Source organism: Pelodiscus sinensis, chromosome 1 (assembly GCF_052426305.1).
Source record: "Pelodiscus sinensis isolate ZL-2025 chromosome 1, ASM5242630v1, whole genome shotgun sequence".
NCBI classification, from domain to species: domain Eukaryota; kingdom Metazoa; phylum Chordata; order Testudines; family Trionychidae; genus Pelodiscus; species Pelodiscus sinensis.
The window spans coordinates 209,994,461-210,116,356 of record NC_143052.1 but is presented as its reverse complement, the minus strand read 5'-3'; the positions used below and the strand labels follow the sequence as shown (position 1 = coordinate 210,116,356).

The 121,896-nt window shown below is 42.9% G+C and overlaps 2 protein-coding genes across 5 annotated transcripts in view; one reads left to right on the top strand and one right to left on the bottom strand.

The window, feature by feature from the left end:
• Positions 1–7,205: 7,205 nt before the first annotated feature.
• PCYT1B (phosphate cytidylyltransferase 1B, choline) lies at positions 7,206–59,612 on the bottom strand. 2 transcript variants are annotated; one of them, XM_006112515.5, is made up of 8 exons: positions 59,315–59,612; positions 45,335–45,434; positions 43,543–43,659; positions 42,306–42,457; positions 38,679–38,757; positions 26,373–26,515; positions 19,207–19,395; positions 7,206–11,252 (listed from the first exon to the last, which is right to left on the bottom strand). In XM_006112515.5, exons 1-8 carry the CDS (start codon positions 59,504–59,506, stop codon positions 11,040–11,042), a joined length of 1,185 nt encoding a protein of 394 aa, XP_006112577.1. In that variant the 5' UTR covers positions 59,507–59,612; the 3' UTR covers positions 7,206–11,039. The 2 variants fall into 2 exon arrangements, with proteins under 2 accessions (XP_006112577.1, XP_006112578.1); XM_006112516.5 differs by having other exon boundaries at positions 59,395–59,606.
• A 26,996-nt stretch (positions 59,613–86,608) lies between these two features.
• Positions 86,609–121,896, top strand: part of POLA1 (DNA polymerase alpha 1, catalytic subunit) — a 315,435-nt gene continuing 280,147 nt past the window's right edge. For all 3 annotated transcript variants that reach the window (XM_075913285.2, XM_075913286.2, XM_075913287.2), the window contains exons 1-14: positions 86,609–86,768; positions 95,172–95,296; positions 100,834–100,930; positions 101,971–102,051; positions 104,468–104,583; positions 104,882–104,944; positions 106,126–106,224; positions 111,913–112,111; positions 112,316–112,460; positions 113,960–114,138; positions 117,110–117,222; positions 117,648–117,764; positions 118,557–118,631; positions 120,682–120,820. In XM_075913285.2, the coding sequence (XP_075769400.2) occupies positions 86,741–86,768; positions 95,172–95,296; positions 100,834–100,930; positions 101,971–102,051; positions 104,468–104,583; positions 104,882–104,944; positions 106,126–106,224; positions 111,913–112,111; positions 112,316–112,460; positions 113,960–114,138; positions 117,110–117,222; positions 117,648–117,764; positions 118,557–118,631; positions 120,682–120,820 (1,576 nt within the window). In that variant the 5' untranslated portion in view covers positions 86,609–86,740. The remainder of the gene's footprint in view (positions 86,769–95,171; positions 95,297–100,833; positions 100,931–101,970; positions 102,052–104,467; positions 104,584–104,881; positions 104,945–106,125; positions 106,225–111,912; positions 112,112–112,315; positions 112,461–113,959; positions 114,139–117,109; positions 117,223–117,647; positions 117,765–118,556; positions 118,632–120,681; positions 120,821–121,896) is intronic.

The window sequence follows — 121,896 nt, the reverse complement described above, 5'->3', positions numbered from 1 at the left end:
CTGATGGATGCTTGACCCTGATTCTGTCACAGACCCCTAACTACACCACTCCTTATCCCAAAGCCCCACCCCTGCCCTGCTTCTTCCTGCTTCTGCTCTAACCCTGACCCTTCCTTTTCTTGCCCTATTCCACCCCTCAGAGACTCATGCACAATGAAACAGCTGAGCACAGTGTGAGAGAGGTATGAGGAGGGGGAGAGAAGGTGCTGATTGGCTGGGCCTGCCAGCAGGTGGGAAGCATTGGCTGGTGGGAAAATTGATAAGGGAGTTGGTCCCCATGGGCCCTTTTGGACGTGTCTGTGGTTGTGCAGTAAAGCACCTCACTTAAAATCATTTAAATTGGATGCTTTTGTAGTTTAAATGCTTGTTAATTTGCAAGCTGGTATTTGTCTGATTTCGATAGCAGGGATTATTAGTTACATTAATAAAAATATACTTTGGTTTGGAAAGAATACTGTCTGCGTCTATCACTATCAGAGAGTTGTATCTGTGACCTTCAAGTAAATCCTTAGCTATCCTGGAGACCATACCCCAATAAGAAAAGATTAATGGGGCGATAGGCACCCCAACCCTACATTTCAGGGTAATACAACTATGTTCTCATGTTGGACAAAACTGCTACAGTTCACTACATAAACCAGCAAAGGGGCACTGTGCCAGGAGTGCTTTGTGCAAAAGTGATTCGCACATGGTATCCTGATGTCAACAGCTCATCTCCTGGGGACTCAGAAACTGATTGCAGATGCTCTCAGCAGGAATTTTGTTGCTGACACAGATGGGAACTCTGTGACTCTGTGGTCACAGACATTTTCCACCTTTGAGGGACTCCAGTCAAGGATCTCTTTGCTTCTCACACCAACACCAAATGCATCCAGGCTAGGCCTGGAGCCTGCTCCCTGGGCAACGCCCTAATCAGCTAGTCAGCCCACATCAGTTATGCCTTCCTTCCCTCCCACACCTTGCCTGTGTTCTTCACAATGTTTGGTGTCAGAAGGTCACTCTGATCACCCCTATTCTAGCCTCATCAGTTCATGTTTCTTCCTCTTCAGATGTTAAAGCATCCTCTCTTCCCACTACTGACATTCCCAGAACTGCTTACACAGCACAATGGTAGGATCAGACATCCCGATCCACTAACACTTCATCTGAGTACTCAAATGCAAAGTACTCCACTTAGGCAGGAACAATCAGTTTCACGCATGCAGAATGGGAAGCAACTGTCTAGGAAGGAGAACTGCAGAAAGGGATCTAGGGGTCATAGTAGACCACAAGCTAAATATGTCAACAAACATGATTCTGGGATGCATTAACAGGAGTGTTGAGCAAGATATGAGAAGTCATTCTTCTGCTCTACTCTACTGATTCGGCCTCAGTTGGAGTATTGTGTCCAGTTCTGGGCACCACATTCCAAGAAAGATGTGGAGAAATTGGAGAAGGTCCAGAGAAAAGCAAGAAAAACGATTAAAGGTCTAGAAAACGGGACCTATGAGGGAAGACAGAAAGAATTGGGCTTGTTTAGTTTATAAAAGAGAAGACTGAGTGGGGAGGATTAGGTTGGACATTAAGAAAAACTTCCTAACTGTCAGGGTGGTTAAACACTGGAATAAGTTGCCTAGAGAGGCTGTGGAATCTCTATCACTGGAGATATTTAAGAGCAGGCTGGATAGACATCTATCAGGGATGATCTAGATGGTGCTTGGTCCTGGCGTGTGGGCAGAGGACTGGACTTGATGATCTCTCAAGGTCCCTTCCAGTTCTAGTGTTCTATGAGAGACTCGTGTTTGGATGGACATCTTTGCTAGCTGGGAATGCTGGTCAGTGACATGAGATGTCCTCTCGAATAGCAAGAAGGAGTCCATGCGGTAAGCCTACAAAGCCAAATGAAAACACTTCACCTTCTGGGTCCCACAGAAAGGCCTTGCACCAGAAGCTATAGGATTCCTCTCTTCTTGGACTATCTTCTATCCCTAAAGGCATCAGGGATCACCCTCATCTCCACTGAGTTGCATGTAGCAGTTACCAGTGCTTTCTACTTGTTGGCTGTTCTAGTCTGAAAGGACCTCATAAAGACACATTCACCTGTTCAACTGATGACCACAATGGGACCTCAAACTTATCCTCCCAGCACTGATGAAATTGCCCTTAAAACCTCTGGTCTGATGCTCCCTTTCTCTTATTTCCATGGAGGTCACTTTCCAGGCACTTGCTACCCCTGTGGGAAGGGTGGGCAAATTGGAGACCAGGATGGCAATTCCTTCACCCCCTTTTCACATTACATAGGTACATTTCCCTGAATTTGCACTCCAAGCTTCTGCCAAAAGTGATTTCTTGCTTTCACCTCAAGTAACCTAGACGCTTGCCTGCCTTCTTCCTGAAGCTGCACACCTCAGCAGAAGAAGGGCACCTTCGTTACCTCAGTGTCTGTAGAGCCCTGAGCTTTTACCTGCTGAGGATGAAGCTGTTGAGGAAGTTCCCTAGGTTATTTGTCACTGTTGCAGAAAGTATTAACAGGCAGGACCTCCCCATTCCGAATTTCAAGGTGATTGTGGGGGTACATTGAGCTCTGTTACCAATTATAGGGATGGTTTCCACCCGCTGGGGTTATGAGTTGAGTCCGTGAGAGCCCACGTATTAGCTCCAGCCACACTTCACAATGTGATGCACACGGACACATATAGGGCAGCCAGGTGGAGTTCAGTACGCACCTTTCTGTTATGCCCTGCACAACATCTGCAACAGAATGTCTCATTCAGCACGCTTGTCCTCTGCCATGGCTCCATCATCTTCCTTGCATCCTCCTTCTAGCTAAATACTGCTTGCCACTCACACACAGTTGAATACAATAGGGACCATCACTTGAAGGAGGAGACGGTTACTTATCTGTAACTGGAGGTTCTTCGAGATTTGTGGTCCCCCTATATTCCCTCCCCTCTGCTGTGGATCTGGTGGTTTGCACTGGAGAAGGAACTGAACGCACAGTTGGTCCACCTGCCCTTTATGGCCTCGGCAAAACCATGAAGCAGTACAAATGCACATGCATGGACCAGCAGACACCACTACTTTTAAAAGCTCTAGGTGATGCACATAATACTCAGTGGAATACAGCTAGGGGCCATGCTTCTGGAAGGACCTCTAGTCACAGCTAAGTAACTTCCTCCTCCTGCCCTAGGGGAGCTGTATGGGTGGAAGTCCGTTTATAATGCATTTTAAAGTCAGAATTTCCTGTAACTTAGGTCTGTGCTGAATTAAGTGAGAGCTGCTTTTCAACTTGTCTCTACCTGGTGGTGTCTTCCACTTGACTGCATTTGAAAGCCAGCAGCATTGAAGCCCCTTCCTGTATCAATGCAAATGCTCAGCTGCCCTGCTAACAAGAGTGAAAAGTTTGCCTGGAAAACATTACCAACCCGCTCCACATTCACATGAAAGCTGCATCATGTATCAAAAATCAGCTCTCAGGTAGTTTGTTCATGAAGCAATGGAACTTGAAGCTGTTTAAATCTGCTCTGTTCTACAGGTGTCACTCCACTGAAGTGGATAAGTGTATCAAGATGTACGACTGAAAGAAAGTAAAGCCCAGGACTACATTGTAACAAGGGAGTTTAAATCTTGACCACATCATCTCTGGAAGGAGAGTTGGGAGGCTGTTGCTGATATTTTTGTGGTCTACCCAGAAGAATGATTCTGTTCTAGAAATTGCCTCTTAGGGATATTGGTTTAATATCCTCTTGCTGGAGTTGCTCTTGCAGTGACTCATATGGCTGGCTGCCCTGTTGCTTCTAGTTCAGCACAGCCAGCAGCAGTATCTCCCCCACGTGAATGACTGGGCTTCATGAGAGAGAGGACAGAACTTTGCAGTGGCAAAACCATGAGGATGAATTCTTAAACCAATTTAGAGCATTTCAGTGTAAAAAGGGGAGTACAGAAAAGGGGGATAACTGGCGGAAACACAGCTAAAGAGACACCTAGAGCAGGAAAAAGAAAGGGAAATGGGGGTGTAGAGAAGAGAACTGTATTAGACCTAATCCTGCATCTCTATGTAGGCAAAATTGCGATTTATCTTAAGGAAATCTTGAAGGAAGCAGGATTGGGCCCACATTAACATGAAAACGTGTGGGAAGAGAATATAACAAGACTAAAAGGAAAGAGCAGATGGAGCAACAAGGGGAGATCAGTCTGGCTGTATGCCTAGAATTCATTTAAAATAACAATATGCTTTGGAGATGGCAGAAAGCTCTGGGAGATCATTGAGTCTGTCTGTTCCTCTGCCAATTCAGGATTACTCCCTGCAGTATTCAGGCTTATGTTTGGCTACTTTAGTTTTAAATGTTTATCTCCTGGAATTCCTTGTATGACCTTCTTCCTATCCGTACCGCCTTTGCTCTACTCTAAATATGTTCTTCCTTTCATTGGTACTCAGCCCCTAGAATATTTGTAAATAGCTATTATTGTCTCCACACAGTTGCACCTACTCATGTTGTATGTTTAGCTCATCTATAAAATGTTTCATGGTAAGTTCAACCAACCATCCTTCTAATGCAGGGGTGGGCAAAAGGGCCTTTGCAGGTTAGATTGGGCCCACCAAGAAAGATGATCTGGCCCATGGAGGCCTTGCTGCTTTCCCCCACCCCCAAGCCAATCAAGACCTGGAGGCAGGGGGAGGGGAAGTGTGTGAAATCTCCTGCCTTGCCCCCGCCCTGCAAGGAGAACATGGTGCTTAGATGCACCGCATGCTCCTTGCAGGGAATGATGGCAAGAGACTCCACGTGCTCTCCCTGCCCCCAGGCCAATCAGGGCTTGGGGGCAGGGGGAGCGCACGAAGTCTTCCCCTGCCCTGCACGGGGCTCAGCCCTTAGTCAACCACTAGCTGCTGCTCAGCTGGGGGTTAAGGCTAAGCGTGGTGCTCCCTTGCAACACGGTGCTAGGGAGTGAGAGACTTCACATGCTCCCCAGGTCCTGATTGACCTGGGGGCAGGACATGAAATGTCCTCCCACCACCAGGGGCATGGGTACCTAGAAGGAACTGCCCGCTGTTCAGAACAGCTGATGGTTCTTTCTGGGGGGGGGGGCAATCAGGGTCTGTGGGTGAGGAAGCATGGAAGTGTCCTGTCCCCGCCCCTTCTGCCTGAGATCCCGCCCTTTCTGGGACTTCAAAAATATCTGTAGTGGCCCCTGGTTAAAAATTATTGCCCATCCCTGTTCTAATGGGTGTCTGTTTATATTAGATATTGTATGTATTTAAATGTCTGTTATACAAATATATGCAGAACTGAACACTGTATTTTAGATGTCACACCAGAACTGTGTAGAAAAGAACTCTCTTCTCAGTGCTGTGATATATGATCTCTCCTTATTCAGACAAATTACCATTATCTTTACACAATATCTGTAAATCTGCTCACCCCTTCAATCCGTGCTTTTCCCTAGAACTGCTTTCCAGGTTTCTGCTTCTTGTGAGAGCATGTTTCATTTTATCCATCCCGCTCTCCATTATTAACCTCTAAGGTGCACCAATTTAAATAAAATCCATTGTAAATAGATTTACATAAGCAAGCTCACTCCTGTGTAGAATAGTGTTAGAAATGTAGCCGTGTTAGTCTGGTGTAGCTGAAACAAAATACAGGACTATGTAGCACTTTAAAGACTAACAAGATGGTTTATTAGGTGATGAGCTTTCGTGGGCCAGACCCACTTCCTCAGATCAAATAGTGGAAGAAAATTGGCATGACCATATATACCAAAGAATACAATAAAAAAAATGAATACATATGAAAAGGACAAATCAAATTTCAGAACAGAAGGGGAATGAGGGGGGAGAGGTAAATGTGAGCTAATGATATTAGAGGTGTTCATTGGGGAGGCTATCTTTGTAATGGGTAAGATAATTAATGTCTTTGTTTAGACTGAGGCGTAAAGGGTAAACTCCTGTGTAAACACTCTTTAAAAAGCTTACAACTGGTTTGTATTTCATTAACTTATTTTGGTACCTAGCTGACACTGGAGGAGCTAATCCATATATGTTGGGGCAAAGGATAGCCTTCGGTGCCTGTTCAGTTACAGGGCTGGGGTTTGTAAAACTTCCCAGTTCATACTGGTATAATTGAAAGAATGAAGCCTGTTGTCTTCAAAACCTTGGTGTCTTAAAAGCAATGGGGTCAGAAGTTTGTAAATGACATTTGTGTAACACATGTATTGAAGAATTAAGAATGCAGCTCCCTCTCCCAGAGCTGAGGCTCTACAGGGCTCCGTGAATAAAAGTAATAAGGTTTATTTTGGTCACTACTGTTAGCAGACCTGAGTTAACACTACAGGTAGCAGATCTGCTGAGTGAAAATCATTATGGATTTTTTTTTTAAAAATTGTTTAATCAAGGCTGATTCTGGGTAGGGACTTCTGCCTTTAAATCATTTGTTTCTTGGTAATTTTCAATTATTTTTTTTAAATCTTTATTTTTGTTAGAGCATACAATTTATCTATAAATACCCAGACATTTTAGAGTTGCCTTCTTTTAAATTCATTGCACCTGTAGCCTATCAACTCTTAAGTAAGTAGACATTTATTGTGAGACCCAAGCATAGAGGAATGTGGGGAAATGAAGTTACTAGTGTGAGAAGTTAACAAGTTGGAGACAGTGAATTAAGGGAATGTAAGAATTAGCCAAGACATGACCATTATGTTTTAACTAGTGGTTATAACTAGTTTACACAAGTTTTTAATGAGTATTTCTTAAGAATTGTAGATGTTTTATTAAAATGCTACCTATACTGATACTGTGGGAAGGACGTTGATGAATATGTTAATATCAATAATGTGTAATGTAAAGAGCCAATAAGAAGGTGGTGGAAATATAATAGGAGAGAGTTTAATGTTAATTAGTAATATAATGCAGTGTGAAAAGTAGTTCTGCCAGTTGCACGGGAATGCCATCCTAAGTGGAGTGTTTCAGGGTTACAAGCTTGTACTTCACTTTTGTCACTGCATAGATCACCCATTGATACACCATTTCATCTGTGAGTGTGGATATTTGTACGTGGTAATTGCATGCCTCTCTAGCTAACTAACCACATTTCTTTTGAATAAAGTTCAGTTCTATCACTAACGTGTTTCCTAGTGGTCCTCTCCTAAATACCTTTTCTGTAACTGACTTAGAAGCTTGAACCTGAAAACAAAATTAGGTTTTATTGTGCCCTTATCTTTAACAAGGTGATAGTATTTGGGAATTAATTAAAAGGTTACACACTTCCTAATTATAGGTGCCTTCTAACTAATATAATTAGTTACGTGTTACTAAAAAGCCACAAGTGAATCCAGTGATTTACAAAGAGCAGAGCAGAGATGGCTGTTCTTTGCCCTGAAAAGTTTACAGCCCAGCTGGACAAGACAAAAAGATGGACAGCAATGCAGATGAGGGAGGGAGGGATAGTGAAGACAGCCACACAGGACAGTGAAGACAGCCACACAGGACAAACTCCTGGAAGAAATGGGTCTGAAGGTGGTGAAAGCTGCTGCTTGGCATACAGGAAACACAAGGCACAAACTGCAAAGCCGAGGTTGGGAGGAGAGTTGGAGAGTAGGTGCTAGGAGATGATTGGGAAGTCGATGAGTTTAATAGAAGAGGTTTGGATAGGATGGAATGGCTGCCTGTGCTGCTTATTGTGGTCTGTAGAGAAAGAGGAGCCAATGAGACTAGAACAATGAGACTTGCTGTTATTCAAGAACATTATTGTAATGATTGGCAAAGCCATAGTAAAATAAAGAGAGCAAGCTGCACTATCTGTTGAATTTCATTTATTTCCCCCCATGGAGCTTGGGCTTATAAATAAGAACACAATAAAGCAACAGTTGTTAAAAATAAAAAATGAAACCCACCTATGACCAAAAAGTGCAAATAATCATCTGTATGCCCAAAGGTGGTGAGGAGGTTGGCTGTCTTCTCTGTGCATGGTAGAGACTGTGCACAGAAGGTAGTTAGGATCCATACCAGGAGAACAGGCGCTCATGTTTAGTCTTATCCTAAACGGAGACAAGATGTCTGGTACAGGTATATGGCTTTGTTGCTCAGTAAACCACATGTCACTTTGGGAGGGATAGCGATGGTGAAAATGAAGTCATTCTGGTGTCTCTCCCGTTTGCCATTCTGAGCCAAGCATGTTCATTTTCCTTCAAAACTTTGCTGACGAGAGGGCATTGTTTTCAAAACAACCCCCACCCCCATCCCAGCCCTCACCTTCTCCCTCTCATTTGCACGGGGGTTGTTGGAATAAACAGCACCATAGAGAGCAGACTTCTCACTGTGGAGGAGCAGTTTGTGATGGAGACACTGAGATGTGGAGCAATCAGAAGAACAAGCAAGCACACCCTAGGGATGAAATTATAATAGCTGGCTTCCTCGGGGGGACAGGAAGTTTTTAATCACACTATCCTCTCTCACGTAGCAGGCGGCAGCCAACAGCTAGTCATCCCTCTTGTCACTTTTACTAGTGAAAGAAGCAGTGAGTGCCCCTGGTACCAAGATAGCAGCCTGTTGCAAATTTTTAAAGGGACTGGTTGTGTCTCCAGAAAACCATTTATGTAGCAAGAACATGTCTCCTGGAGAGCGAGTCAGATAAGGGCCTGGCTGAGGTGGCATGTTAGACGTCAGCTAGGCCTTGCTGGGTGGATAAAGTGTTTTTTCGTAGGGAAAAAAACACATTGTTGGGTTGGGGGCTTGGTGCTAGGGTCCTTCAATTGTCCACATAGGCACTGCTGGGGGTGGGGTTCACTACTAATAATACCTAACGCTGCACGGCAAGGGATTGTAGCTGCTCCCAATTCCTTGCTACACACAGACACGCACTGTACGTTTACATACTAACACCTTCCCTTCCCCCCCAACTGTTATTCTTGGGGTGTCTCTGAAATGTGACCAAGTTCTTCATGTGCTGGGGCAGGGTCCTCTTCTTTTGCTGGGTGCTGTCTCATCCTTTTTAGTCCCCCTGCTTCTCTCTCCTCCCAACTGGAGCTGTGTTCTCTCTGTACAGGAAACCAACATCATGAAGAATGCTAAACTCTGCAGTCACTTACACGCTGTGCTGCACTCATACCAATAAGGAAACAAGTGGAACCCGCAGATCTTTCCTACTGTTGCCCCTTGTTCTAGCTGCCGTGCAGGCTGTAATGTGGAATTGATTGCAGCTTAGTATGCCTGGCTGATTGGTGCCCAAATGCTCAGTGGACTGGATGGAGAAACACGTGACACGCCAGCAGGGCAAGTAAGAATACAAGGCCAGTGCAGCAGCCTCTATAGCAATGGTTCCCACACTTTTTACCTCATGCCCCTCAATCTCTGTCCGTACCCCTTTGGCTCTGGGAGTGGGGGATGTGGTCGGGGTAGGACGGAGACTGGGCCATAGCTTGGAGTGGGAGCAGAACTGAGTGGGAGCACTCCCTGTTCTTGTGGATGTTGGCCCAGGTATAAGCTCCAGACACCCTAAATGTTGCCATGCTAGGAGTGTGCCCCACACTTTGGGGACTGCTGCTCCAGAAGAAGGTGCAGAGGCTCATTTCTCTGTAGCACTGTCTGGTGTTCGGTGTCTAAGCTCATTTTCCAGGATGGGAGGAACGCAGGAGTCTTATGGGAGGTAGTTCAGCCAGCCACAGTGCCACATGTCTCACGATCCAGCAGCTGCCCCTACCTCCCCCTCGTGGCTGCTGCTCTGGCATAGGTGGAGTATGAGGGAAATATCATCTCAGGCTTAGTTGAAAGGATGTGATTTCAACATGAGTGTAAAAAGGAAGAGAAAAGTTGAAGTTTTGTGGCTCCATTAGGGATATGAGGATGCTCTGAGGGAATGAGGGGAAACCTCAGCATTCAAGTCTAGGTATAAAGTATAAAGTTTCCATTATTTTCCAGTTGGGCTCCCCATATTTGGCTGTATTAAGGGCAGTTGCCAGCAGGCAGCTTTCTAGATTCCAGACTGGAAATGCATATCCATGGAAGTGCACATGCATGTATCGGAAAAGAACGTACAATGTGTACATGCTTTCATCTTGGTTAGAAGTGCGCCAAAAGCTTTAAGACTGATACTTGGGATGGGGAGAAACGCTGTTGCATAGACAGTTGACAAATGATATTTCCAAAGGTATGGTAAATGCCAGGAGATATCTTGCTTAGGGGCTTTGGTGCTTTTGTGTTCTTAAGGTGTTCACTAAAATAGCCCAAATCATTAAAATATTTTTCCCCCGACAAGAAATCCCAGCCGGGCCATTCGCTGTTCTATGCCAGAACCTTCAAAGCCACCTGGCAAAGAAAACCAGAACATAACAGGTGGCTTCTGAGGCACTAGGAACAAGGAGTGAAATTGGCTAAAGCAAAGGGGATTCACACTATATTAACATTTGAACATCCCCGACAAAGGCCTGGCCAGCCAACAGTCATTACGCCTAATCTCTTCAAGGTCTCTCCAGTGCCAACTAGCCAGATCCCCATTCCACTGGCATGATTAAGCTTTATTTATTTATTTTTTTTTAATTTTGAAAGACACCACACATTTCCTGGCCTGAAGAAATGTTTTGACGCTGTGGCAAGGTACCTCGTTGTTCTGGCATGGCTCAGGGCTAGCTGAGAGCAAGTAGCAAGTGTGAAAATCAGGACACTTTCTTTGGAAGGGTGGGCAGGGAGTGGATGACTGTATGAGACCAAGCCCCTAATATCACCAGGTCATGCTAGGTGCATGCTGCGCACCTGCTCATTCAGTCTGGCTCAGAGGCTGACTATTCCTCTATCAGTGCAAATGCCCCCAAGTCTCTTGCCTGGTGCCAGCGAGTAGTGACCAGTATTTGCTCCAAGGTTTCATGTGTCAGTTAGTTGTCCGGGTGTGTGTGAGCCCCAAGAGGACATGAGGCCAGAGTGAGCTGTTGCTGAGATCTCATCCCTTGCAATGCCTTTTCCTAGAGTGCACTTGCTTCTGTCAGAAACAGCTGGATGTGGTCCCTCCCCACCCAGCCACTGGTAGGTTATATGAGCGTTGGTGTCTTTTTAAAAAAATTTAAATAGTTTTCCTTTACTTCTCATCTTCATCGCCTTCGCTCATGCTGCTGACGGAGGCCGAGGCTGCTTTCGGAGAGGTAGGGGGTGAGGCTTTATTGAACAACCAGGGCGATGGTGGCGAAGGAGAGCGGGATGGAGAGCGGCCGCGCGTTGGGCTGCTGGTGGGGCTCTGCCTCGGTGACAAGGCCTGGAGCATACGCCCACTTCGCTCCTGAAACATCTGTTTCTGAAAAGGAGTTTGAAAAAGAGGTTTTATGAGTCGGGTGCAAGAACGGGAGTGGAGAGGGAGGGGTAGGACCTGTGAGGTCAAATGTGAACAGTTATCTGCATAAGGGAGAGGCTTAACATGCATTTCTGCTTTGAAATATGGCCTGTGAATATGGCACCCAGGAGCCCTCTGTGTCTTGTGCCCACCCATTGCAGAGCAAATGCTCACACTTCACCAGGCAAATGGGTCTGGTACCCAACAAACTAGTGTGGATGCAAAAGTGCTGCTGGGAGCTTTCTAGCTACATTGCCCATTCTGCAGGTCTTCCAGGAGGTGATGACGGCAGAATGTAATTAGTTGTGCTGTTCCTGGATGAGCCGGAACAGACTCCACTTCACTCTCACATAGCTGGGCTGGCTCTATCATACCCACAGGTGTCAAAAGTCATCGCAACATTAAGGCCAGATTGGGCAGCCCGGGTGGTTATTCACATCTGAAGTCAGCGGGACTGCTCTGATGTGATGTATGCACAAACCTTTGTTTTGCTGTGGTAGCCAGCAGTGATGACTGAATGCTTGTTGCTGTCTGGGCTACTCCTTATGGAGCTCCCATTGCTGGCTGAGTCACTGAATTGTACTGATAATTCCTTCAATGACATGTAGCTGGGTTGTGCTCTAGTACAGAGCAAAATGTAGGTCCCATGTAAATGTGTGTGAGCTATCACATTGTAACTCTCATGGGGCAGAGATGATACTTTTGGCAAGAATGTTCTTGACCAACCCTGGGCTTCTTTTTTTAGGACTGGACAAGAACAGGGTTTGAAAGGTGTTAACCCCTGTTTACATTACTGTTTAAAAACGTGGTTAGTTAAAATGTTAGCTAGCACATGATTACCCATGACCCATAGGCCTCGTCTGCACAGAGACAGAGCAAGTAGCTTCTTGCAGCCAGAATTGTGATCAAAAGACTATGGCCTGTCTACAAGCAAAAGTTGCAATGCAAACCTGCCAAACTGGCACAAACTCTTATTTGGGGTTAAAGAATCTAAATAAAACTAGTTTAAACCAAAAGAAGTGTGTCCATACAGCCTTTTGCGTGAGTTTGACAAAGATTTAAAAGCACACTTTAGGTTTAAAAAGTACAATTTCCTTGTGTAGACATGTCCCAAGACTTCCTTACTGTGAGGCTATGCATGGCACTAAAAACATATGATATGCCCCATTAGAGGAGGCCATTCATTCAGCTAACCTTTATCCTGCCCCCAGCACTGGCAAGTGCCACATATTTCAAAGGAAAATTAAAATAAAAAACGAATTGTAATGTACCTTGCCCACTATTCCTCTTCAGAGCCATGGAAAATTAAATCCAATCCAAGGCTTTTGCTTAGGGGTTTCTGGTCTGTATATGCATGACTTGCCTTCAGCCACTTAGGTGCAACTTCAGCTGGACATGTTAGGCTTCTGAGTCACTTTTTGTCTCAGCAAGCTGGTTTTCTTTGTCCAAACTCTGTCTGTCTACACTGTGGAGGTGTTCTGGGATACCGAAGGTATCCCGGAAAACCTATGCCATGTCCAAGGAACATGTCCACTTCTTCGGAACAGTTTCCAAAAAAAGGATGTGTTCTTTCAGCATCCTCATTGTATAAGGAAGAAGGGATGTCCTGAAAGAGGAGGTTTTTCTGAAATTTGGCCCCATGTAGATGGGCCAAATTTTGGAAAAGCCTTTTCCAAAGAAAAAGCAGAAAAATATATATGCGGGCTCACATATAAAAAGTAGCATGATTAAAAAACATAAATAGCTACTGTGCCGTGTCACATTTTGAATATACACAATGCTGATTATTTTCTGTTTGCAATTTGCATATCTTTTCCCAATTTTTCTTCACAGTCTAGACATAGCCGCTGTGTGCTTTTTTCCCTCCTAGAACCTCTCCCTGTCTCCAGTGGAATCCACCTGAACTTCTCATGGCTGGTTTTCACTGATGCACAAGATAGAGATGTGTGTTCTCTGCCTGCTCAGTGCTAGAGTACTAATTCTGTCCCTCTTGAATACTGGGTGGGGGTCTACACACCTAACCACAACACACACACCTCATAAATACAGGTTAGAAACCCTTAACGGAAAACCTGAAGTTGGATTTCATTTTCCATGGCTCCAAAGAGGAATAATTGGCAAGATATACCATGGTTCAGTTTTTAACTTTCCTTTAAATATGTGGTATGTGCTAGTGCTGAAGGCTGGACAAGGGTTAGATGAAATGAACGACTGGCTCTAAAATGGCACATTGTATGTTTCTAATGCTATAAGTAGCCTCCTGTACTGGAATACAGCGGATCTATTTCAGCTCTGTCAGGCTATGTCTATGCTCATGGCTTCTTGCGTGAGAAATATGAAAATGAGGCTAAGCATGGAATATCGCCAAGCCTCATTTGCATACCTAATGAGCTGCCATTTTTGCAGAAAAGGCTCTTGCGCCAGAAGGAGCTGTCTACACTGCCCCTTCTTGTGGAAGAAAAAACCTCTTGCGCAATGCTGTTATGCCAATTATTTTCAGGAATACTGGCATTGCGCAAGAAGGGTTTTCTTGCGCAAGAAGGGGTGTAGACATAGCCTCAGAGTCTTCTTACATGAAACAAAAAGTAGTCCTGTGGCACCTTAGAGACTAACACACACACACACACACACACACACACACACACACACACACACACACACACACATATTATCATGAGCTTTTGTGGGCAGAACCCACTTCCTCCAGTGAGCAGAGTCTGTTTTGCCCATGAAAGCTCATGATACTACATATATGTAGTATCATGAGCTTTCATGGGCAAAACAGACTCTGCTCATATGAGGAAGTGGGTTCTGCCCACAAAAGCTCATGATAATATGTGTGTGTGTGTGTGTGTGTGTGTGTGTGTGTGTGTGTGTGTGTGTGTGTGTGTTAGTCTCTAAGGTGCCACAGGACTACTTGTTGTTTCTTTAAAGTTACAGACTAACATGGCTACCCCTCTGAGACTTTTATACTTCTTGAATGGTTATGTGATTGCTCAGCCACTCTTCTATTCTATTTTCTAGCAGAGATAGCAATGCTTCTCTCTTGAATCAGTCATAGGGCTGCAAGAAGGATAAATTTATGAACGTGTATAAGGGGCTCCCATATAAAATGTAGCATGATTAAAAAACATAAATAGCAACTGTGCCATGTCACATTTTGAATATGCACAATGCTGATTATTTTCTGTTTTGCTTTTCCCCTTGGAAGACACAAGAATTCCATAATTGTTCTCAGTTTAATTTTTTTCCATAAGTCTGATATATTGTGCTGTGGCAATGTTCCCTCTGGAAGGTTGGATGGCTGCCTTTGGAGCTCTTCGGATCATTCTAACAGCAGCTAGAGGTATTGCTAAAGTGAATGGAAGGCCCTTTTTACCTCTAGGGAATAAGTTAGTTTCTCCCACTACTCTCCTGATTTCTGCTGGCCCATGGAGTAAAGTATTAAACTAGAATAACAAATCTGAATTAACGGCAGAGACTTAACCACAATTTTACATGCTAGCTTATAGCTGGATAGAATTCCGGCTATGTCTGTACTATGGGTCTTTATTGGAAAAAGGTATGCAAATTGTGCTTAGCAATTTGCATACCTTTTTCCGATAGCTTTTTCAGAAGAGGCTTTTCCAAAATTTGGCTCGTCTACACTGGGACAAATTTTGGAAAAACCCTCTTTCGGAAGAACCTTTCTTCCTTGTGGGAGGAAGAAGACAGAGCTTCCAAGAGAGTGTGTCTGCTCTTCCACAAAAAAAAAAAAAAAAAGCAGAAGAGCAGATGCATTCCCTGGATCTGGCTGAGTTTTTCTAGACATAGCCTCTAACAATTAATTAGTTACTATCCATTTAATGTCACGTTCTGCTTTTGGCAGCAAAACTAAATGGTGGAAGAGGATATGGTATCAATAAGTTCAACTTAAGCAGAATATTCAGGTTTGTATCCCCCAGTGGCCGAGTGTCCATACTCCTGTCCTACTTACTAGGGCTGAACTTTTCAGCGCCTTGTAAATCTCCTGGGCTAGCAGGCAGGGTTACCAGGTGGCTTAAAAAAAATACCGGACACACTTGATCTCAAATGGGGAGAGAGGTGTGTGGAGGAGAGCAGGGCTGGCCGGGAGAGGTGGTGGTGGTGGTGGGGGGGAGGGGTGGAACTGATCTGCGGGAAGCAGGGCTGGCGGGGCAAAGGGGGGGCAGGGGCAGCGGGGATGGCTGGGGAGCGCGGGGGAGATCGGGAGGACGAGCTGGGGGAGAACCAGCTGATGGGAAACGGGGCTGGTTGGGGGCATCAGGGCTGGCTGGGAGAGATCGGGAGGGGGGAGGAAGAACTGGCTGGTGGGGAGCGGGGCTGGCTGGGGAGGTGGGGTGAAGCGTGGGGAGAGAATTGGCCAGTGGGGAGCGGGAATGACCAAGGTGCAGGCAGATCCCTGGGGTACTGCCCATCCCACGCATGGTCCCAGCGAAGCACGAGCAAGTCCGGCCCCGGGGATTCCCTCCCGTCCCCATCCCTGGGCCTGCCCCTGCCTCGCGTAGTTGCGTATTTTATATGTCCGGTATTTTCTCAATTTGTTTCCCAGACAGAACCCTCAAATACTGGACTGTCCGGGTCAAAACTGGACACCTGGCAACCCTACTAGCAGGATGTTTTTACTCTTTATAAAAGCTTCCAGCCTACTAAGCAGAGGACCAGTTTAGGCAGGAAAAGGTTAACAGTGCTAACTAGTGTGGAGAACGGTTACACTGTATTCCATACTGGCAAAGACCCCCAAACTTTTAGCCGCATCTCTATCAGTGGCAGTAATAGTCCCAATGAAAGGTTTTAGTCCATATGGTTTGGAGAGGAAATCATACGGTCTGCTAAAGCCAGTCACTATCATCACAATCAGTGCCAGAATCTTTGCTGGCTTTAGCAAGCTATCTGGGACTGTGGAAAAGCTGCATTACTGCGTAGGGAAGTCTCATGTTCTTTACAAAATAAAAGTGAACTGGAAAGAGCCTGAACATTGAAAAACTCTCTCTGAAGGTCTGCAACTGCTTCTGATTCTACAGGACAGTGTGGACATTTCAATGGGATTGTAGGTGGACTTCAAGGTCTTGACTGAAAGTATATTGCGCATTAAATGTAGGATCCTGGATTTTTGATTAGACTGACCATAAGCTATAGCAGTATGTCTCACTTTGGGTTCTGGCCAGTCAAACATAGTCCCTACAATGATCAGAACTGCTCTCCAGAATCTGAGACCTCCTCTTTAGAGAACTGAGTGGACTGCTTTTTACACCAGTTTCCAATAGTGTTGTTTTTTTGCTGAGGATATTTGTAGACATTTTTATTGTAAAACACATGTACCTTTCTGAGCATCTTTCTTCAACTAGTATACTCCAACCCAGAGCACCTGCGGGGGTTATACTCTTGTCTGCCAGCAGAACTTTTTCATTCTCACCACAACTGAACTCAGAGGGTCTGCTTAACGTTGAACTGCACTATGCAAGTATGAGATTGCAAGGCAGCTTTTGGTTGGGCTTTCTTCCTAGTGTTTTATACCACATTCACCATTATTGTGTCAGAGCATCTCTGGGACTCACAGGAGAAATAAATTGTGTATAAAGCTCTTTTAGTGAACAAAATCTAAAATGAATTCTATTTATCCCTTGCAATTTTAAAAACCAACATTTTGACCAGTGGTGGGCACCCTCTGGCCCATTGAGGTTCTATGTGTGGCCTACCAGACATTTAGTTTACCATTGCCAGATTCCATTGGTTCCTGTCTGCATGGTTATTTTCATACTGGCATTACTAAAGCGACACATGTAAAGCAAGGGCATGTGAAGTGAGGTGCATGCTGATTGCACACAGCATTGACTGTGAGAGCCATGTGCTCCCTCTGCATCCAGTCAAAGCGCTGCTATGGTTCAGTTGGCACACCCTGTAAACTGTAGGTACACAAGTGCAGTTAGCAAAATATCCTATCACAGAAGACCAGCTTGGCTATGACAATCTTGCAGCCCACTCAAATGAAGGAGGGATACTCGTGCAGCCCACTCACTAGTTAAGGTTGCCCACTGCTGATTTTGACCTTTTCCAGAAATAGTTTATGGTTTTAAGTGGTTTGCCCAGCCCTTGGTTTACCTTTTACAAAAGTGATGCCAGCACAAAGTGTTTTATTTCATAAATAGCAATTATAATAATAGCATATTAATGGAATGCAAATTTCTGATCTAGGAATCTAACATGCCTATAACGGTTCCTGGACCTATAATGTCAACATTCAAAGCAACATCTAACTAACACTGATGTGGCAAATTAATGTTAATAACAGTTTTGACACTAATAGCAAGTGATTATTATTTAAAAAATAAAAATGCTTCCAAAGCCTGACGATGGTTTTTGAAAATACCTCAGTTCACTGTAACATGAAAGCTTTTCTGAGAATAGTGCCAGCTCTGATTTCATTCTCCATGGACACTTTTGTGGGAATTTCCTCTGCAAATATCTCTGCATGAAATTGAATCCAGTTTCCTGCTCTACATCTGCCATCCTAAATCAGAGGGCAAATGAATGTTCTTTAGCAGTAGTTCTAGCCAAGTGCTTTTCACTGTGGACTTTGGGGGTGGGCGTGTAGGGCTGAACCCCCACTGCAGGCTCCCTGATGCTGGGGGGAAGGGAGCCCTGTGCCTCAGGTACTTGATCTAGGCAAACTGGGGGCAGGGTCTGGCTTCCGGTCCATGGGTTCCCCCCCTGCCATAAATGAATAAAGCCTTGCATAAATTGTCAGCTACTTGACCCACTTTGAATTGAATGGAGGCTGCATAACTAAATCTTTATGTATCTTTGAATCAGCTCACGTTCTCTTGGGGGCATTTTAGTGGGCTGCTTGCTGATTATGTATACTGCTGCCCTCGGTTCCTTTGCAGTTGGTTCAGGCCCACCGATGGGGTGGGGGATGGGAAGGGAAGGCAAAGAGGCCGCTCTCTTGTGGTCTGGTGATTCAGAAGGGCCTGGAGTTCCCATTTGCTGCTGCTACCACCGATGTAGCAGTGGCAGCTGGAGCACCAAGTCCTTTAAATTGCCACACAGAATGTTCCAGGTAGCTCTGAGGGTTGCCTGAGGGGGAAGCAATGTGCACTCAGGCCTGTGCTGAGGGCTTGGCTGCCTCAGCCCCACCCCTTCTGCCCAAGACTCCGCCCCTTCTGGGAGCATGGAGCTGGGCCCCCTACCTTGCTCAGGGGCCCAGAGCGTCTGTCAGTCACCCTGAGTTGGTCAGTGGAAAGCCTGTATTGGATGGGGCTTACAAAACATCTACACACCTGCATAATTTGAAGCATGTGGTTACACTCATGCTAAAAATTATGTGTAAGTGCTTTGCTGGATCACGGTCTACATGACCCAGAGTATGGAACACTTGGACCAAAATATAACGTCAGATTTGATTAGAAATTATTTAACAGTATCTTAGTAATGCTTGTGTAGCTACTGATTGCCTTTACATTACTACTGGGTTTTGCAACTAATTGCAATGTAACAGAAGACTTGGGACATATGATCTCTAGATGTGGCATGAGATGCAGACTCTCTAGTGATCAGCTCATGGGGCATAGCTGTCAGAATTCCAGCTGAGTTCTACTGCTGACTGTGTCACTAAGTCACTGGGCGATTTTGTGTGTGTGACTTACTCAACCTGTCTGTGTGTCAGTCTCTTCAACTGCAAAATGTAGAACAGTAAATAATACTATAATCACCTTTGGGAACCGCCATGAGCTCCCTGGATGAAAGTGGCTGGGGCAATTGTTCACAAAAAGAAGTGACTCACAAAAGTGCACCATAGAGCCTTGCATAAAGCATGTATATCTCTACAGATATCCCAATGAGTTGTGTTAAGAGAAGAATGAATCAAATGCAGGCAGAATTCCTGGACTGAAGTACCTACCCAAGCTCCGTCGGGTCCAAACAGCTCTAAGAAGTTGCCAATGAACTCTCGGGACTTCTCTTCCCATTTCTGAATGAGATCATGGCTCTTCTCTTCTACCTTATTAACAAATTCTTTTGATTTTTCCTCAACATTTTTCACTTTTTCTTTCATCTTGTCTACCTGGTTCTGAAAGCGGTACTTCTTCTCCTATTGGAAAAGTATGTGTGGACAGACAAACATAAATTATCAAGTGGGTTTGGGGAAAGAAGAAAGTTTGTCATTACTGCTTAAATACACAGAGCTTTTTCTGACTACTAACATGTATAATATTTTCATATGCCAATGTATGGATGGTCTGAAAGCATTTATCATCTAGTACCTGTCATGTACTATGTTCCCCAGCAGAAAAACAGAGCTCTAGATAGATTAAAATAGGATATTCTTGAAAAATAAGTGAATTTAATATTTGTGCAAGTGAAGAACTAATACCTCAGGCATGTAGCAGGAAACATGCAAACTTCCTCACAGTCTCTTACCAATGCATCCCAATATTGGCCTGCAGCCCTGATGCTATTACTGTCTAAGGTATGTCCTATGAAGAGATCTCTTCAAAACAGAAGAGAATCTTCATGGTTGGGGTTTTGGATTAGCAGCAGTCTCCTGGTTGTATCGAAGAGGTGTGTCTAGTCTCAACGGCCAGCTGCCCAAACAGCGGAGGAGTGGAGGGAAAGAAAGGAAATGCCCATGGATGAGGGCGGCTCAGCAGAAGAGCAAAAGGGTGGGTTCTCAGAGCTGCCACGCTTCTCAGAGTCAAAGCTTTTAAACGCCTCAGAAGCACAGCTGGGTGTACAATGCATAAAGGCTCTGCAGGACTGAAGCTCTGTTTCTGATGATTGGACGAGCTCTGTCAGAGCAGCACTTCAGTCAGTTCACAGCCAGTGGGACATGTGGCTGAGGTATGGCCTGGTATGCCGCACTGGCCAATTATTTTTAGCTGGTAGGACATTCCGGAAAGACTCCCTGTTGGCCATCCCCAGATCCTCCCCATTGGCTCTATGTACAGGGCCAGTGTTCTGCTCCTCTCCTTGATGCCACCAACCAGCGAGGCACTGCCAGCCCTGCCCCCCAGCCCTATACACAGACTCATCAGTTCTGCTCCTTTCCCCACTGGCAGGGGCAGAGCAAGGAAAATAGCAGAACTGCCGGCAGCTCTTCTTGCTGCCATACTTCCCCCAGCCCCTCTCTCCACAGGTCATGTGGGATGTGGGAAAGGAAGGGAGGAGGAGAGCAGGGGGTCCCCCCTTCCCCACCATAAGAACTTTTGTTTGTTTGCACCACTCTTCATAAACTACTTTGGTGGTCTGGGAACTTCAATTTACTGGAATTTGAGTAAATCTGGATTACACGGTAATTAACTAATTCATTTTCTTCTAACACAAATGTTCTTTGGCTCCATTATGGTAGTTTAACCTATAAAAGCTTGTCTTTTGTCAGAGAAGTGGGAGTATAAATTTGGCCTTTTGTGACCTGAGAATCTATTGCCTCTGTATATCCAGAGTCGTATTTTTCTTGGTGGTCTTGTTAGCATTGTAGTTAGGTGCATGTGACTGAATCTATTTTAGCTCATGTGTTATCAGTAGAATTGTTAAAATGTAGTTGTAGAATCTTAACTACTAGTAAGGAAGAACATGTCAGAAAATATTCAGGTTGGCTTCCAGTTCAAATTTTCAGGGTTGGCATTCAGAAAATCATATTAAACTTGATTAACTGATCAGATATAATATGGAGTCAGCGGGGCTTTGATTTTTCAAATGTGGCCATGCAAATACATATTCCAAAATATATGAGCATTCATGCCCCTGATTTACATACACAATTCCCACATTGCAGATGCAAATTACACACACATGCGCACACACTCTTGTGTAACCGAACTTTTAAAAATTAGCACCCTGGAATAATGCTAAAGGAGATCTACAGTTCCACTTTAGAATTACTTCCAGAGTTTGCCCATACTTTTACTAGGTCATTTTTATGCTAAATATTTAATGGAATTAGCAATTGCATCTTATCTTACATGTAGAGCGATAGTACCTCAAAAGCATAACCAACAAAGGAACAGTTGCTTTGTAGCTTAGTAGGACTAGCCAAAGCGGCTAAGTCAGGATAACCCCTACAGTATCATAGGCAACCAAGCCTTAATTTAGAAATGCCCCCATTTTAATTTTCTTCTGATGCCCATTTATTTATTTTGAAACACAAGAAGCCTTTGAAGAAGAGTAGAGCTTCTCCCTTTAAACTACTGTAACCCTATGTCAGCAGGGACTTCAGAATGCTGCATCTACACTACAGACCTGGCAGTACCCCTGTGGTACCACTGCAGTTGTTCTTCTGAAAGGTCTCCTGTGTAGCTGCTCTTGCTGGCAGGAGTGAGCTCTTCCTCAGGCATAATTAAATCACTCACAAATGAGTAGCACTAGCTATGTTCGCAGGAGAGCCATTTAGTCTCTACAAGGCAAGTGGAGAAATGCTGCGTGTGCTATGCAACTGTAATACCCTTTGACCAATTAAGGAATGGATTTGATGAATTCCAAAGCAAATTCACACTCAGCATTCCTATGTCTAAACAATAGCTGCAGTATTGATCCTCTTGGGTGCACAGTTACAGCAGGAAATATGAGGAAGCCCTAGGTCTTCAACAAGGATGCACAAGATGCCCCCACTTCCACCTCAAATGTGAACTGAGAAACTAGTAATATAGTAGATCTGGGATGCAATGAAGGTTTGTAAGGAAAACCTAAGGATCCCAAGGATTCTCCTAAATTGGAATGACCTCTAAATCCTGAGTCACTGCCTGAATTAAATTAGCGAGCCCCTTCATTTTGTGCCTTATACAGATCAATCAGGTGGGAAACATAAGAGCCAGTACTCCAAAATGAAATATGAAACAAAGACAAGAAAAATGCTTACATCTGTGTTTCCAGCTCTGCATATTACAAAAAATAATCTATATACTGTCTCTGTGATTTATTCTCTCTCAAGTATGGCAGAACTGTATCACTCAGCCTGTCATTATTTGGCTTGAGAAAGAGGCAGATTTATAATCGGTACTTAAGCGTCTAAAGAGACAGACAGGCATCTAATGGGACATTTAGGGTATGTCTACACAGCAAAGTTATTTCAGGATACCAGAGCTATCCTGAAATAGCTACCCTGCGTCTTTTGAATGCACCCGCTGTTTCAAAATACAGCAGATGTGCATTTCACCATCCCTGTAAACCTCATTGTATGAGGCGTAAGGGATGGCTTGAAATAATGCTGTATTTCAAAATTTGGCGCTGCATAGTGCAAATTGCGTATCTTATTTCAAGTTTTGAGTGCTGTGTAGATGCACCTCTAGTGAAAGAGGTGCCGGGTCTCAAGGCATTTTTTAAGTTTTATAATTGACACAGCAAGCCCAGAGGTAGGGCTATGAACTGCGAAGTCTAGAAATATCAGGGCTCTGCCCTGGCACAAGCTTACCACTAAGGCTATGTCTATACTACCAAGTTATTTCAGAATAAGTTATTTCAAAATAATAACTCCTGAAATAACTATTTCAAAATAAGCTTATTCCTCTTCACAAGCAGGAGTTGTTATTTCGAAATAATAGGCTGGGTAGTGTGGACGCTTGCCTTGTTATTTCAAAATAAAGAGAGTTATTTTCAAATAACTCCCCAGTGTAGACATGCTCCTTTGTCCATGGCCTTGACAAAGTTCTTCATCAGACCCAGCTTGATGTGTAAGGAAACAAAATCTTCCTTGATTCAACAAGTGGTGGACGCTGAACACTTTTCCTCCCAGGCTCCAATGACTGTCGGAGTGGTCAATCTATCTTGATGTAGTGGGAATCTCTTGCACGACTATCCCATTAGCAGAGAAAACAGCAGTACTTTGTGTATCCAGTCTGCAGACCAAGCAAGAGAGCAACAACCTTCAAATCGCCACAAAGCTGCCACTGATGTTGGTCATAGTTTATGCACCTCAAAAGTTGTTTCATGTTGTCATAGATTTCCTTCATATGGACTGCATGACCAACTGGAATTGATGGCAAAACATTGCCATTATGCAGCAAAACAGCTTTAAGACTCGTCTTCAATGAATCAATGAACAGTCTCCACTCATCTGGATCGTGAACGATGTTGAGGGCTGCCATCACACCATTGATGTTGTTGCAGGCTACAAGATCATCTTCCATGAAGAAGAATAGGACAAGATCTTTTTGACGGTCATGGAACTTGGAAACCCTAACATCACCTGCCGGGAGATTCCACTGCTGTAGTCTGGAGCCCAACAGCTCTGCCTTACTCTTGGGTAGTTCCAAATCCCTGACAAGGTCATTCAGTTCTCCTTGTGTTATGAGGTGTGGTTCAGAGGAGGAGGATGGGAGAAAATATGGGTCCTGTGACATTGATGGTTCAGGACCAGAAGTTTGATCCTTTTCCTCTTCCTCGTCTGACTCAAGTGAGAGTGATTCTGGTGCATCAAGAACCAGCAGTCCTTCTCCGTGGGGTACTGGGCGTATAGCTGATGGAATGTTTGGATAATGCACAGTCCACTTTTTCTTCTTTGACACACCTTTCCCAACTGGAGGCACCATGCAGAAATAACAATTGCTGGTATGATCTGTTGGCTCTCTCCAAATCATTGGCACTGCAAAAGGCATAGATTTCCTTTTCCTGTTCAATCACTGGCGAAGATTTGTTGCACAAGTGTTGCAGCATATGTGTGGGGCCCACTTCTTGTCCTGATCTCCAATTTTGCAGCCAAAATAATGGTGATAGGCTTTCTTAACCATAGTGGTTATACTGCGCTTTTGTGATGCAAAAGTCACTTCACCACAAACATAGCAGAAGTTATCTGCACTGTTCACACAAGTACGAGGCATCTCTGCTCACTTTGGCTAAACAGAAATGTGTCCCTTTGCAAAATCAAACACTGACAAATAAGAGAGCACGACAGTGTATGATTTCTAGAGCTGATATAGGGCAATTTGTTCAGCAGAGTGATGTAAGCTTCGTTATGATTGCATCATCCATGACTTCTAGGAATAACATGATTCAATTCATATAATGTATGACGCAATACCAGCTTCAGATTGCATCATTCATTGTTTTGCCTAAAAAGCAAGTACTGTCCAAACCCAGTCATAGATTTATTAATAGATCCAGTCAAAGATGTATTTTAGTCATTTCTGGTTTAAATTGAGATCCCTTCCCTTTATAACTCACTTATCCTCCTCCATTCGCAAGTCAAGGGTCATATATACTGACCCAATAGCATATCTTGAAAACTAGAGCCAATCAACAATTTTAAGCATCATTTTCGTTCTCAGTGACCCAGAATTAGTAAAGTTTGACTACATTTATTTCAGAAGCATTTTGGCTGTAGAGCAGTGAAGAAAAAGCAGGAAATATCATTACAATCCCACAAAAATTGTCAGGGGGACTCAGAGATGGGTGTAAGACCCTTAGGGTATGTCTAAACCTCATTGTAGGAGGAATAACAGGTAGTTTGAAATAGGGCTTTATTTCAAACGCCCGTTTCCCTGCCACGTGTAGACACGGGCAGTTAGTCCGGGCTTGTAAATTTAAAAAATGGCGCCCGGCCGGAAACATGCAAATCAAGCATGGGATATTTAAATCCCAGGCTTGATTTGCAATTCCGAATGCCTACATTTGCATCCCTAGTTCGAATTAGGCTGCAAGTGTAGATATACCCTGAAAGTACTTTTGACACTTTTTTTTTCATAATTAGCTAAATATCTGCTTGAGTTTCTCTCTTTACAGCAAATTGTGAAATGGAGAGCTAATAATAAATACAGCTTTCCTGTATATAGCGTATAACTGGGAAAAATATGTTTTGGGATTCATTGTTCTTTTGTTCCTCATTGCTAGCCATAATCATTCACAATGGCTTTCACAATTGCTTTCCCAGTCATTAGTGTGAATGAGTGAAGCCCTGAAATTTGGCACAGTGCAGAGGAGCATTCCAATAATGTCAGATTCACTGGGCTATGCTGCTAAGACTTGAAAGAGAAAAGGAAGGAAAGTAAATTTAGATTTCCTTCACATCTTTACCCTTTTCATGGACAGCACAGAGTGCTGTTGTTAGAAGCTGCTTAATTTGAAATATTGGCGGCCCCCGACTTGCAACGCGATCGGTTCCTGGGGAAGTGTTGCAAGTCGGGGGCATCATAACTTGAACCCGCATTTATGATAGGCGCTGTGCACCATCATAAATACGGGCCAAGGACATAAGTTAGGGGTTTTTGGCCCCTTCCGCACTTACAAAAATGGTCGCAAGTGTGGAAGGTTGCAACTGGGGCCATTGTAACGCGGGGGTTCCCTGTACTGCATCCCCCAGACCATTCCTCAGCAATTACTAAGCTTTTTTACTGGCTCCTTAACTCACTCCATTCTCTTTAGGTTTTGTGTCACACGTTATCTGATTTGACACATTGCTCTCTGACCTCTGCAATACCTGTCAAAACAGTGGCTCACCATAAACATCCTTTTTGCCCCTGAGCTTACATTGGACCCTTTAAGCTCACTTGAATGTCACACACTTTATATATATATATATGTGTATGTATATGTATATGTGTGTGTGTGTGTGTGTTTATAGTAATTGCTCTGTAGAGGAAGAAAATAGATAATCACTTTTGTGCTTTCTATGCCTTTTCCTTCTTATCTCTGGCATCTGGCTACATCACAACAACAATAAGGAAACAATGTCAAATTCCAGGCAGTCTTTTGCAGAGACAGTGACTGTCTTCCTTTCATGGCTGGAAGCTTTTTTTAGCAGCAGTGTTACTAAGTCAGCAGTAACTCCATGAGAAGTATGCACTAATTCAGAAGCACAATGGGAATCGGGAGTATTGGCTTTACTCAAAAAGCTACAGTTTCCAAGAACAATGCCAAATGGTATGACGTGTGAAGTTGATACTTGCCAAGATTTCCTAAAAATAAATCCCAAACCAAACAATGTGCATTATTCCCAGTTAGTTTGAACCAGCTCCTGCTCTCTTCCATCATCCTTTTCAAAGTAGGAGAGGTTAATTAGCATCTCTTAATACCTACTCCAAGGTTGGGCTTCTAATGGAAACTATCAGAAGAGAGAGAAGAGAAGATGTGCTTACTTACATTTATAAAACTAACATTCAGCTCTTTGGCGGTATATCCTCTTTGGAGGTTGCGTCGGGCATAGACATCATAGTCTCGTACAATTCTAGTAATAATATCTGATGTTGAGATACCTTCGGTTCTCTGTGTTGGTACAAACATTCCTGGTGAAAGTGGAAAACAGAGACAACAAAGATGAATGACATGACTAGGCATCACAGCAGTTAGATGGGAATGAATGTTATGGCAGGAATAGTTCTGTAGTTAAAAGGTGCCTAACTGAGCTGTGAGTGAAATTCTGAAGCTAATGGGGATTTTGCCAATGACTTCAATAGGGCCAGGATTTAATCCCGTTGTTCTGATCCTGGGTCTGCCACTGATTTCCTGTATGATTTTGGAGAAGTTATTTAATTGCCTTGTGCTTCATTTTTCCTGCATGTGGAACTTCTATAATATTTTCTACAAACAGTATTATTGTGTTATTTAAATGGCTGTCTGTAGCATTTTAAGATCTTTAGATAGTAGTAGATGCTAAGGATGAGCAAATCGTTATTCTATACAGCTGTTCTCATTCCCTTGGGCTCTTTGACTTTCTTGTGCAGCAGATTCTTCATCATACCAAATGGGGAGTAGAAAGGAAATGTAGATTGCTTGTACTCTTTAACAGGAAAAGGAAGTACAACTGGGATGCTAGAACTACTTCTTGCTATCACCAGCTTATTTCCTCAAAATATTTGACTATTTTTTAACTGTTTTGCTATTAAGACCAGCCCCATGTGTATTGTTCAATAAAGCCGGAGGCAGAAGTAATAATAGTTGTAAGTGTGATTACATACATCTTGGCTGTGTCTACACTGGCATGAATTTCCGGAAATGCTTAAAACGGAATACTATTCCGTTTTCAGTTTTTCCGGAAAAGGAGCGTCTACATTGGCAGGCTGCTTTTCCGGAAAAGCCCTTTTTCCGGAAAAGTGTCTGTGGCCAATGTAGACGCGCTTTTCCGGAAAAGAGCAGCGATCGTCATTTTCGCGATCGGGGCTTTTTTCTGGAAAAGACTACTGGGCTGTCTACACTGGCCCTTTTCCGGAACAGTGTTCCGGAATAAGGACTTATGCCCGAGCGGGACCAGAATAGTTTTTCCGGAATAGCGGCTGATTTTGTACAGTAGAGCATCGTTGCTTTTCCGGAAATTCAAGGGCCAGTGTAGACAGCTCGCAGCTTATTCCGGAAAATCAGCGGCTGATTTTCCGGAATAAGTGGCCCAGTGTAGACACCGCCCTTCTGTACACATACCATGCAAAGATGAAACACAACTCCCAGAGCCAGTGTCTGGCTAGAAATGATTGTGTTTTTGTGTTAAGCATTCTGAGTCATCTACTTACTCTATAGACATTACCTTAGTCCATCCCATGCTTTTCAACACATTGGGCTTACCACATTCTCCATGCTTGCTTATCAGCTGCCATCTGACCTAAATCCTCCCATTTCAAATTATTTGTTTCTATGTCGTTGATACTTATATGCTTCCCATTCAACTTAGGACTATTCCTCTTTCTGGCTGGATTTCCTGGCTTCCAACTGGGCACCATAATCAGTAGTTGGCTATGATTATCATTAATAACCATACTCAGAGAGTAGTTATTAATGGTTCACAATCCTGCTGGAAAGGTATAACTAGTAGGGTTCTGCAGGGGTCTATTTTGGGACTGGCTCTGCTCAATATCTTCATCAACGATTTAGATATTGGTATAGAAAGTACGCTTATTAAGTTTGCAGATGATACCAAGGTGGGAGGGATTGTGACTGCTCTGGGTCATAATTCAAAATGATCTGGACTAATTGGAGAAATTGTCTGAGGTAAACAGGATGAAGTTTAATAAAGACAAATGTAAAGTGCTACACTTAGAAAGGAACAATCAGTTTCACATATACAGAATGGGAAGAGACTGTCTAGGAAGGAGTACGGCAGAAAGGGATCTAGGGGTTATAGTGGACCATACTATTCAGCACAAGCTGAATATGAGTCAGCAGTGTGATGCTGTTACAAAAAAAGCAAACATGATTCTGGGATGCATTAACAGGTGTGTTGTGAGCAAGACACGAGAAGTCATTCTTCCGCTCTACTCTGCGTTGGTTAGGCCTCAGATGGAGTATTGTGTCCAGTTCTGGGCACCGCATTTCAAGAAAGATGTGGAAAAATTGGAAAGGGTCCAGAGAAGAGCAACAAGAATGATTAAAGGTCTAGAGAACATGATCTATGAAGGAAGGTGAAAGAATTGGGTTTGTTTAGTTTAGAAAAGAGAAGACTGAGGGGGGACATGATAGCCGTTTTCAGGTATCTAAAAGGGTGTCATAAGGAAGAGGGAGAAAACTTGTTCATCTTGGCCTCTGAGGATAGAACAAGAAGCAATGGGCTTAAACTGCAGCAAGGGAGGTTTAGGTTGGACATTAGGAAAAAGTTCCTAACTGTCAGGATAGTCAAACGCTGGAGTAAATTGCCCAGGGTGGTTGTGGTATCTCCATCTCTGGAGATATTTAAGAGTAGGTTAGATAAATATCTATCAGGGATGGTCTAGACAGTATTTGGTCCTGCCATGAGGGCAGGAGATTGGACTCGATGACCTCTTGAGGGTCCCTTCCAGTCCTAGTATTCTATGATTCTATGATCCATTTGTAACACTGCCCTAGCCACTGATGCCTTCTCTTACAAATTATTTGTGATAAAGACCTCGCTTTAGCCATTTTCCTGACCTCCAGCCTTTGTTTTTCTTTGATCATGGTTTATTCCTAATATTCTCCGCAAGCACTTACAATTAAACACATCTATCTTCAAAGCATCTGTTTTCTTAAACTGCCAGGTTTTACTGCTGTAGGTTGGTATAGCTGCAATGATGGCTGAGTAGATGCTTAGTTGGGTTAAAATAATGTTACTTGTCAACCTAGAATATGGGTGGTGGCTTAGATAGTTCAGTGTTGACACAACTACACAGGAAACTAGAGACTCAGTTCCTAATCACACTTTTATCTATAATATATCCATTGTGTTCTGGTTCTGTGATATTTGTACTTGGCAGGCATTCTGGTATCCTAGATTTGCCTTTTAATGACATAACCATGCAATTTTGTTCATGATGAGCATGGGCAAATTTCCTGCTGCATCACCATTTTTAGCAGGGTAGTGATCTTTTGGGTGCAGGAAATGTATATTTTTTCCAGGTATTGGTTTGTTTATGTAGTATTAATTACTTAGAGATAATTATCTGCTGGAGTCATTGTTTCTGTGATATTGACTCTGGCTTTAAAAAAGGTCAGGGCAGTGACAATCTAGGATAAATGCTTTCTGTGTATGGGCAAATATAAGTAATTTAACTGAGTGATTGAGGATACTGAATACAGCAGGCAGCATGCAGATACCTGCCATTGTTCATCTCTACCCACATCAGCTGCCATTGTCACAAATTACTGTCATTGATCCCAGGAAAGGATTGGATCCCAGGAGACAGACAAACAAAGCATAAGCAACAAGAATAAACAAGCTTTTTTGTTAGCCAGCTACTAGGTGGAAGAATGGTCATGACCTAAGTTGGCAATGAAGACTCAGGTTAGGGCAGCCACTGCATGAGTCACTGCATGAATCAGGGGAGCTCAGGTTCCACACTTTGACTTTGAAGGGGGTGCCGTCTGAATGCACTGTTGGTGCATGATTCACAGCCCAGAGTGGCATTATGCCAAGAAAACACTGTTCTCCCACCTTCAGCTATAAGAACAGTGCCAAAGACCTGACAGAATATACAAATATTTACAAAATAAATGGGGGAGAACCTTAGGGCCTTGTCTGGCCCAGACTTAAGGATGGAAATGGAAAAGGCACCCACTTTAAGGGCCAATAGAGCATCCATGTGCAAACAAGCCAAAAAAGACTCCAGATGCAACTAGTTATTTTAATAGTTTATATAGGGCTGCAAGAAATTGCCATTCTCATTTATAAGTGAGGCACCAGCTACAGGATGACACATGCAATTGCAACATGAAACTGCAGGTGAGGATGGATGGGAAATAGTCTTGTGAAATATAGAGCTTACTACTTAATTTCTTATTGGGTTGTACGAATATTAACTAATTAATCCTCACAATGCCCTTAGAAGGCAAGTAAGCACTGTTAGCCCAGTTTCACAGGTTCGGGGGGGGGGGGTGGTGGGGGGGGGGAATCAAGAGACAACAGCCTCTCGTGATTTAAGAATAAACACATTTTTCCTTCTCTAAATTTTAATTAACATTCTGTTAAAAATAAGACCGTTTTAATCATGACCACAGTACTTTCCCTAGCATGCTTTTTCAGAATTGCAGCAGTTGCTAAGGAAGCTATTTTAGGAAGCAGTAAAACACATCTTAGTGAAACAAGCTTTAAGCATAGGTTAGAGCTAAGAGAATACCAGCACAAAACACAGGCTTACAATTGATTTAACTTAAAATGCATTTTTAGCCAGTTTCACAAACAGACCCAGCCTGCATTATTGGTAGCAGAGCAATGCTTATGTTGCTAAAATGAAAGTGGCTCTTGAGCTATTTGCAGGCATGCTGATCTGCAGCCAGTATTCTAGCTATGTGCACACAGACTAAATTTTTGGAACTTCTCCAAACCCTCCCTCCAGTAATCTGTATTTCTACTTTCAAGTTCCTTGTAGGTTGCTACAGAGTAGAAATTATTGTATAGTCTTAAACAAAGCTTGTGTGAACCTTCTATTGCTGTCCAACGTTTTGGTGTGAGACCAAGTGCAGAACATCCAACAGAGATCCACAGTGAAGATAAAAGTGGATATGAGAGGCAAAATCAACCCTTACTTTTCTTAAAATGGGAACTCTATGCAGGCTAGTAATTTACTGAATGGTCTTATTTGTCAAACATAAACAAGTCAAAAAATTAAGGATGGTTTGATACTATTTTCTCATCTATTGCATTTCTACAAATCATCAATTAAGGATTTTTCTGAGCCCCCTGTGTAATTGCTTTAAAACTATATAGTCCATTTCTGCTAAGGTTCTTCTCATCTATTAAATCTGGCTGTCTCCTTTTCTTCCATCCCCCTCACCTGTTTAATGCTATTCTTCTTCAGCACCAAACTTAGCCCCCTTCCTAAGGTGTTGAAGACCCAACATGCTGCAGAAAATCGGCAGGGAAGGGAGGTTAGCAGACCATTCAGAATCTGTGTAAGGAGCTGTATAATTCTGGTACACAACACTGCTCCCCAACACTTCTCTACATAGCTCTCAGATGGTGATCAGGCATCACATAAGGAGAGTTCAAAGCACTTTACAAACAAGGTTGGTATCATGTGGGGGAAACACTGGAAATCATTAAGAAAGGGATACCTAGGACAGAAAATATCATACTGTCGCTATATAAATCCATGATATGCCCATATCTTGAATACTGCATGAGATATGGTCACCTCATCTCAAAAAAGATATGCTGGAATTAGAAAAGGTTTAGAAAAGGACAACAAAAAATGATTAGGGCTATGGAGCATCTGCCATATGAGGAGAGGTAAATCGACTGGGACTTTCCATCTTAGAAGAGAGATGACTAAGGGGAAATATGACAGAGCGTTGTAAAATCATGGCTGATGTGGAGAAAGTAAATAAGGAAGTATTATTTACTCCTCATAAAACAGGAACTATGTATTCCTGAATGAAATTAATAATCAGCAAGTTTTTAAAAAAGGAGGGATTTTATTCACATAACACACAGTCGACCTGTGGAACTCCTTATCAAAGGCTGTTGTGAAGGCTAAGACCATAACAGGGTTCAAAAAAGAACCAGATACATTCCTGGAGGATAGGTCCATGATGGGCAGAGATGGTGTGCCTAGCTTTTGTTCGTCAGAATCTGGGAATGCAATTGTACCACTAACCTTTTGTGATGGGGACTGACTTTTTAAACTGGACCTAGGCCATGTGACAAAATGAAGTTTCATTTTCTTGTCAGAATATCTGTGTGTGTCAGGCCTTTGTTTTACAGAAATGAACAAGTAAATGTTGGCTCCATGCAACAATCCCAGGCTTGCTAGATTAGCCCTCACTGTCAGCACTTGCCAAATGCTGATTAATAAATGATACTTTAATGTTTGACTAATATGCTCTTAGCCAGTTCATTTTTGGCAATCCTCAAGGAATCAACACTTAATTAACCCACTGGTCACTGTATATTGGGCATTCTCCTCTGTTCCCAATTGTCAGAGGTTTGTGAGTCTATTAAAGTGCCCACATTTTAACAGCCTGGCACATTAGCTCAAGCTGTATCAGCTCGTGCTTTTAGCTCACTTCAAGGTAATAAGTTATCAAACACAGTGAGCGTTTTACTTAACACTTACAAATTACCAGATACTGGATGTTGAGGCCCTAGGAAATTCTAGAGAGACATGCACGTATTAATATAGGCTGGGAAAAGGGGAAAAAACTCAAGTGCCTGAAACAGTCTGCTTCAGAGCACTCTGAGAAGATGGTTTAATTGCTTCCCTCTTCTGCATTGTTCATTGTGTTATGATAGCTGCTCATGATAAAGAAGCTTTTAACATCACAATGGTTTAATTTTTTTTCACAGGGCCCATCCCAACTCCCATCAAAGACAAACACAAAGACTTCCATTCACTTCAGAGTTGCACTGGATCTACTGCCTCTGAATCCACAGATCACACAGCGTATCTTTTGTCTGGCAAGGAGGAGAGAGAGGTGTGAGAGAGTAAACTCAGTAGATACAGTGAGTCAGTGAGTGACACAATATTAATAGAAGCCAGCCAGGCATTTAAAGGATTGATTTTTTTAAATTATGTGTATGATGTAGAAAAAGAGCAACACCCTATCATGATAACATTCATTTAGAGTAAAAGGTTATCTGATTTCCACAGAAGGTGGAATATTCTGCCAATTATATGACTTCAAAGTGGTGTGTGGAGAGGGGAAAATTGGTTGGTGTCCTTTATTTTTGTTCCTTTATGATGTATAAAGAAGATTTGAAAAGCGTGTTTTCCCCCTTACAAAAAATAGTAATAGAAATTGATGCCTTTTCTGTCTGTTTCATAGCAACATCTAATGGATGAACCTTCCTAGGGAAAAGATAGTCCAGTATGGATCTCCCCATACAGATGTAGTTCACCAAGGTGCAGATGAGAGGCGATGATGCTGAGTACTATAAAAATCAACAATTTTTGAAATACAATTAATGCATTTTTTGCTAAAGTAAAGGTGAGGGGAAAACAGCTGCCAGATAAAATAAACCCAGGGCTTGTATAAAACTTTATATTCCTATGCCAATGGGAACTTTGTAGATGATGCGCAGTGGCCAGATTTTCAAACATGCTCAGTTTGCTCTCAGTAGAAGCCCCGCGGTGTTCAACACTTTTGAAAATCCAGCTACATATTTAGGTGCCTGAATGGTGTTAGAGAAAAGAAACTGCCCCCCCAGTAAAAAAGTTTGGCCAGGCCGCTCTTGCTATAGTGGGCTGCAGTACTCCTTGGGAGAAACTGGCCGCACCCTTCCTGCATACCATTGCCTTTAGAAAAAGGGAAGGTGTGAAAAGGGGAAAATAGCCTCAGATTCTCCCACCTTGGCATGAGAGCTGTGGGGCTTACCTGGTCGAATTAAACCTGCACAGTTTCGGCCCAACCCCTGGGACACAGACCCCCCCACTTTGTTGACCATTGGGCCATATATGGTAATATGCAAGCGCGGGAAAGCGATGTGCAGATTTGGGGATAAATATCCATCGCACAGTTCGCTCTAGGAGGTCTTCACAACACGCATACCACCGTGCGTGTGCCTTCTCGTATACTTCAAAGCGCTGCCGGCCTGATCAACCAACCAACCACCTTCCCCGACTCTCAGGCGTAACCAAGGCCTTCACAACTGAACCGAAGTGAAATGTTCCGTGTGCTGTGTAAGTTGGTATGTATGATTTGATTTTTTCTTGTTGTATAAGCTTAGTGTTGTAGTTGTTTTGGGTAGTACATAGAGTTTGTAGTTGTCACTGTTATTTAATTAATGTAGCTGGATATTTTAAGATTAGAGACTATTCCCCTTGCCGTTCCCATCCTTATATATTTGACACGTTTAACTAGAAATCATAGAATAAATATAATAAATACTGTAAATTCATTATTAACACGGTCTATTAAAAATCTTAGAATAAATACTATAAATTCACCACTGTCATAAATAAATAATTTTTATTTGATAAAACTGTCCACCTGGTTCTTTCCTTCCCCCCTTGAGTATGCATCATCGGACCTGTGATTCTTGCGACAAATGGGATCTGAGCTCTTCTGAAAACCTATCCCATTGTGTTTATGTATACCAAAAATCACACAAAGAACATAATTGAGGTTACCAAGTCAAGCACTCAAAAGTTAGGAAATGCCAGAATTAAGGTCGCCTGTTCAATGTTAATTAAGCTTGCTTTTGTGAAGACAGTTCAATTCCTATGAAATTCTGCCAGAAACCAGGCACATTTCCAACAGAACCCTTCCTGCCATGTAGATTTTGGAACCATTCTAGTTTCTTCCCACCTCACTCTCTGGCTCCTCAGCAGGAGCAGCTCGAGGAGAGCTGCCGGCAACTGGCGCCTTAGGCGGAATGCCCGATTGGCACCCCCGCCTCCATATTCCTCAATGGCATGACATTAAACGCGGTGCCCTAGGCAACTGCCGAGGTTGCCTACATCCACGGACCGCCCCTGCTCCTCAGTAGCCCATGCAGCAGGCTGTAAGAGAGACAAAAGCCTCGGAGCTCCGGGTCTCAGTTCCTCAGCAGGTCAGCCTCCCAGGCTTGTCAGATTTCAAGTCCCTGCTCCACAGTATAAGGACATAATAGCTTCTCATAGAAAAGGTCACCGCATTGTATTCATATAAGCAGAACCATGTGTTTTCCCCTAGCCTTGTTCTTGGAAATGGCCAAACCATTTTGGCTGACACGTTTCAAAAAATTCAACCTGAGGGGGATACCTAGCATGGGAATCATTTCAGCCTAAATGAATTCAGATTGACAGTTATAAAGCAACCAAAACCATGATCTTATAAAGGGAAGTGTCAGGCAACCTTCATATTAGAGGATGCTACCAGTTCTGCCTATAATATTATTGTGACATGTACCGTATATCTTTACCAGCATACGCATACAAATCCATACTCCGTCATTATCTATCTGTCATAAACTAAACAGTTAACAAGAAAAACAAGACTAGAAAATACTATATTTTGCAGTGGCATTGATTAAGTATTGGATACAGGGCCCTGGTGGTGAAAAGCAGCCTCTGAAGGATGTGGGGTAGAGACTGCAATGGTATAATCACTACTGGCCCTGAAGAGGGCAAGTACAGCCCCAAGGAGAACAAAAAATAGGACTATGTAGCACTTTAAAGACTAACAAGATGGTTTATTAGGTGATGAGCTTTCAGTGTCACTCAAGGACCAGATATGGCCAGGGTGGCTGGTGGGTGCACTGATTCAGTGTATGCCAAAGAAACCTCTGCTGGCAAGACTCCTACTGCTGACAGAATCTAAGGCCACCAAAGTGAGTCCCCGATGAACTGAGTAAGAGAGCAATTCCACAGCCTGGGACTCTGCACTGAAAACACCTAGGCACCAATCATCGCACCCCAGGAATGAAAGCTATGTTCAGCCGGTCTCAATTGCTCCCATGGACATCTACGAAGAAGAAGGTTTGATTCTCACTGCCTTACTCCTGTGCAAAGTGGCTGAAAAGTGTTATCAGAACCAATGAATCCTCTCACTTACACATGTAAAAGCTGTGAGGCAGTGGAGAATCAAGCCTGCCCTCCAGGGCAAGATCGGTTACTATTTGCTCCATTTACAAGTCAGATTCTTCTCTGCTTTATATTTTAGAGATGCACTCTGGTTGGAGAAGGAACATAAAAAGGGCCTCTTAAAGTAAGACATGAATGAGTGGCTCATTATGAGCCTCTTCCTCATGTATCTCAAGTCCCCTGTACACTTTTTTTAAAGCCCCGTTGCAGTGCCAGTTAGGTAAAGGGGCCTTGGTGTAAAGGAGGATGGTTTAATTGCTAACTGAGTATGCTTCCCCATAATAGGAGTCACACCTGTAGATCACAATAGAGCTGTACCTTAGCCCAGGGAAAACAGGGGACTGAATGTTGGACATGGTACCATGCGTACATTGGACATAAATTCCTAGTCAAAACAATAATCCTGGCAGGAATGTTTCTTGACAAATTCAGGCCTGGACACAGGAATTTCCGGGGGTTGGGGCGTGCTTTTTTTGTAAATGTGGACTGCAACTTTTTTAAATATAAAGGAGTTCAAAAATAGTCATGCAATAAGTGTGCATCAGAGAGGTTGATAAAACAATTGAGTGGAAACAGTGATTGGTAAATGATTTTGTTATACACTCTGGCTACGTCTACATTGGCAAGATTTTGCGCAAATACTCTTTAACGCAAGAGTTTTTGCGTTAGAGTATTTGCTCAAGAGAGCATCTACACTGGCATGTGCTTTTGCGCAAAAGCATCCGTGCCAGTGTAGATGCTCTCTTGCGCAAGAAAGCTCTGATGGCCATTTTAGCCATAGGGCTTTCTTGTGCAAGAAATTCATGTTGCCTGTCTACACTGGCCTCTTACGCAAGAACACTTGCCCAAGAGGGCTTATTCCTGAGGGGGGGCCTCATAGTTCTTGCGCAAGAAGCCCTGATTTCATACATTAGAACGTCAGTGTTCTTGCGCAAGAACTCCCCGCCAGTGTAGACAGGCAGCAAGTTTTTGCACAAAAGCAGCTTCTTTTGTGCAAAATCTTGCCAATGTAGACACAGCCCCCCTCTCTCTTTCTCTCTTTCTGTAGGCCACCATGATTGCACATACACCCACACGCTGCAGGCCACTGTGATCACATGTGCAAGCACACAGACACAGGCATTCTGCAGGCCATGGTGATCTCTCTCTCTCTGTCACACACACACACACACACACAGGCTGTAGGTCACTGAGGGACATGTGTATGAGGTTTAAGGTGACACGCAAAGCCAAGCGAAGGCCCAGCAGCCTTGCGGGTTGTTGCCTCCCAGTGACCCCAGGGAGCTAATTAGCAACCTGCCCCAGAGAAGCAGCCACAACCCAGCTCCTGCCCTAGGAAAACCCGTGTTCCCCCGCCAGGTGCCCATCATTGCTGGGACACTTTGTACCCAAACTTTTGTGCTCCAGCACCGCTCGCTTTGCAGCACTGCACCCAGGGCACCTCCAACCCCACAGAGTGCCTTTACTAGCACGGTGGTGCAAAGGGAAATTGTCCCTTGCTCTAATCCTAGCCCGAGGGGATCACTGGGGGCTCCAAGGGAGTGAGTGCTCAGGGACAGGCAGGGGGTAACGTGCTTCTCCCTAGACAATGGCTGTGGGAACACAGGGCCTGCTTCCTGGTGAGCCTGCAAGTAGCCACCCACCGGTGAGCTCAGAACTGGGCTGTGCCTTCCTGGAGGAACCGAGCTGCAGTGCCTGGCCACATGCATTCCAAGGGGCAGCCAGAGCCTGGGACCTGCAGTGCTCGCTGGCTCCCTCTCCCACTGCGTGGCAGGTAGGGCCCGGGGGGGAGGGGCGGGGGGGGATGTGATGTTCCAGAGACTGGCTGGTGGGTGCTTTGCTCTTCCTTGGGCTGCTCTGAGGCCACTTTGGTGGCTCAGGACTTGTCCCCACCTGGAGAGGGAATAGTCTGCTCGCCTCAGAGCGCAGCACAAACACCCGCCACCTGAATCTCCTTTCCCCTGGAGCTGTGCTTCGCATGCTTGGCCACTGCTTCCTGGCCCCACATGGGGCAACTCCAAGCTTGTTAGTTAACTGGTGAACCCAGCATCTGGGAGACGCTGGTGGGCTTGGGGGTCCCAGTGTGGCGGGTGTCTCTGTGTATGGTGGGCGCCTTCCCTCCCCCCACTTAAAACACTCATTTCTTTCCCCTGCCTTGGACAGTCCCGAAACCCCCTTAGCCATTAAAGAGTCCCTGGATCATTATGTGGGGTGCATTTGCACCCTTCGCACCCCCCCCCCCCGCGTACAGGCCTGTACTGAATGGTTTCCTGAAGGTGACAGGTGTAACCTATTTTTGTTTATCCAGCCAAGGGCATCACTGGTGGTTTCAGAATATGGACCTTTCTGCTGAAGTCAGCAGCACTTTTTTATTGACAGGCCAGAAGGGAACATGCGCTTATCTCCGTTTTTCCTCTCCCAACAGGTGAGATTACAAGATGAGCTTTAAATAGATGGGCTTCAAATAAAGACTGTAATGGATACAATTAAAATGGAAAATTGCCCTCACCTGCCTCCTTTATGTGCTTGTACACATCATCAGAGCCAGCAGAGGAGTATGGGATGTCATCGTGGGCTACAAAATCAATCTGCAAAAGATACAAGAAAAGAAGTAATCAGATGCAAGCATCAAGGAATTTGTACTGGTTTTGGAAGGGCAAATTCTTTTCTGAACTGCATATGCCTGCCTGAGAGAGTCTCATCTGAAAGGTACTATTTAAAACATTGCCCGGTGCTGCAACAGAGGACACAATATGGAAGGGTAATGGAATTCAGGACTTTTGGCTCCAAGGGCATGTCTACACTGGGGACTTGTTTTGAAATAACTTCCCTTATTTTGAAATAACAAGGTGAGCATCCACACTACCAAGCCCGTTATTTCAAAATAATGAGCTTGTTTTTTCAAAATAATAACTCCTGCTTGTGAAGAGGAATAGGCTTACTTTGAAATAGTTATTTGGGGAGTTATTATTTGGAAATGACTTATTTCAAAATAACCTGGTAGTGTACACATAGCCCAAAAGCACAGGTGTCACATACCCTGGCTTTGTGTGTGATGGCATCCTCTGCTCACAAAGGATAAGGGACCTACTGCTGCTGCTGTCACCTACAGGAGCCCTCTTTTAACTTAAGTGGCAGACTTAAGTCAACTTTTAAAACTGAAGAAGCAGGGTTTCTGTTCAGAGCATCCCATATTTGTGTGAATGTGTTTTGTTGATCTAAAAACTATCAAACTGTAGATTTGTTAAAAAAGGATTATTTTACTAGAGCCAAGTAAACTACAGCCAGTGACTTGTAGTTGCATTTGGGTTTATATACACTGCCTGACAGTCACTAATACGTATAATACCTCACATGCACTTGAACAGATCTGAAGTTCATCCATTGGAGGACAGTGACACATGTGCATACTTTTGGCTGACGAATGCACTCAAGGAAATCATTGGGAGATTTGCATTTGCTTCAGTGGGAGCAGCAGAATAGGACTTTATCAGAATGCATGGACCAGGTTTTTAAAGTCCATTTCCCCTTCCTGCATCTGCACTTTGTGGGTGCATTTTAGGGGCATCATTTCAGAAAAATGGGGCCAAGTTTTGTCAGTGTATAGAAGATTATATGGGACTGCATTATATTCTGCAAAATCTGGGGGGCAGGGAAACCAACATCAGAGCACAGAGAACTATGAAAAGTTTGAGGAGGGCAAAGACCATACCCGGGAAGAACAGCTGACTCCTTGAACTATAGGAAATGATAGCCCTGGTACAATTAATTCTTTAGCAGCTGTATGCCACCTGAGGATCCGCCTATGCTAATTAGCTCAAACACACCAAACAATTAAGCCTCGGGTCTCCATCCTCTATGTAGAGACTGATGAGCCCTGGTCTGTGCTACAGAGTTAGGTCAATGCATGGCAACTTATATCAACCCACCTTTATAAGAGCATGTCTACACAGCAGGGCTAAAGCCGAAATAAGCGACTCAACTTGAGCTATGTCAATTGCCCACCTGAAGTTGAAACAGCTTAAATCAGCTTTTGGCGTTTTCTACTCAGCAGGAAGTTGAAGGAAGAACACTTTTCCTTTGACTTCCCTTACTCCTTGTGAAATGATGAGGGTTACAGGAGTTGGAGTAAGAAGTCCTCCAGCTCAACATTATTTTGAAATAATGGCTTGCAGCATAGACTTGCTTTTTATTATTTTGGAATAACGTAAGTTGTTCCAAAATAACGCTGCTGTGTAGACACACCCTGAGTGTCTATGCTAAAATGTTGCTCCTTCCAATATAACTAGCCCACTGCACTGACTTAATAACTCCATCTCTGCAAGGGGCACAGAGATAGTGTTGATATAGTTAGGTTGATGCTGCATCAGTGTAAACACTACATCAACCATTGCTAGTTTTCAAAAGCTGTCCCCCAAAACCCCACAATGTCAATTCAATTGGTGCATGCGCTCCAGGTGAGGATATGTACTGCTGGCACAAGAAGCCAAGAGCAGACACACATAAATAATGTAATTACTGTGGCATCTGTATTAGATTGACTTAACTTTGTAGTGTAGACATGGCCATAAATAATTTATCGTTAGAGTAGTCTCTTATATCTGCTCCTGAACATTAACAAATAAAGAGTATTCTTATTTCTTATAGTGATGCTAACAATAAGCATCTAATCATTACAACCAATTAATTCAGATGAGGGATACCACCATGATCTCTTATCATACCTTTAATCATAATCCTAAGAAATACTTCTCCGTGCTAATTTAGTAGATTTCACTTGCCATGACATCAAGAAGATAATGTACACTTTACTTGTAATATTATAGCCTTGGGCTAAGTTCTCTCTCCGCTGCGCAGCTGCCTAACAAACCCTGTGCAGGAGTGCAGGGTGGCAGCCCAGAGCACCACCTCTCCCCCTGGCTATGGCAGCTCTGTGTTGGGGCGTGGAAAGGGGTACCATGTTGGGCTGGTTGCATCATGCTGGGGCTGAAAAGCTTGCCTCTCCCTTGACCACATGCCCAACCCAGAGCTGCCACTGTCACGGGACAAGTGCCCCTTCCCTGGCTCCCACCCAGCCTAGCCTGGACCTGCCCCAGTTAGGGGCCAGACACTTCTCCCCTGGCTGTGCCCACTAAAGCTGCAGTGACTGTAGAGAGGTTCCTTTCACCTGACCCCAAGTTGCTGCAGTGAGAGAAGACTGGGGGGTGGTCTTCTCTTCCTGGGGCAACCTTCTTACTAAACCCCTCATCCTTAGCCCCACCCCAGAGCCAACATCCTCAACTAAAGCACTCCCTCGGCTCTTCGACACTTTGTTCCTCCCCTCAGCTTCACCCTGCACTCCAAACCCCTCATCCCCAGCTCCACCCTAAAGCCTGCACACTGAGTCAGAGCCCTCACCCTGGACCCGAACTCTCTGCCCCAGCCCTGAGCTCCCTCCTACATCCCACCCTTGGCACCACCCCTGCCATCTTGTCCATATGTGGAATCACCTCCATAGTTGTGCACATAGCAAAAGTTATTCTGCACATAGACATAAAACACGGGCCTTGGGAGTTATACTTTGACAGTATGAACTAACAAACATAGGAGTACCTGGCAAGTTGTGAGTATTTTTAATCCTGTTCCTTTCAAACCCCTGGAAAGTCTCATGCTATAAATCCCTGATGTGCGCTTAGCTCCAAAAGGCTGGGATCTGAGAAGAGTGTTCTATGTTGTTACAGATCAGTGTGTTATTGACCTGCTAGTACTTTGAGTCAGTCTCCAAAAAACAGAATACCTGCCCACTTCTACTTAAATCAAAGAGTCAGAAAACAAAGGGTTTTTTTAAAATTTAAAACTAGCAGGTGCTTTGTAACAATTGGCTGTTGGGAGTTGAATTACTTAATGTATTCCAGCTACCAGTATCTTGTACCCTTGTTATGTGTACATAGGGTTGACAGGTGTCCGTTTTTTGCCCGGACAGTCCGGTAATTGCATCTTCTGTCCGGTTAAAAAAAACAGAAAATTTTCTGTTTTTCTTGGATGGAAGGCAGGCAGGGACATTTAAAGGCTCAGTGGCTTTTTTCTGGTGGCAATCCTTTGTGTACACAGCAGTTACTATACAGAGGGAAGGGAAGAAGTCTGGGAAAAATGGTACCTTATGTTTTTCTAGGAACTCTGGTGTGAGTGTCCATGGAGCATCTCTGATGACTTCATCTACGTAGCGGCAGTGTCTGAGTGCCTCATACCGCTCGGTTTCATTCATTACAGTGAAGCCTTTGAACTTGTGGGTTAGATCATCACTGCAAACTGACACACAAACAATTAACACCACATTTCCATATTAACTGTGCACTATACGTGCTTCTGGCTAGTAAGCACTTTCTGGTCAATATCATTATTTTAAAGTTGTTTGAGATACATTCTGTTTTCAAACAAAATAAAGATGTGCCTCTTTCTGTCTTTAGGAGAGAAACAAGAATTGCATACTAAATGGGAGGAATGCACCACAAGATGCACTCAATGAGGTGTGTGACATCAGATTCTGATCTGGTAGCACTTTCTAGACTAACAAAACATGTAGATGGTATCGTGAGCTTTCGTGGATTCTGGTTCAGTGCAAATTTTATGTGAGGATTCATGGTTGACAATTTTCCACACCCACCAAGAGACAACACAAGGAGAAGCTGATGAATATGGCTGAAAGCTTGCTGCCCCCACAACAGAACAGTGAGTGAAATTCTGGCCTCATTGAACTCAGTGGGAATTTTGCCATTAACTTTTAAAGAGAAGCCAGGGTTTCACTTAATAGCTCCCTCCCCAGTTTGAGACAATAGTCTCTAAAAAAAAGCAGTGCTTTCCCTCTACTCTCTCTGGTTGAACTGGAAGAACATCAGAAATTCTCTCAAGCTTTTCCTCCATTATTGAATAAATCTTCCCCTTACCTCCATATGAATTAAAATAATTTAAGTGTAAAACCAAAATGTAAATAAGAATGAGATACTGCTTTTCCACTTTTTGGAGGGCTGAGGCAATAATACAAAATAATGTCTCATACTATTCATTTGAATGTTTTAATGAACTCTCTTGAGTCATACTTTGTTAATGTTTGAGCAGTAGAATTTTACCTTTTTTTTATAATCCTGAGCTTGTAAATAAAAAGATGAAAACTCATATGGAGACATTCTGCCCTCAGAAACATGCAGACATCTCCATTTTGGGAACTGTGCATATGGAGCTGAAAACAGAGTTTGACTTCATTCTTACCTTGTTTGACATAAAAAATACTCCATCTTAAAGTTAAGGCATAAAACACTACTGAGACAGGAAAATATGCTCAAACAGAGGATATAAGCAACTGAGAACATGGCAACAATGCAATCTTAGAATCTTACCTCCTACTAATAAGTAGCTATTCGGGAATAAAGTTTTGGCTTGCATAAGAGCTCTAGCATGGCCGGAGTGGAAGAGATCAAATATTCCATCTGCATACACTCTAACTGGTCTGTCAACTGCGGGGAAAGAAACACAACAACAATTTCCAGCTTTAAACAGGAGTAAATCTAGCTGTCACATTTAGTCTTTTGTAGGAATGTTATGGGTTTTTCCCCTCAGATATGCAAAATCACAGTGAGTAAATTTAAAATGTTTTATTCTTCTTACTCTTCTGCATCTTCTTTATTGTGTTCTCAAGTTGGCCTCTTTATTAACCTCCGTTTTTCCCTGAATTCTCTCTTGGAAAAAAATATCTTCTTCCTGTCTCCCTCCATTTGTGTCAACTCACTTTTTTCCCCTGATCCCTCCTTTTTTCTCTTCCACAGCGTAGTGCTGTACATACATGTTCATTTCCTCTTGTATATACATCTTTCCTCTTCCCCAAGACTCTTCTCCACTCTAATTAACCTTCTTATCTTCCCCATTCTTATTACCTCCTCCTATTTTGTCCCTACTATCCATCTCTTCCCGCACCCCACTCATCCTGTCTGGGCTTGGAGCTGCGGGTCTAAACAAGAACTGCTTCACTAAGTGGCATGCCAGCCCACTTTGTTGACCTAGGCAGTCCCTGTACAACTAAAAGACAAACAAATGGGACCCTGACCCCCAGAGCTGCTGCTGCAATGCAGAAGAAAGAAATGCCAGGGTGCTCAGGATGACCATATCTCCCAAGACTCAGGTAAAAAATGTGGAGAAAACCATATTTCTTGGAAAACTTACTGGGAAAATGGAGATAGTTCATCAATGTGAGATAACAGGCAGCTTTTTGGGGGCCTGTAAAACCATCAGTTGATATCCTCCTCATCCTCTGAATGATACATGCTCCAAAACATGACCTACCCTAAACTCTTCTACCATAAAAAGAGATTACAGGAGTAAGTCAGTTCTGCAGAAAAGGGGAACAGGTGAAGTGTTTAACACGTGTGTGTGTGTGTTATGTAGTGGGAGTTAAGAAAATATTAGATCAAAATTTCCATTTAGACAGGTAGAGGGAGGGACTTGTAATGTGGCCAACCAGGGTCTCAATAAATGGCTCCCTGGTTCCGGAGAGCTTTAATTATTATCCATCAGCATACATCAGTTCACGCCCCACATCAGTTGGAATGGGAGAATGGGCGCCAAACATTACACTCCCTTTGTGGGGGCCCTGATACTATAGTAGAGCCAGCACTACAGGCCTTGACTGCTGTAACTGTAACATCAGAAAGGCAGAAGTCATTTCCCACCACACCACACAGGTATTCAGGAAGAGTACATTCGTACACTCATAAGCTAAGATGCTGTCAGAGGATATATATCATCCCTGTGATTCAAAGACCATGAAGTGTGTTTCAAAATGAGGGAAACACTGACTTTAGCCAGGAAACCATATGATTTCAATATGCAAATAACCTCTGTGTGATGATCTGCTGAGTTACCTCTTATATCCAAACTAACTGCCCACCATGTTCATAACTGTTTAAAAATTAATCCATCTCTTTTAACAATTATATTAAAATGTCTGATCTATCTTTCTAAAAAAAAATCCTTTTGTTACACCTTCTTAATCCCCAGCCAGGTAGCCCAAATGCACCTCCTTCTCCCAAATGAAGAGTGCTATTGTAATAGTGAAATACTGTCTGTGAGAGCTGCTTTTAGTCCTTTTCATGCTGCTATCATTGATGCAAAGAAGTCTAATTAATCCAGACTCACCTGGTGTTCCCAGGTGGGCCTGAGAGATGGTTAGTTTCTCGTGTGGGGCTTGGCACTGACAGCTTATTTCATCTGCAAATGGAGCAGGTGCAGCCAGAGTCTGGAAGGCAATGGAGGGACAGAGAAAGGGGGAAAAAAAGCAAAAATTACATGAGCAAATATCCAGTTCATTCTTTAACCAGGAAGTCAAACCTGAATCACTTCATTGAATGTCAGTGAGTCCTATGGCATAATGTGGCATAATGATGATTTGTTTCCTTTCTTCCGTTACTCGTGAGCACACACAAATGGTACAAAAAGCATCCATTGGGCACTGAAGAGAGTATGGGGTTTTAAAAACATCACACAAACTAAACTTTGCTCTTAGTCAAGAAGCTCCAATGTTCTGAAAATGGTTCAGGAAGGAAAATAAATAATCTATCCACACATTGCATTCAGGTCTTTCTGGCCACAGGGTCAAAGTATCAGAAGTTTAGTTCTTGGACTGTGAGTTGTTTAAGCGTTTTTTTTCTCTGTCCTAAGTCTTGCGTACTGAGGCAATCTCAAACAATCAGATAGGATGGTAGCTTGTCTGCTAGAGGATACAGTCAGGGTGGAGTAGGTGTCCATTTTCCTTAGCATCTTTACTGCAGTTTTCAGACAAAACATCTAGTTTTTGCTATTTATCACTTGTGAATGTGGGACAGTTGCAGTTAGATCAATTTCCAAATGCCCCAGAGGTAAAATGTTCACATATATATTAAAATTAACTTAAAAGCTCATTAGGCACTAGGATTTTGGAAAATACTAAGGCTACGTCTACACTGGCCCCTTTTCCGGAAGGGGCATGTTAATTTCAACTATCGTAGTAGGGAAATCCGCGGGGGATTTAAATATCCCCCGCGGCATTTAAATAAAAATGTCCGCCGCTTTTTTCCGGCTTTTAGAAAAGCCGGAAAAGAGCGTCTACACTGGCCCCAATCCTCCGGAAAAAGCGCCCTTTTCCGGAGGCTCTTATTCCTACTTCAAAGGGGTTTTAAAAGTAGGAATAAGAGCCTCCGGAAAAGGGCGCTTTTTCCGGAGGATCAGGGCCAGTGTAGACGCTCTTTTCCGGCTTTTCTAAAAGCCGGAAAAAAGCGGCGGACATTTTTATTTAAATGCTGCGGGGGATATTTAAATCCCCCGCGGATTTCCCTACTACGATAGTTGAAATTAACATGCCCCTTCTGGAAAAGGGGCCAGTGTAGACGAGCCCTAAGGGTATGTCTACAGTACAGGACAAAGTCGAATTAAGATACACAACTTCTGCTTCATTAATTGCATAGCTAAAGTCAAAGTAGCTTAACTTGGCTTTTGGCACTGTATATACTGCAGGAAGTTGGAGGGAGAACACTCTTCTTCCAACTTCCCTTACTCCTCATGAAAGCAGGGTTACCAGCATCGACCGGAGCACACCTCTCACTTCGAATTAGCTATCTTAACTGGACCACTAATTCAAATCCTGGAAGATCAATAGCGGCAGCTTCAATCTTCCTGTGTAGTGTAGACGTATTCTAACTGACCACCTCTTCACTAGCTTTTCAATGGTTTGGGCACAAACTCCATCCAGTAACAAAAATTAGATATAAACTACTTGTGCTGAATTAGTCCTTGATACTTTGTTTAATTTATTTATAAAGGACATACAAAGTCAGGTCTGGACTAAAGTAAGAAATTCCAGTGAAATTTATTTTTCATTATTATTAATGTTTTAATAATAATGCGGAAATGCTTGGACACTGTGCGGTCAGGCTCCATTTTGTTAGATGATCTACATACTTGTAATAAGAAACAGTGCCTGAAGAGTTTGTTTAAAGACACAGGAAAGACAAAGGATGGCAGAAATGAGGTGGTACTACCCCTAATTTACAGATAGCAATCTCCTGATGCAATGGGAGATTAAATATTGTCTCAAAGATCACACAGGAAATTATAATCACTGCTATTATATGCTTGGCCCCTTGTGATTTGATATAGGGGGAAATAACATTTACTTTTTAGTTTTGAAATCTTCATTAGTTAAAAGTAGTAATAAAACAAAAATAAAAAGGTTTCCTTTTTTTTGTCAAAAGCAAATACATCCTCATTAGTCTTTGCCATGGTGTATTTGGGATTTCATGGCCTTGCATCATCTGTTTTGTTCTGTTCTTCAGAAGAGACCAAATGAAGCACATTATGTTGTCATATCTGTTATCTCAGCACTCATTATGGCCATAATAAAATATTTCTTGCCCTTTATTTACAGTTTTCAATACTTCTCAGACACCTATGTCATTTAGTGGGTACTTCTCAGCAATACCATATTACATACTATCTCCTTTTAACAAAAATTGCCCTCTTCTCTCTTTTTTTCTTGGAATGGTTATGATGTTTTCTTATGATGATAAATCTCCATACTTAACAGACACTGGCTTTAACTTGCAATGGAACTTTTGTTTCTTGACTTTAAAGAGTGGGTTCCATTGTCCCATTGATGGCATCAAGGTAAATTCTAGCATTCATTGGTAGCCTATCTTGGTCTTGTGTGTGATTTACCATCAATATTGATTTTATAAAACTTTCACCATTCCTACAGATTTAAAAATCTACTATATGGCAGGGAAGCATCCTTACTTTCACTGATGCCTCCATAATTTTAAATGTAACTGTTGTATACTGACATGATTAAAAACAAAATATGGGAAAACCAAACTTGCTGTTTGGGTTCTGTGGAAGGGTATCCTGATCAACTAGCTGCCCACGTAGCACAGTGTACACTCATTTTCTTTATTTTCTAATGACTGTCTTTTTGCTTCTGTCTTTGTGATTGTGGAGTGCTGAACGGCCTTTTTAGCTCCAAGCAATGTCAAGTTATACAACATCCGACATAGGCTGCTTCACGCTGTGATAAAGAGGAGGGCAGGAATGTTAAAACAATAATGGCTATGGTCTGAGGCCTGCAACTGGTAATCACACCCTAGCTAGGTACAGACTGTTTCCTGGGAGACTATTTGAAGAAAATAGGTCTGTTTTGCAGCAAGAGATTTTTTTTTTCTTTTCTAGTCAAACAGATAAAACCTTTTACCCATATACATTTCTTTTCAAGACTGAGCAGCTTTTTCTCTCAGCCCCTATTAAAGCCAAAGACATCCTGTTTTGGCTTCCCATTAGCCTAGGTCTTGTTATAAAAGGTCTTGCCAATTCTTTTCTTACCATGTGACCGCTCGACTTTCAGACATTAAAATGAACAGTAATTAGGGACAAGAGACTAAAATCAGGGATATGTCAAGGAGGAGCATATGTAACCTACACACCTTCTGGATGTGGTGTATTGTCCCATCTAGTGACACAGAGACCACTCACAGAGTGACAATAACGAGTCTGATCTATAACCTTCACTAATAACCAGCTGCCTTTTAGTTTGTGTGGTAGATCAGGATGGGCAATAAGACAGAGGTGGTTTGCCAGAGTCAGCCCTTATAAGGGTCTCTGCCATTGTAATTACTTGCGCCTCCACAGGTATGAGTCCTTGCAGCTCCTGTTGGCCGCAGATTGCCATTCCCGGCCAATGGAAACTGCGGGAAGTGGTGCGGGCTGAGCTACCATTTCTTGCAGCTCCCATTGGCTGGGAATGGCGATCCATGGCCAACGGGAGCAGCAAGTGCCCATACCTGTGGAGACGAAGGAAAATACAGCAAACCCAATCAGGCCTGTGAGTTGATTATTGACCACCACTGCAGTAGATGCTCTTGCACTAAGCACCGAAGGTCCCAGGTTCAATTCTAAAGGCCCCAGATTCAGTTCTTAATCTATAGCAGACGACTGAGATCTATAGGCATTACATACGTATTCAGAAATGCATACAAATGATGTGCTTATAGGCCAAAGAGAAAATAAAGAAGCCTATCAATTGGTACCTGGGGCTGTGACAGGCTTGTCTCCACTACAAAGTGGATCAATATTCTGGTGATCGATTCTCCAACAGTCTATTTAGCAAGTCTAGTAAAGACCCATTAAATTGACTGCTAATCATTCTCCTGTTGACTCTAGCAGTCCAGCAGAATGAGATGAGTAAGTAGAGTCAACAGGAGAGTTAATTCTCTCGATCCTCCCCTACCCCACCCCCGTAGTAAGTAGACCTCGTAGTAAGTAGATCTAAGCAACATCAGTTTGAGTTAGGCTACTAATGTAACTCAAATTGCATAGCTTAGATCGACCTGTCCTTGCAGTATACATCTGCCCTGAATCTAGACTAGATTTGTAGCTGAATCCAGTCATTTTTGGAAATGGAACTTAGCTTTCCAACTTACTTAGCCCTTGCACACTGAAAGGAGTAAATTGCAATGCCCAAAATACCATTACAGATCTGGGCATAAGGACCAAATTTAGCCCTTGGCTATAATAATTGTAAAGACAATGTGAAATCATCCTAACAAAACAGGAAATTTTCCTCCCAAATTCTAACCAGCTTGAAAACTGTTTCAACTAAACAGGAGCTATAGTGGAGACCAGGTTTGGGTAGCCTGGACTGTTTTTGCTGAATTGGTTTCAAAAGTCATTTAAAACCAATTCAGCAAAATCAATGGTTGTGAAATCCGGTGAGTGTAAATGGCTCAGGCCAACCCTTTGGCTCCAAGTAGTTTTAAAAATGGTTAGAATTTGTGGGAAAATCTCTCTGGTGTAGACAAGTTGTCTCTCTTTAGCCAGGATCCCTGTGCATCAGCTGGGCAGTGATTCTAATTTTGCTTGCTGTCTCCCTGCCAGTCAAATTTGGATGTAGAGGACCTGGCAGTAAGAGTAGTTTGAGATCCACATTACCTCTGCACCTGCTTTCTGTCCATTCAAATAAGTAATTTTTAAGCTGTGGCTGACAAACACAGATGAGATTATTTAGATTCTTTTCACGTGAGTACAGAATGAAGTTTTCAGTATCAGGGCTGGCTTGCTTGCTATGTGCCCAACAAGGAAATCTCTCTGACCATCCATTTGCCAGCACACTATAGCTCAAACAGATTACCAACCAGGACACTGAAGGAAACTATTTTCTCCCCATTTATCCCGTAAGTACTAATCAACAGTGTGGTTAACTATGCCATGGTGGCATCTACCTGGATGTAGTTATCCAAGTGCTGACTTCAGTTTCTGGTGCAGTTTCAGTGCCTGAAACTTGCAATAGGAATGTTGCAGAATATAGCCTAGCTCCCTGTTCCTCTCTTTCATCTGCTTCTTCATGTTTTATGTCTTGATTGTTGAACACTAACTCATTTACTGTAGAAAAGGAGAGAAGTGAAAGGAGGCAATTTGGAGGCAATAATTAATAGAACAGATTTTATAAAGGGTTTGCGTTCCCTTCCTTTGAATCTGTGTGCTAGCAAGGAATTCAAACTTCTCCAAAGGGGAGGAAAAAAAACTCTCAACTCTTGCCAGGAGACACCCAGTCCAGATCTCTTCCTTAAGCTGGTATGAGTGGAGCTATAGTCCCAGCTTTCACTTTCTTGCCAGGCAAACTTTCCAGGAGAGTTTCTCTCAGAATATAATAAGCTTTCTGAGATTCTCCCAATTACTCTGAATAAACTTATTCAACACAGTGAACTCGGCACAATGATGCAAGGAGGAGTTTGGAACATGGATTCTAAACCAGAAGGTTATACAACAATTATGAAAGGCACACTATCAATGCTAAAACAATCACACTTCAGTCTAAATATCTTTTACAAGATGCTGTTATGTGTAATCCCTACAATTTCCATAACGTTCTGAGACTGGAGTGGATAACTGATGAAAGGAGCTCTCTCCTCTTCCATCAACTGAAGAACTGAGACAAAAGATCTCTGGAGCTGACTATGTTTGCACAGACATGCCTATTATAGGTGGGTGATCGGCAGTGATCAATCAATTTTGGCTGTTCTGGGTTAAAATTTACTTTGATCTTGTATAATTAAAGGGCAATAGAACTGTACTTGGCCAGTACTAACTGGAGTGTGGGGTTACCTAATTTTACCTCATTCACTAAGCAGGAGGTAGAAATGCCAAATGCAAGTGAAAGTCAGAGGTGGGAGACAGGGGTTTCTATCTAGTCGTGTGGCCTCTGTTTAACGAGTCCCAGATAAATTTCACCCTCCCTCTCTAGTGTTTAAAAAATAGACTCAACTGAGAGTCTGTGTTTCAGCTCAGTAATCACTAGAGCTGAAATCACTGATGAGCAGGTCTAGGGACCTGAACATTAGACTTTGTTTGTGGACAGTGTCATGATGAAAGGCAACAGACCACAGATGCAGCATCAGTGAGGTTCCCCTCTCCCTAGGGAAATAACAAAGATGTGGGCTAACTGGTGGATTGCATTCTAGCATTGCAGCTAGAAGCAAGGAGCAATGTGAGTGGCAAGCAAAAGCAACAATCAGGACTAGCAGGTGTGATAGTGACATCAGTCTTCCACGGCACATTGCTTGGCCACTGCTGCTTTTAGTGGTGGGAGGTGAAGCCATTGCAATGCACTTCTGGATTCTGGGACTTCGCAGACCTCACACAACAAATCATGACTGGGTGCACTGGCGGGAAAGGGGAATGGCATATTAATAGCCATTTGTCCATTGGACTTTAACACTGCAAGGTGGGAAACTGAGGCAGGTGTTTACTTGTAGTTTGAACATGTTGGAAGCATTGTGGTGTTTTCCCAAAGCAATGCTGTGTTCCCTCTATCTCTCTTTTGTTACACACACACTCAGTGCTGTGAGTGGGGATGTTTTGCCTTTTAGTGTACATCTAGTGTGTCTCTCAGACTCTAGATCTATAATTTTGGGTTTGTGCTACAGCACTAATAAAAGCTATCTAGACATTCAGGCTTAGGCTGTGAGGGGGATAGATTCCAGAGCTCCAGCCCAAGCTGCCATGTCTACAGTGCTGTTTTCAGTATCATAGTGTGAGCCCTGCACATATGAGTCAGTAGATCTGGGCTCTGAGATTCATTCCTGAGGATTTTAAAATGCAGTGTAGGGATTCCCTTAGAGGCATCCAGGATAGTTTAGTTTCTTCACATTTCTGGGTGGGGATTCAAGCTGGTTCTGTTTTATAAAGTTAAAGCTATATTACCAATAACCATGACCCACCTCAAGTGTATTAAGGATCAGTTAAATTGTAGCTGCAGTGTATTTCTGGATACCTCCAGGTAAATATTCTGCAAGTAAAATTTAGTTAAAAGTTGTGTTAACGATGTATGAACCAAAAGAGAATCTAGCTGAGTCTCACAGATTTCTATTGGTTCTGAGCTAATATGAATAAAGACTAATTCAGAAGAATCTGTTTATATTTTTAATTAATACTATTTTAAAAATTTAATCCAATTTGCAACAACTCAGACAGCCTTTTCCTCCACAATACTATCTGGGTTCTATCCTCCATAAAGTCATGTTCTGCATTAATAATCATTATTAGTCAGTCAATAATTATTATACAATCACAAGGTGCAAGTGTAAGTTTCAGAAAAAAGAAAAATGCCTAAATTCTTCCCATCTTTTTACAAAAGTGCATGGTGACATGTATAGATGCATAGCTTTTAAGGCCAAAAAGAGACCATTATGAGTTTAACCAGCATTTCATGAAGTGGTTTCTGCATCAAGCCCATCATTTCTGGTTGAGCTACAGCCTATCTTTTGGAGAGTATGACATATTTTAGACGCATGTTGGCCCCAAACTCAAACAAAGAACAAATGAAAGAACCAAATATGTATCAAACATCATTTACACAAGATATAAAGACACACTTCTCCAACAACACATACAGTGCTGCCTCGATACAGACAATCATTTCATAGGAATTAGCCACAAACACAGACCTACGCAACAATAACATGAGGGCAAACCATTTTTTAATTTTTTTTTCAGCCTTGCTGCATCTTCCTTGGGTGGGCTTAATTACATCACACAATTTTTTCATGACCTTGATCAATGCAGTTAAGTTGACTTAACTTTGTAGAATAGACCAATCCTTAGTTTAGGCACATCTTTTATGCAGGACTGGCTGTGTTACTGGTTTCTATATATGTATTTCTGCCAAATGTAAATACTTCTTAGCTACTTCCCATGGATTTTTCCTGCATTAGAATTTTTTATGTAGTAAAATCCCTGCTTTTGCTGTCTAGTTACACCATCCTTTCTAGCTCATTTTCATTTAGGCTGTGAAACAGACATTCATAGTACCTGAAAAAAAGCATTGTTTAAGGAAAAGATGAAACAGAATCTTCCATTAATATATATTATTCACACCAATTATCATATTTCAGTAGTTCTCTATATATAGGACCAATAAATATTGCAATATCTTATTGCGAAGGGTACAGCATATTCAGATATGTAGCAATAGTGTGACTCTCATGCCATGTCTTCGCTATGGGGAAGATCGCTGCTGCTACGATTGATCTTCTGGAGTTCAAATTAGTGGGTCTAGTAAAGACCCGCTAAACTGAACTCAATGAGTGCCCCTCTCTGTGCTGGTACTCCTGCTCCCATGAGGAGTAAGGGAAGGTAACAGGAGTGTTTGCTTCTGTTTGTCACCTGATCTGGAGATTGTGTGGAAACTCAAATTAAGGTACGTCAACTCCTGCTACATAATTAACATAGCTGGAGTTGTGTCTCTTAATTTAACCTTCCCCTTAGTGTAGAACTGGTCTTAGTGAAATAAAAGACAAATTACAATCTAGATTTTTGTGGTGAGGGGCTGCAGACAAAAAAAACGTGTTTTTAAAGTGTGTCAAATGCAGGCCAGAGTTGACATGTTTTTTAAACTTTTGGTCCAAAAGAGATAGAATTCATGAATACTACTTCTGGGTCCAAATACAGTACACAACTTGTGTAGGCTAAGATCATCTACATTTAGTCAAACTGTGGCTTCTTTAAGCTCCTAGAACACAGTCTTATTACATAGTCATCTGCCCTAATGCTCCTTTTCCATGACATTTATATCCCAGCATAGATCCAAAATGAAGAAGCGCTGATGGATGGTCTCTAAATCATACCACATTGTGGAAGAAAAAAAGCATGGCTAGTTTTGTATCTACAATAAAATCCTTTATATTCATAATGTTACTAACTATAACAGTTAAAATAATATGTATTTGTTGAGGAATTTTACCCAGTCATACAAGTAGAATATCTGAAATATGCAGTTCTGTAAAAATCATCCTAAATCATTGTTTAAATAAAAAGGAAAAACATCAGAGATCAAAATACTGAAAGTCGAGGCCAATTTTTAGAAATAGCTCCTTCAAATTTTATACTTAATCACAATAGGGAATATTTCTATGGATATTATACCTCCAGTTTAAACCATTATTAAATCTCCTCCAAGAAAGAGTAATAATATATTGTAATCTTTCTTATCTACTCTGAAATGAATATTAAGTGTTTTTCAAAGTTTCTGAATGATTTCACCAACATAACTGGTGATTAAATTTTTTTTGTAAAAACGATTAAAGACCTTAAATTAAAATTGTCAGAAGTCCCTGTGACTTGGGCATCTATATCCTCTTTTCTAAAGTACCTGAAGCATTAGGCATCTAAGTCTCATTGAAAGTTTATGAGAATTAGGCACCCAAGTCATGTAGGCGCTTTTGAATATTTTATTCCTAGAGACTTATTTTAGAAGAAAGATGTATACAGTCTGAGTAAAAAAACAAAACAAAACAAAAACCAAAATTCTCCCACTCCACTTCAGTGAAAGTCAAACCAAGTGGTAGTTAAATTTGTTTTCAGGTAAGTTTCTATGTGTATTAATTGTTTTTAATTGCAGCACTGTTCTTACACATTGCCATTGCTTCTTTCTGATGTAGACACTGTCTGGGATTGTCTGCCACCCCACCTGTGAGCAAAGCTATTGTTATTATTGATTTAATATTTAGGTTGTGGTAATTCTCACAGTATGCTAAATTCTTTCCAAATCCAGATGAAGACCAAAGGCGCTGATCCTGTAAGGAGCCATGAGTTGCCCACAGGGAATTAATTGCAGAATCAAGCCCAAAGACTTAATCCTCATAAACTAACTAAAAAAGTAGCTTCAAACTGCTGTAACGTCCAAATTAAGTCCCTCCCCCAACCTTCTATAGTCCATGTGCCTCTGCTTCTCAGGGAAACAATGGACTTGACTATGCTGTGTATTTTTAGCCACATTTATTGCAAGGTAAACGTGGTCCACTAGTTTAAAATTACAATTTGCACAGGTGCGTTTATCCCATTTTCAAACAGTTGGCACTTCCATTGACAGACCATATCTACAAGACTGGTGTACACTGGAATAGCAACACTTGTATAGATGCACCAGTGGCTGAAACCCACAGTGTAGATGAGACTATAATGTAATGGAATGTTTCATTGTTGTTGTCTGAGGGTAAGGTCCACTGATGGTGTATGATGAATGATGGTATTAATTGTCAGGCAGATGCATGAAAATAGGGAACAAAGAGAAGGCAAAGTTAGAGGGAAGGAGGGAGCAGGGAGTATTTACTTCAGTGATAGGCAGCCTAGGCTAGTGAGTGGGCCACAGGAGTGGCCTGCCTTCATGCCCACAGGATTGTCCTAACCAAGATGGTATCCCAGTATAGGGCAGTTTTGCTAACTGTGCTTGTTTACCTAGAATATGTGGGGTGTGCTGGTTGCACTCTAGCAGCACTTTGACTGGATGCAGAGGGAGCACTCAGCACACATTGACTGTGAGAACCATCAGCATGCACCTTGCTTTACATGTGCCCTTGCTTTACGTGCATGTCACTTTAGTAACACCAGTAGGAACAAAAAGCTACATGGGTGGAAACCAGCAAAACTGGCATCCCTGCATGTGGGCAACTGTAAATAAAATGGCTGGCTGGTTTGTAGCCCATGGGCTGCAGGTTGCCTACCACTGCTCTACTGCAATATGAATTCTTAGTGGAGTCCCTCACTGACTTTTTTAGTTCAAAAATCCCAGACAGCGTCTGCAAAAAAAGAAAAAAAGAAAAAAAAAGAGGAAGTTATGGCAATTTATATAAAATCAGTGCTACACCGAGGAAAAACTCATATTTCAATACACATTGAAACTTACCTGAAAACTGACTTCAATGTCTCTTGCTTTCCTGGCTCATGGAAGGACACAGAAGTTTCCTTTAGTCCTACAGTGACACTTCCTGCCAACATGGCAGCCTCCATGACATAAAGTCAGAGGGACTGACTGACTGAAAAAGAAATAGTTACATTGTGACAGATATTAATTAAAATATTTGCTGTTTCTGGGATTCAGTTATGTAATTCTGTTTTAATTAAAAAGCAAACAACAGTAAATACTATAAAAATATCAATTTAGGAAGTCCTACTAACTCCAGTTCCATCTGTGAAAATATTTATTGACTTTTGCAAAGTTTCATTATAAAGTAATGAATACTTTCTTCAAGTATTTCATGTTATTTGTTCTAATTTTGAATTATATATAGATATAAATAGATTAAAGCAATAGGGTTTTTTTAAACCCCTACCTATACAAAGAGCTCTGGCTGTTAATTACTTTCTCACCATCATCATAATAGCCACCTACCTGCATGAAAAAAAATCACAAATAATACAAACTCAGCTCATCAGTATTACATAATTGCCTGGTAACAAATTCAAATACAGCATAATAGGCCCATAGTAAAGTTATTTTAGTTAGGACTCTCCAGTAGAGAGTTTAGTGTCCTGGTTAAGTGGCTTTCCCAGTTAATGGTCCAACCCAACTCCCATTGACTTCATAGAAGTTGGTCCCACAACTAAGAGAAGAGGCTATTTTAAACATCTGAAAAGACTTACAATGAAATAAAGTTCTGTACTGAATAAGAATAATGGACTAGATCCTCAGCTGATGCTGTGGTAGAGTTCCATAGTTTTCAATGGAGCTATGCTGACTGGCAACAGATAAGGATCTGGTCATATATCTGGTCCATCTTTATTTGTTCTTATTTATTATTAGTCATTAAATTCTTAAATATTCTGAGTTCTCCTCTACTTCAACATTGGCACATTTCTTTCAGCAAGTATAGAGGTAAGACAGTCCCACAGAATCTCATCTTGGACATATGAGTTTTCAATAAATTTTTATTCCAAGTATCTCTGTTGTCATTACTGATGTATTAATATTCATGGAGCTGTAAAACAGATCATTGTGAGTTCCTGTTTTATTCATGTATTCCGGTTGCCACTTTCATTTCCATAGGATTTCAACTAGAATGACTGATACTGTAAATACCTGCTTCACATTGACATTTCTTCCTTTAAATGCTTTTTTATGTGGCAGGATAGGAGGGATATAATATATTCAAAAGGGTTGTATTATGTGTAAGAAAAACTTTAACAAACAGCATTTTTAAACACATTACAGTACTTAGCTCCCTTATTTAAAAACAGCCAAACAGCCAAAGCCTATCCATTTATAAATTAACAGCTTTAAAAAAAGTTGTTAGCTAATTATAAAAAAAATGAGGGGAAAATGTTAATTTATGTGACTCTAGCAACTATTCCTATTTGTCAGAGCACTTCAGTGTTTGAAAGAAAGTGTTACATGCAATTATAGAGGTTGGATTTTAAAAAAAAAGTTTTAATTAAGGTTGTGTTTAATTCTGGAAGTAAATGATCTCATTTCCAGTGCTAAACTACTGCACAAGTCACAGAGTGTAACACCTTATTAATATCCATTTCTTGGGCTTCTGTCATATGTATCATTATTATCAGTGCCTTGTGGTAACACATACAGGGATAGGGACAAGTTAACAATTACTCTTGTCGAGAATAATAAATTGGACAGTCTTAAATAAAGAACAACAATAAAAACATTCAGAATAGAAGAAAGACTAACACATGAAAATATACAGCTCTAAAGTGCTTGCTCTGAGGGTACAGCACCCAGCTGGAGCCTGTGCTAGTTTTGACTGTGAAGTAGTCTGAGCTGCCTGGATGCGATTTTTGTCACCTTCATTCAAAGACTAACAACTTTTTTTATGATCAAACACTTCCTCTCCCCAAAAAAAGTCCCATTTCTTCATGCTGCCCTTTCAAACCACACACTTTTAATCAATCGGCAAGCTCCCCTCTCAGATATAAAGGATAGACAGCATAAATCATTTGCCATAATTTAAAGCCCCATATCTCATTGGAACTTGCCCTTCATAGTTCTTTATGACTTTAGAGAAGCAGCAAGCAACACCTCATTGTTTTGTCTTATTTGTTAGAGTGGACTCCTATCTGATGCAGAATGAATCTGCAGAACCCTGGGAGTGAAACTGAACAGTGATGGTGTAAGAGGGCTTAATTCAATATATCACACATAATATACAGAGATAAAGGAATGCTCTACCATATGGGCAGCCGGCTTCTCTGAATGCACTCTTGCTAGACATTAATTATTGAAGACATGCAGCTCTTCTTTTAATGCAGCTATCCACATGCGAGTCACATGCTTTCCATTACCTGAGTAAAATCATGGAAGTGTACACACCCAATCTTACTAAAAGCTTTTAGAAATTTGGGTGATCATACTACATCATATTAACTCACTGTCTTTTGTTTAGGGACATGACACTTCTGCTTAATCTGTCATTTATTTCTCAAAGTCAGCACAAAAACAAAGAACAGGCGAGGATGAAATGAGCAGCCTTGCTGTAAATCCGAATCTTAAAAAGACTAAAGAAAAATGCCCCTTTCATATTCCTGACAGGTTTTGTTTATAGAAAGAGAGCTGCCAAAACAGAACCTCTTCCTCACACACAATAACAAAGAAATCCTAAATAATCTGCATTTTTCATAGCAGGTACAATAGTTCTTTGTAACACACGTTCTTCCAGTGCAGACTATAAGCACAATCAACCGAGATGAATTAGGCTGCAGTTGAATTCATATTTACATATTATATAATTGAACAATCTATTCCTTTACATTCTAATAAAGCAATGAGCTTTTGGGTGACAAATACATGCATCCTTTGTCTGTACTTACCAACCGAGGCTGAGGGCATGTGTGTTCTATCTCCTCCATGGTTTCTGAAAGAAGCTCATTAGAAAAGGATTTTGGGATACCTGTTTCTGACTCAGCATCCGTGGTGAGCACGGGCATGGCCAGTGAATATTTTTCTCCGTGATGCCCTCTCTGCTGTTCTCTTTGCAGCCAGATAATGTTTTCCTTTGTCATATAATTCACTTCCCCACCCCCACCTCTTTCACCTTTCTTCTCTTTCCCTTCCCTTGAGGAATTAAAGGGTTTTCTTTCAAGGAGAAGCAAAGAGGCAAGGCCTCAGTTTATCACTATAACAACCAGCCAGCAACAGAGCAGCTGGTGTGGGATACAGTATTCTCATTTGCATGATGTCTTCTCATTGGTTACTGTCACCATAGTACCACTGCATCTGAGTTATGTGCTCTGTTGACATTAGATGATGCACAGAGCACCAGAACTTATGGGAGGAGAGGTTATTGAGCACTATAGGACTTTGTGAATGTGAATAAACACTGCTGTGCTCTACATATCAGACAATCCCTCTTCCCAAGATATATATTAAAATTCTTCCAATTATAACTCCGTCTGAAATGTACTCTTTTTTTTACATGCAACCAAGCTTTAATTAGTATTGCACTCTGTTGGATGGGTACAAACACTGAGGACCACATTTTTATGTATGGGGGAGTAAAATGTATGTGTGAAAAAGTGTGTGCATTGATTCCATATACAGAACCCATACTTCCAGGCACTGTTATAAATAGTTGCATACAGAACCCAGATATGCATGTAGACCCTCACTCTAGAGCAGGGGTCAGCAACCTGTCAAAGGTGGTATGCTGAGATTTGACTTATTCACCTCTCTGTATGGGTCTGCATGCTAGTGATACTTTTTAAAGTCAATGATCGTCCTACTTACAGCAGCTTCATTAGTAAAGAAAGATGCAGATCTTATCTTTTAGTGCAGTGGTCGGCAACCTCTCAGAAGCGGCATATCAAGATTTAACTTATTCACGGATGTGTGTGCCAGGGAGGAGGTGAGGGAGGAGTGAGGTAGCAACGGCAGGCTGGGTATGGTGACCATATTTTCTGAACCAGTTGCAGCTGGAGAGACGGTTTAATTTAAATTGTGAAACAAATGTTAGTTTATCAAACTTCATTTTACATAAGGTAAAATATTATGTCCAACACAAAAGGTTTCCATAGTTTCTTTATTTATGGCAGGGGCGGGAAACTTTTTTGGGGTTGGGGTTGACTCACAGAAAAATCAGTTGGGGACCACACCAGTGAGAAGCAAAAAAATTCCTCCAAAACCCCCAACCCTCACTGATGTGGCCCCCAATTGAGACACCTCACTCCTCTGGTGCCCCAGCCCCATGGTGAGGGGAAGGGAAGTGGGGGACTGAGGTACAGAGCTTCCCATCAGAGGTGTAGTGAGTGGGGATGGAGGGATAGTTGTCCCCAGGCACCATGCTAGGGGCGCCAATTTAGCTGACTGTGAATAGCCTCTGCAGCACAGCCTGGTTGAGCCAATGAGACCTGGCTTCTTTTTACGCCGACAGCCTCTGTGCGAGATTGGAGCAACCCCATCACGGTGACCCTGAATTCGAGGGATGGAGGGGTGGCAGCTGGAGTTCAGGGCTGACTCCAACTTCTGCCCTCTCCTGGTCTGGCTGGAGGCTGGGCAGACCCCGGAGCTACGAAACCCCCAAGAGTTGCAGAGGTAGTTGCAGGCGAGGGCCGACCCCTAGAGCTAAACCTCTCCACTCGCTGGATGGGAGTAGATGAAAATCAGGGCCAGCTCCTGGAGTCCCTTGCTCCCATGAGGACCCCATCGCAAGAGCTGCATCACGCTCACCACTGGCCAGCCCCGGTAAGCTACTCCTGCCTTCCAGTGCTCTGCCATGAGCCCTTCATCTCCCACCACTGTCCCTGACTTCTGCACTCTGACCCCCCTCCCTGAGCCCGCCCCCGAACCCAACCCCCTGCATGACTCCTTAACTCCACCCTCACCCCTCCAAACACCAACCTCCTGTTCCAAACCCACCTCCTGACACCAGAACCCCCTGCCCTGAGCCCCCCTACATGTCCCATCCCTCTACTTAAGAACACAAGCAAAGCCGGGGACATTGCTTGGCACTTTACAGAGACTGGCTCCCACTCGAGCTACACTGCAGCAGCTGTTTGCAATGCAATGCCACCCAGGACCCACACAGCAGTTTTAACCTTGGCCTCATCAGCCTCCTTCAGAAGCCCCGGGTCCTGAACTTCCCACGAGTCACCATAGTGCTGCCAGGCTTGGCACAGACACACCGGATGCACACAGCGCACTGCCCCCTCATGGAACTCAAATAATTCTCCAGCCTTGGCTGCCCACATGGGTGCGATTCATAGTCACCTCAAACTGCTGGGCCCCGCTCGCCTTGCGGGCTGCGAGCTCCCACTTCCCACGCAGCACATTCTGCACTTTGGCCGGACGGGGGCAGCATGGAGGATCCAAGCCAAACCCTGTTTGCATGTTCCCCTTCCAGCACAGAAAATATGTAAAGTCTCACAGGTAGTAACAAATGATTGGGGGACGGGGGAAGGTACAAATTTTGCCTTTGCCCCTGGGCACATAACACCCTCGCTACACCTCTGCTTACCATAGACCAGATTTAAACTTTTCTGAGGTTCTGGAGTTAGTGGATTTTATGGACCCCCCTTAGAGTCTGGGGTAGGGACAAAAATGAGGGGTTCAGTGTATGAGACGGGGCTGCAAGCAAGTAGGATAGGGATGGGCTGCAGGATCTGGGAGGGCGCAAAACAGGGAGAGGGTGTGAGGTCTGGGCGGGAGGTAGGGTCCAGAAGCAGGCTGAGCGTAGGATGTCCGGTCAGGTGGAGGGAGCAGGAGCAAGGGAGGGTGCAGTGTGTGGCCAAGAAAGAGGGAGCAGAAGCAATGGTGGATACAGGAGCAGGGTGGGGGTGTCTGGCCAGACTGGGGGAAGGTGCAGGAGCAGGCTGGGATGTCTGACCAGGAGGGAAGGTGCAGGAACAAGGGAGGGTGTCAGAACAAGCTGGGGATGCAGGGTCTTGGTGGGGGGAGGGGAGTAAGGGGATTTGGTTGTGGGGGAGCGGGTCTGGGCATGAGGCGGGACCTTACCTGGCTTTTTGCCCCCTTGCAGCAATGGCTGCACCCATGCTGTCCCAGCCCGCCCTGAAGGGAGGCCCTGCTGCCATTGTCAGGGCCCACATGGTCCAGGGCCAGCCCAGGAGGCACCACTGCCACAGCCACATGGTCAGAGGCCGGCACCGAACTGCATAGCCACGGCAGAAGCACCTCCGGTCCTGGCCAAGGTGCTGCTGAGGAGCTTCAGCCCCAGTGCTGCCTCCTCCTACCACAGCCTAACCTGCTGCAGGGAGGAAGGAGCACTTTTCAGCGGCTGCACAGGGGAAGAAGGGCGGGGCTAAGCTCCCTCCTGTGTGCTGTTGAAACTTGGCTCATGTGCCATAAGTAGCACATGTGCCGTAGGTTGCCGACCCCTGCTCTAGAGAGAGTGATCCCTTGCAGTCCTGGCTGAGGCTTTGTCTACACTAGCAATTGAGGGACAAAGCTTCTGTCATTCACAAGTGCATAAACACCTTCCCCTCATGACAAAAACTTTGCTACAACAAGTGCTAATACAAATACGCTTTGTCAATAGGAGTGTTCTCTTGAGGACAAAGCTAACTTTCACTCATAGGGAATGGAAGATTTTGGTTGACAAAAGTGCTAACAAACATTGTTTACACTGCCTGACTTTCAGCCACATGGCTGTGTCAACACAGCCATGTCACTAAAAGCTGTGGAGTGTAGATAAACCCTGAGACACAATGGTAAGTTGATGTGGCAAAGCTTGTACTGCTACTGTCCATGAAGGCAGTGTAACAACTGTCCTCTGCCATTAGCTTCCTGGAGCAAGTCACCTAACCTATATCTGCTTCAATATTCACTGTAAATTGGGATAATAATATTTAGCCTCTTAAAATACTTTGAGATCATTTACTTTATTGCACTATAATAGTGCAGAGTACTATGTTTCTAAACTGAAATCAGAAAGCAAGTAACATCTTGATATGTCTAATTTGTTAATTAAAGATCATTGATCTATATAGCATTCTGTGTTGCAGAGGATGTGTACTACTGACATGGTGAAGCTCTTCATATGTAGATAGTCTGAATTCACTCAGTCTTATATGGCTTTGTTCTGTCTTGACTTGTGTCTTTGTGGTTCTTTGGTGCTGAAAGGACAGCTCCGCCAAGTGGAAACTACTTGCAGAACACTTAGGCTGCGTCTAGACTGGCATGATTTTGCACAAAGACTTTTAACAGAAAAGTTTTTCCATTAACAGTATTTGCACAAGAGAGCATCTATACTGGCATGTGCCTTTGCACAAAAGATTTGCTTTTGCACAAAAGCATCCGTGCCAGTGTAGGCGCTCTCTTGCGCAAGAAAGCTCCGATGGCCATTTTAGCTATCGGGCTTTCTTGCACAAGAAATTAACTTGGCTGTCTACACTGGCCCTTTTGTGCAAGAATACTTGTGCAAGAGGGCTTATCCCTGAGCAGGAGCATCAGAGTATTTGCGCAAGAACCACTGATTTTGTACATTACAAAGTCAGTGTTCTTGCGCAAATACTCGCCGCCAGTGTAGACAGGCAGCAAGATTTTGCACAAAATCATGCCAGTCTAGACACAGCCTTAGGGTATGTCTAGACTACATGCCTCTGCCGACAAAGGCATGTAAAATAGGCTACCCGACACAGTCAATGAAGCAGGGATTTAAATATCCCTAGCTTCATTAAAATAAAAATGGTCACTGTGCTATGCCAGCTCAGCTGATTGTTGGCATAGAGCGGCAGTCAAGATGTGGCTCAGTCAACAGGGAACACCTTTGTCAACTGCTCCTGTAAATCTCGTTTTACGAGGCATATGGGAGCGGTCGACAAAGGCTTCCCCTGTCGACTGATCCACATCTTGACTGTCGTACTGTGCCGATGATCAGCTGAGCCGGCACAGCACAGCGGCCATTTTTATTTTAATGAAGTGGGGGATATTTAAATCCCCGCTTCACTGACTGTGTCAGGTAGCCTATTTTACATACTTCTGTCAGCAGAGGCATGTAGTCTAGACATACCCTTAGAGTGTATCTAGACTACAGGGATTTTTCAAAAAAATCTTTACCTGTGTCTAGACTGCAGCCGCATTCTTTCGAAAGTAAATGGAAAGTTTTTTCAACCGCGGAAAACCTCATTTTATGAGGAATAATGCCTTTTTTCAAAAGAGCTCTTTCGAAAAAAGGTGCTACGTAATGCTTTTTCGAAAGAGAGCATCCAGACTGCCTGGATGTTCTCTTTTTAAAAAGTGGCTTGCTTTTTCGAAAGTACTGGCTGTAGTGTAGACACTCTTTCCAAAGAGGCTTGCAGTCTAGACATAGCCTTGGTGAAAAATAGATACATATAGGGACCGGTTATCTGGTCCTGTTCATGCTAACACCATATTGCACAGTTCTTAGTACTGTCTTTCCAATGTCTCCAATATGTCCACTGGTGATGAATTACTAAGGGTATGTCTACACTACCACTCTAGTTCGAACTAGGGTGGTTAATGTAGGCAACTGGAGTTGCAAATGAAGCCATGGATTTGAATTTCCCGGGCTTCATTTGCATATTGCCGGGCGCCGCCATTTTTAAATGTCCACTAGTTCGGACTCCGTGCCCGCGGCTACACGCGGCTCGAACTAGGTAGTTCAGATTAGGCTTCCTATTCCGAACTACCGGTACACCTCGTTCCACGAGGAGTAATGGTAGTTCGGAATAGGAAGCCTAATCCGAACTACCTAGTTCGAGCCGCGTGTAGCCGCGGGCACGGAGTCCAAACTAGCGGACATTTAAAAATGGCGGCGCCCGGCAATATGCAAATGAAGCCCGGGAAATTCAAATCCCGGGCTTCATTTGCAACTCCGGTTGCCTACATTAACCACCCTAGTTCGAACTAGGGTGGTCGTGTAGACATATCCTTACAGAGCTTCATTTTCTTAATCTATGCAGAAGCACAATCCTAGACTGACTGCTAATATTTTTATCACCATGCCATCTAGACCTGATCATCTATCCACAGCAACTCATGGGAGCAAGCACTGCACACAGTGGTAGGGCTCTAGCATACCACTAACATCTGCAATGCTATTTTTTACTAAAGGCACTTGTGAGTTGGACTTTGAAGGTCCAGAAATCTATTCTCTCTTCTCTTTTTGATGTTTTGGAAGAAAAACAGTCAATTTATGTCACTTGCATTATTTCAGATTGTGTACCTCTCCAGTGTTACAATCCAGACTACCAGATGGATTTAGTACAGAGGGAAAATGAGAAATCTGATAAACTGTGGATGACTTGTCCTTCCCTGAGCTAGTAATGGAGCCTGTAATAAAATCTTTGATTAACATGTTTGTTTACTTCTCCCGTGGACTGGATGTATTTTCTTGGAGTTCCTGCTGCTTGAACTTAGGCCACTTACAAGGATGTATTGAATATGGTATTATTGGTATGCATTGTTCATTGTAGCAAGGCAGATTGGTCTCCTTCTCATATAGACAGGAAGGAATCTCTCCCCGCCCCATAATGGGTGGAGCCAGGCTGGGCCTGCCACTTGTGGAGGGGTGGAATAGGAAGTGTAAGAGGCCAGGCCTCCCACATAATTGAGAAATAGCCAATGAAGGAGTCAGACATTGCTTCTTTGCTACTGGCCTCTGAACCAGGGACTGAATTGTAACAACCCCACATGTGGTAGAACAACAGGAGGAGCTGCCATCTGGCAAATACCCTGAGGAGCTGTTAGAATTGCCAGTTGCCATGGAGTCCAAGTGCCCATGGGGAATGAACTCTAGGACCAAGTAGGGGTAGGAAGTAGCCCAGGGAAACCGGACAGTCAGATTGTGTGTGCTGAAGTTATGGTCAGCATGTTTTGACAGGATCTCCACCGACTACGTGGTGAATTTCCCTGCTACTGTTAGAGCCCTGGGCTAGGACTCAGAGGAACAGGGTGGGCTTAGGTCTCCTTACCCACTGTTGCCAGCCCCACCCCTCACATAGCGGTTTACCCACCTTAGCCTACATAGCCTTCATTTGTTTGCTGTCTGCCCCAGCTAGGAAGCTCAACCATAGACTGCTTCTGCTCTCTGCCCTACCCAGGGAGCTTGAGTCTAGCTGTTTACTGTCTGCCACAGATGACTTTTGTTCTGGTCCAACCAAAGGGCTTGAGCCTGACTACTTAGCATTGCTCAACCCCACTCAGGGTCTACACTGCAGGGCTTAACTCAAAAAAAGCTACGCAAATTGAGCTACGTCAATTGCATAGCTTATTTTGATATAAATAGGGAGCATCTACACAGCACTTATTTTGAAATAGAGCCCTCTTCCTCTGACTTCCCTTATTCCTCCTACAGTGAGGGTTACAGGAGTCAGACCAGCTTGACAGTATTTTGACACTATTTTGAAATAACTGCCTGCTGTGTAGACATGGACTAAGTTATTTTGGAATAGTGCTAGTTATTTTGAAATAGTTTTGCAGTGTAGAGGGCTAAGCCTGGCTGTGTTTTCTGCTTGGCACAACCAGAGGGCTGGCTATAGACTCCTCACTGATTTTCTAGTCCTAATCCACTGTTGATCAGGCCTTAGCCATTAAGTGATGTAGTGAGGCATAGTGGCCTCCCTCTTACACAGATGGGGAGGACCACTCCAAACCACTAATCCACATTTATAGATTTCTTTTCTGCTTTGGTGTGTCAAAGTCAGACAGGACTCACAGATTTGTCAGACCACTCTGTTTAGTAGCAAAGCCGCTCTGCTAAATGCACCCAGAAAATGTGAGTGCCATACAAAGTTCAAACCCCTTGATTTACACAGTCAAAAGAAAGCCAAAATTAACAGGATTAAAAGAGGGGCAAAACTTCACATGATTAGTGTGAGGCTAGTCAAGTATCTTCATTTCCACATTAAGCACACAGCAATCTCCTGTCCATATCTCCTTGGTTATCTCAATTGCTTTATCCCTAACACCTAATGTTCCTTTTCCTATTAACTCAGGCCCACTTGGCTAGCACTCTGATCTGCATACCTACAAACAACATTAACATACTTTTCTTCTTCCTGTTCAGAGACAAACAGTATTCCTTCAACTTATTCAATTATTACAGCATAATTCATCTTTCCCTTACAGTATAATTCTTTCTACTTTCACAGGTGTATGTATGTACTTTTCAATAAATGACAGCAGTAGGACACAGACATTAAGAATGTATTATTTTCATTAAAATGTCTTCCTTTAATGTGGAAACGCCTAATTACTATATATGAGCTTATAGTTTTTGGTAATAAAACTAAAATTGCTATTTTGATGTAAAGGACACTTATATAGTATTGCACAATGGCTATGCCCAGATTACATCCCTTTTTCATAAAAGGGATGTAAATTAGACGAATCGTAATTGCTAATGAAGCGGGGATTTCAGTCTCCCACGCTTCATTAGCATAAAAATGGCTGCCGCTTTTTTCGGCACGGAGCTTTGCTGGAGAAAAGCGCCAGTCTAGCCGCTGATCTTGTGGAAAATAAAGCCTTTTCCGAAAGATCTCTTATCCCTTATTTCATAGAGGGATAAGGGATCTTTCGGAAAAGGCTTTATTTCATAGAGGGATAAGGAATCTTTCAGAAAAGGCTTTATTTTCCGCAAGATCAGTGTCTAGACTGGCGCTTTTCTCCGGCAAAGCTCTGTGCCGAAAAAAAGTGGCAGCCATTTTTATGCTAATGAAGCGCGGGAGATTTAAATCCCCACTTCATTAGCAATTGCGATACGTCTAATTTACATCCCTTTTACGAAAAAGGGATGTAGTCTAGACATAGCCTAAAAGTCTTTGTGTTCTACATATATAACAAGTGGCATAGTTTTAGGGATTAAACGTTTAATCCAAGGGCATTTTGAAATAATGAGGCGAGGATCTACACTACCAAGCCTGTTATTTCAAAATCTTCTGCTTGTGAAGAGGAATAAGCTTATTTTGAAATGGTTATTTCAGGAGTTATTATTTAACTTATTTTGAAATAACCTGGTTGTGTAGACATAGCCCAAAATGTGCCCTCAGTCCAAAACGTAATACAAATTAAATCCCTAACAGAGGCAGGTGTACCAGTGAATAAGATAAGAATGAACAATTTCTTCTTAGGAATTAACTTATTCTTCAGTCAGCCTGTATTTACAGCAATTTCACAACACATTATTATGAGTTTTCATTATTGATACTCCAGAATTTCTCAGACTTCTTGTACACAGTAGTAATGTCAGGATAACCTTGAGTTTATGCTTTTGTAATGGAGTGAATACATTCATTGGCTTGAAATGTAATAGGCTGAAAGATGTAGATTTCAGTAGTACTTAGTCATGGTGGCTACTTTTAACTTTTATTTAAATCATAATTTGAAAATGTGGTTGCTCCAATTCAAGCTTAATAAATGGAAAACAGAAATTAAACTTAACCGATGCCATGGTGAACTATAGGAGAACCATGACTCACAAGTGTTCATCACAAATAGGCAGCTTTGTTTAAAATGTCATAATCAGACATGGCACAGGCACTAGAGAAAATGAAAAGAAAAGAGGAACAGTGTAAAAGACAAAAAGAGGGTGGGTTGGATGAAGAAGAATTGATGAGAAAAACAATGTAAAAGGTAGAAGATATAAAGAGTGTCAGGAACAGTGGGGAATGAAAGGGGGAAAAATTAAAACAAAAACAAACTGTAAACAAGGCAAAACATGTTTTGTTTTGAGGGGTTTTTTTTATGTCACTAAACTGCTTTGATGACTCTTTTCTCTTGTCATCAAGTTGCCTATTATTTATTTTCCCTATATTGAGGACTCACATTATTAAAATCCTTATCAGAGGAAATAATTGAAAATACGATTACTAAAGCACCAGGACCTTGATTTATTACTTATTTCCATAAGAAACAAATGCAGTGCTTTTAGGGCAATATTCACCCAGAAAATGGAACAGAAATGCAGGGCCTCTGTATCACACAGTGGGGCCTTTATTAAAGTGCAAATTTATTAAGGTGTAGACTTGGGCAGAGTGGCCACATAGAGTGGTCCTCTACAAACTTTTCCAGGCATGCCAGCTCTTAAGAGACAGGGAGTGCCTGTCAGAGGCAGGTGTACCAACTGAGGCATACTCAACTGGACCCGGTGGTCCAAACCCCGACCCATCAGGGAGTGCAGAGGGAATGTAGCTATTCTTCCAACTCATTGGTTGGATGTGTGAGTTGGCAATGTAAATTTATTCCTCTCCTTTTCACACTCCTCCTTAGTTAATTGTGCAATGTCTATTACTTTAGTATTGTGCAGGGAAGGATAAATTACACACTTATTTGATTTTTAAGGTCTGCATATTAAATCTTGCCTACATTCTGATTTACTATGTTTACATTATTTTTCCATCCTATATTATACCATTAAAGAATGATGGTTCCCCTTTGCAGTAATACTACAACCTATCTAAACTATATCAATGCTGCTGCTTATTGTATATCCCAGTTTGGAAAAAAAGTCTTGGTAAAATCTTTTGCCATTTGCCTGAACTGAAAAAAATAATTAACATATTTTGCCCTTTAATAAAGGCTTTTCTGATAAAAAAAAAAAAGTCTTGTAGAATTTAATAGGATTAAATAGGCTTCTGTAGAAATATGATAGGGTTCTTTAGAAAGTATTCTAAAATATATAGAATTGTATATAGCATGACATCCTTTCTAAAGGCTTTGAGTCACTCTGTATAAGGGATACAATTTTCTATAAATTCTCCAGATTTAAAAACTTTATAAAAAGGTTACCATATTAAATTAATGGGTAGCAAGTTTAAAACTAATAAGTGAAAGTTCTTCTTCACACAGCACATAGTCAACCTGTGGAACTCTTTGCCAGAGGAGGCTGTGAAGGCTAGAACTATAACAGAGTTTAAAGAGAAGCTAGATAAATTCATGGATGTTAGGTCCATAAAAGGCTATTAGCCAGGGGGTAGGAATGGTGTCCCTGGCCTCTGTTTGTCAGAGGCTGGAGATGGATGGTACGAGACAAATTGCTTGATCATTTTCTTCGGTCCACCCCCTCTGGGGCACTTGGTCCTGGCCACTGTTGGCAGACAGGCTACTGGGCTAGATGGACCTTTGGTCTGACCCAGTACGGCCATTCTTAAGTTCTTATGTTAAATTCTGTAATACTTTTTCATAAGCATTTCATCCAAAGATTTCCACGTAGTTTGCAAGCATTGTTTAAGCCTCATAAAACCTTTTTCAGGTAGCTAATGTTATGCCCATTTTATATATTGATAATGATCCTGATCCCCAAAAGCATTTAATCAAGATCATAAATTTGCTCATGTGAGTAGTCCCATTGACTATATAGGGGGTAGTCTTAGGGTATGTCTACACTGCAACGTTATTTCAGGATACCAGAGTAGGTATCCTGTGTCTTTACAGCAAGCCCGCTATTACAGGCTCACCCTTCCAATGTCCCTGTAAGTCTCATTCTATGAGGAGTAAGGGATATTTTGGAATAGCGCTTTATTTCAAAATTTGGCATTGTTTAAACAGCGCCAAATGACAAAATAAGCTATTTTGAAATAGCATCGAAATAAGAAATGCAATTTGCATAGCTCAAATTATGTATCTTATTTTGAGTTAGGGTGCAGTGTAGACACACCTGAGAGTTGTCATTACCCCAATCCAGGACAGAACTTATGCACATGCCTAATTTTAATTGTTTGTTTTAATGCTATTCTCAACATGGTGCTTTAATGAACTGGGTCCTGATTGACTTGCTTGAAGTCACAAAACAAAGTGATTGTCTCAGAGTCCTTAGTTCTACCCTCTTGGACAATAAAGGTGGCATTTTCATTATTTTAAAATAATATTCTGACATACATTGAGATAAATCAGGAAATTACAAGTTAAGAGTTCACACACATCCATGGGGGGAAAAAATGTGGAATAGCAATCGTTGTTTGTTACAACCTGGATATTATTTCTAATGGAGATTTTGAAGTACATATTCTTGGGTTCTTGTTTTATACCTTCATGTGTATAGCTTTTGAGAAATATTACATATTTTAAAATGTGAGTCTACTCTGGAAAATGACTAATGTGACAGCACCTGCCTACTCAACAGATTTGCTTCTGAGTCATATCTGCTGACTTCAGTGGCAAAATAAGATTTTTATGGCTTTTTAACTGCTGTTAGTCCTGTTCAGCCACCACATCCAGGAGAATGAGTTGGATTCTATTCCTTCTTTTGCATCAACAGAGCCATTGATTAATTTCCAGTAATTTGCACCAGCACAATACCACTGGACTCCGTGCACATGACAAAACATGTAGTATAGGTTGATCCTCTCTAGTCTAGCACTCTCTGGTCTAGCAACATCTGTTCCAACACGATTTTAGTTATCTTGTTGTCTGCTTAGCATGGGTGGGGCCAAATTTCCTACATCTCCCTCACACCCCTGTCCATGCCCCTTTTTGTCTTAGCCTGTTACCACAGCTGCAGGAGGCTTCAGGAGGCCCTGCACTGGGGCCAAAAGCAGATCCCCAGAGCTGGCAATCAGGACCTCAGGGCCAGCATCAGAGCCCCTGGGCCATGGCTGACCTCCTGGCAAATTCTCTAGTTTGGCACTGGTCAGGTCCCAAGGGTGGAGAGGTTCTACATGATTATATAACTAAAGTTTTTGCTTTTTCTCCAGTGATCCTGTCAAGACTTTTTCCCCACTCTGGCACAATGAATGAAGAAGTGGGGGCCTGCAAAAGTACCCCAAAACCTTATCTTTCCAGGCTTTGGTATAAAGCTTCCCCCCCAAATCTTAACACCCTACATTTTGGGGATAAAAATCTGCTGCCACCACCCAAATAATAATAAGAAAACCAGAGAGAGACCATTTGGGAAATCTCAGCCCTAAAGTAAAAACCAGTACACACAAAAATTAACCAATACCAGATTAATAAAAAGAAAAGAGAAATAACTTTTATTATCATCATCACAATATTCCTGTTGCAAGCATAGTGACTAGATGGAAAAGTCACAAATTAATATACTCATGGGGGAAACCCCACCCTGGGCCAAAACTTAATTACAAAGGAGAGCAAAAAACCATTTTTAAATGCACAGAGATCAGATCCCATATCCCAAACCATAAACCAATAAAATCTAATGTATTTATCTAAACTTTACCCTACTTACAGATAGTGAAGAGTCTATTCTTGGAGAGAGACATTCTGGCTGTTCCCCTCACTAGCTGGAGAGAAAACTGCCCAAGGACAAAGGAAGGAAAAACCAAAAATTCCTTTGTCCCTGTTTGAAATTCCTACCTACATTCCTATTGTCCGACTCTACCTAGCTTAGGTAGAGTCCCTTAGTCCCCAGGCTGCTGGCTAACCCTCATGATCATGACAGATCCCATTTATCAGAAAACATATTTTAAAAGCAGAGTTGAGTTACGTATGAACAGAAGGTGCAAAAGCCTGTAAGATTAAATTTACTTCTAATTGCACAGTTTAAATTTACAGGCATGTACACCTTGAACAAATAATTTTATCTCAAAATGAATTATCACAAAATCAAACTCCTGAACATGGGGGTTTTTAATAGTGGCCCTGGCACACATTTTACAGAAGGTATATGAAGAACTCTGCTATGGTAGGGGATCATGCGTTCTATGGTTTCTGTAGGCCAAATTCACAGCACACACTTGGGGCTCTTCACTTCCTCTCCACTTCCATCCACCCAATACACATACAAGCTTGCATGACAAGGGTTTTGTATGTCCCCTTTTCACCCCATACAGAGGATATATGTTCCCGCATTCTTCAACTCATATTCCACTTTCTCCAATGTGCCAAGTCCTTCAGTCTTCCCCCGCTAAGGATTCTATATGTGACACCATGTCCCACTTTCCTCCATATCTCCCATTATTCTTTCCCCCACACGACTCTGCCCCCACCAGTAATTGTGTATGCCACCCATTACTCCTTGTCCCATATGGGGGTTCCTCATTCTTCCATCCTCAACAGTTCTCTGTGCACATACTTTCATTCAGATCAAGATCCCCCCTATCTTTCCCTCACCCTGCCAGAAGCTCCGTGTGCCCCCATTTTCCCTATTGCAGAGTCTTCCACTCTACCCTTGCCAAAGGCTCTGCCTACATCCCCCATTTCCTTTTCCTCCATACTCCACCAGCCAGGGATTGTGTGTGTGTCCTACTTCCCTCTCCCCCATATCAGGCCCCAAGGCCAGATTGACTCTTCTGGGATGCTGGGGCTACTAGATTCTGTTCGGCTCCCTGGGCTATGGGTTGGGGCCAAAAATTAGGGGATCAGTGTGTGTGAGGGGGCTGAGGGTTGCGGCAGGAGAATGGATGCACTGCAGTAGGGGGTGAGGGTTCTGACTGTGGGTGCAGGCTCTGGGGTTGGGCTGGGGATGAGCCATTTGTGGTACAGGAGCCTCCAGGCTGCAGTCAAGGGATTTGGAGTGTGGGGGCTCAGGGCGGGAAGTTAAGTAGGGGTACCGGGTTTGGGTAAGATTTTTGGTGCAAGAGGGGGGTTAGGATGTGAGATCCGGGATCTGGGAGGGAGTTAGGGACTTAGGGTGCAGGAGAGGGCTAGAGTAGGTGGTTGGGGTGTGGGTGCTTATCTGGGGGCAGCTCCTGCTTGGTAAGGGGGGGAAACAGGTGGCTCTGTGCGGCCTTTGCTCACTTTCTGGATCATCCCTGAGCTCTCATTGACTAAGAATTGCCGTCAGTCAGAGCTGCAGGAGGTGGAATCTGCAGGTGAGCATCAGCACCGAGATAGAGCTTCCTAGTGTAGTGCTTGTCATGGCGACGCAGCTCCAGGGAGACGGGGAGGGAGGAATGGCAGCTCATGGAGCCATCTCTCCCCCCACCAGACAAAGCCAGCCTGGAACACAGCACACAGAGGCTTCAGTGGCTGTAGTCCCAGGGCCCTAGGCTAAGGGGACCGTGGCTGCAGCTCCTTTCTTAATCCAGCCCTGCCAGGGTCCCATATTCACCTGCCCCATGCTTAGGATTCCCTAATTATTCCTGAAGCTTCAGGGGGTAGCCGAGTTAGTCTGAACAGAAAAAACAACAAATGGTCTGGTAGCGCTGTATAGACTAACAAAACATGTAGATAGTATCATGAGCTTGAAGTGCGCTATGCGTTAAGGGTTGTTTTTACTAATTATTCCTGTTTCCCACCTTCCCACTTCCCCTGAGGGGGACTGGGGTTTATATGCACTGCTTTTGTAAACTAATTTGGAACAAAATTTCAGTTGATGAGCAATGATTGTGGATTTCCTCCCAAGATGATAGTTGTTTGTATCTTGCACCTGAATTTCTGTCAAATACATACATAGCTGACCAATTAGTGTTAAGACCAAATAAGACCTACCATTTCTATCATTGGCTGAGTGGCTGGTTTCATTCTCTGCTCATTTTAACAAGTAGGTTTTCAATTATCTGGTTGTCAAGGAAGGACAGAATGCTAACCAAACATTTCTGCACTTAGACTCATCTGTTGAATGCACAGGGAAGAGACTTTGAAGCTTTTAGAGGACTCTCGCTAGTTGTTAATAGGCTATTTTCTCCCTAAAACCAAAGACATGGGTACAAATGATACACACATATATGACTGCTCCTATAGCTTCCTAGTTGTAAATGAGATCAGAATTTGGCTCTAAGTTAATACCAGATCTGCAACTCAGAAATTTACAACACAGCATTTCCAAAACTGGAGCCCTTATGAAGATTTAAATTAGAGACTTTACCTCCCTATCTGGTTTGAAGAAGAACAATTTCTTATTCATGTCTAAATTCTATTGCTTGTTCCTCCTCAAAATTGCTAAGATCCATTATTTTCTCTGTATCCTTTCAATGAAAGCTCATATCCAGGCCCTCATTATGTCTTCTCTTTTTTACTATGAACTCCTCCTCTCTGACTTCCCTCACATGCACATCAGTGTCCTCAACTCTATACAAAATGCTTTTGCTAAGATTGGCTTCCTTCTCCATGGCCCATTTTCAGTCTGTCTGCTGCATTCTCCTCCTCCACTATCTCAAGTTAAGGCTTTTTGAGTCTACTTTCAAAGATCTGCCTATCCACAATTTGTCCATCCCTACTTATCCACCTATACTATTCAAAATCACTAGCAAACACCAGTCCCCTTTGCTCTACCCGTGAAGCCAGCCTTTGGTTGGCCATTTCTCAGATTTTCACATGAATTCTCCACTGCCTTCTTCTAACTCACCCTATATGCTTGTAACATACTTTCTGGGTGCATCTGAAAGAATCCTATCCCTGTTACATTCAAGTCCTCCTCCTGAAGGGCCATCTTTGCTGGGGGGGGGGGTGTTAAACCATAAAACTTGCTTAGTTACTGTTATAACTTTAAGAAATAACCTGGGAATACATATATGTCTTATTTAAAACCCACAACACATATGTGTGCATTGATCTATCTGTTGAGCTATCAATATCTATTTATCTGTATATATGATATGGGCAGGCTATGTCACCAGAATGTCACATGAGCATCTGCCAGAAAAGACACTTAATAGGGAGCTAAAGCAGGGAAAGCACTATTAGAGAGGCTAGAAGAAACCTTTCAAGGACTCCCTCTAGTTACCCTGGATGTGTTTCAGCACTGACCCAGAGTTTTGGGATGATCTTGCTCTTTATCATTCTACCTAAGTCTCATTTATACTGGAGCTACATTCTATGGGCAGAGGAGAACTACTGAGTCAGAGCAGAAGCACAAGCAGCATAACTCTCACAGCAGCAGCATGTCCATTGTAGATCAAATAATCCATAGTGGCATCTTTTGTTCAGTGTGCCATAGACAGTTCAAAGCTCAAACTGACCTGATCAGGCACTTATATGTTCACAAAACCAAATCAATCAGTAATGTCACCGTCATCTTCAAACTTGAAGGATGAACAATAAAATAAACATATATTATACATAAGCCGGGCTACCAACCCTATTATTAAGGTTGCCTGACACTTCCTATTATAAAATCTTGTTTTCAGTTGCTTATAACTTTGCCTATTTTTAACCATTCAGAATGAAGTTTCCCAACCCCGGTGTCTGCATTAAGCTCAATATTTAAAAATAAAATAGTTAAAATAATTTAGCAGTTTCCAAGAAGAAGGGTAGGATCTAATATGTTGGTGTAGCCATGTTAAATAATTCTGAAGACCTTTTTAGAAATGCTCTAAGCCACGCCCCCTTCCTTGCTTTGGAGCAAAAGATTCCAACCCAGCTGATGAACTGTAAAGTATCAGCGGGAAGGCACAATTTTTCCCCCTCAGTATAGTTTAATAAACTATGAAATTACACACAAAAGCTTTGCTAGAAGGAGATTCAAGGTTGCAAAGTCAAGCACCCAAAAGTTAGAAAATGCCAGAATTAAGGCATTAAAACGTTATTTTTTCCCACATGACTTGGCTTCATTCATTGAATAGAAAGGCATGAGCTACTCAGTTATGTGTTTAGACAAGGTAGAGCACAGGAGACTGACTACTTCTATCTAAACAGAGGTGTTTTGACAGCATGGAGAAAAGGGACTGTGGGAAAAGGGAAAGAACATAGTACAATTTCCAGCTCCCAAATACTGTACTAAATGTAAGTGACAAAATGTATGCATACTCACAGTAACCCCATATAAGTTCCAGAACTATTTTTATAGTTTATTTTTTGCATTTTACTCAGAATAAATAATGCAACTAGACAATTTTCACTTCCTGGCTCTCCTGTACAAGCATAGTGTTGGTATTTTTGTGGATTTCACAGTTGTGTTTGAAGTGAGTTAATATGGGCTGGTATGCCATACTGGTACATTCCACCTTTGGACAAATCAAAGGGAGTTATGGCCTAGAATTTGCAGAAAAGGTCTTCTCTAAAAATAAAAATTTGAGATAGAATAAAAAATAAAACAAACTTGGCCACATTGGGAAGACAATTTAACAAGGCAAAGGCTGAAGCAAGATGATGATATAATGCAGATAAAACAACCCATGATCTTGATAGAAAAAGAGAAATATAGACCTAGCAAAAGTGTAAGATTGGGAGAGATTATAGATAAGGTTTGGCAAGGAGAGGGAAAGGTGGAGTGGGAGTAATCTTCTTTTTCCAGTTTGAGCAGGGAGAGAATTTTTGAATAAATAAAATAATAATCTATTGTCATTAGGGCTAGCGTTAGACACATACCAATATTTGTATATATGAACTAGAAAGTTAAAGTGACTATAGACAAGAATGAAACTTGAGTTGTATAGTTTCACTATCCAAGCTGATTGAAATGCAAAAGAGTAATCAAATATAAATGGTGAAATTAATTCAGTGTTTAAGTTTTTGTTTTAATAAATTAGACACTGATTCTTCAGTAAGATCTACGGGGGGAATGATGGTCCACCCACATAAATAAAATGGTAAGACTGGAGCCTTAATGTGTTAGTAGTAATGCCACTAATTATTTGAAATGTATATAGTTTTATCATGATGAGCTCCTTTTATCTGCCAAAAAGACTTGAATTAGTGTGAACTCACATCTATTTCTAGTTCACAGAGGGGGTGTATTTGATTTTCAGCCAGGGCTTGAATTTTAACAGCCTCTCTGCAATAATGTGGTGCTTATATATTCATCGTTCAATTTTATGAAACCAAAAGTGAGAGTGCTAAAAGTGGTTAAAACAGAGACTTCCATGCTGTTGCAATACCTACATGCTTTGTAAGCCATTGGCACCAGAAATAATTGTTAGACAATACAATACTGTAAAGATTCATGCTCAGTGAGTTTGCTCTGACTTGCCTTCCCTATTTTTTTATATTATAATGTTTTATACTTCTTGGTTTGGATGGGAGTTTGGTATAAACAGGCTGGTGGCCAGATTCCGATATCTATTACAGCAGGTTTCCAAACTGTGGAGCATGTGCTGCTAGGCAGCCACAGAGGAACATTCTGGGGACTTAGAGAGGGAGTGTCACTTCCACCCCCTGACTCACACCCAGCCTCTGGTCCAGTATCAATGCCTCCATGCCCAGTGATGGCTCTGATTCTAGAGACCATCACATCCATCTTCCACCACACTGAAAACCTGAGGAGGATGGGGAGGTATTGGACAGCACAACCAAAAATTGCAACTCAAAGGAGGGAGGCCAGAGGGAGTTTGAGAACTGCTGTGCTACAGTGATGTAAATCCAGTGTCACTCCATTAACGATGGAGTTATCTGGATTTAGTCTAGTCTAACTGCAATAAAAATTTGGATTTTAAAAGTGCTTTCTTCAGGCTTAGTCCATGCACTTAGTCTTCTTTGACTCTTTCAGTGTCACTAATGCAGTCAGGACACAAAATAAATACTTGTGGGTGCCACCGTGAACTTTATTTTCTACTTTCAGAATCCCATTGCATTAGGAACAGTTTGAATCTGATGGCTTAAGGCTTAATGTCTAAACTTTAATTTTAATTTCACTTCAACCTGACCCTACCAGGTGATTTAAAGTGGAGTATGAAGACAGTGTCAGATAGTAGACAAGATCTGGTAAATAGGCAGATTGCTACAATTTGAATGCAAAAGTTTGACCAGAATATTATATCACATAAATGAAAAATACATGCTTCTTTGTGGTGATTTAATCAGTTAACTAGACATGATGAATAACATGTTTTGGAAACAAATGTGGAACATAGGTAGTGCTATATGTAGGGGAAAGCTTGTTCCTAAGGATCCTTTATCTGAAGCCTATTATTTCCACTATTCTCATTTTAAAGGTGTATTCTCCTAAAAAATCCTTGAAGAAGTGTTTCATTTTTAATAGTTACATTGGTTTAAATAGTTCACATTGCAAAGTGGTATAAATAGCACAATTTGATAAGTCACTTCTGAAGTGGATTAGTTACAAAGGGCCAAATTAATCTCTGGTATAAACTCTGATGATAATGGAGTTACAGCAAGTCTGAATTCAGACCAACATAGGGAGGAAATAAAATGTGTGTGTGTACATTAGCATATGTACACGTGCACTAAGACATATGGTCTATAAAAGTGAAAAAATAATGGTTAGACATTTCTAGACAAAGTATGACAATGAAATTAGCTAACATTGTTATAATGTTTGATCTCCCCTCATTTTATTAATATATTACTCCTATGTTTTCAAGAGATTCTAACATTTACAAGTGTAAACTTGGTGTACAATGCCCCAACTAGGAAATCTTACTTTAACTATTTATGTTACAATAAAACTGTACTTTATTAAGATCAAGTACATGGTACAGCAACGAGACAAAGATGAGGCTGTAATATAATTTGTTTTATATGGGTACATCTACACTGCACCGTAACTCGAAATAAGATACGCAATTTGAGCTATGCAAATTGCGTATCTCATTTTGATGCTATTTCAAAATAGCTTTTTTCATCATTTGGTGCTGTTTACATAGTATTCCAAAACATCCCTTACTCCTCATAGAATGAGGTTTACTGGGACTTCAGAATAGTAAGCCCGAAACAATGGGTTTGCTGTGAAATTGCGGAATAGGTATTTCGGGATAGTGCTGCAATGTAGACATACCCTATTTGTCCTGTATGTTTATTATATTTTGCAGAAAAAACAAGAAAAAAATCTAAATCACCATTAGTTGAAAACTGGGTGTATAGATATCCTGAGTTTCTTCCTCTCTCCTGTGTTTTCTGCCATCTTTGTTAACTTGTTTCTCTCACACTTCTCTTTGCAGCATTCACACTTCCCTTAAGAGAATCACTTCTTGTATGTAAAGGTCATGCCATGTAAAGGTCTTTGGCAACAATTTGTTTGATAAATTAACCATCGTTGTGCACCAGCTCAAAGGTTGATACTGCCTGAATGACAGATGTTCTTCTGGTTGTACAACAGATGACAAAGAATGAAAAATGGATTTACTTTTCTTAATTTTAAAAAAAGGTATCCAGTTTAAAATTCTTAAGTATTTTACAAAGACCCTAAACAAACAAACTGTAGAAATGGTTTACATGTTTTACACTGAATTAATCATAGTGTAGAATCTATGGGAAGGAGCTGAAGGACAGGCAAAACTGATGACGAGGCTGAACGGATGAGGGGCCTGGAGAACTGGCGTGATATGCTAATACGGGATGTAGTGTTGTACCTATGTTGGTCCCAGGATAGTAGAGAGCCAAGGTGGGTGAGGTAATGTTTTATTGGATCAACTTCTCTTGGTGAGAGAGACAAGTTTTTTTGCTTATACAGAGTTCTTCTTCCTGAAGCTCAAAAGCTTTTCTCTCTTACCAGAAGAAGTTGGTACAGTAAAACATTTTACTTCACCCACCTTGTCATGCTAGGCTGTGTCTACACTGGGCCACTTATTCCGGAAAAGCAGCTTTTCCGGAATAACTTGCCAGCTGTCTACACTGGCCACTTGCTTTTCCGGAAAAGCAATGACGATCTACTGCAAAATTGTCAGTGTTTTTCCAGAAAAACTATGCTGCTCCTGTTCGGGCAAAAGTCCTTTTCCGGAAAAACTGTTCCAGAAAAGGGCCAGTATAGACAGCACAGTAGTCTTTTCCGCAAAAAAGCCCCCATCACGAAAATGACGATCGGGGCTTTTTTCCGGAAAAGCACGTCTACATTGGCCACGGACGCTTTTCCGGAAAAAGTGCTTTTCTGGAAAAGCATCCTGCCAATGTAGACGCGCTTTTTCCGGAAATACTTATAACGGAAAACTGTTTCATTTTAAGCATTTCCGGAAAAGGGTGCCAGTGTAGACGTAGCCCTAGTGTTGGGGCAGAATTGATATGGGGACAGGACTGGTTGGGACTGGCAAACTTGGGAGTGAGAACTCCTGCAGTAAGAGTTAAAATCACCATACTCAAGAAATTTGGCAGACTTGTCATCAATTAGGGTACGTCTAGACTACAGGCTTCTGTCGACAGAAGTTTTGTCGACAGATACTGTCGACAAAACTTCTGTCGACAAAGAGCGTCTAGACTACATTGAGTTCTGTCGACAAAGCAAGCTGCTTTGTCAACATGGTAGTGTAGACGCAAAGGACATTTTACATGCAATAACACCTTCTGTCGACAGAAACTCTGTCGACAGAAGGCATTATGCCTCGTAAAATGAGGTTTACCAGCGTCGACAAAACTGCTGAGTTCTGTCGACGTTATGTCGACAGAACTCAGCGATAGTGGGGACGCAGGTATAGTTTTGTCGACAAAAGTCCACTTTTGTTGACAAAACCCTGTAGTCTAGACACACTCTTATTGTCATACACACACCAAGGCCAGGTTGTAGGGAATGGGCCACATCCACCCTGATTGAACTGACCTTGTTAACATTGGTCCTTCGCATAGTAATGTAATACACCCATCTTTGCATGTGTATATATACCTGTCAAGCTTGAAGTTTCCACTTCATGCATCTGACAAAGTGGGTTCCATCCCACGAAAGCTTATGCCTAAATATGTTTGTTAGTCTTTAAAGTGTCACAGGACTGCTTACTGTTTTTGCTGAAACAGACTAACATGGCTACCCCTCTGAAGCTTGAGGCCAGACAGAGGGATTTCTAAAATAAAAAAGACACAAAAAAACCCACGGTATAATCTCTCTTGCACACATGCATGCACACATATACACACAGATCCCCAACGTGATTTTTTGGGTTTGATTCATGAATTTTGAATTCCTGCGACTGGCAGTACTGGACTAATTTATTTTAATGTTTAGTTAGGTTGTTGCCTCATTGTCCTCAATTATATGATTTTGTGTTGTACACATATTAAAGAGACAGTGGCTACAATGGGGAAAATGTGCATCTATCCAATGGAAGAGGGTTATTTATAGGTAGCTAGAAATTTGTTTTACTGTCTTCGGTGTTCCTTCATGTTCTAACAGTCAGTATGGCAAGGATGGCCAGAATGTTCTGACAATGCTAGGAAAAGCACTCATAAACAGGTATGAAACTAGGATTAAAAACTAGTATTCCTTCTTTCTTCACAACAGAGGTTCACTAATCTACCTAAATGAATGTCCAATCCACTTGTGGAGAAGTAAATGAGTTGTCATCAGTCTGTTTTAGAATCAAACAATAGCTTTTTAGATTTTGGAGGATAAGACATCTAGTACTACTTTGCCATTATCATAGTTGCCAATTCTGTAAGGACCTGACAACAGCAGAGAAACAAATACATGGTGTTGTAAATCCTTCACACTCAGATGCTGAAAAGACTCAGGATTATAAGTAGTCTATGCAGCCAGTATTAGCTCTACACTTACCCAGAGATCGGTGTTGCAGTGATTTATTCCCCTGAGAGTCAGTTTAGCGGGTCTAGTAAAGGTCCAGTAAATCAACACCTATTACTCTCTTGTTGACTCCAGTTCTCTAGTGGAACAAGAAGCATAAAAGAAGTTGATGGGAGAGTTTCTTCCATTGACTTCCTCCCTGCCCCCCACAGTGGAGACCCAGTGGTAACTCTACCAAAGGTAAGTCAGCTCCAGTGATGCTATTCACATAGATAGACTTGCATGCCTTAGGTTGACATTGCCCTTAGGGTCAGGGCTGGACCAAGCCATACGTGCGCCCCAGGCCCCACGAGCGCGGCGCCGCCCCCAGGAGTGTGACTTATGCGCGGCTCTGCACCTGGGCGCCCGGCGCATGAGTGGCACCACCCCGAGCACACGGAGCATGCTCGGTGCCGCCCCCGCCTGGCCCGGCAGCTCCACGTGGCACCCCCTACAATGGGGCACCCTGGGCGGTAGCCTGGTTGGCCCGTATCTGTTCTAGGAATTCTCATACCATTTCTGGAGTTACTGCATTTCTCCCTTTGTGTGCAACATGAGTATCACAAATAAATGCACTCTATATACAAGTGAGGGATTGAGTAATATAAATTGTAATTGGTCAGCACTGCTGGGAAACTGCCTTTTTGAAGAAAAGTCAAAGGTCACATCCCAATAGAAAATGCTGATCACAAAGCTACCCTAAAGCCCTAAATATCACATTGTTACAAGGGGATCCCGGCAATGTTAAAGTGTGGGGTAGTCAATTTCAATAACAATTGAAACATGCTAAAAGTCTTGTAAAATCTCAACTGAGGCTTCTAAACCCAGTGGCGGATATAGGGCAGGGTGAGCGGGGCGGCTGTCCTGGGCCCCGTGCTTCAAGAAGCTCCATGCATGTGCAGTGGCGCCACGGCGCATGCGCTGTGTAAAAGGGGGAGCCCCTCGAAATTGTGCTGCCCTGGGCCCCGCAAAATCCTCACCCGCCCCTGCAAAAACCATTTCAAATCATTTTTTGTGTGTGCAATTTCAGGTATGATTTGCTCCTGGGTTGATGTTGGAGCAGTGCTCTGGTGCATATGGCTGAAGACATCTGCCTAGCAATTGGAGTAATTTAAGTAAAGCTGAGATATGTTGTGGGCAGGGAGAAAGGAGACAGGGACATTTCCAAGTCCACAGCTGCTTGGTGCCTTTAGGAATCTGGTGCTAAGCAGCAGAAGGAAATGCCTTCCCTTGAATGAGCCCTCTAACAAGAGTCAGCAACTTACACTGCTGGCAAGATTGAAAAAAGGCCAGTACTCTCCCCTGCTTTGTGACTTAGCTTCCTTCTCCCTCTGCTCCTACAGTATCCAGTTTAGCTACTGAAGTGAATAGGCAGCAAGTTATATAGGCCTATGGTGCCCATGCTCCACCAATATTCTGGAATGTGGGCCTGGCTTCACCAATGTTTGGTCTTAGTGTTTCTGAGCCATCCTCTCCATAAGACAGACCAAAACCACCACCAAAACTTTGGGGTTGGGGAAGGGCTGTGTTTAAGGAGAATGAGGGGTCATGGGCAGCAGGAAGGGTTAGTGGGGGGCCTGATGCTGGCAGCAGTAAGCAACTCAGTCCCAGTCTGCCCCAGATCCTCTCCACTCCACCCTTACTCCTTTACTTCCCCAAAGCTCCTGCCCTATCCCTGCTCTGCCCCACCCCAATTCCACCCCTTTCTCTGAACTCCTGCCCCATCTCATCTTTCCAGGGACTTCCGTACCCTTCCCTGACCAACACCAGGAGTGTGGCAGGATGGGGCTGGTTTGCTTACCTCCAGGCTGCCCTGGACTCTGCATCCACATGAACCAATCCACCACAGTGCTGGGCCAAGGGTGATTGGTCCAGTCTGTCCTATGGATAGCATGCCTCCGCTTGGAGTAGGGATGTGAACGACTGCTCGACTATCTGATAAGCAAATGCTTATCAGCTAGTCGACAGGCTAGTCGACTAGTTGCTTCCCCTCCCCCCCCCTTGCTGCCTCTATCAGAAAGAGCAGGGGATACTTCAAAGTGACAGTGCCACATGAAGCCTGAGGCCAGACCCTGGGCTCTACATGATGCTGCCGCTTTGAAACGCCACATGCAGCCCGGGGCCAGCTGGAGTGTCCCCAGGATGCATGTGGCGTTTCAAAAAGTGGCAGTGCTGCGTGGAGCCCAGGATCAGCTGGGGACTCCCCCACTGACCCAGGCTCCGTGTGGTGCTGCCGCTTTGAAATGCTATGTGGAGCCTGATGCTGGGCTCCCCACAGCGTTTCCAAGTGGCAGCACCACATGGAGCCAGGCATCAGCTGGGGAGTCCCCAGTTGATCCCAGGCTCCACCCAGCAATTTACGAGGAGCCCGAGGCTGGGCTCCCCATGGTGTTTGAAGGCGGCAGCACTGCACGGAGCCTGGGGTCAGCGAGGGAGTCTCCTAGGGCTGTTGCTACACTTCAAAGGTGGAGATGCCCTATCGACTAATCGAATAGTTGATGCAAAATGCATCGACTATTCAATTAGTCAATTACTCGATATATAACATCACTTACTAGGACCCACTTCGGGCACCACCAAAAATAATGCAAACCTGGAACCCATGCTGAAGTGATGAAGTTGCAGAACCCACAGTTTCGGCTGATTGGGAATCCTGCAGCTTCTTTTGATCTCAAGGCTACTGGCCATTAAGGACACAAGACCTCTGCACTGTGGGGATCCCAGAAGCTGGGGGGACCTCCTCTACCCTGACTTTATTGGGTAGAATAAAGTCAGGGTAGAAGAGGTCTTCTACCCTGACTGTTGATGTAGCACCATGCAATTCCACATAGCAGCAGAAGTGCTAGTGGAAAAAACTCCTGCATCTGTTTACCAATATTTCCTGACCACTCTGCTCTCAGACACCTAGGAGGGGAAATTACTGGAATGGGTCAAATTCATTCTTCCTATAACCCCACTGATGTTAATTGGCTTATATCAGGAGCCATGTTCAAATGGCCCAATCTCTTGTGCAAATGGGGTGGATAAAGCCTTTATTTTCTATCTACATCGGCAGCAAGCAAGCTGTGAAGTATTTTGCTATGTACACGCATTTATTGTTCTCTGTAATAGCACCTACGACCCCTGACTATAGGCCAGTAGTAATACAGGTGCACACCCGACTGAGCTAGGTGCAGGCTGTCAGGACAGCCAGGCTGCCCAGCCACCCCAAGGCTGTGTCCAGACTCAGGGTTTTTTTCGGGAAAAGTAGCCTTTTTCCGAAAAAACTTCCCCTGCGTCCAGACTCAAGCCGCGTTCTTTCAAAATTAAATCGAAAGAACGCGGCTTTTCTTTCGATGGCGGTAAACCTCATTTCACGAGGAAGAACGCCTTCTTTCGAAAGTTCCTCTTTCGAAAGAAGGCGTTCTACAATGTAAATAGGGCTTCTTCGAAAGAGAGCATCCAGACTCACTGGGTGCTTTCTTTCGAAAAAGCAAGCCGCTTTTTCGAAAGTTCAACGTGCAGTCTAGACGCTCTCTTTCGAAAGAGGCTTGCAGTCTAGACATAGCCCAAGCGTGGGCAGAAATGGCTCTTTTCCTTAGTATCCCGCATGAGTTTACAAATGATTCCTCCAGAGCCAGAACGATGAACAAGCCGCAGAGCCTCCCCTGGACCCAGACGGAGTCACCTGCGCCCCTGGAACTCCGTGGCGAGCGCCCGCCCCCACCCCCGCAGGAGCAAGCAAATAGCAAGTACGCCTGGTCCTAACTTGCAGTCAGGGTGCAGCTGTAGCCTTCAGGCACCCGCCCGCGTCTCTCTCCCGTCCAGAGCGGGAGCCGTAAACACAGAGACAACCCGCAGGGCGCCCGCGCGCAGCTCCGGCTCCTCCCCCTCGACCCGCGCAGGAGGGCTGGAACGGGGTGAAGGGGCGGGCTGGCGAGAGACTGGGCGCGCCACGGCTCCTGATTGGCTGGCCGCGCGGCCGCAGCGCCCCGGCCGCCTCTCTCGCGCCACTTTCGGGCGCGTTGGCGCGAGCGGGCTGGCAGCGAGCGGGCTCGGGGCCACCATGGCGGAGAGCGAGACCCGGCGCGGCGGTGAGAGGCGGGCGGGGCTCGCGCAGGGGCGGGGTCTGTGTGGTGGGGGTGCTGCATTAGGGCTCTGCTGGAGCATGTCTCCGGTGACCTGGGCGCGGCCGCGGCGAGTGGCTGCTTTTTTTGGGGGGGGGGGAGCGCGGGGACTTCATTGATGCCCCTGAGATTCTCCTTGCAAGGTGGCAGGGAGGATGCGTTGCGATCTTACCTGTTTCAAAACGTGTACCCCGGCGTGCTGAACCAAGCTCGTTGCGCTGACACCGGCCCCGGTGCCGTCCCGCTGCATGTATGGTTTTGCCTCACGCTGTTTTGTTCTTGAAAATGGGCTTTCTTCTTCTCCGGATGGGCTTCAAAGCTCACCCCTGTCTGTATGCAACATGCTGTCAAGTGCATGGAGTAAATACAGGGGGAAGAGAACTGTCACCCGTTTTAGTTTGAAAGAAACCTGCTTCATGCTAGCATAATGCAGAGGGGAATCCTGCCTCTCAGGAGTGTGTTCTCCCACGCTCCAAAGTCCTCATAAGCTGTCATTGTTGCTTAGGTCAGTTTTCTATGCTTATGATAGGCAATGGCCTCAGCACGATAGCAACCTAACCATTGTGAGGGTTTTTTTAAAAATTTTATTTTGGGAGGTATCTCAGCAAAGGAGAGTCTTAAGAAGATTACTATGTTAGCTTTGCAAATGTTTGTGGGTAGCTACTGAGAATAAGGAGCATCAGAGAAGGAAACATGATGATTCTTGATTTAAAACTTAACAAGTGTGCAATGGAGGCTGGCACCTAGATGGATTGGAGGTGGGAGTCAATGTCTTGATAATGAAGGAGAGATGATAAATTATTTGTCGCCACCCTATCTATGTTTGATGCAATAGAGAAAGAGGAGCCAGTGGAAGAGTGCAACAAGAGTGATGACATGGGCAAAGCAGGCTGGGAACATAATCTTTGTAGCAACCTTCTGAACGGTTATAAGTAAGGCTGTACCAATTCATTGTTTTGGTCAATTTCACAGTCAGAGGATTTTAAAAATAATCATTTTCATGGTCTCAGATGCTGGTCTGAATTATTAGGGGACTGTGACCATGGGGGTCCCAATCTAAAATAATTTTGGAATGGGAGGTTGCAAGGCTATTGAAGGAGGGTTTGCCACCCTTGCCTCTTTGCAATACGCTGGAGAGCACTGCTGGAGAGCAATGGCTGCTGGCCAGATTTCAAGCTCTAAAGCCAGCATCACTACCAACATCAGCACAGAAGTAAGTGTTGCACAGTATTGGTGGGTGGGTCATCATATTTTCTTTTTTTCTCAGCAGCCTCCTATCCCTGGTTGGGGGGCTGACAGCCACTTTCACTTCTGCACTGCCTTCAGAACTATGCTGCTAGGCACCAGCCATGGGGACGCGTTTTGCCCAATCTAGATCGAGCCATGTTGCCCCACCGAAGAAATCCAAGACATGCTCAAGAGGAGCGCAAACATAACACTCCATACAAACCCTGTCCCCACACAATTCCTGAAGTCAGTATTGCTCTTCTCATTCTACACTTTCACAGAGGCAAGGCAGCATAGCCATGTCCTTTGCTCCCACTCATGACCTGACAAATTATTCCAAAGCTGTACAAACTTGGATCAATATTGTAACATACTTCAGAGGCAACTGACCAACTATGTTCAGTGGACCAAAAAAGGAGAACCCCCCCCCCCCCACTAATGTTCCCATGGTAAAGACCCTACTCAACAGCTGATGTTTTGGTTCATAGCCATTCAGGTTGAGTAGAACTGTGGTAGATGCTGTAAATTTGGTAGGGCCCATGTTCTAAGCAGGGCAAGATCTTGCAAAGACACTGGTGAAGATGTACCACTGCTCTGCCTGACCCCCAATAAAGTTAGCGGTGGTTGACCTCTGCTGATCCATTTGTGGGATCTAGACCTCAATAATACTGTTTTGCAAATGGAAATAGATAAATTGCTACTTTATTACCTAACAATTCAAGTACAGGACATTTTAATCAGTCATGTTACCTAAAGGAATAAATCTGTTAGTCTGACATCAGTATGGGGACAGGTTTACATTAGAAGCACTGTCGCATGTCTGGTGAAAATGCTTTGGGCTGACAGGAGAGCATTCTCCGGTTGTCAAAATTGAGTGTTTCTCAGATTGGTCCATGGACCCACTCTGAGAAAACTGCTACTGGCCGTTCCAGTTTGTTTACTTACTGGCTCAACGACCATGAAGCCCATCGGCTGCAAACGGCAAACCACAGCCAAGGGGAGTTATGGGAAGCAGCAGCCCGGGTCCTGCTGCTTCCCAAAGCTTCCCTTGGTTGCAAACAGCGAACAGCAGCAAATGGGAGCTATGAGGCTCCATGGCTGTGGAGCTGGTAATTAAACAAACCAGAATGGCTGCCCCAGAGCAGCTCTCTGAGTGGGTCCATGGACCACTTTAAGAAACACTAGCATAATTGCTCCCCCTCTGTAAGAGGAATAAGCTATGTTGGTGGGATACCAATCTAGTAGATATTTGCTTTTAGCAGTAATAGATGGGCTACATGCCACTGTAGGAAAGTCTTTGCCTGCCTCACTTCCATAAACCTACCAACCTCATTCATGAAGCTGCTTAGGTTTTTTTTGCCACCCACTGCCTCCCTTGGAAGGATGTTCCAGAATTTCACTTGTCTGATGGTTAGAAATCTTCACCTAATTTCAATTGTAAATTTGTTGATGTTCAGTTCATATCCATTTGTTCTTATGTCCATTTTGGTGCTTAACTTAAATAACTCCTTCCCTGGTACTTAGCCCTCATGAAGGGAAACAAGACGACATTCTATAAATATATTAGAAGCAAAGGAAGACCAAGAACAGGGTAGGCCCACTGTTTCTTCCTCCTCACTGAGCACTAAGAGGAAACTTGGAAATATCAGAGGTGCTTAATGACTTCTTCGTTTTGGTCTTCACCAAGAAGTCTGATGAAGGAATGCCTAACATAGTGGATGCTAGTGGGAAGGGGGTAGTTTAGAAGAACAAGTTAAAAATCACTTAGAAAAGTTAGATGTCTGCAAGTCACCAGGGCCTGATGAAATGCATCCTAGAATACTCAAGGAGCTGATAGAGGAGGTAGCTGAGCCTTTAGCTATCATCTCTGGAAAATCATGGAAGACAGGAGAGATTCCAGAAGACTTGAAAAGGGCAAATATAGTGCCCATCTATAAAAAGGGAAATAATCACAACCCAGGAAACTACAGGCCAGTCAGTTTAACTTCTGTGTCAGGAAACACAATGGAGCAAGTAATTAAGGAAATCATCTGCAAACACTTGGAAGATAATAAGGTGATAGGGAACAGCCAACATGGATTTGTAAAGAACAGATCATGTCCAACCAATCTGATAGCTTTCTTTGATAGGATAACGAGTCTTGGGGATAAGGGAGAAGCGGTGGACGTGGTATACCTAGACTTTAGTAAGGCATTTGATATGGTCTCATGTGATCTGCATATTAATAAAGTAGGCAAATAAAACTGAGATGGGGCTACTATAAGGTGGGTGCATAACTGACTAGATAACCATTCTCAGAGAGTAATTATTAACGGTTCACAATCCTGCTGGAAAGGTGTAACAAGTAGGGTTCCGCAGGGGTCTGTTTTGGGACCAGTTCTGTTAAATTTCTTCATCAACGATTTAGATATCGGCTTAGAAAGCATGCTTATTAAGTTTGCAGATGATACCAAGTTGGGAGGGGTTGCAACTGCTTTGGAGGATATGGTCATAATTCAAAATGATCTGAACAAATTGGAGAAATGATCTGAGGTAAACAGGATGAAGTTTAATAAGGACAAATGCAAAGTTCTCCACTTAGGAAGGAACAATCAGTTTCACACATACAGAATGGGAAGCGACTGTCTAGGAAGGAGTATGGCAGAAAGGGATCTAGGGGTTATAGTGGATCACAAGCTAAATACGAGTCAACAGTGTGACGCTGTTGCAAAAGAAGCAGACATGATTCTGGGATGCATTAACAGGTGTATTGTGAGCAAGACAAAAGAAGTCATTCTTCTGCTCTACTCTGCACTGATTAGGCTTCAGTTGGAGTATTGTGTCCAGTTCTGGGCACCGCATTTCAAGAAAGATGAGGAAAAATTGGAAAAGGTCCAGAGAAGAGCAACAAGAATGATTAAAGGTCTAGAGAACATGACCTATGAAGGAAGACTGAAAGGATTGGGCTTGTTTAGTTTGGAAAAGAGAAGATTGAGAGGGGACATGATAGTGGCTTTCAGGTATCTAAAAGGGTGTCACAAGGAGGAGGGAGAAAAATAGTTGTTCTTGGCCTCTGGGGATAGAACAAGAAGCAATGGGCTTAAATTGCCTAGGGAGCTTGTGGAATCTCCATCTCTGGAGATATTTAAGAGTAGGTTAGATAAATGTCTATCAGGGATGGTATAGACCAGTGATTCCCAACGTGGTGCCCGTGGGTGCTGTGCCGAGTGATCGGGGCCGGCCCAGCCCCAGGCCTGTGGTGCGTGGGGGCACCAGCCCCGGGCATATAGGGGGCCCTGGGCGTGCTGCGCAGGCACGCGGCAGCCCCAAAAGGTTGGGATCCACAGGTATAGACAGTACTGGGTCCTGCCATGAGGGCAGGGGACTGGACTCGATGACCTCTCAAAGTCCCTTCCAGTCCCAGTATTCTGTGATTCTACGATTGATTGATTTTTATAGCAAGCAATCTCCCATCAGTTGTCTTTATCTTAGGCTAAACAAACAAAGCTCTTGGTGCCTCCTCTCAGGGGTATTTGATTCTTCTGATCTAGTAGCCCTTCTCCGCACCTGTTCCAGTTTGAACCTGTTTTTTTTAAACATGAGTGACTAGACTTCTCCACATTATTCCAGATGAGGTTTCACTAGTGCTTTGTTTAGTGGTACTAAAACGTCCCTGTCTCTGATGAAAAATACCTGCCTAGTGCATCCTAGGACTGTTTGTTGGTTAGAGACTTAAATAAAAGTATAAAGAAGGAAGTTGGTGATCTAAAATGACCTTCCCTTCCATTTGGGGGAGAGGGATAGCTCAGTGGTTTGAGCATTGGCCTGTTAAACCCAGGGTTGTGAGTTCAATTCTTGAGGAGGCCATTAAGGGATTTGGGGCAAAATCTGTCAGGGATGGTACTTGGTCCTGCTGTGAAGGCAGGGGAACTGGACTTGATGACCTTTCAAGGTCCCTTCCAGTTCTAGGAGGTAGACATCTCCATTCATTTAAATCATGGATAGTGACTGTTTAGGCACGTGCCTACAGGAGGTTGGGTGGAAGCTTAACAACTGTTACCCTTCCCTTCCTGAATCTCTTGTAAGTGCTGTGACAAAGTCCCTTGTTAGCTCCCCAGGGGTTTTGTGCTTCTTGACAGTTTCTTGTGTGCCTTGGAGACTCACCTTGTCTCAAGGCAGCAAATGGGACTTCTCCAGAGGCAAGGAAGGGTCCCTGCTTACCGAGTCATTCTCATTACAGGCAAGACCTGAGTAAAGGAGGGGGGAGGGAAGACAAATCCCCTTTTTCTGGCCTTTGGTCTGTTCCCATCTCCCCAGCAAGGTAATCCTCCAAGAGAAGGGGGTGGGAGTCCAGACCCACCCTCTCCACTGGACAGAAGGGGCAGCTGGCAGGGCTTCTTACCCCACCCTAATACAGCTACCTCTCCCTTGGGCCACTGCACCCACTGCTTCCTTCTGTTATTGTCTGCCTTTTACCTTGAGGTTCAGCCCTTCCATGCTTTGTGCCTCTCAAAACACACCCCTCCGCTGTCTGGGAGGAAACCTTTTATAGGGACTGGGAGTTAACCGCCTTAACTAGCAGCAGGTGCTTAATTACCCCCCCCCCCCCCCCCCCCGGTCAACCTCCTTCTGGCTATGGCCAAACTGGCAACTTACAAAACCAGGGAGAAGAGGTTGGCCGAGGGAGGGGCCTGCGACTGTGGGGCCTATTTCCGTTCCTGCATCCGGGCAGAGTTCCACTGGGTGGCAGCCGCTGACTCTCTCTTGAGACCTTTGGGCGGCAGTGGATGCTGTCCAGAGTTCTTCGCTCGGTGTCCCTATCTTGTTTTAGCCCTTTGACGCTCACACCAGTCCCTGTTTTCTCTTTATTTGTCCCAAGTAATTTGTTGGTTTTTCTGGGCTAAATGGACCTTCCCTGTAGGCTGGGAGGGAGGTCCTTTAGATGTGGGCAGGCTAGTGCCCGCCCACCTCCTGGACACCAAATAGGACTAGGCCAAAAAAAAAAAGTTGCAGTTCACAGGCTGTGGTCTGCCACAGTGCATTATTATCACAATCTACCTATTCTGCAGCTCATCAGGTCCCACAGTACAGGCAGTCCCCGAGTTATGCGGATCCGACTTATGTCGGATCCGCAGTTACGAACGGGGCCGTTCCTCTCCCTGGTCTCCCTGTCCGCTGCCCACGTGCTCCGTGGCTTGGCTCTGCTTTGCTCTGCTTTGCCCCCCCGTCCCTCTGGTCTGCAGCTGGCCACGTCCTCCGCGGCTTGGCTCTGCTTTGCCCCCGTCCCTCCGTCCCCCTGGGCTGTCCGCTGCCTGCGTGTTCCGCCGCTTTGCTCCCCGTCCCCCTGGTCTGCAGACCAGGGGGACGGGGAGCAAAGCAGAGCAAAGCCACGGAGCCCGAGGGCAGCAGGACAGCCACGGCACGTCTGGGCTGTCCTGCTGCCCCCGTGCTCCGTGGCTTTGCTCCGGACACCTGTGGTACAGCAGCTGGGGCGCTGCCGGTTGGTCCCGTAGCGCCGCTCTGGGCACTACTGGACCAACCGGGCAGCACCCCAGCTGTTCTGCCCCAGGCGTCCTGATTCAGCCACTGCTGGTCAGATTCAGCAGCGGCTGAATCAGGACGCCTGGGGCAGAGCAGCTTGGGTGCTGCTGGGTTGGTCCAGTAGCGCCGAGGAGCGGCGGTGCTACTGGACCAACCCCGCAGCACCCCAGCTGCTCTGCCCCAGGCGTCCCCAAGTCAGCCGCTGCTGAAACTGACCAGTGGCTGACTACAGGAAGCCCCTGCCCCGGGCTTCCTGGAATCAGCCACTGATCAGTTTCAGCAGCAGCTGACTTGGGGATGCCTGGGGTTCTTAAGTTGAATCTGTATGTAAGTCAGAACTGGCGTCCAGATTCAGCCGCTGTTGAAACTGATCAGTTTCAGCAGCGGCTGAATCTGGACGCCAGTTCCGACTTACATACAGATTCAACTTAAGAACAAACCTACAGTCCCTATCTTGTACGTAACCCGGGGACTGCCTGTATTTGATGTTTTGGCTACTCTCCTCGCTCAGTAGCTTTATGGAGCTGCATCAGCATTTTATCACCTCTGTTCTTGTCTCTTCTGTGCCTACTTGTAGCCAGATTTGCTGCCTCCACAGCAAATCTGAACCCGCCTATTTCTGTCTTCAGTGGGGTTTTTTGGGAGGGGAAGCAGTGGTCTCCCACTTTAGCCCTTTCCTCTTCTCTGGGTTAGATTTCAGTCAGATGACTGAACCCACCTGGGACTTTCCTCCTGGCTCCTCTGCACCTTTTGTTTGGCTAGTAGGGATTTAAATTGCATTAAATGAAGTAAATGTGTAACCACTGAATTAGGGGCAGCAGACAGCTCCCCAAGAGCTGGTATGGGTGTGGGGTGGCGTTGAGGAGCCTATATGTAACCATGAAGGTTAGCTGATTAGCTCAATCTGTGCATTGCTCCCTAGATGTCAGGAATTGTGGCAAACAATGGTCTACACAAGGAAAACATTTGTTATTGATTTCCTTTCTGCTAGCAGCATCTCCCTCAGTTCTATCCAACTGGAATGGTTATGAGCTAAAATATCAAATGCTGCATGGGATCTTACATCATGTGAATGTTTTTCTTCTCTTTTTTTTTTTTTTTTTGGTCCACTGAACATAGTTGATCACTTGCCTTCTGAAACTTGTTTTGATATTAATATAAATGTTTACAGCTTTGGAATAATTTGTTTGGCCAAGAGTGGGAGCAGACGGGGCATGTTCAGGCCAGTAGCATCAAAATGCTGCTCTACCTCTGAAGTTGAAGGGGGAGAGCAGCACAGATGTCAAGAATGGTGGAAGTAGCTGCTAGCAGAAAATAATAAACTGGCAAGAATTTTTCTGTTCTCTTTTGCTTTGTGATTTTTTCTGGGTTCAAGTTTTCGATAAGCTGTTTCAGCAATTATAATGGGGAAAAAATTCTGAAATTATGCTTTTAATACTGATACCATGTTGCCATTATGCAGGTTGACAAAATGGTTTTGTTTACACTTCAGTTTCTTTTTAAAGAACAGTCAACAGTGCAATCATAGTTCTATTAAACTAATACTGAAGCATTATTGTGGATTAAAAAGTCAAGAACAATGTGTAGTTAACTTCTTCTGATAGTTTTTAATATTGATTTCAGCTACAGACGACTCTGGAAGTTTCGCAGTGTCACGTTCTCGACGTGAGAAAAAAACTAAAAAAGGGCACCAAGAAGCTCTAGAACTCTTAAAAAAGGCCAAGGCGGGTAAAAAAGTAAAATATGAGGTAAATAGTTCAATTTTTTCCTCTTGCTTAGACTTTCTATATAAAAAACTAAGTTGAATTTTTGATAGTATTGATCTTTGTCTTAACTTCTATAAAGTTCATCAATTGCTTTTGGAAATTATGGGGAACATTCAGATAACAGTCAAGAAAAACTGTCCTGAACAGTATCTCATTAGAAAACTGTTCCATGAAAATGTTTATGGTATTTGCAACTTCTTTGTCCCTTAACATTGGACTTTCAAAAAATTGGTGAGCAAGATTTAGAACATTCAGACTTATTGTTTAAACACAAAGTTTGATCTGCCTTGACAATAATTCTTTAGCACTTCAGCATGTATCAGTTAAACAGTGAACTAGGAAACTTAACTTACAACTTTTTCAAAGTATTATGCAATCCAAGTATGCTAATTTTAAGGCACTGCATCCTTGCAAAAAAGGCAAAAGTAAATTTATATTTCAGTATTAACTACTACAGAGTGCATCAAGATGATATAGTAACCAAATATGCAACATCAAAACATCTTTTTTTCTCCCACCTGCAAGTGGAATGAAGTCTGGAATAATCAGACCACTCAAGATGCATATTCAGCCTACCAATGCTTTGTGTTCCTCGGGCCAGGTCTACATTACACATTCATTTCAGTATAACTATGTTGATCAGGTGTGAGAAAAATCTACACCTTTGAGTGGCATAGTTATATAGACCTTAACATCCCAAACCCCCATGTAGAAAGTGCTTTGTCGTCTGGAAAGCTTCTCCCATTGATATAGCTACTGCCTCTTGTAGAAATGGAATTAAGCCAATAGGAGAGCAGAAGTGCTACAGCAGTGCAGTTGTGCTGATGGAAGTTGGTAATGTAGAACTGCTCTCAGTTATAATTGTTAAAATGTTATGCAAAGATTACATTTCAGTTGATCTACCTAGTGAAATTTCCAAGTGTTAGCCATGGATGTGAGGCACCTGACTGCCAATTAGTTGAAAGCCTTGTATGTTCCTGCTGTTGGCCAGTTCCCCAACTCCACCAGCCTCTGGCAAAATGAGCATTGCCTTCTGGGACTTGGCCAGTCACATAGTCTTAACAGGTTAAGGATAGGCACACTCCACCCCCTCATTCTTCTCCTGTGGCACTTAGTTCCTGAGCCACTAGATACTTAGAATTCCCAGATCTCATACTACCAGAGGAACAGTACATCCCAGCTTACCAGTCACACCTTAGATCACAATTTTGCTTACTACATAGCACTTAGATATGCATATAGTAAAAACAGGAATAAGTTCATTTAACAATGAACAGAGAATCAAGTGTTAGCAAGCAGAAATATTGGAAAGATAGGCTTATATATCAGAGGGATAGCCGAGTTAGTCTGATTCTACAAAAGTGATGAGGAGTCTTGTGGCACCTTATAGACTAACAGATTCATTGGAGCATAAGCTTTCATGGGCAAAGACCCACCCACTTTGTCAGATGCATGTCATGCGCTTTTGTAGGTTTACATATAAAGTATTCAGAAGTGCATTCCAGAATCCTGACTGACTTCACTGGACACCCCTTTGACTGACTAAGTTTAGTTTGCACAGCTTTCCAGTGTTTCTCAGCCAATCCTGGCTGTGATCTGATGGGTTTTTTCCCCCATGCAGTAAACTGATGATGTGTTTGCTTCCTAGGTGAAGAATGCAGAGTGAGTCCAAGTCTCAACAGACAGGCTGTGTCTACATTGGTGCGATCTTGTGCAAAAGCAACTGCTTTTGCACAAAACCTTGCTGCCTGTCTACACTGGCCATGAGTTCTTGCGCAAGTAAACTGACGTTCTAATGTATGAAATCAGTGCTTCTTGTGCAAGAACTATGATGCTCCCGCTTATGAATAAGCCCTCTTGCGCAACCGTTCTTGTGCAAGAGGCCAGTGTAGACAGACAACATGAATTTCTTGTGCAAGAAAGCCCTATGGTTACAATGGCCATCAGAGCTTTCTTGCGCAAAAGAGCATCTGCACTGGCATGGATGCTCTTGCGCAAACACACATCTCTTGTGCAAACGCACATGCCAGTGTAGATGCTCTCTTCTGGAAGAATTTTTGCACAAGAACTCTTCTGCAAAAGAGTTCTTGCGCAAGATTGTGCCAGTGTAGACGTAGCCTTATCGTCCAGAAATCTGTTCTCTTCCCATGTAAACAGGACTTCTGCTGACAATTTATTTTTTCATGTAAATATCCTCTATGTAAAATCTTCAAATCTCTTCATCAGCATTTGGTTAAGACTGAATGGGCATCCATTGTGAACCATACAGCATTCAATTTACATATAGACAGGCAGATAAACATCTCTTGCCTGAAAGAAAATTTTTCATTCTCTGCTGGTGATCATGCGCAATTCATAGCCCTTAAAAATAAATCCAACCTCACTGCATATTTTCCATTCATATAGTTCACAATGATGACTAGCATGACACAGGGTTTCAGTAGAGATCTTACATAATATCCTTTGACAAACCAGTATGAAGATACCAGACTCTGGAGATTAGGTGTTCCTGTGCTTTCTGCCAGTTGGCACCAAGAATCCCTGGATAAGGTACTGTGATGCCTCCCTGCAGTACCCAAGATTGTGAGGCACTTTACTACCAGCTTCCCTTAACATGAGGAAGCTTCATCTGTGATTGCTTTGTCTGGTCAGGTCCCAGATTCTGCCAGCCTCAGGCAACACATGCCTCTCCTTTTACCCTGTGCAGGGTCTCAGGTCCCTTTGAGGATAAGCTGTAGGTGCATTCCAGCCCCTGAGCTCCCCCTTGGAGTATCCTTCTCTGTTTGTCTGCATACTAACAGAATTCACAGACCTGCTATTCTGAAAGGAACAGAACACCTAAATTAATCTCAGAATCATCTCTCCAGTCAATTTACAACACTTGTTTTTACAATAAACATGTCTATTTTTATTTAACAAAGGCTAGAGATTAAGAAGCATTAATGGAAACAAAGAATTGCATGTAAAGTAAAATCATAATACTTTTCCCCTATAGCCTAAACTTAACAAGACATTCTCCTGTCTCATTAAGGTTAACTCATCCAAAATCTCTCTCCCAGTGTTAAACAGCCGGATAGCTGTGATCCTCTGTTCTTAAGACAAATCAGCTGGTCTCCTCGTTGTAGGATACCTGGGTCTATTTCTGTACCCCCCACATGTAGTTCCAAAGATCCATCCTTTTTACTTTTCAATAGGGTACCTCATGCTGCTTGCTTTTCTTATAGAAAGTCTCTGCTGGAGATCTCGCAATCTTTTGACTAGCAGTGGCTTGCTTGATTAGCATTTTGCTCATGCTATAAATAGGCATTCATTGTGAAGTATACAATAGTCGTGTTACAAACAGATATTTTTACACACACACACACACACACACACACACACACACACACACACACACACACACGGCTCGCCGAACCACGGCTCGCCCCGCTCTCCAGCCGCTGTCCGGCGATCTGCGCATGCGCAAATTGCCCAAACCCAGCTCTTCCAGGTTACAATCTACTCACCATGGGTGAGTAGATTGTATTATTTGTCGAGGCCTGTGTGTGTGTGTGTGTGTGTGTGTGTGTGTGTGTATATATATCTTTTCTTTAAAAAAAATTGTTTATCATTTTCTGGTGACCCAGCCTGAACTTCCAGACTTCAGGAGCATAATTTTCACAATGCACTCACCTAGCTCCTTGCATATTATCCAAATAAATCTTTTGCGTTGATTATGATGATCATTGTGACACAAGTTGTCAGTAGAAAACTTGTGACATTCTTTGGTAAACAATTGTTAAGAGACCAGATTCAGGATCAGGAAACCTTATGCACATTTGTGCTCTCTGCTAGCTGGCACTAGTTGGTCCCAGGTTGACATACCTCATCTTTGTATATGAGAAAAGAAATCCGAGCATCACAGGTCTTCTTTACCATGAATCCATTCTTGAAGAAAAGTAGATACCTCACTTGCTTCACTTACCATCTGAAGAAGTGAGTTGTCCCCCGGAAGCTCATGATACCATCTACATGTTTTGTTAGTCTCTAAGATGCTACAGGACCACTTGTTAACTTTTTTTAAATTACAGACTAACATGGCTACCTCTCTGAGACAGTAAAAAAGTCAGCTGACAAATGCATTCACTGCCATAGTGAACTGGAGACGTTTAATGTTAATAACATTTTCCCTGGATCAATCAGTACTTGTGACGAGCTCCAGGGTACAACCTGGAACTAGGGTATTGCTTTGCTCCTGGGGCTCCCCAGTCTGGGCTATTCCTCCCAGTGCTTTTCTAGTGAGGAGAGTTGCTGCTCATCAAGGCACCATTACGTCACTCAGCACATCGCCCACTTCGATTGCATGAATGTTCTCTGAGCCACTCATAAATCACACAGAGAAAGGCATCAGCAAAGCTCTCAAGCCCCCAGCCTTGCACCTAGAACTCTACCATTTTGCCCTGGTTATATACCTGACCAGTGTCAGTTTATTATCCAGTTTGTCCCTCCCTCTATGTGGAGAGGACACACACCAGTCTTTGTAAAATGAGGTGAAATTACCCAAATGTTTAACCAAAACACACTGTTTCATGTAAAACATAAAATAGCTCTTAAGTGATTATAAGTGGTAGATACAAGAGGTCAGAGGGTAGATACAAGAGTGGTAGATACAAGAGGTCAGATTGTCTACACCAATGCTTTTGTTGGTGAAATGAATGTCGGTTGTGAGTGTATGTAAGTATTTTTTTTTCACATCTCAATTGACAAAAATTTTGCTGGCAAAAGTGCTTAATGCACAGGGAGCTTAAATCTGATTACACTGGGCAGTATTTAGACCATGCAGTTTTTCTCACACTGCTGGATGTTGCGAGTAGGTTATAGTTGGTCTTCCCACTGTTCATGTTACTTTCAACACAGATGGGGGGAAGAGAAAAGAGACAGTGGCATCATGCTTTTACCTGTCTCATATCCTTGATCCACGTGTCTGGAAAACACTAGCCCAGACACATCCTTGTGGCCTTTGCTGAGTCACAAGAGATGAGCAGTATCTCCTTGTGTGATGCTTACAGCATTGTCAGTCCCCTTGTTTACGACTCTGCTGCTGATTAATAGCACTTCTGGGGTAAATCACCCCTGTTGTTCTCAGAGAATTGGCATTGGCTGGCCTTCAAACTTGCAATATATTTCAATAAGGCACAATCTTATAACACTACATACTAACAATATATATATTGACAGAACTGTTGATTTCAGCAGATCATGCCCTTTAATGTGATATTTTGCATATCATGCTTTGTATTAAATATATAATTCTGTGATGGGATGAATATGGGTGCTTTTTTAAGGTTCAGAATTCCCCAGGACTAAAAAGCAAGAAGAAAACAACTCAAACTCAAGGAAGAGTTGCACTTGCTGTTTGTGAACAATTTGCCCTGCTGTGATTAGAGACGATCAAGCCAATCTAATGAGTCCTTGATAAAGGTGCTTTATTTAAAAAAAATGCATGAGAAATGCTAATCCTCAATATGCCTTTCTTGCAGGTTGAGGAGTTCACAAGTGTTTATGATGAAGTTGATGAAGAACAGTACTCCAAGATGGTCAGGGAACGCCAGGATGACGACTGGATTGTAGATGATGGTGCGTAAGATTCATTTAGGGGGTTCCCTTTACATGCTGAATAGAAGCATAAAATAGGTGTGTAATGTAAGCTGTCAGTTGAATGGCTTACAAGTTCCAATATACTTTATATGCATTTAAAAAAAAGAATAAAAATTACCTTGAAATTATTTGAACTCCATCTGTTTCATGTTGCCTCTAAGGGTACGTCTACACAGCAAAATTATTTTGATATACCTAGTGCTATTCTGAAATAACTTAGTCCATGTCTACGCAGCAGGCAATTATTTTGAAATAGTGTCAAAATACTGTTAAGCTGGAGGACTTCTTACTCCAACTCCTGTAACCCTCATTGTATGAAGAGTAAGGGAAGTCAGAAGAAGGATTTTGAAATAAGTGCCACGTAGATTCTCCCTATTTCAAAATAAGATACGCAGTTGCCGTAGCTCGATTTGCCTAGCTTATTTCGAGTTAAGCCCTGCAGTGTAGATGCACCCTAAAATGTAAATGCCTCAGTGATCTCTGTAGATCAGTTATGCAAACAAAAAAGAGCTTATATACAGAGTCTTTTATAGCTATTTAAGTGTTGTGGCACTCAACATCACAGTGCCTAAATGCCTAAATCACTTTCAAAAGAAAAAATTAGAGTCTTAAATTAGTCAGGTACTGTGCCCCTACACATAAATAGTTTTAAAATTTGGGCCTTTGTCTAAGAATTGTTGAGTTTATAACAATGCATTCAAGATACATTATTCAAATTCTGACATTTCACAGTGACTTTTTTCCATTTAAAAATGGTTCCCTGTTGCAAACTACAATTTTTTTTTTTTTTTAGTTGGTCATATACTAAGGTAGTTACATTGATCTGAACCCCATTATAACTTGGTTTGTTTATTAGTGTGCATTCATACTCAAAATATATAATTTATAAAATAATGAAAAATCAAGTGCTTGTTAAGCAGAAGAGATCCCTTAACAGAGATGAACTTTAAATTTAATTTTGCTAAATTTTCAAAGAGTCATTTAAAGTTTACATACTGTACATACTTCTTCTTGTACAGATGGGATCGGTTATGTAGAAGATGGAAGGGAGATCTTTGATGAAGATCTGGAAGATGATGTCCTTGGTTCCAGCAAGAAAGGTAAACGAATTTAGCTTTTTTTAAAAAAGTTTTCTCCATTTTTTTTTTACGTGCATAAAATTGAGTACATCAATTGACTTCATGCAGTGAAAATGTCCCAAATACTAGCACATTAAACATAGCTTCCTGTGAAGGACATCTTGTACACTGATATCTGAAGCGACAGAGGTTGCATAATTTGTTTGGAGTCAGGGTTTGGCCTGCATAGCCTGTGTTTAGTCTTGGTAATGTGTCTGAAATGAAGATGACAGAGGTTGATTATCAGAGCTTAAGGTGAGAATGGGAATTATTCTAATAAAACCAAACAGAAATGAGACAGAATCACTGAAGCAAGTACAATTCTCAAAATTGACTCAACTGAGCGAATGTTGAAAGAGGCTGAACCAAGATAAGCCAGAAAAATAGGATGAAAATGGAATAGGATTGTTTCTCAATGAACCTTTCAGAAAAGAGAGAAAATGGAGAAATTTGGAATAGTGCTCTGTTTTGGCACTTCTAAATCTGTGCTTAATGTTTGAAAACTAGAAGAAAATGTTATTGGAAACGTAACTGACTATAGCCCTTTTTTTGTTAAAACATTGAGAATGATAAGAGTTTATAGGGATGAATATACTAGATGGAATTCCCATTTTAAAAATTTAATAAAAATGGAAACATTTTAAGAATCCCTTCTAAAGAAATCTGAAATAAAAAATTAACTTCATAAAAATAAGACTTTTTTGAAAAATGCAAACATTTAAATAGAGCATGTACATTTTCCTTTTCATTAAAACAACAACAACAAACGCTTAATTGAGCTAAGGACCTGAGTAGCACTGGATAAATCTGATATTGTAATCTAAATCTCTCTTGCTGTAGATTTAAGCCCGTTACTTTTGTCTTGCCTCCAGTGGACATGAAGAATAATTGATCACATCCCTCTTTTTATAATAGTCTTTAGTGTACATGAAGTCTGTTATTCGGCCCCTTGTCGTCTTTTCTCAAGATTACACTTACTCAGATTTTTTTAGCCTTTATCTGGTTGTCCTACGCCTAGACTTCAGGCTTTTTGAACAGTTTTCAGTTGTCATACTAATGAAAGTGATACTAATAGCATGAGTACACTACTAGAATGGTGCTGGTATTGCTGGTGATAGTAGTGGTAGTAGTATTTGTTTTCTTTGTCAGTAAAGGTGCCCATTTCAGTGGTTTGCTGTGATCTATGTTGGTTCACAATTCGCAGTTTAGTTAATATTGCTCCTACAGTCTTGTATGTGTAAAAGAACATTATAATGCTTTGTTTTTAGTAGTATCCTTAATAGTTGACTAAATTTCTATTAAATGTATACACTGTCGGATTTTCCAACTTGGGTTGCAGGACTGCCCGGTAAGATGCTGGCAGGCTGTAAGATGCTTTGTTTAACTAAGAGTCAATAGGCATGGAGCTGTGAGGCTCCCAGGGAAGAGTGCCTCTTATTGAAGTGTCAACACAGTTTCTTACAGCTACTAATTTACATAGAGGCTTGCTGTCCTAATATTGGGGTGTTCTTGATAAGCTTGTGAGATTAACCACATCTTGCATTGAAATCTTGTCTAGTGATTTTTCTTTTGTGTTTAAAAAATTGACTGAATCTCTTTGGCTCCCAAGAAAGCTGCCAGTCAATAGCCTTGAAGGCAGGAGTCATGTTTTATCTGCAGGATTTGTACAGTGGTAAGGGAAACTTCCACACAGCTCTCAGAGGGCAGATCTACACACACATGTAGCTTGCAGCAAGCTGCGGTATTAATTCACCCCACACTATCTGCCCATGTGGAACCTGGTGGTGCACATTAATGAAGTAGACACATAGGTAACTTGACTAAGGTTACTTGGGAAGTCAGTTGCAAAGCAAAGAATCACACCATGTCTCTCTAATCCTAGGTTTGTGCACCAACCACTGGACATCTTTCCTCTATGCAAACATTAGTATGAAAAGCGCCTCTACTGTACCATACGCAGGAGCATTGATTCTCAATCTGTTTGCCATGACAGGCTGCATATGCAGCCCAGTATCTGGGCCTCCTCCAACGCTACCTGTATGTCCCTGAAAATATCACATGGGCTGCAGCTTTGTGCTGATTGGGCTGCAGGTTGAGATCTACTGCTCTGGAATGACCACATTTTAATATAAGAGAGATGGTTCAGTCATTGGTATCTGTATACTGCCTAGACGCTTACCAACTTTGGTGATCTTTCTGTTAAGTAATTCTGAACAGCTGTGAGGCTGTAATGCCTTGCACGAACTGCCAACTTTAGCTAAATCTGGCTGAATAGTGTAACGGTTAAAGATGGTCCCTTTACCAATTCCATCAACTGTCCAGCAGCCACTGATAACTGGGTCCTTTAATTATTCAATTTTTATGTTTAAGAAATCACTAATCTCTCTTGCTCCAATAGGAAAAAGTGACAAAATATCCACAAATGACAAAAAGAATGTGAAGAAGTCTGTGGTGTCAAAGCCACACACTATCAAGTCTATGTTTATGGCTAGTGCTGGGAAGAAAAACACAGATGTAAGTTTTTATTTTTATATTTCAGTTTAAATGCCCTGCATTGTTAGATTTGTAACCTTGTTTTATTTATTCAAACAAATTGACAAATTTTGTTCACTCCTGTTTTGACTTCAGTCAATTGGCACACAAGCTAGAATTGTGAAAGCTCCCATTGGGAATTTGTGGGTGCCAATCCCTCTTGAAAATCTGGCCAATGGTTAGTGCAGAGTAAGGAGGTTCCACTGACTGAGTCTTTTGGTTCAGTTTAGTCCATATAAGAAAGTGTATATAGTTAACACAGCTGTCGACTATTTTACAGAAAACTGTAGACTTGTCCAAGGATGACTTGCTAGGGGATATTCTGCAAGATCTGAATGCTGAGGTAAGTGGTTGACTTCTGAGAACTGTAATATATTTAGCATCCTTATTAATGATACAATTCATCCATTTTTCGGAAATTTGTAATAAGCTTGTTTTAAAAAATATGGACCACCTGAGATTTTTATCATTTTTGTGGAGTCATTCCCAACTCTTGATTGTGACCATATTTGTCCCATGAGTAGTTTTAGGTATGCAAAAAGTCAGATCAAAGAAAAAATAACCATGATAATACTCATTACTGTATTATCAGACTTCCTTAAAATTACAACATGTTTATCAGCTTCCTTTGGGGATACGGATATGACAAGGCCTAAAAATAAATTACAAATTTTCCCTAATAACACATTCTCCTTAACTATTGGCTAAGAAGCATTTTGTAAAGTCAGAATGTTAAACTTAAGACTCTCAGCCATATCTGCATTTTTTTTTTGCTTTTTCGTATGTCATATTTCATATTCACTGTAGTCTGAAAAACGACAATGGTGAAGGATTGGAAGCATTTGAAAAACCTTCCATTGGATCCATGCATTTTAAACTGAACTTTTCTTGCTCTTTTGGCTCTCCAAACTTAATCCAAATCAAATTCATGAAAGATTTGTGTCGTCAAAATTCTTTCTTTTAATTAAATGCCAACAGCATGCTTGTATAGGAAAGATGGTCCCTGTCCTGTGATTTTTTTTTCTTTTTTAAATTTGTATTGACTTTCTCTTCACACCAGAATTTTGTATAATACACTATCAGAGTTGGCATAATCTCCCATTGCTGCTTTTGCTGTTCTGGACCTCTTGGGCATTGTTTTTAATTCTTCCCTCGTTTAGGAGCAAGCTACGTAGCTGCTTTTACTGATTTTTTTTTTTTTTTTTTTTAGTTTTTTCCATAATGTTAACATTCGAAGCTAAAGTGTTTATTAGCATCCTTATGACCTTGTCACTTTAAGTAAATTTAAAAACAAAGTGGTTTAGTTGGTGTGTCAGGATTTCTCACTTGTTTTGGGAAGGTTTTCCCAAATTCAATAAGTGAAGACACTTTATAGTGTCACACTTTTGTTGGGACTCTGACACTTTCACAGTTATTGTGAATCATGCATGTGGGGAGAGAGGAGAAAAATTGGGTGGCTTTTTCTTTCTCTGGCAAACTTTATTAATGCATGGCCCTTTTCATGTTCTTCATCCTCCTTTTTAGACTGTTCAGATAACACCACCTCCAGTTGTAAGGCTAAAAAAGAAAAGACCTCTTGGAGCTTCTCTGAATCCTTTCTCTGTACAGTCTCAACCCCCTACGGTAAAATTGCACAGCTAATTTTTGTTTTTGCTTATGAATAAGTAAGATCTTGTTCTATTATTGGTTTCCTTAGTAAAAACAGAAGGTCTGTAATTTCCTTTATGGTACGCTAATACAGATGAAAATATACTTTTTGCATCAATTGGGTGAATCCGTTATTGTACTTTCAGTTATAACTAAACCATTCATACATTGCTGTAGAGTTACATGACATTTTATACATGGATACTGCATATGCTCTACAAAACTTACCTAAACAGGGTTTGACAAAAGGGTATTCAGAGGGTTATTGAGGATACATTTTTAAATGAATTGGGAAGAAGGGACATTTGGCAGATGGGGGCTCAGTGAAATAAGCATGAAGTGAGGTGGATAAAAGAGGTGAATAAGGAAGAGCTTTCAGAACGAGTGGCGCAGTGGAAAATGAGCAGATGTAAACTGGGGAGATACATTTAGGAATATGGGTGAATATACAGCCCTTCAGGTTTTGTAAAAGGTGGGGAGCCAATGAAAGACTTCTGGTAGCTGTAACATGATTTGAGAAGAAGGATGACTGCAGCTGCTTTTTGGAGAGATTCAATGCTAAGAAGTAGGGGTTAACTGTGTAGCAGATAAGTTGATACCATATTAATGGAATTGGTTAAGCTCAGCCAGCACCTGGGGAGGTAGCTTTGCTGTGGCAGGGCAGTGAAATTACATCCCCAGGAATGAAGCCGGCTAATGGCTTTCGTGCCACAGAGAAGCTTCCCAGTCTCCCGCAGAAGCTTCACTGTGAGCTTTGCAGCATAAAACTAAGCTTTAAACCTCAGAGCCTGCAGTGCATGTAATTGCTGAGATTTTTGGTTACTCTATTACACAATTTTCAACATCCCTACTGAGAAGTGGGGAGACTGGAGGGTAGGCTATTGCTATGTCAATATCCTTGGCATATGGGCAGTGGTTTTAGCAGTGGAGACAATGAGGTAAGGACAGAATTTTTATGTGAAAAGACTTTGAGAGCTGGAAGGAGGAGAGAAGAGTCAAAGACTGAGGTTGAGGACCTGGACAGTGGGAAGATAATGGAATTGTTGATGGGGAGATACAGAAGCAGGAAAGCTGGGAAGTTAATGGTTGAGGAGGGGAGTTTGAAATGGCAGGTGGGTATCCAAAAGATGTCAGGCAATAAGACTAGGTGGAGAAGAAACCTCTAGAACTTGCTGCTGCTCCCTCTGGGGCAGATGAGGTAAGGGGAATGCTTTAGGGCAGCTCCTCGGGTCCCCTCTTCTCGCTTGCTGTATGGTGGTTGTGGTGAATTTGTAAGGGGCCCTCTCTCCATCTGGGTCCCTAGGTAGTGGCTGGTGCAGTGCTTGTGGGGTGTGGTTCACCCCTCCCTGACTCCTCCCTCTGCATTTACCATTGCAGCTCCCTCCCCCAACCCTGCTGCCTGCTCTTCCTTCCCATTGCCTTTTCCCTTTTCTATGTGCCCATGCCCCCCTGCCTTGTTTTCTTTGGCACCTAAGCCTCCCCTTCTTTTTTAGTTATCTTCCCCCACTAATTCACTTATCCCATGTTGTTAAGATGATCTACCCCCTCTTCTCCCCAGTGCAGCCGGAGGAGCCAGTCTTACTATTCTCTGTTGGGAGCTGTATCCCTGGTTTCTCTATCCCCCCTTCTCCTTTCTTCATTACTGCCCTTCTACCTTGCTTCCCGCCTTGTGGAGTGGGGGGTAGTGGTGAACCTTTACCTTTCTGTCTCCCCTTGCTTCTTTCCCTGGCAACGACCTTTGGGCCTGGGGCGCTTTTGTTTGTTCTTCCAGAGAAGGTGGATTGCAGCTCCTGCTTCTTCTATGCCCTGGAGAAAAAGGGGGCGGTGGGCCAAAAAAGGACATCATCTGACTTCTGGCAGATGATGGCACCCTCCTCATGGACCTGGTGAAGATGCACGAGAGGGCTTGAGCGTTCTACGCCTCCCTTTTCTCCTCAGATCCAACTAATGCCTATGTAACCCACACACCTAGGCTACGTCTACATTGGCCCCTTTTCCGGAAGGGGCATGTTAATTTCAGCGATCGTAATAGGGAAATCCGCGGGGGATTTAAATATCCCCCGCGGCATTTAAATAAAAATGTCCGCCGCTTTTTTCCAGCTTTTAGAAAAGCCGGAAAAGAGCGTCTACACTGGCCCCGATCCTCCGGAAAAAGCGCCCTTTTCCGGAGGATCTTATTCCTACTTCGAAGTAGGAATAAGATCCTCCGGAAAAGGGCGCTTTTTCCGGAGGATCGGGGCCAGTGTAGACGCTCTTTTCCGGCTTTTCTAAAAGCTGGAAAAAAGCGGCGGACATTTTTATTTAAATGCCGCGGGGGATATTTAAATCCCCCGCGGATTTCCCTATTACGATCGCTGAAATTAACATGCCCCTTCCGGAAAAGGGGCCAATGTAGACGTAGCCCTAGTGTGGTTCACTGTCCCATGCAGTGGCACTTAGACCACAGCAACAGATAAGACCAAGAGACCTCTACAGCAGGGTCTGGGAGCCAGCTGGCTTTTAGATGAGAGGGTAGAGGCTCCTATACTAAGCTTTAGAGGTACCAGGTTCAAATCCATCTGGTGGTGGTTACACCTACACCTGCAGGACTTTCTAGCATGAACTCCTGATGGGCAGCGCAGGTGACCAAGACTGGCTGGGGCTGCTTCTCACTCTGGATGAGTTCTCATGCCCACCAATAAATCCCCCGGCATGGACTGTGGAGTTGTGCCACGTGTTCTGGGATGTACTCGGTCCAGACCTTGCCAGCATCTGGACCGATTTCCTAATGAGCGGGTCCTCCCTTTATCGTGCAGGTGAGCTCTGCTCGCCTTGCTGCATAAGAAGGGGAACCTCTGCAATCTGGGGAATTATCCCGTCTTGCTCCTCAACACGGACTATAAAATCCTTGCCAGAGCCATCTTGCTGTGGCTACGGTCCGTGCTGGCAGACGTGGTTCATCCATACCAGACCTACACAATTCCAGACCTACACAATTCCGGCTGTAGCATATTTGACAATCTCTTATTTGGTCTGGGATCTCATAGACCTCAGGTGGAGAGATGGTCTGTCATTCACCCTCCTGTCCTTGGATCAGGAGAAGGTGTTTGACCAGATGGGCCACGGGTACCCCATTCCTGGCGCCACAAAGTCACGGGATCTTCTCATCAACCTCCTTTTGGCTATGGCTAAGAGGGGCATTTAAAAGACCAGGGAGCAGAAGTTGCCTGAAAGAAGGATCTGTGATTGTGGGGCCTATTTCCGCTCTTGTATCCATTCACACATCCGGGCAGAGTTTCATGGGATGGCATCTGCTGGCTCTCTTGGTGTCCTGTTTCAGTTCCCCATTTTTTACCTCCACACCTGTCCCTTTTTTTCTTTAATTGCCCCCCCGTCCCCCCAATTACTTGGTGTTCTGGGCTCTGTGGATTGTCCTCTTAGGTTGGGCGGAGTCCGTTTGATGTGGGTGGGCTTATGACAAGTACTAGCTGACATAGGTTAGGAAGAAAATTAGCCACCAGGCACGCTCTTCCATAATTGTCCTTGCTCCTATTTTCCTTTGAAGCATCTGATACTGGCCACTGTCAGAATGCTGGGTTAGATGGCCACTGATCTGAAGAGCTGTCCATAAGATACAGTGGGAACCAGAAAGACAGTCTTGGAAAGTAAGTGGAAGTGAGCAGGGAGTGACAAACATTTTCGATGTTAGTAGGCGGATCTGGAAGCATAAGTATAGAGAAGCATCTATTTGATCAAAGTAGGAGGAGTCATTAGAACCTTTAGGGAAGGTAGGGTTAGGTGAGTGCCGAGAGCAGAAACTGAATAATAAAGGATGAAGTTGGAGGAGGTAAACAGACTAGGATTTTGGCAAGAAAGAAAGGGAATAGACAACATTGAACAAAGAGAGACTTATTTAAGACAGGAATGATGATTGGTCAGCTGGGGTGGATAAGAGTTTGTACAAAGTAAAATACATATTTACATCTTTTTAACTTTATTTTAGTTTTCATTAATTTATATTGGTTTACAATACAGGCAGTCCCCGGGTTACGTACAAGATAGGGACTGTAGGTTTGTTCTTAAGTTGAATTTGTACGTAAGTCGGAACTGGCGTCCAGATTCAGCTGCTGCTGAAACTGATCAGCGGCTGACTACAGGAAGCCCGAGGCAGAGTTGCTCTGCCCCGGGCTTCCTGGAATCAGCTGCTGATCAGTTTCAACAGCGGCTGAATCTGGACGCCTGGAACAGAGCAGCTGGGGCGCTGCCAGGTAGGTCCCTGCAGTGCCGCACCTCGGCGCTGCGGGGACCAACCCGGCAGCACCCCAGCTGCTCTACGCCAGGTGTCCCCAAGTCAGCTGCTGCTGAAACTGACCAGCGGCTGAATCAGGACGCCTAGGGCAGAGCAGCTGGGGTGCTGCCGGGTTGGTCCAGTAGCGCCGAGGAGCGGCGCTGTGGGACCAACCCGGCAGCGCCCCAGCTGCTCTACCACAGGCGTCCGTGAGAAAAGCCTGGTCTGCTGGGGGAGTGGGTGGGGCCACTATCTGCGCCCCCCTGCCCCCCCAGGAGACCAGGGAGACGACGGCGGCCGGACCGCCCAGACGCACTGCGGTCCCGCCGCCCGCCTCCTCCGCGGCTTTGCTCCGCGTCTCCCTGGTCTGCTGAGGGGTACCCCCCCCAGCAGACCAGGGAGACGCGGAGCCGCTTTTCTCGCCCCGGAGGACGCGGGCGGCGGGACCGCGGCGCGTCTGGGCGGTCCCGCCGCCCATGTCCTCCGGGGCGAGAAAAGCCCCGTTTGTAAGTACGGATCCGACATAAGTCGGATCCGCGTAACTCGGGGACTGCCTGTAGATCAACTGCACAGACCTGTACTGTTTGTTGGTTGACAATGTAGCTTAGTGATTAGAGCATTCCGCTGGGATTTGGGAAACCAGGGTTTTATTGATGGCTAAGGCCATGTCTTGCTGTGATCTTGAGGAAGTCATTTCATTTTCCTGTTCCCCAGTTTCCCCATCTGAGCTAGATGATATTGGTTGAACTAAAGGAACAACTGATGGTCGTAGGCGGATATCTTGTGATCAAGTATGAGAGGGGGATGTATTATGTGTCTTACCTGTGGTTCAGATAACTGTTTGGTAGACAGCAGAGGAATTTTGGGAATTGCTCCATGGAACAGTGCAGGGAATGCAAGTCAGAAGAGAGTTGAGGGAGCAAGAATTTTAACTTCTTGGCTGTACCTGTCTATGCTGGCAAACCAAGCTTCCTGGGGAGCAAGAGAGAGTTGAAACTAGCAAGCAGCTCCTTTCTTGACAGACACAGATAGGGAGAAGGCGGTTCTGAGGTCAGCCTCTTTATTCCTAAACCGAGGGTTGGGAATAATAGCAAAAATCTTATGCCTCTTCTCTCCCCCTCCGCCAGGAATCAACAAACATCTGTGTCAACTATGATCCATAGGAACTGTCTTTTTTGGGTATAGGGTTAGGAATAAGCATGATGGTAGAATAAATGTTGCCATGGAAATGAGGGATTGTTGTTGAGGAGCTGGGTGTCCTGTTGAAGAGTGTGCAAAACCCAGACTGTAGGTCTTGTTGCCAACTTCATGTATAACTAAACACTGTAGTTTTCCTTTAACTTTAAACTTTAATTTTCCTTAAGACAGCTATGTGTGTCTAAAATATTTTTTTTCAGGTAATAACCCCTGTAGTAAGGAAAACGCCCAATATTTTGAAAAAGGAAGTTCTTTCTCCAACAACCTCCGATCCAAAACACATCAATTATGCAGCAAAACCTGTTGCAGTCCGTAAAGAGAATGGCAGTGCTGAGTATACAATAAAAGCTATGGAAAATGAAGAATTAGTGAAGGCAAAACCAGAGAAAGCTGTTGAAGGTACTTTAAGAATTCTGGCAATGGAGATAGCAACTGCAGCACATTTTAAAATATTTTAGTTAGCTTTTGGGTTAAGTGTGAAAACATAGCTTATTTTTGTGTGATGCTTCATATTAATACAGTATACAGTGTGTATACACTAGTAGCTATAAAGTCTGTTGTTTAAATGATTCAACCCCTTAGTTCTTTTTACAATGCTTACAGAAGATGATCAGGGCATGATGGATTTTGAGGATGGGGATTTTGATGAGCCTATGGAAGCCGATACAGCAGAGACTTTTGAGGCCCTGAAGGAAGAACAGAAGGAGAAACAGCAAGTGGATTCTACGAAAGAAGATGCATCATTTTTGTAAGGATCTGTGGTTGCAAAAGACCCTTTTTTTGTTGGAAGAAATTATATTTATAACTTTATTCATATTTTGACTCAATATTTATAGATCTAAGAGTCTAAGGAAAGTTGTAACAAGTTCTCAAGGCATTTTTCTGTGATTGCACTGTGTGGACTTAAAAAATATGCAGGTTGAAGGATTAAAGGGATCAAACTGGCTAAATGCTATTTAAGAAAAAGGGATACTTCATGTTTCTGGGTATAGAAAATTCCTGGCTGGGTAAACATGCAATATTTTATGTTAAGTGCTCAATGTATACTGGAAGGAACTGGTGATGTAATGTGGAAATTTAAGATTGCATACTTGAGCGCTGATGAGCAGAAATCAGGAACCACCGAAGACGTGTATCACCGAATACCATATAATTGTCCAAAACATTAATGATCGTTAAAGCCAGTTTCCCATGGGCAAATAGTCATGTCATTGAAGTTAAAATTCAGAAGTAATTATTTTAAGATCCTTTTATTATATGGGAGAATTTTGAAGCACATTTTAATGCTATTTCATGAATGAAAAATTTTAGAAGTACACTTCAAACCATAGTTTGACAAGGTGCTTCACAGAAACACGTAGTGATTCTGTCCCATCCCAGATAGCTTATAGTAGAAGGCACTCCTACAAACTGCTAACTTACATGGCTGGTGGGTCTGACTAACTAAAGCAACTTTTAGTGCCTGGGTGACAGGAGAGGGATCACGTGTGGATTATCTGCTGTGTTCCCTCCATCTGAGGCATCTGGTATTGGCCACTGTCAGCAGACAGGATACTGGGTTAGTTGGTCCATTGGTCTGACCCAGTATGGCCGTTTTTAGGTTCTTCTGTTCTGTTCTGTTAGATTTATAGAGAGCTATAATTGTGTTTGCTAGTTGGGGTTAAGGACTAGTCGACTATCTGATAAGCAAAAGCTTATCGGATAGTCAGTTGACTAGTCGAGTCTTCCCTGCCGGCAGCAAACGGAGGGGAAAGGGGATACTTCAAAGTGGCAGCATTAAAAGGGCAGCGCTGCACAGCTGATCCCCAGCTGATCCCGGGTTCTGCTGAAATGCTGCAGGGAACCTGGGATCAGCTGGGGAGTCCCCAATTGACCCCAGCTCTGCACGGCATTTCAAATCCGCAGCACAGCATTGAGCTCAGGGTCAGCAAGGAACTCTTGTACTTTTCAAAGCTGGCACACCCCGTGCAGCTTGGAGTCAGCGGGACTTCCACTGGCCTCGGGCTCCACGTGGAGTTCCACATTCCTCCTTTGCAATGTACAAGAGCGATACGTTTCGAAGGAGGAATGTGGAAGTGCCTATCGACTAGTCGAGTAGTCGATGGAAATTCCATCAATTGCTTGAGTAGTCAGTTAACTGATACTTAACATCCTTAGTTAGAGTGACCGAGCTTGAGTCATGTCTTCTCAACAGTTATGGTTGTAGTAAACATATGATCTTATCCATTTGTTTTTCAATACTTACAGAAGTTCTTCTCTCCCGGACATGTCCTGTTGGAACAGAATAGATAATGACGAAATTGACTTAGTTGCTTCAGAAGTTCAAGTGGACCCCAGTTGCCTGCCACTAGTGAATGGGGAAGACGGTGATCAAGTCTTTAGGTTTTATTGGCTGGATGCTTATGAAGATCAGTATAGTCAACCAGGTATCTACACAGTTAGAGATAAAGTAACTCTCATCCTTTTCAATGTATGGTAGCCGCGAAGGCTGGGATTTTCAAAGGAGCCCAAGGGGTGCCTGGTTGCCTGGTATACCTATTAAAAATTTTCCCCTGAAAGCTGCTTTGTAACTTACAGGAGTTTATTCCTCTCTCTGCATGATATAATCAGTTGACAAAATGAAAGTCTCATCTGTTGTGTGTGATCTGGTACAGTGTTGGGAAGGAAAAGGCTGTTAGTGCTTTTTAAATCTAGAGAAACGTGCTGACATGTGTTACCTCTGTGTATTGGGAATGAGTTGATGTCTCTGACTTCTTGGCTAAGTGTGCAATAGTTAAATGTGCTGCCCCCTTACTTTTCAAAATAGAATCAGAAATCCTTATTAGACCATGAATTTAGTTTCCTAGGTTCTGATAAACCTGTTTCTGTATTACAAGTCACATGAGTTGGAGGAGAGGAGGCGGATTGGTTGTGGAATAGGTGTTTGTTGTGTAAATGTCTTCATAAAGCTATGGCAAAACTCCTGGGTCCTCTCTCATTTATTTCATCGCTCTAGTGCTTTAGTTTCTGTCTTCTATGCATATCACACTCATGCATGCTGTTAGTGGTAGAGGAAAAATATCAGTTTGTGGAGGCTTTGGACTAATGTTCCAAGTGCTAAGTCTAAAGCGTTTTGCAGTTACACCTTTCTTAACTTGTGGTGCCAAGGGGTTAAATATAAGTAGGGCTCTTTGTATGCTGAGTGCATTCAAAAGCTTCCTGATGAGAGCAGCTAGTGATCACTGGAACCTTGGTGAAATCAATGATTTCTAATATAAAATAGCTACTCTTAAAGACTCTGCTATTGTTTTTCTTTTGTATCTTGGCTTGTAAGTCAATGGTTGCTGAATGGAACATAATTATGAAAATTTATTTTTCTTGCATATGAAAAGAGTTAGCCTGTCTTCATGACATTTCAAAGTTGAATAATAGATTGCACCTACTTTAAATTAGTAGTGCAGTGTGGAGGGTATAATTTTTGGCATTTAGTTTTTGTTTAACAGTTTCATGATCTTTATGGGAAATGGGGCATAAACAATATCAAATACATTGCTTGAAATGTAAGTACTGTAGCTTGATTGCAAGATAAATAAGACTCTAAAATCATTTTTAAGTTTTGAAGTTAACTGTTTTTCTTTAACTGTATCTGGGAGAGTATTAGAAGGCTGTATTCTATTTTAAAAATGTGAAGAAATAGGTGTCCCTCTACTGCTCTGGGCACTTGTCCTTCGCTTAAAAAACTAGGAATAAGCAAAGAACTACTCATAAAATCTCTCTGATTTAGCCCACGCCCCTAATAAAGGCTTAACAAAGGGGGTGGGAGAATAAGTGAATCTGGACTTTGATAGATCAATGGGGTGAGCAAGTCCTGAAATTGAAGACCCCTCAGAAATTGTTTATTTATGAAGGAGGTCCAGATCAAACACCTTTGATCTCTGCAGTATATTGTTGGTGGGGGGAGGAGGATATTTTTTGTTTATAGGTTAAAACTAGGCTGATTAGAATTTTGGACAGGTAAATATATTTGTGTTTTGAAGTATTTTTTTTCTTAATTTAAATTTTGATTGTTTTGGGAAATCATGGGAAGAGCGCCAGACAATAGGGAGAGTCAGACACTTAGGCTACGTCTACACTGGCCCCTTTTCCGGAAGGGGCATGTAAATTTCATGAGTCGTAGTAGGGAAATGCGCGGGGAATTTAAATATCCCCCGCGGCATTTAAATAAAAATGTCCGCCGCTTTTTTCCGGCTTTTAAAAAAGCCGGAAAAGAGCGTCTACACTGGCCCCGATCCTCCGGAAAAAGCGCCCTTTTCCGGAGGCTCTTTGAAGTAGGAATAAGAGCCTCCGGAAAAGGGCGCTTTTTCCGGAGGATCGGGGCCAGTGTAGACGCTCTTTTCCGGCTTTTCTAAACGCCGGAAAAAAGCGGCGGACATTTTTATTTAAATGCCGTGGGGGATATTTAAATCCCCTGCGGATTTCCCTACTACGATAGCTGAAATTAACATGCCCCTTCCGGAAAAGGGGCCAGTGTAGACGAGCCCTTACTGAATGATGGTAGATACTGAGATTCATAAAAAGTTAAGGCTTCATTTAACCGTTAAAGCCTAAATTGCTGACATCACATGCCAGAATATACAGAATAGACATCCTTAAACTGAACTCTTAAGTAATTGAGCAGCAATTTTCTTAAATTTCTACCATTATCAATTGGAGTATTTGTGTGGGTGAATGAGGTAGGGTGTATGTGGGGGTGTGTGAGAGAAATTGACACTTACCAATAAAAATCTAATCCTTCCAAGCCTAGTTAAAACCAAATTGAAGCTTATTGAAAGCCAGTCCAAGTAATAACACTGGTGTAATGTGCTCCCATCTTACAAGTCTACTTAAGTGGACTGCAGGACTCTACTCGCTTCAGCTTCCAAATGTTTCAAAGGTGGAATTGCATTGAGTGTGCATTATAGTTTATTCATTATACTTTAATTTTGTGGTGATCTAAATGAGGATATTGCGACAAGGTCCACAATAAAAAGAAAAGACTGGTATAAAATCTATCTTGGCTACACTTGTTACCTGGACACCCAGAATTTAAGATCGTCCCGAAGTTGTCCCCCTATACTGTTGCACTCCCTCTCTAAGGGATGCTGATGTAAGTTCTACCAACTTCCAGTTGTTCCCCCTAACTTCACCATTCTCTTTATTACCACTTTGGATCCTGACCCACATTTTGAGAGCTGCTATTGTAGACCACTGACTAGAGCAGATGGAGTTCTCAAGGACTAGAAGTTGGAAATTACTTTGGTTCTGTGAATGAATTAATCTTTTTTAGTTCTACTTAAAGTTGCAGCTTTTCTGCTGGCAACTTCTTTGAGAATTTTTGGTTTCTTAATTTCTAATCTTTTCTTCTTTTCTCCTTTTTAGGTGTAGTATTTCTATTTGGTAAAGTGTGGATTGAATCAGCCGAGACCTATGTCAGCTGTTGTGTGACTGTGAAAAATATTGAGAGAACTATCTATCTACTGCCACGTGAGATGGTAAGTTCAATGGGCTGCTGATGGAAAGCTATTGAGAGAAAATACCTTCTGACTTGTTTACATGCAAAAACATGTTGTGCTGATCATTGCACATGTGATATTCATTCTGTGAAATGCAGAGTAGAATATTGCTGATTTTCATGCAGTAATGATAAGTCTAGAAAAAGGGGCAGTTCCTTTAACTGGAACTAATAGCAGCAGTCTTTTTAGGTGATCTGCTTACCATGTTAGGTTTTAAAGTCCTCTGCTTTAAGAAGTATTTTATACGTTTTATTTTTCTGTGGACTCATTTATTTTTGGTGCCATAAGCTTTGATTGGATATCAGCTGACCCATAACAACTGTATTTTGCTAATTTTTGGAGTTTTCTGGATGCTTTTTGTCATTCTCTATACATGAAGTAATTTAATCTGACTCTTTTTAAAGCAAATGGACCTGACTTCTGGTAAAGTGACAGAGAATCCTGTGACTATGATGAATATGTATCAAGAATTTAATGACCAGATTGCTGTAAAATACAAGATCATGAAGTTCAGATCCAAGGTTTGTTTCTATTGTGCATACACATTGCAGTCCCATTCCTATATTTCTGTTTTAGATGGGTAGAAAATTTTCAGTGGATAGCCATGGTGTGTGGCGTGGTAAAGGCAAAGGCATAACCTGTGCATGCGTGCGTGCATGCATGTTCTTCTGTAACAGCTATGCAGTGACTGTCTGACTCATTCTGAAGTTCAGAATAACGAACTGAAGGGGAGTTTTGGAAGTGTGCCTAGTATAGAATAGGGATGTCAAGTTGGCTCCCCATGAGCACCAGATCTGCTTGCCCTCTCCCCCCAGCCCTGCATTTCTGCCTGATAGGCAGCAGCACGGAGAGTGAGGGGGACAGGTGGGAACTGATGTGAGGCACCAGCTTTCAAGCCCAAGCTCACCGCTCACAGAGGCTGTTCCCGTCATAGACCAGCTTCCGCCTGTCACCCTGCGCAAATTCCCTAGTATAGAACTAACATCCCTAGTATAGAACAAAATTTTAATGAGATGAATTTTTAATCAAAGCAAATGAGATAAATGGTAGGATATCAATAAAAGGTCAGCAGCATGATCTCTTGATACAGGGACAGTAGCAACTTTTTTTAACCATTTAAAAATATTAACTAGGTCCTAGCTGCTGTGAAGAGAGCAATATGAGAGCAGACAAATGAGTGTTTGTCGTGTGTTTGGGTGGGTTTTATTTCTCTGTTTCTTCTGTGGGGAAGAAATAATATTAAATACACTGATTTTTTTTTTTAATTATCAACGTATGCTGCATATAATACTCAAATTCTATTTTTTTCATAGAAAATAGAAAAGAATTATGCTTTTGAGATCCCAGATGTTCCAATAAAGTCTGACTACCTAGAAGTTAGGTACTCGGTGAGTAAAGCTAATCTGACTAGTATTCTCATCACTGGATTAGTTAGTTCTATTGAACTTCATATTATTTACAAAAATACATATTAACAGAATTTTTTCCTTTAAAATGTATGGCTATCCCAACTTCGTAAAATATAAACTCTTCGTTTTTTATTTTTACATTTTTGTGATTTGGAGCTTATTTTTTCATTTTTGTTCTATCATTCACGGGCTGGCCAGTCCCTGCTACAGCTACTTCTTCACAATGAAACTGGTAGGCTGTGTTTACACTGGCATGAATTTCCGGAAATGCTTAAAACTGAATACTATTCCGTTTTCAGTTTTTCCGGAAAAGGAGCGTCTACATTGGTAGGCTGCTTTTCCGGAAAAGCCCTTTTTCCGGAAAAGCGTCTGTGGCCAATGTAGACGCGCTTTTCCGGAAAAGAGCCCCGATCGCCATTTTCGCGATCTGGGCTTTTTTCCGGAAAAGACTTCTGGGCTGTCTACACTGGCCCTTTTCCGGAACAGTGTTCCGGAATAAGGATTTATGCCCGAGTGGGAGCAGAATAGTTTTTCCGGAATAGCGGCTGATTTTATACAGTAGAGCGTCGTTGCTTTTCCGGAAATTCAAGGGCCAGTGTAGACAGCTCGCAGCTTATTCCGGAAAAGCGGCTGATTTTCCGGAATAAGTGGCCCAGCGTAGACACAGCCAAAGTGAATAACTAAAATATTTTCAATCCATTTATCATAGATCTACTAAAGCTTTCTATGTATCTCAGTGTTAGTTGCACTCCCAAAAAATAAACCATGAGGGAGTTAAGACAAAAATGTCTTTCATTAATATTTATTCCTGTTTAATTGGACTTACTTTGTTTTTTAGTTTTTTGTTTGTTTCTGTGTCTTCAGCCTCAGTTAAATAATTTATTTAAGCCTGTGTAACTTTTAAGTACTGACATGGGACTATTCCCAGCCCTAAAATATGGCATATGCTGACATGTATTGTGATAGCAGAGCATTTGTGTGGAGCCAGTTTCACCGTTTGTATGGGCATTTCGTGAAACTCTGAGACTGGAAGAATATTCTTCAGAAATGAGGGAAATGCAGTGACAGACGCACATGTTTCTATCCCTGTCTCAGAGACCCTCTGGGAACATCTAATTTGAGTCATTTAAAAAAAAATTGACTAGATTTCAAACTGACAGTATTTCCTTCTAACTATCTTTTGTTAATTGCTGAGAAGGGAACATTAAAGGCACCATCTTAATGTGTTCAGCCACTTTGCAGGTATTAAGGTCATATCAGAGGGTGAAGTAAATGGATGTTAGCTGCCCAAAATGCAGCTTTAGCCCTTCAGGAGCATTCAATTCTTATTGGTTTGTGAGCAGTGGATGTAGCTAGGAAGCTGTCAGATGCATAAAACTATATAATTAACTTGCAGTGTTTATTTAAGCATTTTCTATATTGAAAATGTTGAGTTATCAGGGTCATGGCTGATGCCAGCACACTCCTGTTTCCCTTAGGGGCACAGAATTTGGCATATACATTTTTGGATCAGTTTCTTGATTTATGTGTAGGTTTGTAGAATTCCAGTTTTGATTTGTTTGTTTGTTTGTTATTAATTTCAACAGATAATGTGGGTTTATTTTTAAGCATTTTTTCTATTTAAATTTTCACAGTTATGGAAAATTGAGGAGGGTAGATAGTTGTCTAATTACAGTAAATATTGAGTTTCAAAAACTTAAAGCTTTATAAACCATTAAAACACAAATTGTCAACATATGTCAAAATATGTAAAGATCTTCAAACCAGCAAACAGTAATTGGTTTTATTTATTATTGGCTAGTTTATAACAAGCCTAATTCAAATTCAGTTACTGATGGGAATACTTTTTTCATTGGTAAAATTGATGTTTGTAGACATTAAAGCAATAGTTTGATACTCGGGTTGCTACAATATTCTGATGTGATGGGGTTTCGCTTGTAAAATTGACATGGTTCAGGACGGTGTGGTTTGTTTATACTGCTGCTTTTTTTTAATACAATGGCTTTTCTCTTTCTTTTAATTATGGCAGGCTGAATTCCCCCGGCTTCCACAAGATCTGAAAGGAGAGACGTTTTCTCATGTATTTGGAACTAACACTTCTAGTCTGGAACTTCTCTTGATGAGCAGGAAAATCAAAGGACCAAGCTGGCTGGAAATAAAAAATCCACGTAAGAGGATTTTCATGTCACATACATAATAGATTGTGGAAAAAAATTGGAAAAATAAATTTGGAGTGGGGGATGAGTTGACCACTATAGTTCTAGCTAGTGACTTCTTTTGTATTAGAAGTCCTGGAGGGCATTATTATGAGAAGCGATGTTTTAAGCTTTCATAAGCATGACCTGTTAGAATGCAATTTATTCTGAGAGTCAAGCATAGATTTGCCCAATTGGTCTATTTTCAGCATTGACAACTCTTGAGTTAATTTCCCCCTGTGCATTCCTCTCCTCTGTCCCCCCAGTTCTGTGAACTCAGTTTGTTTTGTGCTCTTTGGGCCCTGGTGTCACAGAATGTCACTTGTTATACTAAAATGGAGGTCACCAACTGGTTGATCGCGATCGATGGTCGATTGTGGCCTCCCTAGGTGTCGATTGCTGCAGCTGCCTCTCTTTGATCCAGCCCAGTTGTAGTGTGATGCAGCCTTAGTTCTGTGAGCATCTGGGTGAAGCAAAGAGGGGCAGCTGCCCAGCCAGCTGGCCGTGGGTTCAACCCACCAAGGCTGCATCGTGCTGCAGTTGGGCTGAAGTGCTGGCTGGGGGGAGGGGAGGAGAGGAGAGGCACAGTATGTCCCTGTCTCTTGTCTCTTGCCCCAGGAGGAGGCAGGGCTGGGCTTGCCCCGCAGAGCCAGGACTGGGCCGCCAGCACACATGGTGTGCTGGGGGACTGGGCCATGCCACGCTATTCCCCATGGGCTGTGTGTGGGGTTGGGGAGCCCCTTCCCCAGTGCCTTGCTGCCCCCGGCTGGGCTGGAGCCAGCCCTGGGTAGCCCCGGGAATGGGTTGATGCAGGGGATCAGGCTGGGGTGGGGATCATGGGACTGAAGGAAGGTAGGGGTGTGTGTGTGTGTGTGTGTGTGTGTGTGCGTGTGCGCGCGCGCGGGGGGGGGGGTGGGGTGGGGTGGATACAATTTTACTTTGCAGAAGCTGCACATTCCTTTACTCCCTACTTCTTTGCCTCTGTCCCCAATTAGCTATTTGGCTGCATTCTCACCTTTTCACCTTTTCTGTGTTACTCTCCCAGGCCC

Excerpts from the sequence above, each read along its gene's own strand:
- PCYT1B (XM_006112515.5), bottom strand. The coding sequence starts at position 59,506 with ATGACAAAGGAAAACATTATCTGGCTGCAAAGAGAACAGCAGAGAGGG. Across the intron at positions 26,516-38,678 it reads CAAGCACATAAAGGAGGCAG|GAATGTTTGTACCAACACAG; the intron begins GTGAGGGCAATT and ends CACTTTCACCAG. Across the intron at positions 11,253-19,206 it reads TTGGACCCGACGGAGCTTGG|AAACAGATGTTTCAGGAGCG; the intron begins GTAGGTACTTCA and ends ACTCCTTTTCAG.